The 144,179-nt window shown below is 40.6% G+C and overlaps 3 protein-coding genes across 5 annotated transcripts; 2 read left to right on the top strand and 1 right to left on the bottom strand.

The window, feature by feature from the left end:
* The first annotated feature begins 3,919 nt into the window (after window positions 1-3,919).
* On the top strand, window positions 3,920-20,766 carry fah (fumarylacetoacetate hydrolase (fumarylacetoacetase)). Its single transcript, XM_076736906.1, has 14 exons — window positions 3,920-4,026; window positions 4,765-4,875; window positions 5,431-5,552; window positions 6,296-6,345; window positions 7,328-7,418; window positions 9,932-10,029; window positions 10,767-10,819; window positions 11,023-11,122; window positions 14,805-14,935; window positions 16,321-16,396; window positions 16,964-17,010; window positions 17,655-17,756; window positions 18,053-18,170; window positions 19,702-20,766. The coding sequence occupies exons 1-14, from the start codon at window positions 3,946-3,948 to the stop codon at window positions 19,776-19,778; spliced, it is 1,257 nt and encodes a 418-aa protein (XP_076593021.1). The 5' UTR covers window positions 3,920-3,945; the 3' UTR covers window positions 19,779-20,766.
* A 16,562-nt stretch (window positions 20,767-37,328) lies between these two features.
* ctxnd1 (cortexin domain containing 1) lies at window positions 37,329-37,658 on the bottom strand. Its single transcript, XM_076737038.1, has one exon. The coding sequence runs from the start codon at window positions 37,640-37,642 to the stop codon at window positions 37,460-37,462; it is 183 nt and encodes a 60-aa protein (XP_076593153.1). The 5' UTR covers window positions 37,643-37,658; the 3' UTR covers window positions 37,329-37,459.
* A 35,465-nt stretch (window positions 37,659-73,123) lies between these two features.
* Window positions 73,124-142,304, top strand: arnt2 (aryl-hydrocarbon receptor nuclear translocator 2). 3 transcript variants are annotated; one of them, XM_076729555.1, is made up of 20 exons: window positions 73,124-73,728; window positions 84,587-84,698; window positions 90,404-90,451; window positions 95,693-95,740; window positions 97,278-97,491; window positions 98,425-98,638; window positions 103,899-104,001; window positions 108,529-108,594; window positions 111,900-111,985; window positions 119,078-119,154; window positions 119,337-119,471; window positions 121,946-122,020; window positions 124,424-124,575; window positions 131,569-131,644; window positions 132,105-132,228; window positions 132,418-132,520; window positions 132,662-132,800; window positions 134,262-134,412; window positions 139,277-139,422; window positions 139,595-142,304. In XM_076729555.1, exons 1-20 carry the CDS (start codon window positions 73,698-73,700, stop codon window positions 139,691-139,693), a joined length of 2,199 nt encoding a protein of 732 aa, XP_076585670.1. In that variant the 5' UTR covers window positions 73,124-73,697; the 3' UTR covers window positions 139,694-142,304. The 3 variants fall into 3 exon arrangements, with proteins under 3 accessions (XP_076585670.1, XP_076585839.1, XP_076585754.1); XM_076729639.1 differs by lacking the exon at window positions 95,693-95,740 and having other exon boundaries at window positions 73,402-73,728; XM_076729724.1 differs by lacking the exons at window positions 131,569-131,644; window positions 132,105-132,228; window positions 132,418-132,520; ... (2 more) ...; window positions 139,277-139,422; window positions 139,595-142,304 and having other exon boundaries at window positions 124,424-124,579.
* The last annotated feature ends 1,875 nt before the right edge of the window (window positions 142,305-144,179 follow it).

Below are 144,179 nucleotides of genomic sequence, written 5' to 3'. Positions count from 1 at the left end.
ACTAAACCTTCATTATATTCAACACTTCATACCTGAGCTGGAGCTCAATGTGCTGAACATAACATTTCATAAAAAAAAACTAAATGTTTAAAACACTGAAACAGATTAACAAACTATTTCAAACACAATAAAACAGAGCAGAAGATAAAACATTTCAGTGAGATTTAACGGGAAACTGACCACACCGTTTAATCATGAGCCTCGAACATGTTGAGATGTTCATTAACGTCATTTTTAACAAGCTGCTTTTATTTGCCTCCATAAAAATGAAATGTTTGTTTTTAGAACACATCTGTGGACACGAGCACATGTAACACCTGATGAATCCAATATTTTTCATATTGGAGAGGCATTAAACAGTTTAAAGATGAAGAAATGCATTTCAAAAATAAACTTGAGTCATTTAATTTGCAGTATGAAGAAGCAGCTCCTCTGTGTGGAGGCACAACACTTTAAGGCCATGAATCATGTGGTGTGCTACAAAGCAGAGCTGGTTTGCTTGAAAACACAAGAAAAATGTCTAGAGACACCCTCTGGTCACAGGTTGTAGAGTCAGGAGATCAAATTTTATTAGGTTTAGAGCTGGTTTTTGCTAATTCTCATTATGAGGAGTTGCAGTGGAGAAAGTCACAATCTTTATTGAAACATCTCTGAAATGACTAAAACATCATTCTGAGAGATACAATGGAGTACTAATAAATGTATCATGGACATGAGTTTGTGATCAGAAAGCTTTGCTGAAACGAGTGGGGAACACTCTAGGTAAGGTGAGGCACTGGGACACTTTGGAAAGAGGCGGGGAACAGACAAACCGGTCAGATGATTGAGGAGTTAGAAGCAGGACACAGGCACTGATTGCGAGGCCAGGTCTGTTAAGACTGATTTGATTATTACTTTTGTCTTTGCAACTGAAAATATCAAACCCCATTTCACTGCTCATGCTTCTGCTTCCTCTGGTGCTTGTTTTAACTTACTACCTGTGAATTCTATATTTCATCCTTTTCTCCACATAACCCCATCACCTTAAAATAATGAGAGCCCAATAGACCTATCTGCAACGCTAAATATTTCATTTATTATAATGCTGCAATATTGAATTTATTATGTTTCCTTGAGGGGTTCAATGTTCTACTAAAAATATTCCCCACTATAATATTTCCCTGTTCTTACTGAGATCATTCTATTCGTTAAAAATGTATTCTAGCATTGCATTTGTCCTCATATTGCAATTTGATGTCACTTAATCTGTCTTTTCACATCAAGTCATGGGCCTTTTTAATATTGAAAAATACAGCCACTGCACTGTTAACATGAGCTTTCCTCATCTCATGTTCTAAACACGGAACAGGGTCTTTTTTTTTTTTGTATCATTACTAACAACATACTGATAATGTTATGCAATAATGTTATAAATGATGACATAGCAGTCACAGTGGACATATTTATGCAGAATGCATTTTTTTAAGTTAAAGTAGAATTGCATTTTGAATTAAAAACTTTTACTTGTAATGGAGTATTTCACACAGTTTTATCATTGTCTTTCTTTAAGTAAAGGATCTCAGTACTTCCACCACTGTTCTTCTTCTCCATCAGTATGGGGAATCATGTACTTCACAGGCCCTGCAGCCACAGTTTGAACAGGACTGTGAACCCCAGTCTTCTGTCAGAGCTTCTGCAGCTTCTCATGCAAAACAATTGCAGGAAAAGCAGAATGTTCACTGCATTAGGCAGCATGATGACGACATGATAACAAATATGATAACTCTAATGTATATTCATGGCCGTCTGATGTTGATCCACACTGATCTTTTGTTTAAAGAGTTTGTGTCACCTTGAATCTTTCTCAGTTTGTAGTTTTGATGATCATTGATATTAGTAACAATCAAGATGTCCTGCGTAATTGCATACAAATTCGGCTTCATGTTCAAATGTTTTTATTGTCTGTTATTGATCTGGTAAAGGCAATGGGGGAACCCTAGATCCTTGAAAAATTGTGCTATGAGATTAGCTCAACATTAAGGTGTTCATTCATTACTTGTGTTTGAACATATTAAAACAAACCCATCAACTCCATTTAAAAAATCTGTCTTATTTTGTCCTTTTAGAAGTCTCTGTGGAAAGGTAGTGTGCCAGAATGATGCATTGGAATGAAGTCATTGAGACTCCTCTGGTGAAAACACATCTTTTAAATGCTGTGCTGTTTTGCAGACAGCTGCTCAGTGCTGGATGATGGAGTCTGCCACTATGGGGAACAACAACAACACAAACCTCTTGGAAATACTGTCATCATCAGCCTTATGAAATCAATAAACCCATAGCTGACATGACTCTTGTGTCCTCTGAATCCAAATAAGGACATTCTGTCACTGAGAGGCAGAAGTGAGGAAGGCCACAGACTTATTACTGATGACCAAACAAGAAGACATGAGATAGTGTGCTGATAATGCGTTCACATGCACTGCAGTAACCTGGTTACTGGACAGCCAGGAATACATGCAACAAGTCAGTAGTCAGATTTCTCCCCTACCCCAACTTTTTTCACCCATCCACATGACCAACAAATCAATGATCTCTAGGGAGATGGATCTGGAGAAATCAGGTTTCCCTCATCCTTTCCCCTGATTAAACCACCAGGTTTGTCATTTACAAACAGCTCAGTGGAGTAAGGTGACTACAGCCAGGTTACTTAAAAGCATGTAAACACATTAAGTGTTTGGGAGCAGCAGAGGCTCACAGGTTGGTGTGAGATGTCCTGTAATCAACATTGCCCTCCCCTCCAGCCCCTCAGCAGCTGAAGGTTCCTGGCTTAAACTACGCTTCATGGAACTGCACTGAACAGACTACGGTGAAAAGGAATGCCTCAGTAGCTCAGACTGTGGGGAACTGTCCTGGAAAATGGATGGTGGCTGGTGCAAGTCCAGCATGAACTGCAGTTTGGAGCGTAGGCTGGTTACTGGAGAGGTGCCAGTTCAGCTCCTGGGCACTGCCAAGGTGCACCTGAGCAAGGCACAGAACCCTCCAACTGCATGGGGCCTGACTATGTGGCAGCCCCATCATGTTCACATATCTCCCCTCAACTGCATGGCTATGCATGCCATTCTCATTCCCCAGGTGACAAATACCAACAATGGACAATGGAGTGATTATTTTCCCCCCTGATTAAAGTAATTCTTCTTCTTTTGAAACAAAATTGTCACAATAAATTATTTTGCTCAAAATACAGTATGCTTGGAAGAAAAGTTCAGTTCCTCCTTTACACTCTAATCTAAAGACAGTTTATCATCAGTTATTGAACAGAACCTCTGTCTCAGTTTGTTGGTTTCTTTATGAGAAAGTTTCCATCGTATTTTTGAAGTCATATTTTCATGAGACAATTTATGTGCTCCATAAAGAATGTACATGTGAAAATATTTACTCATTATGAGAGACAGTATAAGAATATGATAGATGTAAGCCTTTTAACTTGATCTTTTTGGTCATATTTGACTTGCCCCTTGTTTGTTTTAAATCGAAGTCCTAAACTGTTTGAACACCAATATGACATTGATTCTAAAGCATGGCCACGGGTAGTTATTTTGCGCACTCATCTATGTGTGTGTCCATTATATCTCTGCTCTCAAATAAATATTTCTTTCATTATTCTTGTATTAAACCAAACATTAAACACTGCTGTTACATTAAAGCATTTTAGAATGTAACAGCAAGTTCTCTCAACAACAGATGAGGCTGAGCAGTACCACATTTTTGCTTAGTCATTTACCAGGCTGGTTTGCATTTACTTTTAGTGGGCTGGTTTAGGGTGGATGTTAGAGGCAGCATGCCATTGGCTGTGCAGTGGGAGGTGGGCCTGTCCAAAGTCAAACATCTGGAAGCATTTGCTGCTGCTGCTGTTCAGTCATTCAGTAACTCGGTAAGGTTGAGTGGAATACGTCTGCCAAAGAGAAGATGTCCTTCATAAAAGTAGATGCAACATCTGATTTCTCCTTCCACAACCTCCCTTATGGAATATTTTCCACACCTGATAATGTAAGTGCAATTTGCTTATTTCTATTGGATTTGAAAAGAGATCATGTCTCATTGACACATGCAGTGGAGTGCTGTCAAGTCAGACACATTGACGACGACTTCTCAAAATTTCCAAAATAAAACCATTGCATAGATTCAGTCTATGGGTTTGGTCTTTGATACATTGTGCAGTGTTGAAATATCAGTATTCCTTATCTGCAATAATGCTAAATTCAACAACTGTCTATTTACCCTACTTATTAGATTTTTAGTTGCCTTTTTCCTCATACTTCTTGCTATTACACTATCCTCTTTGCTACTGTAACACTGCAGTTCCACCTTGTTGGATTAATAAATGATTATCTTATCATATCATATCTTATCCATGAGGCCTCTATTGGGAACTTTCTGTTCATAGTCACAATCATAGTTTGCTGAAGTGTACTGAGGGATTGGGGTATCGTGTATTGAAGTGTGTGTGGCAGATATGAGTGCACTGAGGATTCCCTTTCAACTCTCATCATGAAACAGCCAAATACTAGAGCTACTGCAAATCTTACACACAATCAAACATCATTAATAGCATTCAACAACGTGAAAATTAATCATGGGAGAAAATCGCAAATTCAGACATACTCAAAAATGACATGTATTTGTTCGCTTGTGGCTTGGTGGTTGACATACTGAAGACTTGAAAGAGTAGGTGGAAGTGTACTTTGGATCACCTGTAGTTGCATCAGATTGTGTTTATTTCCCCAGGCCAAACATCGCATTGGTGTTGCCATTGGGGACCAGATACTGGACCTCAGTGTGATAAAGTCTTTGTTTCAAGGGCCTGTGATTTCCAGACATCAGGATGTCTTTGACCAGGTAAGCTCAATAACTATTAGTAATCAGGGAAGAGGCACCAGAACTCAGCGAACCATTTTGGTCTTAAATGAATCAGATGTGTTGTGTAACATCATTGCTTACGTTGAACTGACATATAAACAAAATGTACTGAAAGTACCAAAAATAATGAGTACTCATAATTCAGAACCTTAGCTGTATTTTTAAATGTTACTGTATTAGATTATCACTAATGAATGACTGTGCCAGCATCATTTAAAGGTGCGTAGATATTACCTTGGTTTTTTAAACTGTATGCACTGCATTACATTGCACTAGAAAGATTTTCAATATATGTTGGTATGGGTGAGCAACTTTGATTAGAAGGAATAGGTTGTCATGTTCAGACACCAAATTCAGGTTTTGATATGTTCATGGTGAAAAAGGACAGTGTTAAAAGTGCTCTGTAGGTTCTATTCCTTTTACCAAAGCAATGGACACATTTTTACATGTGTCTGAAAGCAACAGTAACCTCTATACTTTTACAAAAGATGACATTTATATTATTCAGCCATGTTATCTCTGTTTTCCTACAAGTCCACACTGAATGCTTTCATGGCTCTTGGTTATGACGCATGGAGGGAGGCCAGGAGAACCTTGCGGGTGTTGCTGTCAGCCAATGAGAGCACACTGAGAGATGATGTCAGCCTGCGGAGCAGGTTAGTCTGCATGGAGTCGGTAAATGCAAATGTGTAGTACAGGCTGCTTTTTCTGGTTATGTTCTGGTCACAGCACAAACTGTGAGGTCACAGCAGGTAATTTTCATCAGCTGTTAAAGACAAACCTCCTTGTGTGACCTCACTGATGTGGTCACACTGTCCAGTCTGTAGGAAACCAACGGAACTGAAAGAAAATCGAGATTTGAAATTTGTGTCTCTTTATGACCAACAAACTAGTAGAAATGAAAGGATGGAGAAGTAAAGGCTCTTAGTATGAAAAATGAAAGTCTAAGCCCATCAGGCTGAAATGGGGTCTGTAGAGGATTTGTTCAAATAACGATGCAGGTCAGTCAGGGTTATCAGTATGGTCAAATACAATCTCTGTGGTCGTTAGAAGCCCTGTGTTAAACATTAAGTGGAGACTCAGTTGTGCAAAGGAACATTTCTTTCATGACATAATTATTGTGGAAAACAAAGTGATTTTAGCTGTGTATAATATTGTCTCTGTTGCTATGCATTTCCTGTCACTGAATTTTTAAAGGAAGCTTTGTACTGTGTAATGCCCTCTGAACCACACAAAATGTCCTTGAAATGTTCTGAATAATCATTTCTTGTAGAGTGGAAACCCAGCCTTATATTTTTAATCCCCAAACGCTTCTATCTTTAACTATTTGTAGGCTGATTTCCTCTTGAGACAGCTTATTTCAACAGAGGTTTTTGTCTTTTTGTCCTTGTCTCTGCAGAGCATTTGTCCATCAGAGTGCAGCCACTATGCACCTTCCTGCAGATATCGGTGAGCCTCTCAAAGACTTCTGTTCTCACAGCTGTTTGTTTCATCAAAGGCCATTCCCTCTGTAGACCACAGTGTTGCATCCACCCAGAGATGTGACCTTCCCCTTGACATCATCTCCAAAGGGGATGTCCCATCACACCTCCTGAATAATGCATTTGTTTGAGTTAATGTGGTTTTTCCATTTCAAGACTTGTCTCCACCTTTGACATCCAAAGTTTGTTTAATGTGGTTGTATTCCATGTCACTCTGTGTTAATGTCAACAGCTGCCAAGGGTGTCATTTCTACTAGGACATTCTACCTGTCCACTGAGAGTTTTGCATTACAGTTTAACTATCTGCAATCTTTCTAAACAGTACAGAAATAAGAATATGTTTACACATCTAGGTGGCTTTAAATTGTTATAACGAAAAAAACTGAACTGAACTGAATTTTGCCTGCACACCAAATGGGGAAAATCATTCCTTTATGGACCTGGCTTTGTGCATGGGAGCACTGCCATGTTGAAACAGTTAAGAGCCAAACACAATCTGTTGACAGAAAGTTGGAAGAATGATGATTTCTAAAATATCATTGTATTCTGTAGCAGGAAAAACAGACACAGACAGAAGTACACTCGTATGTATGTAGAAAGGGGTCATGTGATTTAACTTATCCATCATCAGGTCTATATCAGTGAAACCAATTTTAATTTCTAGCTTTATTTTGTTAGATTTACGACTGGCACAATGACAGTTTTATACCAATTTGTTTATTTGTTTAGTTGATATAAATGCATGGAATATTGCTCACATAGTTAAGTGGAGTTTAAGCGTAGCTGCACCAGGGGGCACTGTTTAACAACATATTACAGTTCCATTACTGAAGACTTGGCTTGTTCTGTCAGGTTGTGCCAATACACCTCAAATGAACGAAGGGTACAGACAGTAGATGTGAATTTTTCAGCCTGTTCTTCTTATAAACGCCCCTCTCTGTTTTTCACAGGTGATTACACTGACTTCTACTCCTCCAGAGATCACGCCACCAACGTTGGCATTATGTTCCGGGGGAAGGAGAATGCCCTGATGCCAAACTGGTACACTATCAATCAAACCAGCAGTGGACACTAATGGCTGTTGAACAGCCAATGAACAAAAGACTTACTAAGAAGCCTTGATACATTCCCTGTGTTGGGGCAGATACTGAGGGACATCTTAAAACAAATTGTTCAAGGCTCTCTGCAAACAGTGATATGTGGAGGGACATTACAAGGTTTCTCTAATTGATTTGTGCCTCAGAGAGTCAGTGTGCATTTAAACACTGCAGCAGGGCTCTGGGAGCATCCTGCAGCACGCCTCAGTCACATTGACAGCCTTCATTTATTCGCAGGCCCTCGTGGGAGGAATACTAAGGTGGCCTGGGGCAACTCCGTCTCCCACTGAGTCTGACACGCTGCTCTCTGGTTAAGCAGGTGATTGGCAGGCTATTCTGCCCACCCATCAGAGTTTCTCCTGATCTCAAATTTCAGGGATCAGGCCAGTTTTTAGCAGTAGTTCTTTGATGACGATGGACCACATGTTAGTGCATTATAGATAAGGAGACCAATAAATATTGGGTCACAGTGTTCTCACTTAAGTTTTTTTTTTTTTTTTTTTCCCCGAAATTAGGACCAAGTCTGAAATAGTCCCATGGGAAACCAACCCAAACCCAAAATGAAATAAACGTTATATCCAAGATCATCTTCAGCACAGTTTTACACAGCATCCCAGTGTTTTTGCAACCAGGGTTGTATACATACAGTTACAGTACTTATATATATACTTATTAGTACTTATATAGATATAGTTATATATGCATAGCCTGTACCTATACATGCTCTATATATCCAGAAAGTACAAAATGTACAGTATGTGTCATGATCCATGATATTAATATTTATGTACGGTTGAGTATGGATGATGAGTTGAAGAATCACAGCCTGAGGAACGAAACTGCTATGTAGTCTGGAGGTGCAGCAGGAGATACTTCTGTATCGCTTGCCAAACAGCAGCAGGGTGAACAGGCTGTGGCTGGGGTGAGCTTTGTGTTTTAGTGGACTCTGAGCAAGTACCTCACTTCTACGATATGACTGATGCTCAGTAGATGGGGACCAGTGATGTTCCAGGTGGTTTTAATCACCCTGTCCTGAGCCCTCCTGTCCTGGGCCATACAAATCCAAAGTCAATTTGTAACATTTACAGTCAGGATGCTTTTTATTGCTCCATTATAAAAGTTGACAAAAACTTGGCACAATAATTTAGCCGTTTTAAGTTTCCTCAAGAAACACAGCTGCTTCTGAGCTTTCTTTACCTTGGTGAAGATTTGTGACAACCATGACAGATTCTCTGTGATGCTGATTCACAGGAACCAAAATTCATTCAGGGGCCGGTCCTTTTGAGGACTTGACAGCTGACTCTTTGTTGAGGAGATTGAACTGAGCATAAAATGTGTTAAGCTCAGGCACCCTGGCCTCACGCATGCTTTTGAAGCCTGTGATGGTCTGGATCGTCTACCACATGCAAGGGGGAAATCTTCAGTTAATCAGGTCAGCCACTTTTGGTCCTTCACAAGCTGGAAGTTGGGTTCCTCGGTGCCAGACTCCACTGATGGTGTTCTGCTCCATTGATCGTCCATCTTCCTCCTAAAGCTACCTTTTTCCCTCTCCCTCTCAGCTCCCTCTGCATATTCTGCAGGTCCTCTTTGTTTCCTGACCTAAAGACCCTCTTTTTTCCTTGAGGAGAGCCTTAATGTGAGGTGTAATCCAGGGTTTATTGTTGGTAAAGTACTCTCCAGTCCTAGTGGGTTAGGCATTCTCCAACAGTCCATCAGCTTTTCTAAAAGAAGCAAAATGCATAGAAGTTTGTTGATGATGTTGGACATGTATGCACACCTCCTCTGCATATAGCCATGCAAACTGAGACTTTTGTGGTCTTGTGAGTTTTCATTGTGGACCAGTCTCTGTGCTGAGAGGAGGGGAAAAGCACTAGAGACAACGTTTGAGCAGCAAGCATCATCAACATAAACACAGAGTCCACCACCCTTCAGCTTTGCATTATGTTGGTACAAAACACAATCCTCTTTTCATGTACAACAGTTTGATGCAGGATGTTATGGTGAAGCCAGGCCTCTGTAACAATGTGCGCAAAACAGTCACTGATTTCCCATTCTGGAATTAGCCTGAGCCTTATTTAGTCCATTTTGGTTTGGAAGTAGGTTGGGTAGTGTAACATCCTAAGGTCAAAGCTGGGTTAGCTTCACTCTTATCATAGCTCCTTCCTTCTCTTCTTGGGATGGTAACAGTGTTTGCAGTGGTGTTTGGTCTGGCTTAGTCATTGGAAGACGTTGTGGGCAGAAATTGTCTCAAGGTCACTGCACTTTATTCACTCCCCACATCAGCGCACACGGCCATCACCATACTCAATCTTGCTACAATAAAAATATCATCACTGTCCAATGAATCAGAATACACAGTTAGAAAACTGACAGTGATCTCGATCTAGTGTCCCAAACTTAAATGTTGTTTTCCCACTGGGGTCGCTGTTGTGCTAACTAGCCTATTGTGTTATGTAGGTTGAGACTTCCAGTGGGATACCATGGCAGAGCATCGTCAGTGGTTGTTTCTGGGACCCCCCTTCGCCGTCCCTCTGGCCAGAGGAGACCCGACCAGAGTAAGATTGTTACATTCACCACTACTGGGCTCTATTATTCATATGATTTATTTCTTGTCACTCAATTTAAAGCTTTGCCACTTTAAAGCTGCGGTATCTTTATATTATCATTTTTTATATTAATGATGATAATGAAGCTAAACCCATTGTACACAACCTGCCCAGGACCAAACAATAGACACAAAACCTAATCACCTGGCAAGTGAAGGAGCATTTAGCAGCCACAGATTTTGTTGTTGTTGTTGGAGACAAAACCAGAGCTAAAAGCAAAGGGAATATCGGACTTTCATTCATTCATTCATTTTGTTGACACAAACACTTCATTCTTTTGGTTTTGTGCATATGTGCCTTATATTCCCAACTTCATTTGTATTTGCTTATGTTACTACAAAGCGACCTGGAGTCAGTTTACAGCAGCCCAACAGGGCTCTCAAGCTGCTTCGTCTGGCCCTGGTTATAACTCTGTGCATCACTGTTTTCCTTACTGGCTGCCCGTAAGTGGCCAAAAAAAAAAAAAAAAAATCAGATCTATCATCTTCAGCCCCTAAATTTAATAATTAATCTTGTGTGAACCACTTTTTTTTTTTTTTTTTTTTTTTCAAAAATGTGAAGTCAATCTGCACAATGTCACTATTTGAACAGACTTTATTCCACAATGTGAATAATTCACTCTCAGTACAGAGAGTTGAACCTCTTATAGCTGGTGATAACCATATTTGCCATTTCCTTTCTTTTAGCGAAACCCCCAGTGTTTGGCCCGTCTAAGCAGCTGGACATTGAGCTGGAGATGGTGATTATAGTCTTTACTTAATCTTATCACCTGTATGTTTGTAATGTTTGAATAGATATTGAAATAACTTCATTTCAACATCTGAGTTCCCTCAGAGAAAGGTTGCCCTTCTCTGTTCCCTTTTGTTAGTCTGTCTGACAGTCAATATTGCACAATAGCTTCAGTATTTCATTGCTGTTATATTTCTTCTTTAATTTGATTAGGCCTTCTTTGTTGGGGCAGGGACTCAACTCGGGGAGTCCATTCCTATCAAGAAAGCACATGAACACATCTTTGGCATGGTACTCATGAATGACTGGAGTGGTAAGAGCCTCTGCACAACACATGACATCAAAGTCTTCCTTGTTAAACGTGCTTATGGATGGTTTTTCAGTTTCCCCCGCACATTCTGGCAAACCTGGGATTATGCGATATGCTTTTCCATTCATGTAAAATATAATGAAACTAACCCAACTGCCCCAGAAAGCAGGAATTTGTTGTACCATGCAGAACTGATATTCATATCAGTACATTTTGTGCGCCTGCTCTGATGGTTGAACTGGTTCTGTAATGAAGCTGAAGGTATGCTGCCAAATCAACAGCACTAATTAGCAGTGACGTTTCCCTTAGAAGCACACTTGTTCCTTAATTTAGCTCTGCATTATACATGTTGATGCCGTCACTTCAGATTTAGTCAGATGGAAATGGTTTTAGATTAAATGGCAGAGTCAGTCCTCATCAAAACATGAGTGGGAATATGTATTATTGATTTAGCTGGAAATCTCTGGAGAGAGCACGCATGGTGCCATTCCTCTCTGACTGTCATTCTCTCTAATATCGCTGTTTTACTCCGGTCTCAACTCATACTGTTGCCCGTTTCCTCAATTTCTGCCAGCAGAGGTAAATCAAAACCAGCCTTACAACAAAATCTGAAATATATTATCATCTTATTATCTTAATTTATGTTGTTTTAGGGTCAGCCTATCACCTTATGTGTCCTGTCCTTTGATACCAAGTACTGTGATGATGTAAAGTGTCTGCGACATTAAGCAAATGCTGCAAACAGTGTGAAAACATTATTAAACATGAGGAGGCCGAAAGCAGATCGCTCATTTAAAGCAGAGTTTAGTCCTTATAAGCAGCTCTCCCTGTTCTTGAGTAATATATCAGAAGTTCCTATACATTTCAATGTAATGGCCCTTAAATAGACACACAGTAAAGCTCATAGATCCCAATTTAATTAAATGCAGCCCTAGGACCCATAATGGAGGACATAATGACTGAGAATTGTCAGAAATGTCTGTGGTGAGTTAATAAATCTGGTGATACATTATTACAATAATCATCCTCAGACATTCTCTTGGCTGATTTCTCATTTTGACTTGGACATTCTCAGTAAAATTCATCAGCAGGCTGTGAGGGATGTGGACTGATTTGATGATAGAGCTGTGTTATTGTATTTCTGTGAGTAGTGATGAGTCAAAACTAATACACAGTGAGAGAGCAGTCTAATCTGAAACAACTGGAGGACTGACTAGTTAAAATGAAATTTTGCTGAGGTTGAAATAAAATTACTAGTGTGAAAACTTGACTAGAAACAAAATGTTCCTTTAAGGTTTGCTCAGAGTGTTTTTAATGTTAATGGATTTGCAAAACACATGAAAATATTTATTTCCAACATAAGCCAACAAGTTAAAAGACAGACACAAAACATGAGTAAGTCAGACAGTGAACTTAAGAGAATATACTGTTGGATCAGTATTACATTAACTGAGGCAATTTGACTAATTCAGAATAAAGTAATTTTGGTCTATAGCTGGTGAAAATGTATTTGGTCACTTCTAAATGTGATTCATTTACTTCCATCGTCCCCATCGTCACTGTTCCATGTCAGCCCAGCCTTTCTGTTGCTTCGCTCAATATGGCAGCACTCTGTAATCTACTGAACCACACTGGCTGAAACTCTTGTGTCCTGCCACAGTCTGACTGGCTGTGATTGAGGAGGTCATTTAGAGCATACAGCGAGTGGCATTTCAACACAACCAGTTTTTATTCTGTTTTATTAGTCCTAGGGCAGAGACCACATTAGCCCTGTGTGGAGACAGCACAGCAGCAGCTGTTTTATGGCCCACAACAGAGTGAAGTGTGAAGAAGAATGTAACAGCGGCATTCTGATTAAGCATTGAGTCTAAACTTTCAGCTCCTATATGACTGCCACTGCATATACTATACAGTAAAAACAGTATAATATATGGAGTACAGCAAGTGCAGTCAAATGTACTGTACACGAGTTCTTTGTTCATTTGTTTATGAGTAAATCCTGATGCCACAAATAACATACTCTTCCTCTTACAAGTGACAACTTCAGTTCATAAGCAATAAAACCAAACAGTCGATAGCTCTTGAACCTTTATAGTTTCATTGGACCTAATGCATCAGACTCAAAGACTCATGTCAGAATGTATATATCATAATAGTAACTATACTGAGATACTCTTTTTTTTAAATATGGGCTAATAGAAGCATCAGTATCTTGCAGCTGTACTGAGATGGCACTCGATAAGTGCACATGCAGAGTCACATAATTACAATTAGATCAGAATATCATAAAAAGAATGAAAAAAATAATATTCCAGGGAAAGCTATATGGTTGAAGTGGTAATTACACTATAACCATAAATACTACAGTATGTAACGAGAATAGAAGGCATAAAGTCAGTAATGTAAGTTACTCAGCAATAAATATGTTCAGTTTACTAACATTAGCTAACATTGAGTTTAGATTGTGCATTTGAAATGTTCTCCTGCACACTATGCAACACTTTCTTCAGACTGAATATTTCAAGGACAGCACATCATGGATGTGCATGGATACTTCTGTGCAGTAGAACCCTTTTTTTTTTTTTTTTCTCCCTCACCACACCACAGTGTGAGAGATTTTTCAGTCTGTGACGTTTCTGCTGAATGTGCAGCTTGAAAGCAAACTGACACTGCTTTCATTTTGCACTTGCTGAAGCCCTCAGGAGATCAGTCTGTGCAGAGTTCACCACAGGCTTTCTATGAATATTTGCCATCCAAAATTTCTACCGTGGAACTGCACCCACAGCTAAACGCATTCTCGGTCTTCCCCTCTGTTCTCAGCGGTGCTGTGGTTTAATTGAAAAGTAATTTCTTAAAGGCTCATCGTGGGCAAGGGAAGGCTCGGCCAATGAACCGCATCCGTGTGTGAGGAGATGAAGATACTGAGAGCAGACTGGATTTAAAGCTCTCACAGTGGTAGATTATCTCACTGTTGCTCCATTAGCTTCACAGTGGAGAAGATGGAGGGGGATATAGTTCACAGTTTATCATGTTATCTAAACCACTACATTTAAAAGCAAAACTAAAGCTGAATATAGCGCACTGCGGTGTTTGTGTGAGCAAAGTAGAAGATGATGATATGTTCATTTGGTGTTCACTTCCAAATAAGTGGTTTAGGCTGACATTATTAATTACATTATTTACTTTTATTTAAATAAGATTTTTGTGCAGGGCTTCTTCTTGAAAGAGAGCAGTTTTATTGTCATATTACTTTTATTTAAAGGCTCTGCACACTTCTTCCACCACCACTGTGTAAGAGTGAGCAAAGGTTGGTTTCCTGTAGCAAAGGGTTTAGATTAGTGTCCATGAAAGAGCCAAAAGTCTTATGGAGGTGTTTGTAACTAACTTGCACACAGCGACAGATTTTAATTGAATAGATTTCCCTGCTCTTTGAGCAGCATGTAATCCTTTGTATCTACAAAGTAAGAGTCAAAAAATTTACACATAATCATGTCATTTCTTGTTTACCTTGCTTCACTGAAAGGTTCAATCCCCAGAATGCCTGCTTTCCAGGTAGTTTACATTCAAATTGTGTTTCTGGAATATCGAACTTTTTGGACTCCCATTTATTGTCTGACAGTTGTTATTTACCACCACAGAGCCATAATCTGCCCATTTATGTAGTAACATGTGTGTTCATTCTCAGCCAGGGACATCCAGGCTTGGGAGTATGTTCCTCTGGGTCCTTTCCTGGGCAAGAACTTCGGGACAACCATATCACCTTGGGTTGTCCCCATGGAGGCGCTGTTACCCTTCGTAGGGCCCAACCCCATCCAGGTTGGTACAAGGGTCACAACTTACACCAGTAAAGAGAAGCATCCAGTAGTGACCTTAAATTCCAACTCACCAAATTCAATTTTGTACTGAGTCACCGGACCATGATGTGGAACCACTTTGAGTAACTGCCCAGCCAAAAGCCTCACTTTATTTGTGTTTTCGTAGCAGGCTGACAGACTTTTATATTTGTGACCTTTAAATTGGATATTACATGCCAGTCATTGACCCAAGTCATTAGGTTTGTCATAAATAAAAGCAAATTGTTTAAGAAACCTTACAGCAGTTTTGAAGATGTCCATAATCCCCAGTGACTCTTCCTGACAAAGTACCCACCACGAGTCAAAACATGCTGGCATGTAATTAACTTAATGGTTGTACATGCACAAATAAAAGCACTGTGACTGTTAACAGCTGGAAGTGCTCAGTGACCTGAATGTGTGTGATGTTTCAAATGGCAGTATGGCAGTGGCAAAACCTTTAAGACATTTCTTATGCGAGTAAAACCTCATGTCTTTCAAGAGAATTTCTCCTGAATCAAATGAGTCATTCAGACTAATTAAGAAATAAAATAACTCAGCATTTAATCAGGAATTGTCTGAAGAACAGCTGTGTTCACTGTTACCTGAGAAAGATTTTCATCTTGTTGTCTGTAGTGTCACACAGACACAGTTAGCAGTATGGTTCTGATATTTACATGAGAAAAAGCTTTAGAAATTGAACATTTAGATGCATGATCTGCTGTATAGAATCTTCAGCTTGTTCATATAACTATGCTGTAAACAGACAGACATCACTGCAGCGTTCTGAAGTACTGGCCTCACACCAGTATGCACAATTGGAGCTTGCTATGGATGTAATACACTGACAGAGGAAAATGAAAAGTGAGGTATGGATGCAAAAGTAAAACAAAGAAAAAGAAACACAACAGGTGCTGCATTTTACACCAGAATGTTGAATCAAAGTTAAAATTAGATGTGAAAAAGTTATTTAAATACATGCAACTGTAGTTAGTGAAACTCTCTGCTCCCCACCGCTGCAGCTTGGTCGGCTATGGTGCAGTGGAAGCTGGTGGGTGTTTCACTGAGCAGAAGAGAGCACAGCTCAGCCTGGGGAAAATCTGACTACATAGAGTCTGAGACGTGCACATGTCCATATGTACACACATCTCTACATAAAACCCTTCTCATTTAGAACATCACTGTCTTTCCTCTGGTGTCACCTGTAAGACAAACATATAAATACAAAATAGACTTTTTTTGTCTGACTCGTGTTGAGGGTTTAAGGCTGGAAAAGCTGTTTTTCTCTCTTGATTTGGTGTTTAGTCTGTCCTGTGGCCCCATTTTTTCTGCTCATGTCTCTTCCTCCTCTTCCTCCTCTTTCTGCAGGATCCAGAGCCCCTCCCCTACCTGCAACACCAGGATGATTACACTTTCAACATTAACCTGTTTGTGTCACTAAAAGGTATGCACACGAAGTGACGATCACCCAATCAGCTGTCACTATGTACTTCTGTGGTTCAACACACACTAGCACAGCCAGACACACACACTGCTTGGCAGTAAAAGTCCTGAGGTGATCCATGTTAAGGAGTAGACAATAAATTGTTTTTATGTCTCTTTCTTTCTTTCTCTCTCTCTCTCTCTCTCTCTCTCTCTCTCTCTCTCTGTCATTTCTGCCATCTCTCTCTCCTTCATGTTGCTTAATAGTTTACCATCTGTACTTTCAACTAACACTTGGTGTCCTACGCCTCCCACACACACATTCATTCTTTACAGAGTGATGCACTGTATAGAGACAGTACAGTGCTATTAGTAGGGATGTGGAGGAGGGTAAACTCTTGGAATAGAAGTAGCAGAAAATGAAAATATTCAAGTAAACTTCAAGTATCTCAAGATTTCACTTCAGTTGAGTACTTCAGTAAATGTATCTAGTTATTAACACCCACTGCTGTGTGTCAGTGGGACTGTAGTATGTTATGGAGTGAACTTGTGTTTCAGTGTAAGTGACTTTTGCTGGTTGCATTTCAAGGACAGGGCATGATGGAGGCAGCAACCATCTGCAAGTCAAACTTCAAGGTAAGAACCTTGTACGCTGAGCCTGATCCACTCTAACACTCTGTACTGCATGTTTGGCCTTTTGGTGCAATACAGGTCAGTCGTTCGGATTTTCTGATAATGGTCTTCAAGTTTTTGTAAGTGGTACAGTTCTTCTGTCTGTTTTTGACTAAAAATGAACCTTTGTTTGGCCTGTCTGGCCTGCAAATACAACAATTAGTAGCAGGAAACAAAGTAGACGGTTTAATAAGCAAACATCAACACCACTGAAAATACAACACTAATATACAGCAGACATGGACCTTCACGTCTTTGCTGCATAGAGTTGTTTGTCATCCTGATAACTCTAAGGCGCGAATGATTATGCACATTATCAAAGAATCTGACTTACTGTTTCGTCTATAATATGATTAAAAGTGACCACAATTTCCCAAAAGCACAAGCTGGTGTTCCTCATGGTCCACACCCAGAGATCTTCCATTTTTATGTCAATCACAGTGACGTAAAGAGCTAATATTAACAACACAGACTGCCTTGTACAGCTTTAACACAGATGTTGTTCGTGCAGTCCCCTCTCAGTGCTGACACACTGCCTCCTTCATGAAGATGGTGAACCAGAATGAAATCTTTCAGTCTCTCTTCACTCACATTCTTCCTTTTTCCAGCACATGTACTGGACCATGAAGCAGCAGCTCGCCCATCACACGGTCAACGGCTGCAATGTCAGACCAGGGGACCTGCTGGCTTCTGGCACCATCAGCGGACCTGTGAGTGCATGCTCTGAACTTGTTGAAGAGCTGTTAAGATGTGGGCTTTTTAAATTGTCTATCTGTGTACATGAGGGCATATCTTGTAGACATGGTATTAGCTCTTGACAAACTCAAAAAATGCTGTAATCAAATAAATTTCATGCTCACACTGAAGCTTTAACAACAATTTTGACCAGTATCAGGTTGGATTATGAAGAGTATCTTTGTCTACCTCTCTGTCTTGGCTGTGCTGTAATTACATATGCAGTGAAACCGTGTATAATACATGTACTATGTATACTGTATCCCACCAGGAGCCAGAGAGTTTTGGCTCCATGCTGGAGCTGTCATGGAAGGGATCAAAGAGCATCGATCTGGGAGGTGGAGAAAGCAGAACCTTCCTGAAGGACGGAGATGAAGTCACCATCACAGGTGAGACTGAACATTCAGCACAGCTGCCAGATCACTGCATAATTCACTCCAAGCATAAAGAGTGGCTCTTACTTCAAACTGGCTTTCAGACTATCACTAAGCAGGTTGTGCAGCAAGTTTTAGATTTCATTATTAATAATTATTAAAATTATTGATGTGTAACCTCCACCATGGGAATGAAATTTTATATATACAGTATATATATATGCTGATATGCAATGATATACAGGATGACAGACCAAATAAACAAGAAAAACAGCAGTAGGATGTCAATGTATACACTAGTTAGTGGAACAACATGGCATGATGTGAACTGTATCACCAAGCCTGTATGTGCAAACAATAAATTCCTTTTCTATTGAAGGATACTTTGCAGTCTGTGCATACAACTGCACATCAATTAGAAACACAGAGCCGCCTCCTCAGTCGAGCCTTCTTAGAATTAACCAGATAAGAAGACAAAGCGCAGACAATCAAATAAAACTAAATAAATAAATAAATAGAGGGCCATTGATCTATATAAATTAAATAGGCCTGCAGCAACTTCTTCTAGATTCTGCAGCAGCATAAAGATTCACCAAGGCAGACAACATGGAGATATACAAACAATACAAACTCCATAATGGCTGCAGCCCAAAGACACACGTATTCAAGAGAGAGCGGCACAGTGTGTACACATCAGGTGGCACATGTGAGCACACACACACGTTGTGTTTTTGTCACTTATGGGGACATTACATAGACTTACATTCATTTCCTGGAGCCTTACCCTCAACCTAAGTATAACCACTATCTGCCTATTCCTAACCCTATACCTAACCTAACCTTACCTAACCTGTAACCCTATCCTCAGTCTTCACCCTAAAATTTAATGATTTACATTAAGGGGACCTGCATTTTGTCCCCATAAGGCAGGTGAGTCCCCAAAATGTGACTGTGTAAACAGATTTTTGTCCCCACAGCGTGGGGCTATATACCTGGTCACACACACACACAGAGTCATGTTTCCATCACTTCAGAGGACAAGACATTGACTTCCTGGACACTTACCCTCACCCTGACCTGAACCTGCAGTCATTAAATCCTCAAATTTTAGAATTTATGTTCTGGGAACTTCCCTTTCCCGTAAAGAAAGTGACTCCTACAATGCGACTTAACAGATTTATGTCCCCATAAGAGACACACACACACACACACACACACACACACACACACACACACACACACACACAGCTCCCCCCTGAGCCACAGTGTTGGCTGTATATTACTCCTCATGATGACTAAACTGAGCTTGTAAAATGAACTAGTGTCTATTTATCAAATACATATACACCAAAATGTTTTTTTAATGTCCCTGACGAGGTAAAAACTTTACTCTGCTGTGTGGTGCTGTTTAAAAACGCTTACATACTTTTGACAGCAAAAGGAAAGTGCATGACGTCTGTGCTTACTTAATACCATCACACTGACAATCATGTCCATAATCACATGCTTATAATTAAAGCAATATCCCGTCTCTTCCTGTTTCTAGGTTACTGTCAAGGAGATGGATACAGGGTGGGCTTCGGACCCTGTACAGGAACCATCCTCCCTGCCCTGCAGCACTGAAACACACTGACTGTTAAACACTATTAATGTGGGCAACTTTTTGTCTAGCACAAATAACTGGAAGACACAAGCTGACACACGATCTGACCCTGCTTTGACGTTCAGTCATCGTGAATGAAGACGACCGCTGAGCTTTTCTCACATTCGGTCGATGTAGTCGCAGAGGTCTGGAGAGTTTCTCAGTTCAGTGGCCTTGTTATTGAAATCCTCTGTAAAATTCATCCAGCACAGGGATTCTCCCACATGACCACAGTGTTACTGCTGTACCAGGATCAGTATTATTGATGTTTTATGTGTGTTGGATTTTTAATGAAATCATTCATTTTTAATGTGATCGTGTTTGAGTTTTTTATTTTCCTGTCAGCTGACTGAGCCCATCAGATGTCTGTGGTCTGTAATCACAGCTGCTAAGTCAAAAACAAGTACCCTCAAACAATCATAAATATGAAATAGAAATTTACAATAAGATGTGTAAAACAGATACAGTATATTCTTCAGTGGAAGAGTTGTTCAGTTCTTAAAATGAAGAAAATGGAACATGCACAATATTTCTGAAAGAATGTGCAAATGTTCATAGAGGTGGGGAACCTTTTCCCCGTCAAGGACCATTCCAGTTTTTATTACATCTTTACATACTAAATGATTGAACACATATATCACACTCTGCTCTGTGATGGCTGGAGCTGCTTCTCTCTGGTGTCTGATGTCAGATGGTAGTGATGATGATGATGATGCCCGCAGCTTGTTTTCCAGCTTTGGGTCGGTCACTTCTGAGAGGAAACAAGTGTTTGCAAGAGTCAGTTTTGAAAGGAACTCCTCACAGCAGTACGTTGTCTCAACCAGAAATGCAAACTTCAGTGCAGGTCTCCTCAGAATGGGAATAATGGGTTTGTTGTTGTCGAGCGTTTAGCTCGTCGTTTCTTTGCAGCTCAAAGATTTCATGTTGTTTGTCGTCAGGCACATCAGCTGGTTCCCAAATAAACAGCACAACAAATATGTTCAGTTCCTTTTGTTTTCTTTTCATGTCCTGAAACTCTCACCAAATGCCTGAAGGAGTTTTCTCACTCAGCAGCATATTCAGATGTCACAGCGGACTTTTCTTCTTGCAGAGCAGGAACATGTTCAGTGTTTCCTCTTTCCAGTTGCTGTCGCCACAGCTTTACTGTCACTTCAGATGATTTCACATTTGAAAGCAGAGAGCTGAGAAGCTGCTGGAGCTTGAGGTTCAGATCTGAGAGGTCAAATCACAGATTTGCTATCACTGAGTTTCCACCACAGGTTTTCCTTCATTTCTGTGAATTATTCCAGACAAACTGACACTTTGGCACAATTGTCCAGTTCTAGCAGTTCTGCAGCAGCAACAAGGTATTCCTTCACAAAGTCTCCTTCTGAATGAAGTTTCAGCTTCTTAGCTATGAGCTCGCTCACCACTAAACATAACACTGTCTCTTACGTTGGAACTAAATTTTGCTGAAGAGCGTTTTATTCAATCACATTTGTCCTTGCAGCTCATCCAGTTTAGGATGTTTTGAGCTCTAGTGATGCTCAAGATTAGCCATTTTAATCACTGCGAGCTTGTCCCCACAAAGTCACTGAGACACACTGGTTTGTCTTTTACTTCAACAAAAAATAATCTTTGTCCAAATCACTTGGAAAGAGCGACATTCTGCATCTTCTTTTGTTTTTCTGACAGTCGTCATGATGCATTAACGTGATATCAGCCAGGGACCATCTGGAAGTGTTAGTGATAAGTCCACAGAAGTAGGGGGACTGATTTAGCAAATAAAAAACATATTAAAACACAACACTATTTCCCCCAGTTTGAGTACTGTTTACCTAAAACAACAGTGGCAGCTGTTCTCGAAATTACTGACTGTTTTTAAAACCAAAATGTATTTTGTGTATTTATGAGTCTCAGCACAAACAGTGGGCTTAGAGCTGAGCGGTACAGACAGGGTCGGGAAGTCACAAAGCATTGAGACATGGACCAGTGCACTGTTGGTTTTGGTCTTAAAAAATATAGAATAACACCATCCTTATCTTTTACAGTGAGTCAATAAACACATGTCTGAGATCTCATACAGAGCAGAATCAGAGATTACTCAGGCTGCTTTAATTATGCAGGTGGAAACCAACAGGGTGAGTGACGTTTAGATGGACGAGAGGTGATGAATAAATAATCACTGAGAATAAAAATCATGTCATCATGCTGCCAGTGGACAGTGGATCACAGTGTTCTTACTGTGGCAGCTGAGGCTGTTTGTCCTTCTGGCTTGTTGCATTATGGATGCAGATGTGCTGTAATGTAATAAGACATGCTGATAGACTTAAATGAACTTACTAAAAGTCATCAACACTCAATTTTATTGCTGCATTAGCTCAATGAGTTGGCGGCTGTGTGTGTGTGTGTGTGTGTGTGTGTGTGTGTGTGTGTGTGTGTGTGTATGTGTGTGTGGCCATATTGCTCACATTGTGGGGACACAAATCTGTTTACACAGTCACATTGCAGGGATTCACCTTCCTAATGGGGACAATAAGCAAGTCCTCATAATGTAAATCATCAAATTTTAGGATGAAAACTAAGGTTATGGTTAGAGTTTGGCAAATAGTGGTTATGATTAGGGTAAGTCTATGTAATGTCCCAGCGTGTGTGTGTGTGTGTGTGTGTGTGTGTGTGTGTGTGTGTGTGTGTGTGTGTGCCTAATGCATTGTGCAGCTGCATTGCATGCATGTCTGTGTTCACAGCTCCCTGTCAGTGTCTGTGGTGTGGAGGAATGATCATGTCCTGCAGCATTTCCAGGGAGTCCAGAAACATCTGGGACCACAGAGAGACCATCAGATAATGAGCATCCAAACTACAACAGGGGCACAGTTGGGATTAAACTCCACAACTCCAATTCTGAGACAATGGATATAGAAGCTAAAATAGAACTGATACAAAAAACAACAATAATAATAATTTTAATGACCGAATGCGATCTATCTCAGCACTCCATCTGGAATATGAATGTTATACAGTGCTGCAGTAACCAGCTATATGTAACAGGGTCAAATAATTCAATCACGAATAAATGTAATCTGTTACAGTGAAAAAAATGTAATCACATTTACTAATCAAAATGTTGGGCATTACAAAAGAGTTATATCCAAATGTAACATATTGTTTTGGTACAAAGCTAGAATGTAACAATCACTCTGCTGCATCTTTTGGTTGTGCAGGAATTCCTTCTGATGGGATATTTCCAGACATCGTAGGTCAGCAAAACCACTGGGACACCTTTGAGTGCAATGCCATCAAGAGTAGGATGGTCCACAAGGAGCTGTCTGTACGTCTGGACAGGCTCCAGTCATGTTGAGCGTCGTTCTTGACTGATTCTCTTGGTCATCACATTCCTGCACAGTGTAAAGCTTGTTGATGAACATGCTGTCATCATCGAAATGCTCAATCTGAGGAAACATCTACAGGTAAGTTAATGTAGCTGTTATTCATGTGTGTTCAAGGTGTCATTTAGCTTTATATTTAGCTTGGTGCCAATCCACTGCTCCATATTTATGTCTCAGCGCTAAGTACTGTTGTGGCTGCCTGCCTTTTCAGCTTGATTTCCTAGTTTTAAACATTTGTTAGAAAAGTAATTAAAAGTAATCAAATGTAATAAATTACATAACTTTGATGAAGTAATTCAAATAGTTACATTACTTATTATATTTTTAACCGGGTAACTAGTAATGTTTAAGCTATTACCACCATTGGTTTCTCTGTTTTTCATGTAGGTTTTCATTACTTGACTCAAGGCTCTAATAATTAAGAGGGTTGCATGCTGTACAGATTGTGACACTGTTAGGGGCAAATCTGTGATTTGTGATACTGGGGTTTATAAAATGACTTTCTGTAAATATGGAATCAGTCACTGACTTGGCTTGACTTGATGTTGAAAGACCTGAAACACCTGATGACCTGGGGTTACATCACCTAAAGTGAATCTCAGAATAATGTTTTGTAATGTCAATTCTGTAAAATTTTACCTAAACCACATCTGGAAACTGGCTGTCAACTCATGAGGAAGATCAACAGAAAGTACAATGCCTTTACTTTGGTCTCCTTTGTATCACAATTTGATAAAGTTGCGCATCTTGTTCAGAGATGATGAAATAGTGAAAAGTCTGTTAAGCTGACACTCTTGCTCTGTGAGTACCTGGACAATGCATGGTCACTGTACGATGTGCTGTATTGGTATTGCATTTCTATTCCGTTATTGTATAAAACATTTTCTACAATCTTTTCTTGTTTTTTTCTTCCATATGTCTTAATTTAAATACGATATTATCATACGTCATGTGTACTGGGCCATTTCAGTGCTATTGCTTTAGAATATGTTGTTAAGGTGTGATGTTCTGTTGACTCATCCATCCATACCGACCGTCTCCCTGCATGAACGTCACAATAGCGTCACCTGACTTCCTTCTTTGTTCCAGTCATAGTTGCTATAGCTGCTGCAGAGCTTAGAACGTGAACATTTTGGGGCACATGCAAAACAACTGATGCTGTTGTTCTTCTTGGGAAAACAGTTGCCATTTATTTAAAAGAGTGAATAAAAATCTGTGCAAAATAACGTGTAAATGCACTCTCTGTACCAGAAACTACATCATCTCTCCTATTGATTCATCATAGTGGTCACACACTCCTCAGACGCATAGAAAGCCTGGCAGATGTTCAGCATGTTGTATCTGTTGGGATGAGATGAACCGCTCTGTTTTCCCACTGTCAGCTTTTCATTTTCACTGCTTTGCTCCTGAATTAGTGTCTTCCTGATATTTCCCTCTGTAGCAATCCTCTTTCACTGCACAGCAGGCTGCTTTGATGTTCACATGCTGCTTGATGCTGTGGATGTTAACACTGAATTCAATAGTGTGTGTCAATCAAAACAAACAAACAGAAAATAAAGAAAAAGGTGCACAAAGGTGAACTTCATGTGTCACAGATGAATTCTGGAGCCAGTGCCGCAGTGCCTTCGCAGACTTTCACACCAGACGCTCAGACACGACGCAGGGTGCATGGTTGGTGATGCATGCTGCTATACTCTCCAAAACATCTGTGTGACTGATGGTGGAGTGCACTGCCTTGATTTATTTTTTGTTCCATGCCCAAAGTTCCAGTAATATTACTCTCACCCCAAAACATACCTCTATGAGATGAATCGAATCCAAAAACAATGTAAGAAAGCAAAATCAGACCTACTGAAACAAGAATATATGAAAGAAAATACTGAAGAGCTGAATCGTGGAGATGAGTGAGCACAACACAGGTGGAGGACAAACCTCCAGTGTAAGATGATGAAAACTATTATTTGAGACTCTATTCTACATCATGAGCTGTTGCAGTGGATATTAGTGTAGCGGGTGTGTGTGTGTGTGTGTGTGTGTGTGTGTGTGTGTGTGTGCGCGCGTGCGTGCGTGTGTGCGTGCATGTGTGTGTGTGTTAATGACGAAGCAGGTGGAATTCCAACTGTGAAGCTGGCTCCCTGCAGGCTGTGAAGGTCGACAGGGGCAGAGTCAGAGATGAAAGCAGGAATAAAACTCAGTGAATTGGTAAAATGTCAGGAGTTGAAGAATCCTCAAATATCAGCCTGCTGACTCTGAGTTGCCCTGACTGCTGGCATTTGGTTTATCTCATCCAACAGGGAGAAGAACATCCATTTCTTCTTAATGCACACCACCAGCTGGTGTCCATAGCTAATGCTGTTATCTAAGTCAGTTTCTTTGCAGCAATTTTCAATTTAATGTTCGTTTGTTCTACCAACGTAACTCCAGTAGCTGCGCTCTATTCCACTGGTGGCCATGTTTCACAACTGGCAGAAATACTGTCACTTGCTATTAAAAGTGTATTCAGTCTGTGCAGGCCACACAAACATCTAAGTCAGCTGACCGCTGGATTCAATGATGGGCTGCTCCTGTGCTATTGCCACAGTAAGACTTTATATTATTTCCAATTTATATTGTTCACGCTCCTCCACCTCCCCATCACCACCCAGTCTTTGCAGGTGTTCAGCTTCATCATTTCATCTTCCTCATCAGCCAATCCATCTCAGCAAAGCTATCAGCCACCAACCCCACCAGTGTCTGGACTCCATGGAGGGATTTATCTTGCTGCTGCTCAGGGCAGACGTCCCACACTTATAAAATCTCCCTATAGAGTCTAGACACCAAAGACTTTTTTTTGACAAGACTTAATGATCACACATATCATCTGTTATAATAAAAAATATCTTCACTTGTCTCTCCTGATTGAAGTTACACAGTGGCTATTTCTAACCTGATGTCCAGCAGATGTACCTGACATTTATTTTTCTAAAAAGACTCTTGACCAAAGACTTGAGACTTGGCTTGGACTCTAGCTCGAAGATGTGAAATTTGGCTTGGACATGTAAAGATCCCCAGCCCACACACACAGTATTAAAACACAAAATAACTTTGAGGAGTTTCTTTACCAAGTACTTTCATACTTATGAAATGGTGATTTTGATTTTCACTTGAGAAATTTTTGTGGGCGTAATTGTACTTTGTACTCTTTACTCAAGTAATTACTAAGGACTCTCAGTACTCTACCAAGTACTGCTCATCAACCTAATTTCCAGCAACAGTATACTACCTGCTCAGAACCAACATCAAGCAAGATTAAGGACTAGCTGGTAAACAACATATCAAAAAATCACGTGTAAATGCAACCAAGAAGCTACAGAGACAGACTGAAATCTGGTTGCCTCCTTGAGAGGTTGAAAAATGTTGAAAAAATGTAAATGCATCAGTCTCTCAAACACACTGTTTTAGCCCTCCCAAGTATAAGCATGTCAGTAAGATGTCTGTGCAAATGGTCTGCTGTGATACCAGCAGCTGAAGGGACACTGAAATTAACCATTGGTCTAAAATCTGATGCCAAAGCCTATCTTTGAACAGAAACAGAAAAACCATTTCACCCCATATAACCACCATTACATGCCCAGTTGGCCAGTTCAGAAATGTGGCTTAAAGCTCAAAATACCATTGAGATTATTTTAAGTAGGAGCGTTCATGCTCAAATGTAAATACTGGAAGTGCTGCATGGATGAGCTTTCAAACAGGACCCCTCAGGCTCCTGCACCTGCAAGTGCAGAGTCTCTCCTGAAACAGAAGGGGAAGTGAGGAGAAGGTGAGAACTCTATGAATAGCTACTGGACTGTAGCGCCAGCATCCTGCTGGCAATCAATGGTGTCCACTTGCTTGTGGACATAGAGAGGACAAATCTAGTGTGAGGCTCTCTCAGAGGGCAGATCTGCTGATGCAGGAACACCTTAAAAATGCCTAATTACCAAGTATTGATTTCCATTAATAACAGCAGAGAGGCCAGTGATGGTGGTCAGTGAACCAGGGCTTGTTCTTGTCAGTGACGATAAGGGGCTTAGCCCGGAGTCTGGGATCATGTGTCAATCAATCAATACTGTAATATAAATATTGTTATCATTACTGGTAGTAGTAGGAGTAGCAGTAGTATTAGTAGTAATACTTCCAAAACGCAAAACAGCTCTTGCCTCCTATAACATATATGAAACTAAATCAAAGCATAACTATGTAATTACAAGAAACTCATAGTGTGTAATCTGACTGAATTTCCCTTTTTATTTCACTTTAATTCATTTGATTTAAAGTGGCATACCTTTACCTCCAATAAATTCAATAAACAAAACCCAGAAAATTAAAAAAGGCTATCAAGGCTCACATTAAAAGAATTTAGCCAAATGTTGTAGCAAAAACAGCCAAATGACAGACACTTAAAAAGAATAGTCAAATAGTCACTCTGTGTTTGAAATAAGGGCTAATATATGCAGTTAACTGTGACGCACATGCTGAAGTATTCTCAGATGCATCTACAGTCCAATACATATGGACAGACTTAAGAGCAGAGGAGTTTTTGATATCAATCTAGATAGAAAATGGAATTTATAGACTGTTGCCAATTGTTTACTTAAGGGAAACGACAAGGTGGAGCAGAAAAACATTACTGACTGAAAGCTGACATTAGCCTGAAGCTGACCTTCACTTTGGCAATGAAATGTAAGTAAAGAATTAATGAATAAATTAACTAGAGGCAAGAGCAGGTCTGAGTGTGTTTGTGTAAATGTGTATTTTGTCCAGAATACATCATGTTTTCATTGGGAGGAGATGAGAGGGAAGAAATGGGAATTTTTATAGCACCCCCCTCTGAATGCAATTTGCACTCCAAACAACCCACCACCCCAGTCTGACCAAAGTAGCTTGTGGTCCATGGTCTGCCAAGAAATTGACAGACTGCTGCACAGAAATGGATGGCTGTGCAGCGCTCTAGGCCTGACTAGTCAAGCTTCTGTGATGGAAAATGAACCGCTCCCTGGAAAACAGCTGGCAGATTATTAACCAGTGGAAGCAGTTGATTCTCTAACGAGGCTGACAGACTGTAAAAATGAGACTTCCTGAACAAAGCCTTGTTTCCAAATGTTTGCACTTCTAAGATCTCTCTGTTCAGTTATTTTGATTGATCAGGCTGCGTCTGAAACGTTGTAAATCATATTTTGTCTCACCATTGTCTGCTGTACACACCATAATCTGCTGATATACTATTTAGTTTTCGTTCTTCAGTCATGTTGGTGATGATCAGGGGACATTTACAGAGAAAAGGTACAGTATGGTCTTTCCATTTTGCCTGAAGGTGGGGCCCCAGCTGAAAACTATTATACTTAAATGACACTTTTTGAAGACTGAACTAAGTACACTTTGTGCTATTTTTGTCACCTTCAAATCCACTTAAGTGTACTCAAGTAGTTCTTGAGAAGTTGTGCTAGTTGCATAACAAGGTACATCAAAAAAAGACAGCTTCATCCATGCCCTTGTTCATACAGTATGTGTACTTTGACATATTAACAGGACAGCAGTTCTGTCTCGGTATCAGGATCATTAATCTTAATTAATGTGTATGTTGGTTCCATGAAGATATTAAGATTAATTAAACAAGTAACACCAATTTGTTGTTGAACTTTATTTTATTTATTTTATTTTGACATGTTGTGGGGAGGGTCTGCATGTTTTTTTAAGCCAAGAGAAGGGTTCAGAGAAAACCTCAATGCCAGTGGGATGTGAAACATAAGGATCAGCCCCCCTCACTACCACAATCATTTTAGTGCGTTCCCTTCAATAAATACTTTACCATTTTGAGAAATAGGCTCATTCATTTTCTTTCCACGAGGAAAGTAAGAAGACTGATACATGTCAGTGTGTTGAGTACAGAGCAGGAGTCAGCACATGGTCAGCCTAACTTCACACAAATACTGGAAGCAGAGGTTCAAAAAACAGGACTGTGTATGTGAGACTGAGCCAAAATAAACTATAGCCTTCATGGTAATAAAGGAAACATGTCAGCCAGTGCAACAGTGTGGCTCACTGGTGTGTTTTTACAGTTTAGTAAAATGTCAGTAAGGCAACACACTTGAGAAGGATATTTTGGTCCTCTTTTCCACCTCAGCACGAATACCCTCCAGCCACATCATCCATTCCACCCCCACCCAGCCATCCCATCCTAGAGCTTTGGAGAACCCGTGTCAGTGTAATTATTCAGGCACTTTCTGCTCTCCAAGACCCACAGGGATTTTAGACTTCACCCCTCCCTTCCTCTCGCACTCTCAGTGAGTTCCCTGTGATTTGCTGTGGAGAATTTAGAGGACAATTTCACACCTGAGAGGAAACCATGTGACAGATATCTTTGAGATAACACCAGCAAGGCTCCTGAGTCACTGTGGTCTTGTCAGTCACACTGTAGGCAGAGGTTTTCTCAGCCTCGATGGTGCTGGCTGGACAGCCTTACATGTGGCAGGCCAATACCTTATGGGGGATGTGAAAGTGTGTGTGCGTGCGTGTATCCAACTCTTCATGGGAATAAATGTGTCATAAAGAATATCATCACATGATCATAAGACACAAAGCGATCATTTTACTCCTGTCCACGTCTCCTGTGTTCAGCATGAAGCATTGTTAGATCTCAGTGTCGACCTTTCAACGAATGCAGCTCATTAAAAAGGGTAAACTGATGATGGTGCACTGACCACCATGGTTTTATGTAAGACAGAGTTAAACTCTGGGACAGCAGAGGTTGTTAACACAACATTTACACAGTATCACATAAAACTGATATGCTGAGCCTATTTGGAAACAGTATATGCAGCAGACATGGAGGACTGAGCATCAGCATTCAGTTGGAGTTATCGTTGTGTCCACCTAATGAATTAAAATCCAACAGTCACTCTCCTTTTACCTCTGTTTTGGTCTCCTCCAACTCCTGGGAGCTGTGTCTGGCTCTTAAGCTACTAAATATTCCAATGTGTTTACGAGCTAGTTGCTAGCTTTGCCTGTCTTGGCACTGGAAAGGTGATGTAGAATGGCCTTGTCAAAGCTTTGCCACTGACCACAGCTGCCTGCTGCTGCCAGAAAAGAGCTTGATGAGAGCAGAGAGACTGAACCTAAAGAGTAAAGTTAGAGGCTGTCAAATCAAACAAAGAGCTGAAAGAGGCTAAAAAGCTCGGTAGAGCTGAGAGGATCTGCAGTGTTGGTGAAAATTCTCCATTCTCCATTTATCTCTACATGACAGACTTTTACATTGCACACAGTTATTTGATCCATTAATAATTCCTTACTTATGACGTTTCCTTTGCCGATGTGTTTAAAGCCCATTGAACGACTTTGTATTGTCAAACAAAGCTGAAGGAGAATGTGGAAGAACAATACATGAAGCCCCACATTTATCTTCTTTGTTTGTGAGTAAATGATTTTTTGTTTCACATCATCGTCACATTGTCGTAGAAGGAAATTAAACGTGTTTCTGCCAGCAATAAAAGTAAGGACTGTAATATACCATTTCATCTGCAGAACATCAAAATCAATTTTCATTTTCATCTGAAGCGTTAGTCAGTTATGGCCTTTGTTACATCAGCTGCATTGCTCCTGGCTGGCCTCTGATCAACAGCCACATCTCCTATTTTCACCTCCCAAGAATCCCAGCAGCTTGCTCATGATGAAAGTGTAAGAGCCCTGTAACTGGCGATTTAAGAGGAAGGTACTAATGAAATGTGGCATTTGTGATCTGAATGCAAAATTAGTTGCACTTCAGGGACAGTGGATCCTACATCTTCTATTTTTCCTTCAGAAAGTTACAGATAATGAATTCCAATTCCTAATTTGTGAGGTCGACCTGAAGTACTGTACTTAATGAACACAAAGCAAAACAAAACTGTAGATACACATAATCTCTCTCGCATTTACTTCAATAGGAGCACACAGCTTGTTTTTGTCCTGGTGTCCCTGTGAAGGTTAATCCGGCCCTGAAATGAAGAAGTCGTTATTTTCAGGGTGTGTCATCACCCTGTTTCGCACTGTATCACAGCAGACTGTGAACATCACACTCACTGTTCACAGTTGGTGAACGCTCTGTTGAATTTTACTTCATCACTCGTGACGTCATGACTTTTGACTGTTCCTCTGGGTGACGGGGGGGGGGGGGGGGGTTGGAATGGTGCAGGAGAACACCGAAAACAAAAGCCCGACTGCACGCACACTCTTTTTGTCAGTCGCTGGAGGACAGGGATTCAGCCAATCCTCACCGTCTTCAGACTTTTCAGTCAGTGGTCTTGGCTGTTGTTCCACTTCTCGCTGCCAACACAGAAGCACACTCTTAACTGTTCTTAGTAACTGTGTTGGTCAGCTTATCCACGAGGCTCTGAGTCCCTGTCGAGGCACAGACCCGCACCATCTGCCACAGATGTCTGACACTGTTCAGAGCAATAGTTAGTTAGTTCTGTATATACCAACTATTCTTACTTGAAAGTGATGCACTGAAACATATTTCAACAGTTTTTCTCTCTCCCAAATTGCCAATAAATTTGGAATCTCGACCAGGCTGTATGTGGCTGTTCATCTGAGGCCAGACAGGAGGAACGCAGCGGTTGTACCACAACCTGTAATTGACCACCTCTTCAGATGAAAATGAGAATTGATTTTGATGTTCTGCAGTTTAAATGATGTATTGCGATCCTTACTTTTAGGGTTGGCAGAGACACCTTTGATTTCCCATTTCAACAACGTTAGAAAGATATGAAACAATAAATCGTTTACTCACACACAGCAGGATGAATCTAGAACTTCATTTATAGTCATCAAACATTCTCATGCACACGGAACTGTTAACTGTCATTTGCATATTCAAGCAGCAAAGGAAATACCAATTCATTAATTATTCGGCCTATTCTGAGATCTGTTGATGTGTTAAACAGTAGAAGACTGCTGAGTGACTGACTGCTGATGCACCTCGTAAGCAATCATTAACAATAATCACACTCAGCTGTGGCTATGTTTTATTTTTTCTTTGACACTTTCTGAAATGTGTTTTATATACCAGTTTGCACACTTGACCTGCATCATTATGTGTTATTGTTTACACTGGTGATGGGGCTGTCACTGGCTCATTAGTTTAAAAAGACATTTTATTATAGTTGAGTTGAAGGCTCATTACTGACTTTGAAAATAGTAGTTGTGGAGTCCATACGAGGAGGAGTTCGGTCAACATGCTCTCACTCCCAGCTCATCACATACAGAGACTTGGTCAGGACTCCTTGGTGACACTTCACCCCTTCAGTGTCATTTTTCAACATGCAGGATAGTTCAATAGACTTCAAGAGACAGCCTGTTCTCACCATCAACTCATCAAATGACGGAGTATAAGGAGTGAGAAAGTCTGTGTTTGCAGGAAGGCGATGTGGTTGGATGGTCGAAGGACAGGACTGTCACCCAGAAGATCGGGTGTGTGTTCTGTGTGAGACACAAGAGACACATCAGCTGTCTTTGAACACTAAGTGGTCACAGCTTCACCTTGATAGGGGTCATTTTGACAGAAAAGAGATAGTTTTGTGGTTGGCTGCCTGCTCACATGTCAATGTTTAAATGAAGAGTGAAAAAACTGGGAAATAAAAGTAGACTTTGTAAAAAAAGAAAAAAGAAAAAGAAAAAAGCTGTTGGAATTAAATAAAAATAACATTAAATAACATTACATATTTACATATTAAGTTCAGCTTTTATTACACAGTTTAACAATAGCGTTGCATTATTTGTTCATATGATAATTCATTTCAGAATGTATTGAACACTTCTCTGTCACAACTGTCTGAAAGATGAACCTAAATGTTTACTTTTGGCCATTTAGTATCCTATAACTTTAACTCATAAAAAGCATTATATGACATGAACTCAGAAAGCAGTTTTACCCCATAAAAAGTTAGTTATGACACTGACTGTGGCTTTGTCCATCAATGGTAATATTTCAGTTTTCTGTGGCTCTCCTGGTGGAGATCTGGACTTGTTGTGAAATATTCACTCATGCAGAATTTGCAGTTAGATGTAAATGCCAGAGAGATGTTAGCAGGAGGCACTCACACACCCAGCATACTGAATGCTGTAAACGGTGCTCTGTGCCCCCTTAAGCATGCTCAACATGTGAGGAAGGCCAACCTTTTCATAGACAGAGCTGAGGCAGACAGCAGGCTGCCAGCACACAGCCAAGGTTAAAGGAAAAAGAGAAACAGGACACAATTTAACTGTCAAGGCAAATTAAATCACTGTTTTACATTCTCACAATGTAGACCTCATTATCATAATATACTGTACGTACCTTGACCTTGACCTTCAAAGCTCTGTGGATAGTTGAATGTGCAGAATATGCCCTTCAGTCTGTGCACAACTAGAGATTTCCATCTCTGTACCAATTGGTCAATGTGAGATAGAAGTTGATGTAAGAGGCCCTGGGGCTGGCAGGAGGTTCCCCATGGATAAGTACTGAATGAAATTTCATCAGGCTTTTGGTGTGACCCAATTACATGTCCAAAGTAAGAGGAGATTAACTTCCAGCTTCATTTATGTTCAGTTATAAAGCACACAAAAGACAAGTACTTTTGGGAGGTTTGTAATTCATGATCTTTATTTTACTGGACTCCATTCTTTTTTAGACATGAAGCACCTCAAGGATCCAAAAAAGTCCTCACCCACTCACTCGTTCATTTATGTGCCAGTTATTGGGCCTCTAGTGGAGGCCTAGCAAAGCCTGCAGATGCAACACTGAATACAGGCTGTGTCATCCCTCACGGTCCCACTGAACCTGGCTGCATGGCACCAGTCCGCTCAATGTCCACTGAAAGTGAATCAGTTGAGTGTTTGTTCTTTAGCAGACATGTTTCTTACAAGCATGAACGCACAGTTTCAGCTCATTTAGATGTGTAAACAGATGGTTTGTAGCTACATTTTAAAAAACTTAACAACCCCAAGCCAATCAACTCTGAAACATATATTTTTCTCTCTGTTGGAAATAACTGGTATCAAGAAGTATTGAGAGCTGTGATACAACCACTGTATTTTACTCATTCTGTTATCTAACTGACCGAGAAAAATTATTCAAAAAGAGCAAATAAAGTCAGCTGTTTTAAACACAGTGATGGTGATCTCAGAGCACAGAGACAGAGTGAGCAGAGGCTTGACCAGCTGAGACTCAGCAGACCAGGCTGTCTGTTCCACTCCTTGCCAGATGTTGGCTGTGATGCAGTTTTATTGTTGGCAAAAGGCGAAAGAGAGCGAAGAGAAAGAAATTTAATAGCAAGAAAACCCTCTCTGTCTCTTTCCTTCTCTTTCTCCTTCTCTGTCTCTGTCTTTGACACTTATTTCTAAAAAGAAAATGCAGTAGTAGGAATACTCTACTTTTACTGCATATGTGTCAAGACAGAATGATGAACAACTGAAACACATCAAGCCAATAAAAAGGTATTTCTGTGTATTCACAGTGAATTTCAGGAATTAGAAACTGAAGCTGCTCCAGCAAAATAGAACAGGAGCATAAAAACAGTGGAGAGCTGCGTAGGTAGCCGGAACGTGATGCAGCCATGTTCAGTGGAACTGGGTTACTTTTCACTCCTCTCCACTCTGCAGTACTGCTGATCTATGTAGGGTGCTTCACCTCATTGTTATACAGCATATTACTTCATAACCTCCATCCAACTTTAAAGTCAAGCGTATCAGTAAACTGCTATCTTCCACACTGACCCCCACCCCCTTCACTGTTTTTTCCTGGATATCTGAGATCACTGGAAAGGAATAAGCACAGCTATTTAACCCTGCTGCCTTAAGTGAAGCATAATGTGCCATTTTCCCATCCAAAATATGTTCACTTGTCCAAGGAATTTAAGGTAAAGGGACTTGGGGGCTGATATGGAACTCAGCATTGTGCTAAATGGCTCTGTGATTTATTGTAAGCATAGGCACTTCATAACATGCAACTGACAGTCACTTCATAGATGATAAATGCTGTCTATGCAGATACATAAGTCAGACACAGATTCAGCTGACAGCAATAAGAACACATCAGTTTGTTCTAAACTAATGGCTGAGACAGGCAGATCAAACAAAGCTGTTTTATGAAGAGAAGCAATGGTGTCTGGGTGTTCATACTGCCGTGAGCTGTGACATATGGTGTGTGTGTGTGTGTGTGTGTGTGTGTGTGTGTGTGTGTGTGTGTGTGTGTGTGTGTGTGTGTGTGTGCACGCGCGCACAGTTTTTTTCAACAACAGGAGAGGACATGCCATGGCAGTAGCACATAATCAAGCATGACTGCTACTGTAAAGGCTAAACGGCTACAGATTGTCTGAGCGTTAATGTTCAATAGGTATACTCAGACACTGAATCTCAAGCAATACAAGTCAATCAAGTCCTATAAGAAAGTCATAATTGTTTATAAAACATACAAAATCTGCCTGCGTGGCTTACTCTGAAATCAACTGACAAAGGCCTCCTACAATTTACTGATATCTTGCATGATTTAAAGGGACACTCCAGTGATTTGGTATCACATCTCCATAAACAGCAGCAGAGGCTGATATCCGGACTTGAAAGCCTTGTGTGGGTCAAGGATCCTCATAATGCAACTTCATAGCTTCTTTTGCTTGACCCATCCTCTCTGGTAAACCTTTCAATTTCTGTTCCAGAGGTAAGAAAGGCTCATTCAAGCGCTTGGATGAGACATCGGGCTGTTGGCTTTCTATTGATCTATGACTATTGTGAAGGGCAATGATTCAAATCAATGGAGTGTCCCAATAAAATTGCCATGTCTTAATGGAAACATCAAGTTCTGGTTTTTGCTCAATTTAAATGCAAAGTGATGACAACAATGAATGTTTGAGTGATTGTGATTGTTACATCTGTTTCTTGTAAATTGTAGAACACCCTTGCAACTCCATGCTAACACTTAAACATACACTTTGTGTAGAAAAAAATATAGTATCAATTGTACACTAATTCTAAGCTCATCAACAGCAGCACAGTGCTGCTACTGTGTGCAGTATCCTGTCAGCACATAAAGGCTACCTTCATCAAACAGGCCAGTCTCTTCAAAGCTTGTGTGAATTCCATGATAGGATGATTCTGGTTGCACACAACATGGGTCTTGTTTTCATAGTTTAGATTGTGGATTTTGATGTGTCTTTACACTTGCTGACAGGCAGTTTGAAGGATAATTCTATCACTCTATATTGTAATTCACCATGCTCCAGATCTCAGCTCAACCTCGTGACTAACCAAAACTATAATGAACCAGGTTGTAATAAACCAGAATTATGCTTTAAGTTTGAGTAACATTCTGACGATGAGTGAGTTTTGGGGTTTTCTTTGTTTTTTGTTTTTTTCTAATTTTGTCACGATAGGTTGTCTCCACTTTTGGTCCATTTTCCAATTGTGTGCAAGCCGTAAAAGCAAAACCCCAGAACTTTACAAGTTTAGTAACTTTTCTTCTTCATGTTCATCTTCAGTTAATTTGTCATTCCAGTTTGTACAGTAAAGGGAAAGTGCGATCAGTCAGGGATGGCGTCCACTTGTCATTACTAATTTTGTTTGTCCAACAGGAATGTAAGGCAGCCCTGGGGCTCCTGAAGACATCTCTAGATAGATTTAAAAAAGCCAAGTTTATGTGCTTTACTCTGTGGTTGTAATAGTGTCACTCCATCAATGGCTTTGTTGGCAGACAGAATCCCAGCAGCTTCTCACTTTCTTTGTCCCTCTAGTCACTTCATGTTTGGATTAAGCAATCTTTATATTTTGTCCTCCCAATATTCATCTTACCAGATGCGTGGGTGTCATGTTCATTTCTGGTTTCTATGTATTTCTCTACTATTAACAAAAAGGCGCTGCAGAGTTGCTGGGGTTGGTTCTACCTTTATGACAGTGGTACTATAAAGATCCCTTTCAGAATACAGATACTTTAAAACAGTTTCAGAAAGTAGAACTGGTTCTTCAGGCTTGTACCACAGCAGAACCATTCTAGAAAGTGTATTTAAGCGAGAAAACAGCAAAAGGCATGCACTCTTACGTGCTCCTTCATCATTTTAAAATAAATGCTTCAAGGTGGTGCTATTAAAATAAATGTGAAATATTTACTTTGTTTATTTTTTCATTCCTCAATTTGGGGAATGAAATGGAGTGTGGAGGCATTACAGAAACACTGCCTGACTGCAGAACACTTGAAGCATCCTCCTTCTCTGTGCAGCGATTTGTCCTGTATGGTTGCAACACATGCATGTTCTGCATATGCATTTTTGAGTGTGTCAGTCATCCAGGTGCTGTTCCTCCCATGTGGAGGTTGGGATCGCACTGTAGGGGTCCATGATGACCTTTGCGCAGCGGATGATCATGGCCACCAGCAGCAGGCAGAGGAAGGCGATGCAAGCCAGAGTCAGGCCCTGGTCCACATCCACGAAGGCTGGCTCCGTAGTGCCCTCCACCTCCATGACTGTTGCTGTCTGCTGCTGCTGTCCTCAGACACCCCCACACACCCTGCTACCATCCTGAAGACCCGCCTGGAGATACAGAGAGAGGAAGATGGATGTGTTAGTCATGTAGAGGACAGAGGGAGGTGAGAGGACTGGGACTAAAGCCATGGCAGAAGCTATCAGAAAATGTCCAACGTGGCGGAGGCCACATTCACGTTACAGATACATGTTTTTCTGTGAATCTGACCATTTCTTCCAAATGGGGCTGCTGGTTTCCAGTCAGAATATGTGAGAGGAGCTGAGCTGCAGCCTTCTATAATCACTCTGCTTCCTCCACTCTGGGTTCTCTATTTGCTTTGCTCCACACCCTGAGAAAAAAAACACGTTCCAGTTCTTTCCATAGACACTTTTATGAATGCAACATTATAGTCTTTTTGCATGGAGTGTAAGGGATATAATGCCAATCAAATTTAGTGGCAATATGAATCCAATTGCACATGAATACAAAGTAGGGTGCAATGTTACGTGTATACGTGTATTGTCATGAACCATTCAGCGCAGGACTGTGAATTGTTTCACCTGATGAACCGTATAATTACAGTCTAATTACACTCTACGTCTCAGTGCATGTGATACATAAATTCAAAATTGAAAGGAAAACTTTGACAATTGTGTCAGTTGTTGACTAATTGCTAAACCATAATCCCAAGAATGACAAACCAGAGCTTGAAAAGCTTCATTTAAACATTAGAATTTAAGTTATAATAACTCTGGAAAATAGAAACTTTGGATAGAAGCCGTGTCAAAATTGATCAATCCAATTCATCTACTGTTACGTCCCTGGAAACAGCTACAGCAAATATGGAGATTCAAGTGACTGTTGGTTGGCTTAACTCATTGAGATGTAACTTTCTTTCCTCACCTTTCAGGTAGCCTCTGGCTGCAGATTCAGACAAATGCAAGAACACACAGCACAAGAGTGTTTGTCAGTAAACTAAGTCAATACCAAATTCACATCTAAAACACCAAACATGATGTGAAACTGCATTCAACCCTCTGGCTGGTGGAACATCAGCTGAGTGTCTCTGTGGACATGAAGAGAACAGTAGATGCTTTCTGTGAGACACTGATCTGAAACACAAAGGACCATCAATATTCAGAGTGCATGTAAGTGTGAAAAAGCTGAGCGATGTCTTGTTGTTTCATGGTGATTTCTCTTGACCAGAGAGCTCCATAAATCCATCCTCTGCTGCACAGAGATAAGCTAAATTATCCTGAGAGGAGAACTAAAGGGAGTTGTGAGGGAAACAGGGCAGAGGTGGTTTCACCTTCACTGTTGTTTACTCTGTTTGTCCTCCTGCTTTGTCCTGGCTTACAAAAAATGAATAAAATTTAAAAAAACGTTGCAATGGCTGTAGCATGGCAAGACTTAACCTGAGGGGCTCTCTGGAAAGAATAGCTGAGAATGTCGGAAATAAGGGATATTCTGTCATTTGGAAATGCAAAGGGTGACTAAAATGTACACACGCTGCAGTACAACCTAGTTTGTTTAAAGCATATGAACGTCTTTAGCAAGGTCTGTTTGAGAGTCTGGGTGTAATTTAGTGTTATAGTAGAAGCAGTGATGGCACATGACATGCTGGGCACATGACAGTTTCCTCAACTGCATCCATGTTTCCCACACTTGTGTCTTTTCCCTGGATCTTTGTTCCTTCCTAAGGGGAGGAGAGAGGTATGGAGGAAATGAGACATCCTCTTTTCCTGAACCGCCGTCTGAAACAACGTTGGTTTCTGATGATGCTGCCACAGCTGGATCAGCTGTCAGTTGAACTGTTCTGCAGCAACTTTTGATCTTTTGGAGCTTGTATTTGCCCATACATCCACCGGCCACTTGCTAATAAAGGTGCACAGTTATCACTGTCTGTAATTATTTTTAATCTGTATGTGTGAATATTAAAATGTTGGAGAAATGTCTACATGCGTATTAAAAACTTTCAGTCTGTATTTATACTGTGCTCACATTAGTCAACTTGGTGGTGCTGCCACACTCTCAGAGTAACATCAGATGCTTGTCGTCTGTCAGATGCTGTTGAGGGACCACATGCCCTGTGAGTAAGACACAAACATCCAGGAAACAGAATAATCATGTTCTTCCCCAGCCTAACGCATTTTCAGCCAAAGCTATAAGTCACTGGAAGTCTCCCATGTGTCACTGCCCAGTGAAGTAAGCAGAATCACTGCATTATGAAGCCCATTCATCAGTTTAATTAGAAGTCCATAGAAGAGTCATTACCGTTGATCATCACATGACACAAGAGTGGCTTCATTACTCTTCTGATTTTTCTTTTTCTGTTCTATACATTACTGCCTCTGTCTTATGTAGACCGTGCTTGAAAGTCTCCTCAATAGTAATGCAGCATTGATATCAGACTGCCACAGAGAGACTAAAAGAAATCTGTCTGATTGCAGTTGCTGGTTGGACTGTCCTATTTGACAGTGAGCAGCCTGATGATGAGGACAGTCAGAGTAAGATTTTGGAGTGTTTACTGGTGATGATGATGATGATGATGATGATGGCAGTTTGTCCTGAGGTGTATCCTGACACTGGTCCCAGACAACAAGCTTATTTCTATCAGATGGCAAAATACTTCTGATCCGCATGAGCAAATACAGTTGTTACAGAGAAAAATAAGCACAATTGAGCAGGATATGAGACATAGAATGTAGTAAGAAGTAAGAGACATAGTTTATGTAATAATTATACAAATCATACAGGCTGGGACTACTGATTTTTCTGATGATTTCTAACATAAAAAGCCATGGATCTGTCTGGAGCAGGTTAACCACACAGTATAGGGTTTAAAAAGGAGACTGCTTTGTGAGCACAAGTTAATTCCATAATTACAGACACTCTGTGGTGAGACAATATAGCTTGGTTTTGGACTCAGCTGTAGAAAAACAAACAGATCATTCAGGATGTGAGCAGCTACAGATCAATTAATGCCCCCTGCAAACAAGTGCTGTTTTGTTTGTCCACTACTCAGCTGTCTTAATTTGTATACTGAGATGGACTTGTCAAAGCTGTGGTTGTGCATGCTGTCATTTAAACCTGGGATCAAAATAAAGACTGTTTCACACAGGCTGATAGACTTGGTGGTATTTTTTAATGAACATACTAAGGGGGGAACTCGGTAACAGAAGGCCAGCACTGGGTTCCACCAACTATCCAAAATTTGATAGTTTCACACTAGTAATAGACTTAACCAGGGTATACCATTAAACTTATGGGATGTCTTAACTTATTGATTGTATGATTTTTTTTTTATATGATATGTGCTTCTAGTAACTGATAATGTGTGTTTACTTTGACTGGTTTTGAAATTCTGCAAATGGCCTTACACAAATACATTGCCAACACTTTCGTTCTAAACGTAATTTTCACAGCCTCTCTAACAGAATGTGTAATACCTCCATGTATCCATGAAACTGTATTGTTACAGTTACTGTGATAGAATAATACCTTGGACAATGTATTGGCACTCAATTACATCATGATAATTATTTTTTTCATATTTTTTTAGCTCAGTGAGGTTGGTGACGCTGACGAAGAGAATACTGGGGATGTCATAGTGTAAAGGTCACTAACAGGAATCAAACTGTGGGCATTGCAGTTACATGGTACATGTTCTAATCTATCTGCTTTTACTCTTTGAAAACAGGAATGAAAGAGCTTCGAGAGTGTGCCAGCCTGTGAAAGACTTCTGTGAAGCCTACTCTTGTGTGTCTTCACTCATGGCTCAATAACCCTCGCTCCTCAGAGCCAAAATAAAGATCTCTGAGACGACCTTCAAGGTGGTAGACCAGTAAAACTTCTGGTTCAAGCAAGGATCAAGGAGTGAGGAAGTACGATACTTGAGACCCACCCCAAGACTCCCAGGTACTGTTGCTTATTCTGTCATTGGTTTCTTTGCCACTTAAACCACATTGGTGCATCTACAGAAGCTGCAGTATAAACTGCATGACTGGTTAGTTTAAACCCACTTCCTGTGTCCTGTCGAAATAAACTTAAACTTAGACTGTAGAGGTCACAGAATCTGAGGTTTAACTTAAACCTGCTGCAGACATGCGGAGGATTAGGATCATTAAGTTCACACTGAACCAGCTCACATCCTTTTATGACTTTCAAAGTTTTCAAATCTTTTACAATGCTAATTTTTTTTTGAAGGCAACCCTAAAACTGTCAAACTTAAGGAACTAGAATTGATGGTGTCAGTTATTCTTCAGTTCATTTCTAATGCCAGAAACACGGTCACTGATTATCTGACAAACACAACCACTTTTACAGTCAGTCCAGGGCCTACAAGGAGGACATGTGGTCAACTTGCCAGTAATTATTAGTCACAGAAACAAATAATCGTATTGTCAGACTAATGTCCACCACAGTGTTAATGTTAGCTAATACTGTCTACCTGATGGATTAGTGATACTGCAGACTGAAATATACACATATAAATGGGCTATGATGCACAGCTAACTGAAATATTTAGAGGAATATTATGCAGTGGTAATAATAAGTGCAACTAGGCATGTTTTGTCAAGATCAGGTTTTCAGATAGGGGTGTCTGTAGGGAGACAGTTTCTAACTTAATGTCATTGACTGATGGAAACAGATTCGTTATCAATGGTGCATGGAGTCACCAGATTACTGATGAGGCTGAGAGAGGTTCTCTGACACACCTGAGGTGAGTGACTCAGACATCCGGTTTGCCTGCAGTTCAGGTGAGCCTGTGCTTGTTATGACAGAGCAACCAGGTCCAGTTTAGCTGGACCTGTTCTTGACCACAACTCAGCTAGTCAGAAGCAAGTGACAGTGCAATGGCCCTTCAAGATTTAAATTTTTCATCTTTTTATCAACTTGTGAACAATACCAGTTTTGAACTTCCATTTTCTATTTATGGCCTGATATATATATATATACTTATATGTCATATGTACACAAAACTGAGTAAAAAGTACACAAAATGCCAATTCCTAATGCACATGTAGACTTGTATTCAGCATCATTAGTCAGCTCTGAATGCAAAATACACATGTAGAGCATCGTTTTACAAAGTTAAAGAGAAAAGTTCCAATTCTGAGTGTGACTTACACAATATTAATAAAATCCAGCTTTAGAACTCATATACAGGATCTTCTTTCATGATCACATACATACAGCACATCTACTGTCAGGTTCATTGGCCAGGTGACCGTATCTACCCGGTAAAACTGCACACCCTCGATGTAGCTGAATGAACTAGTAGCCTGAGTTAAGCTAGCCTTCTTGAAGTTGGGGCTAACAGTAGTATGAATAGAAACCTGAAGGTCCAGTTACTCATTTTGATCAGTCCATCTGTGGACCAGCTTGACAAAGCAGGAACACTAAGCGACATTTTCACCTTCTCAGGTGCTTTTTCGTGCTCAGGAAGCTGGGGGAGATAAACCTGGAACACTGACCCCTGCTGGTCTTTCAAAGTAACAGCATGAGGGAGACAGTCTGCTGACATTAGAATAAAACAACCATTATTTTTAAAGCTATTCAAGAATCATTTATATAAGAAAAATGCACCATGAGACTAAGTGAAATCACTTTCGTGCAGTTATTAATTATTAGTTATTAATAAAGCTCATAAAATTATTCCCAGCTGATGTTTCTGACAACGTACAACATGAAATCACTGAGCTGCAAAGCAACGATCTGCTTAAAGCTACAAACAACTGCACTGACGTTTGCATCTCTGTTTGAACGACCTACAAATGGGAGCAGTTCTGCTCAATACTGAATGAGCCAACGCTGGAAAACCAGCTGCAAGTAGCATCATCATCATCATCATTATCATCATCATCATCATCATCATCATCATCATCATCATTATCATCATCACCATCATCATCATCATCATCGCCAAAGAGAAGCGGCTCAGCCATCGTGGAGGTTAGCGTGTTCAATAATTTAGTATTGCCCTTGATGGATGTTATGAAATTTGAAGTGGCCCTGAAAAAGGTTCTCTGCCCCGGCTGCATGATGGCAGAAGTAAGAGACCTCTAAACCATCTGTGACCAAACTGCAGCTGTACCAACCAGAAAAAGTCCTTTTAAAAAAAAAAAAAAAAAAAAAATCGGTGTTTTTATCCTTCATTTGTCAGAATAAACCCAAACATTTTCAACACAAATGTCGCCTGAACTCACAAACATAATCAAAGTTTATCTATAAATTCAGAAATTATCATTTTAGAAAGCCTGAGCTCCTCTGGGGCCCCTGGAGGCCGAGGGCCAACTCTGTCCTACACAGCATGAACATGTGGTCGTTTCCTCAGATGTGTCTTCTTCCTTTTTGAAGTTCTGCATCTCTTTTCTATAAAAGGTTTCTTGGTGTATCTGCAGCTCAGGTCGCTGGTTCTGCTCCGCGCTTCCCTTCAGTGTCTTTATCGTTCAGGAAGATGAAGATTTGATCTGTTTTGATTTTTCTGTCGTGTTGCCTTTTGCACTTTGTAGCTGTGGCAGTGTTTCCCTGCAGACAGGGAAAAGGGAAAAATGTCATGTTTGATCAAGTTTTAACTTTAGTTTCCTGCACTGCTGCTTCTTTTTTACGGCCTTCTGTGTGTGACCGTGTTCACTCAATTCAAAAGTTTTTGTCCAAACCAAATAAATCTCCGGCTGATTTGGTTTCATCCTGGCTCAGCTCTGATCCAGATCAGGAAAAGGAGTTTTCATCTGATTCAGTGTTTAAGACACTTTAAGACCAGGTGAAACGCTACAGAGAGCTTCATGTTTTTTTTATCTTTCTATCATGTTTCTCATTTTGGAATTAAACTCTTTGTATTTCCATCTTGACACCAGTTTGAGTCCTGATCTGACAGATGTGAACACGATGCAGGTTCACACTATTTTTAGTCTGCAGATTCTATTGTTGGATTTGATCTTTGGTTAAAATGTGGATCCATTTCTGTCTGATTGTTTGTGTGAAATTAACTGAAATAAAAATGATGAAATAAAATAGCGTCTCTGCTGTTCTTTGGTTCTCTGGAGTGTAACCGCCCTACGTGATGTGTTCATGATCATGGCAGAGACTCACACTTCACAAACATCCTTCACATATGCAGAGTGCCAGTCGTGTCAGCAGCTAACCAGGCTTACAAGCCGCCCTGCATGCTTTGTCTGAAAGCATATGCTGCACAGCATAAGGCTGATTATGTCGATGACAAGGCCATTTCAATGAACCTGGAGCACATGAGGGAAGCAAACGCCAGCCTTGAAAAGCAGATCAAGGTGTTGAAGGTGGAGCTCTTTACAAAAAAGCAGTTCCGTGTAGTGGCTGAAGACAAATTTGAGATGAGCACTTTGAGGCTGAAGAAGCAGCTTTCAGACATAGACGCTGCACAGTTTGAGGCTATCAGCTGACCAAGGCCGTTTCAACCAAACTGAGGCACACGAGTGAAGCGAAGGACAGCCTTGAAAACGAGCTCAGGGCAGCGAAGGTGGAGCTCCTTGCCGCAAAGCTCACAAAGGAAGGAAACGCCAGCCTTGAAAAGCAGATCAAGGCATTGACGGTGGAGCTCCTTACCAAAAGCAGTCCCGTGCAGCGGCTGAAAACAAACTTGAGATGAGCACTCAGAGTCTGAAGTCACAGCTTGAGGCTGATGATCCGGATCATCTGACCAAGGCCATTTCAATCAAACTGAAGCACACGAGGGAAGCGAAGGACAGCCTTGAAAAGCAGATCAAGGCATTGAAGATGGAGCTCTTTACAGAAAAGCAGTTCCGTGCAGCAGCTGAAGACAAACTTGAAATGAGCACTTTGAGGCTGAAGAAGCAGCTTTCAGACATAGACGCTGTACAGCAAAAGGCTGGTTATGTTGATTATGTCAATCAGCTGAACAAGGTCCTTTCAATGAAACTGGAGCACATGAGGGAAGTGAAGGACAGCCTTGAAAATGAGCTCAAGGCAGCGAGGGTGGAGCTCCTTGCCGAAAAGCAGTCCCATGCAGCGGCTGAAGACACAAGAGAAATGGCAACCGATTCACACATGGACAACACAGAATCCTGGGCAACGACCACTCAATTTCTATTTCAGCTACCTGGAGGAACAGCTGAGGGTCAAGCTGAAGGACAGCGAGGCGACCCTCATCCAAAGTCCCGATACATACAGAGTCCTGATAGACGTTTGGAGGACTTGCTGGATACTTTCCTCCATGACCTCCCAAAACAGAGAGTGAGCAACTGGAGCCATGAGAGAGAGGTCATGCAGAGGGAGATCAGCAGCCTGAAAGTCCAACTGGAAGAGGCCACGGTTCCAGATGACCCTCATCTTCTGACACCTCCTCTTCAAAAGCATCTTCAATGACCTTCCCTCTCCCCTCCTCATTAGTGTCTTGGGCGAAGAAATAATCTGAAACCTCAGCCATTGTGCTGCCACAGAAATGAATTTAGAGACACACACATGCTAATAATTATAATTTCAAGTCAGCCGTCCCACTCACAGACCCCACAGTCACAAAGACCAGTGCAGCCATCACAGCAGACTGGAGCAACAACAGAAGAGGAAAGCCAGACCCACAGCTTGAAAATATTTTTAATTTTCATACTGCTACTGTTTTTCATTAAACTTAGATGTATTTTATTGACCTTATGCAACTAACGCCAAGAGGAAAATGTTCAGAATTATGACCAACATGGCATGGGCATTAACATGAACAAAAACAACACCAATCAACAAGTTTTATGAAAAGGCTGCCAGTGTGAATGAAGCAAGGATAACAAGGATAAAGTTATGCTTCCAAAGCAGCAGTACCAGGAGGATGAGCTCCATCTCACATTAATTAAGTAATGCAACAAAACGCTGGTGTATCTGGTTCTTTCCAATTCCCATCCCTCAGATAAATGCTCATCTTTGGGAAAATCATGAAAACCCTCATTTATAATTTCTCTGTTTAGACCATAAAGGGGTGCTACACAGTGGTGGTGGTATGCCATTAGCCGTGTTTAATTCCACTTTTCAAAATCAGAAACCGGCTAAGTCTGGCCTAGCATAGTGCAAAATAAATCAGATGAACAGTTTCATACTACGTACGAACAACTGTATGCAGCATATAGTACATAGTAAGTAGTACATACTGTACACTGAAAAAGACATCCAGCTAAAAACAAGGCCAGCAAAGCTGAAAAAAGATAAGTACTTTGTAGTACAAAATACATACAAGTAGGAGAAAAAATAGCCTTCTCCTTGTATTATTAGTGCAGAATGAATAATAGACTAGTGAGGGAATGACACTCCACTTATCTGGCAACTACAGTTGGTCACTATAATGACTTTAGGAAATCTGATATACAACATCACGTAAGGTGGTTAAAATCAACTCCACTTTCACCTGCTACAACATTAAAATGCTAGCTACGTATAAATGTATCACTGATCATTCATGTAATATATAATGATATATATATCTGACAAGGACAATGCTGCTGAATAATGAGGATTTTACTTTTGCTATTTGAAGTAGATTTTGCTGGTATTACTTCTACGCTCTTGTGTATGCAGGATTTGAACTCGGTATCAAGGAATTTAAAAAAAAAAAATTGTTGTATTGTTACTTTTACTTGATTGAAGGATGTGAATACTTCTTCCAACACAGAGATTAGAAACTGTTTGGATTTATATGTTTTACACCATGTAATATTACATCTGCACCTACTGGGGCCCCTCTTCATTGGGGGCCCCAGGCAGTTGCTTACCTTGCCTAATGGTAAAATCTTCCCCTGAAACTGATGTTTAAATCATCCCATCTCATCCTGAGTAACATGATCCATGACCATATGATCAGGATCTCAATCACGACGATAGTGATTCCACCATATTAAGTGCAGGAAAGCATGCTGAACGGCTCTGACATGCACTTCCCATGTGTTCTACACTTCTTTTTGCTTTTTTGTCCTGCGTTTTGCTTATCAACCATGAGTTTAACTTGACTTAAATCTTTACATGCAAAATTCAGAAAAAACACTGTCGCTAAGTGCTTGTTCATGAGGGAACTGTTGGGTCTCTGTAGATAAAAGAGCTCGGCCTGTACCAGCTCTATATGGAAAATGTCCTGAGACAACCTCTGTTGTGATTCGGCGCTATGTAAATAAAATTGAACTGAATTGATGCACACCCAGTCTCACCTAGCCTTGATTTGATTTTGAAATTAAAGGCCCTCTAGCCAGTAGGCCTCAGTGCAGGCAGAGTACGTTTCTGCTGTATTTTTCATGTCGTTCAATGTGAGCGTTTGAGGGCTCACCTGGTAAATTCGCTGATGCATTAATCCAAGCTGAGGCAAGATTGTGAAGTAGAAAGTCAATTTGGTGGTAAAAGTTGAGTGCTGTTGGCTGAGATAAATACTGTCTGCCTGTGTTATCGCTTAAGCTGTAATATATGTTGACACCCAACCAACAGCCCTCCTATAATTGACTGGGGTGATTAACAAGCAGCAATCACAGTGAGCACTTTATTTCAAATACACACACACACACACACACACACACACACACACACACACACACACACACGTCCAGTGATAAAGTTCCTTCTGTGGAAGTGGAGGATGGAGACTGTGTCAGTTAGGCACAGCGACAGAGCTGGAAATAAAGCCTGATTTTGGGAATGTGCTGCTGTGAGACTGTTCCTTCAGACCAAATTCCATCAGGCCTACAGTGGCTGAGGGAGAGTTCAGATGTCTGACCTCAGTAAAAGAAGCAATATCACAAAGTAACATACACAAAAATGAAAAAAATGTTAAAAAAGAAAAAAAAAAAAAAAAGTGTTCTGAGCAAACTGTAATGGGCTCCTTATAGAATTTTATCCTCCTATCCTGTAATAATATTCTATTATTTTTATTGAAGCATCAACATGTAAATAGCTTGTAATGTCGTAGATCCAGTTGCAGCTAGTTTTCACTGTTGTGTAGTTTAATCTATAACAATGTACTATATCATATTGCATGAAGTGATCAAACATTCTGAATGAAAGATCAGATCTAAACAGTAAATGTTGTGTTGAAAACCCACAATATATCCCTCTTAATGTAGTGGGCTTGAAGTGTAAAGTGACGTAAGATGAAAATTAGTAAATATGATTAGGCACTGTGCATTCCACCCCTGTAAGCTTACAGTACAAGAGTCGAGAGCCATGCGAGCAGCTCTGTGAGGAAAAGGCAGAAATTACAAATCAAATGCTGAATCAGATGTTTTGGGGGTTTTTTTGTTTACTTCAGTGCAATGATTCATTCACTGACTATGCAGTTATTCATCTCTTTTCTAACTAAGCACTTCATTATATACACCAATAAGCAATCACTGTGACACTGTGACATTACAGTTGCTGTCTTTAGATTAATAGTGCAGTCCATACTGTAAGCAACAATGTTGTTGGATCTGTTTCATTCAGCTTGATCCAAAACTAGGAATATACAGTGTTGGGCAAGCTACTTGGAAAGTATAGTGAGCAGTTACTCTACATTACATGAAGCGTCACTACACTGAAGCTACCCCCAGACGATTGGAGCAAGCCAAGCTACAGTAACATGGGAAAAGCTGTTCACTACATCCAAGCTTTTTCTTTTTTTATACTGAACCAACCTCAAGTGTAGATCAATAAAACTGTCAGTCAAGCAGGCAGGTTCAGCTCTTTATGAAACAACAAGCTGCGCTCTCTGCCCTCACTGCACCAAAACCAATATGTCAACACAAACAAACAAATAAACAAAAAGTCCATGTAATAACAGTACAGTCACATTGTGGGGACTCGCCTTCCTTATGGGGACAATGGGTTAGGGTAAGGTTAGACAAGTAGTAGTAATGGTTATGGTTAGGGTCAACCTCCAGGAAATCAATACAAGTTTTTGTAATGTCCCCAAATATGACAGCTACTGAAAAGATATTTCATTCAGAAAACAGCAACACTGCCATCACACTACTGAGAAATGTAATGTCACTACTTGTAGCATCATGACTGCCCAACTGGGCAAACACAATTATAGTTAGGGAATAAGGGAAAACCACATAATGACTTTTTCTTTGGCTTTCAGTAAGAACATTTAGCTTACAAGGTAGCTGTTCTTAACAGCTACTGATTTAGTCAGTGAGCCTGTGTACATATACTGAGCAGCATTACTGTGAGGCTGTACTGAGACACAGTGACAGGTGTGATGTTAACCATATTCACCATGTTAGCAGCAGACACAAGGTGCAGCTGAGACTGACGGCCAAGTCTGTAGTTCTGCAGGTATTTAGTCATAAATCAAAGTAGGCTGTTGGACAAATTGAAACGTTTAGAAAATGAATGTCTATAATATATATAGATATTTGTCAGTATCTGTCGAGAAGGAAAAAAATTCTGCTGTGTCTGGGAACCACAGAAATTCAATTCAATTCAATATTCCTTTATTTGTCCCACGAGGGGAAATTCCAGATTACAGCAGCATCAGTAGAGCAGATTAATATAAGAAGTGCATGCAAATTAGAAACATCAGAATATATACAAAAGAATGAGAATTTTTAAATAAAAATAAAAGAAAGAAATTGTAAAATATTGTAAAAAAAAAAAAAAAAAAAGAAAGAAAGAAAGCAGAGACACCAGATAAAGAGTTCATTTAGAGCATTGTCAGAGTAGACTTCTTCAGGTTTTTATCCTTATTCTACTCTACTTTACATTGATTTTTTAGCTGAGCTGTAATTCCTGCATGAAAGTACAGTACAACAGTACTGATGTACAGTACAAAGTTTCTTCCTATTATTATTTTTATTATTATTATTATTATGCTCTTATCCTATGCAGGGTTTGTTATGGCCGCAGGTGCAGCCCCTCATGTGACTACACGTGTCAGTGCTTTGTGCATATGCTAAGTAGGATGAGTGGTCCCCAGAGTGAGACTACAGAGGCCAATCCCACTTACTGACTGGAATCTCAAGATCCTGATTGGAGCAGCACCCAGCTCTCCAATTCAGGGGATGCAATTCGGTGAATGACTTAAGTATCCTTGGCCACAGGCGGGAATGTATTTCCTTGTGTCTTATGATACGGACATCACAACTTTCTGGTGATATGCTGCCCCCCATTTGGTTGAAGTATGAATTCGACAGGTGGTCAATTCTTACATATTGCTCCTTGAGCAGAAGAATTGACAAAATGGCAAAATAAAAAATAAGAAAATAAATAAATAAATCAAAGAATTGTTAATCAGATATTTGTTATAGACTGTATATCAAATGCCAATGAACTGCCTGTCTGACATAGATGCCTTGCAGTCATTTTAAATCTATGCTCCTTGCAATAAATAATTTTATTTTCCCAAATCCATCTGCTTTTATGTTGCTTCCCATTCTCTTCAGAGAGGTGGGTCGCTCCTCAAACCTGTCCCATTGGACCTCTGTACCCCCTAAATCATATGTACTGTTTTTAAATGTATGAATTTCGACTATTCGTTCAGTTTTATCTACAGAAGTGTCTGTTTGGAGCACTACAGTCCTGTGAGATTGTTTTTTTTAGGAGGCACTGTTTCCTGCCTTGCAGGAAATAATTAAGAGTTTAAACTGCTTGGTGGAGAAGTTTGACAGAATAAACCTTTGCACATTTCCATTCAGCTCCATGCACAGTGAAATACAGTTTTGAATTTTGTATGAGAAGAAAGGAAATTTGCGGTTCTGCAAAACCACTGCAGGTTCAGAGAGGATGTTTCAGAGCATGACCCTTTGTTTGGAGAAATCCAAAATGGGTATTTACTGATATTAAAATGTCGTTCAAAGTCCACCACAGCCAGGCTTCTGTGGGTGCTGCAGTAATCTGCCCCCTCCCCCCACTACTGCTCTTGTGATTCACAGAGGTGAAAATTTGTGGCCAGCACTCCCATTCATCATCGCCCATCTGCCAGCCTGTGGAAAGGAAAAGAAATAAGTGGGGGTGGGGGTGGGGGGATGGATGGGGGGGGGGGTTGTTAGCGGCGGTGGTGGGGGCTTCAATGTGAAAGTGAAAAGCTGAGAGGGAAATATGGGAGTATACCCTCTGTAACTTAGAAGACTGAAGAGAAAGGAGATCGAGTCTGAGAGTTGACGAGAGGAGAGTCCGACTGAGGAACTGATGTCTGATGGCAATGAGTTTATACAGCAGCAACCTGTTAATGACATACAGCAAATAAGTCTCAATATAAAAATACAACGTAAATCTAATAAAAACTATATATAAACAATAGAGCATCAATACGCTATGCAAGAGTTCAGGGAGTTTGAGGAAGAGGAGGGATTTGTTATGGATTGTCACTGACTCTGGCAGGTGATCAGCAGAAGTCTCTGTATAGAGAAGGAGTTGTTTAAAGGATAAGTCTGATGATATTCTGTACTTTCTTTTTGTCAGCAAATTCCACTTGCAGACTTAAAAACAACAATGAATGCATGAGCTAACAGGTACTGTGTATGTATCTTATTCCTCTGTGTCATAGAGCTCCATCATTCCAAAACCATTCCAAACACATCAACGAGCCACACTGTCACACAGGGTCACGTGTTCCTTCCTGACCATGAACACACACATTTTGTTGACTGTGTATTTTGACTCAAACACACACACACACAAACACACATTGTCCTGGTGCCAGAAATGCTCACTGGTACGCATTAATACGAAACAAAAAAAAATCCTTACAAAAGCATTATTTTCTCCTACCATTTGCAGCACAAAGCACACACACTGCACACTGCTCACTGCAGTGAGCAGGTTCAGCCCAGTCACACTGAAAGTTACATTAATGGTGGCTATTTTGCTTGTGTTTATTAATTGTGGCAATTAACAGTGTTGTCTATTAATGAATTAGAAGAGCCGGTCTTCTCATCACTACTCCTCTCCTGAAGGAGGGAGGGAGGAGAGAATGGGATTTTTCAGCTATATCCTTTCATATTCTTACTTTTCTGGTGTCTCCAATGTTACCAAGTCCATCTTTAATATGAATAAGAAGTAGAAGGCGGATGGTGAGACACACAGCACACATCTGCTGTATTTGCCACATTCATTGACTCTTCATTGTGTTCAGCGGAGCCAGATGGGAGAAGTGAAAAACCCTTGAGGAGAAATGGTGTCATTCTACCTCTGTCCCCACCACTCTCCCCCTTCCTGCCCAGTCTGTGTTTGCCCTGCACTCCAGGCACCAATGGAGTCTGCCTTTCACTCTCTCTCACTCTTTTCTTATTCAGGCTGAACACAGCTCAAGTGGGAGCTCGTGGAGAAAATGACAAAGCCGGCCCTGTAATTCCCACAAACCAGGCGTCAGTGGCTAGGCTACAGTACTTCAGTCCAGCAGGAGTACAGAGCAGATAATAGACCTACAGGGAGGTCTGCAGCTCGACAGCCTCCACATGCCTCAGCATCCGATAACTGTCATTAAAGTTGCAGGTGCCAAACACCACTTTATCACATCCTGATTATAAAAGGGATTAGCTTGTCATTGAATGAAAATTCCTCCTTTCAGCCCTATTGGTAGTAATTGCACACTACATTGTGAAGTTAACAGCTGAGATCTGATAACATGGTGACATCACTAGAAAGAAGAATCAGATGATCAGAGTGTCTGGAAACAAACCTCCTGGAGAGGAAACAAAGGTGAAGAGTAACATTATTGCCCAAAATATCTGCTGTACATAATGGTGTGTTGTGCATTATGAGAAGTGGCTGCTGTGGTTGTGTTCAATGTTCACTGACGTTAAACTTCAATAGTTTTCCTACAAAATCTGCTCATAGCAGCTAAAGCCTGATTACTGTTTTTACGGTTCTGTTTAGGCATTCATGGCTCTTGGTTAAGGTTAGGGAGAGCTCACAGTCCTGGTTTAATAAGGCCCATATGTGTGTATACAGGGTGTATGTATACTGCTGCTATACTAAATAAGATGGAGAGACTACAGCAGCATACAGCAGATGAGTATGGATAAGGAAATAAAATAACTGGCTGTGTGATGACCTTTTCCAGTCCATTCAGCGTGCTGTGGTGCGGTGCCACGTCCAGACTTTATAAACTTTATGAAGACTTTGAATCCTATTCTTGTCCTGGTTGGTAACAATGTTCAGCTCAGAACATCTGGTATGTGCAGAGGAGAAAGTGAGCTGCTGTAAGGCTCCTGGTAAACCTGAACCTCAGTCTGTGATGCAGACTGATTCTCACCACGCAGTTTGATCTGAGAGCAGTTATTCTCATGTAATCCATTTTTATTTTTTTAATTTGGAGACAGGGATGTCAACGGTTAACTGTTAATCATCCAACCACCAACAATATTTGTGCCTGGTTGTGTATGCCATCCTATACGTTAATTTGCATACACATGCACATGCATGTGTGTAGCTCACCAAAACTGACATCTCTAATAAGAAAATAAAAAAAAGACTAATATTAATATTAAGAGTATCCACTATAATATACTTTATTAGAGAAAGAACTGAGGACAAAAGAGAGACAATAGATGAGTAAATAAGAATGAAAAGTTTAGGTACACTAACTGTGTCCAAAACCAGCTGCTGAGCACATGGAGACACCAAAGTACAGTCCAGGAGGGTCGATTTATCACTGGGGTCACTTTTACACTAAAAAGTGATGGAGGTTGAAACCCTGCTTAGCAAAAACGGGATTTCAATTACTGTTAGATGATCTGACAATCACTTCATTTAAAGCATACTGAAGACTCATAAAGATGTCCAGCCTTACCACCATAGCAGTACCAACTACATGACAACCAGCCTGGGGGTTCAGGATCTAGAAATCCAGCAGTTCCCTCTGGGCAGGTAAAAAATAAACTGCAGCCACCTTGTGCTCCAGGAAATGGCCCAGTTTTACAAATATCTATGTGGTGCAACAGCACTGTGGCGTTCTGCTGAGCTACTTAGATTCCTGTCTGCTATCGGCACACACACACACACACACACACACACACACACACACACACACACACACACACACACATTCCGCATGCACGCACACACACACACACACACACTTATATATATATATATACAGTATATGTATACACACACATATATATATATACACACACACACACACACACACACACACACACACACACACACATTCCGCACGCACGCACGCATGCACGCACACACACACACACACACACACATATATATATATATATATATATATATATATATATATATATATATATATATATATATATATATATTCTCATATCATGACTTACATCCTACTTATCTTTTACTTTCATTATTACTTTCCCTGGCTGTTAACAGAGTGTGTGTGTGTGTGTGTGTGTGTGTGTGTCTGTGTGTCTGTGTGTCTGAATGTGTGTGCATGTGTGCACCCTGCTGCTAAACACAAGGCTGTGAAACCAGAGTATACAGTCTCTGAGCGTGACTGATCTGATAGGAGGATACATTCAGGTTTGTACTCTGATATAACTGCAACTGTATATTCAGTGTGCAACTCGTTCTCCAAGAAATCACATTCTAATGTCACTAAATTGTTTTCATAAATACGCTGCGGTGGTAAACGTAATTACTGCCTGGCTTATGTTCAGAGGCACCACTTGTTCAAAGTGCTACATTTACAGAATACTGCACTACAGTGGAAGGGAGGTGGTCAGAGTGGATCGTGGGGTACAGTCTGGGGTTTGCAGTCTCAGTTCTGTCTGTGGTTACATATAAGCAACACAAGCCATTTGTTGAGGGTAGTGAAAGATTGTGGGTTCAGTCAGATGTTAATGAACGTGCTACAAGCTGATATTTTGACAGAAAATTAAGGGAATATGTTGTCACTGAACATTTCACTGACATGTTCAGCATCAACACTTTCATGACTTGTCAGACATGTTTTCTCATTATGTTAATAAGAGCCCTGTCTCCCAGGAATTACATTTCTGTACAACTACTTAGCAACAGCAACGTTTTGAAGGAAATGTGATGCTGACCAAATGATGTATTGTATTATGATAATGAGGAAATGGTTGTTAATCAGTGTATCTGGCAGGTCACAAAAAATGTTGGTACTGAACACATGTTTACTGACAACACATTCAAAGCCGTCAACCCTGCCGTTCTTCGTGGGATTCTCTTGTTTTTTACCCTTCTTCCCTGCTGTCCTCCTGTTTAAATATCTTCTAGTAAATCTCACGTATCTTTAACATCTCTAAAAAGAACAAAAAAAAGGTTGGCTGTATCATTGATGGAGGCATAACTGCCCATTTGATTTGTTTGCTACACACTCCACTCTGGTAATGCAGGTGGCAGCTGTAACATTTACTGTAATAACTATCTCATCAAATGGGAGGAGGCCTACTCCTACTTAATGAAGAGCAGTGTAAGTCAAAGTCACACTTTTTGTAAAATATGCCACATGATTTTAGTGGATCACACACAGGGAAAAGTGACAAATCTGACAAGTATAAGCACAGCCAAGAGGCACAAAAACATGCTCCATCAATGACTATTCATACTATCTCTCCATCCATTTTCATAATCACCATCTCCTACCAATTATCTCTCTCACCGTTCTCAAAATCACAACTGAAGCATAATTTGTAAGTGATGTGTTCATATCCTTCAAGTAACACATAAACTAAGAGATGAACTTGAGATTGTATGTCCGTTTGAGTTTTCATTGATAGAATGCAGGGAAGTTAAACCAGTCCTTGTTGCTCTGATATTTTAAAGCAAGTTGTTGCCTGGTGTCGATTTTAAGATTGACTGTGCCCCCTTGTTTAAATGTGAGGGTGGTGGGATGGCTGAGGACAGGGCACCGCAAAATCTCTTGTATTCATCAAATCCCAGTGTCCACAGGTATGTGTATTTTATTTGTTTTCCACCAAAATAGGCAACCTTGCAATGCACTATCCACTCACAGTGACAGCAGAATTATTCAGCTTTTTTCTGGTTATGTTTCGGCACTGACAGCCCTTGGTTAATGGTCAAAGGTCATGGTGTGTTTTAATAGAGAAAAAGTCAAAAGCAATCAGAATCTTTCCTGAACCAAAGTGCTTTTGTTGCCACAGTCTGGACACATTACATATAAAAATATATTTGTTGTTGCTAATTAGTTGTAAAGAAATGTGTTTTCTAAGAGACAGGGCTGCATTATGTGTGTTGTTTAGCTCAGTATGTTGCCTTCATTGAATAGCTGGTACATTTTCTGGCATGTTGAGATATAATGCCAGTCTAATGTCATGTCTCATTTCAGGATTGGGCCACTGATGCAATGCACCTAAGAGACAGCAGGAGTGGTGGAGATGTTCAGTTATGTGTTGTCATTTATATTAGTTGTTTTGAACTGTGTAGCAATTTGGCAACTTTACCCTCAATGTTTTTACCCATAAAGTAAAACTCAAACCGCCTACATCCAGAGCAGAGCTGGCCATAGCCATAAGCCACAGCCTCCCACCTTAATCAGCTCACCACCAGCTTCATAGGACAATGTTGAATATGTAACGCGGGTAATATGCAAGTAAGCCAAAGCCCCCAGCCCAACATAAAAAGTCACATTGATGTGAAACAACTCAAAGTTGGGACTTGTTTTCAAATTTCCTGCAGGAGCCTAACTTTTGCAATGCAACAGTATGGATTCAAAACTTATGAAGTAGAAAATATAATGCATATTCATACTCCAAAAAGCAAAGGTTATGAAGAGGTAGGTTCCTACAATAACCCTGTTAATACAATGGGATTAATTAATCCATCTGACATCTGTTTCTCAAACCCTCAAATGTTGGGATGTTCCTTTAAGATTCATTCAGTTCCACAGTGTCAGCTATCAGAAACCAAATAACAAGAAAGTATGAAATAAAGGGCTGAAAAGCTGAGTCACCTTGAGGTCAAATACTGACTTGTCTATCTGTCAAATTGTGCTTTTACACTTCCAGAGGATACACACACGTATATACACACATACAGTGCAGCACAGTACTTTGTACATGCTCACAGACACATTGTGACACGCAGGGAGAACAGTGAGCAGTGTCACTAAGCTTTGATCAGTCAGAATGACTCATCCAGTGACGCACAGACACACACAACACACCACACACACACACGTGCACATGTACGTGCACGTGCAGACACACACACACTCACTCCTGCAACCTGAGCCAGTGGGGTGGAACGGTGACCAGTGGGTGTTACATACAGACTCCATCATTTCAACTCTACGCTGCAGAAATTATTTCCCAGAAAACTTGCTTGTAGTATTTGATCATTTCCAGTAAAATCTTAATGAAATGCTGAAGTAGTGAATGTAATAGAAATGCAATAACATCTTCACTGGGATGTGTAAAAAAATGTTTGTTTTTATGCAAAATTTTCAGTATATACATTTATGGCTGTAAAGAGTCAAATTGATTTCTAAATTAGACTTTAAACACATCACTCCAGAATGTATTTTCATGTCTCTTCATGTCGAGGTTAAAAACACAGAAACTGACATGTCCATTACATTAAGTAGTATAAACAGCCCTTAGCTCTGTCCAGTTCAGGAACTGGACCTATCTTTGGATCTTCAGACCTTTGTGCCTTCCCACCCAAAGACTCTACCATATTACTTTCAATTCATTTGACTAAGAACATTTTAGAGTTTATTTGTGGCCCTGGCTTTAATATTCTCATCATGCTTTCTCAGTTATATGATATTTAAACACATTATGATGGGACTAGAATGATAAATCGGGGTGGGTCACCAATGGAAGTCTGGCCTATGGCAGCAAGATGTCCAGAGACAGCTCTGCTTACACCTGATGTACATATGATCACACTATTTGTAATCTCTACCTTATATTATGTTTAATGCAATTTTGCAAACCAGACACACTGACTACTGACCCCACATTCCATCCAGCCCAGTCTCATGCCAAAGCACATAAAAGACCCACTAGTAAAAGGGACCAGATTTACAGTGTTTGTGTCTTTCTCAGTGTCTTCCTCTGAAACCTGTACCCATGATGGCAAACATTTCTAAATACATAGGCCATTGATCCCAATGGAGTGACACTGTGTGTCTGCCAGCAGTCTTTTCAGCTTCATTCATGACCCTGGACATATTTTTTCACCACAGGAAAAGAAATCACCCGGACAAACAGCAGGCAGCCACTCTGGTTGTGGTGAGCCATTCACGTCTCAGCAGAAGTCCAGGGTGCCACTAATGCAGGCTTTTGCAAGATGATTAACCGTAACAAATACCAACACAACAGCAACTCGTACTTGTATTACCACAACTACCACTACAACTATGTGAGACTGTCCCTCTAAGAAAGTGACAGCATAAGTCATTTCAACAAATGCCAAAATCAGCATTTGTGTACCTTTAAGTAACAAATGCCTCTAACAACTGAAGGAATCATGACTCTTGTCTGTAGGGAACAATGGAGGAAGCAAAGCAAAAGCAAAGAACCCAACAAAACTTCTCACTTTAAGATGAACACTGTTTGTTTCATGGTCAATGTTGGTTCCTTTTAACCAGGATCACAGTCATTCTGTAATCTTAACCACGTGGTAATTGTAACAGGGATGTCAAAGCCCCCCAAAGCTAAAACAAGATGTTTTTCTAAGTTTAAGCACTTATTTCAATCCAAATCATGAATGACAGATCTTTCCCAAACCCAAACCAACTCTTGTTAGTGCCGAAACCTTAACCATAGTGTTACACCGTCATAAAATGGTTTGATTTTTCAGTAGTCATTTGTAACAGTTTTGGAAGACCACCAACAAATTATGTCGTCCAGATTAGAAAATGCTTCTGTGTGACATTTGGTAGGGCAGTTAAAACAGTTTACTCTGCCATTTGATTTGGAGGACTTGTCTCTGCTGCTGCTTATGACTACAAGTACCACTACTTCAGCTGCAACGTACACTGCAACTGTTGCTACAACACCACTGCTACTGTTGCATGACTTCTACAATTAATAACTTTGGAATATTCACAAAGTATCTATCTAGAATGAAATTCCTACTAGTTTCTCAGTGTATTCCTTCCGTGAAATGAAGTGGGTAAATTAGAGACCTGTGTGCAAATTAAATATTCTATGAAAAATAAATAGACAAATAAAATTAAAAAAATAATGCATTTATTCGATGCTGCAATTGGTGCATTCTACCATGTAGATTTAACACAAAAATTGGAACTACAGGAACTATGTACAAATTACAGCTTCATCAAATATGCTCCACTGCTTCAGTGTTACATTTAGAGACAACAGAAAGTTTTTGTTTGTTTGTTTGTTTGTTTGTTTTTTTCATGGCCCAAGGTCAGTCTGAACAAATGAGTTGTCAGTCAGCAGTGGAGCTGTGTAGAGCTTCTGCTGTCAATGGGGAGCTCCGCCTTGTGAAGCCAGGACAGCAAACAGTTGTGATTTTACAGGGTTAGTAACTGAGCTCCCCTCCTAGTGAGGGAGTAGAAAGCCAGCATAGCAGAATGTAATGGAATGGCTGGGGTGTATGTGTGACCATGCACATACCCTCCCCAGAAGGGGGAGCATCCACTGAGGGATGTCAGTCAGAGACACTGGTAGTAAAAAGCCATGTGAGTGAATCACAGATCCAAGTGACTTGGTGTAAAGAAAAGGGGGGAAGACCCAGAACAGACCTCTGAGGGTCCTCAGCAGTAAGATTACAAGCTTCAGTCACACATTCCTCTGTCAGTTCTTGAGGTAGGACTTTATTTGAAAAGAAATGGAGGAAGAGAAAGAGGTCTGCAATTCTTTACATCAGATGGGTTGAATGTTGGTCTCCTTAAAAAAGGGTTCGCACTAGCTGCATTTGGAGTGTTAGGAAAGCAACAAGCTGTCAAAGAGGTATTGATGACGTGAGGAGAAGAAGAAAGTCATCAGCAATAGACTGAAAAAGGTGAGAGATAAGGTCAAGAGGACAGGTGGTTGGGCAGTGGGAGGTAACCAGGGTTGGTACATCTCATTAAGAGAAAGAGGAGAAAGGGAAGTTAAAATGGGAGATGAAGAGCCGGACATAGGACAGATGGCGTCAACAGGTGGTATGTCATCTATGTTTTTTGCAAAGTACTTAAAGTCACTTGTTTTAAGGGAGGTGGGGGAGTCGGGGGATCAAGGAGGGTAGAGAAGATAGGAAAGAGCTTTGGGGCGCTAGAGGAGGAAGATTTCACTTTGGATGGAAAGCGCTTTTAGTTGCAGATAAGGAGATGTGGAAAGAGGACAGAAGAGATTGATAGGTTAAGAGGTCTTCAGAGCACTTGGATGTCTGCCATGGTCTTTCAGCTGTCCCTAAGGTTGTTCTGTCAGCACGCACTGAGACAGACAACCATGACACTGAAGGGATTGGGCGAGTTTGCCAAGAGTTGAGGGGACAGAGAGTTCAGAGTGACAAAGTGCTGGCTGTATGTGGTTCAGGTGGGCTGATTAATTAGGTTTCAGTGACGTGAGCGGGTGCATGGTCTATAGTATCTATTGCTGTTGTTTGTCTTGGGAGGACAGACTCATCAGTTTACCCTAGTTACAAACGAAGCATTTTTCTGCTATTCCACCAAATATCAGCCAAGCAGATAATACTGGGATTCTAGGCCAGGTTATGAGAGATTGTCCTCTGAACATTCTGTCTACAATAAAATCAATCATCTGAAAAAAAACTCATCAGAAAGTTCTATTTCCAGAAGCAATGTCCTCATTGTTAATAATCAACGGAACACAACATCAACAAGTTTTAGTGGAATTACTTTCTACCAAAAAATAATCACTACAAAAAACATGTGAACATGTTGCTCTTGAATTTTAGACGTGAAATATTTCAGTGCTTGAGCAACACACATGAAACAGTGTTCACCTCTGTTTGCTTCATTCTTTCTGTTTTTCAAATTCAGGTGAACTGATGCTTTAAGGTTTCTTTAAGGGCTGCCTGTAGATCACTGCTTGCTGGCCTGGGGTCAGGATCTCCCTCAGGCAGGGGTGTCCAACCTTTTCATGCCAGGTCCCTCAGGAAGAAAAAAGTAGTGAAGTCGTAAAGCAGTAAAAGTAGTAAATAGTCCTGGGCCATAATTAATCAAAGAGGTTATCTTAATGAGTGAGTATTTAGCAAGTTGTGTAGTACACATCTGCAGAAACATGATTAATCACCATTACATTTCAGTCAATAGTAAACATCACTCCTAATGGGAAGAGCGATGCTGGACCTTGCACTGAAGGGCAAGTGTAAGTCTTGTAGTGGAGAGTTGAAGTATATCACAGAGGTGATATTCTGTCACTTATTTTGGACTTCAGTCTGCTCTTGTTCAGTGTTATGAGAGAAACTTTTCCATATGTATGTAGAATTAAATAAATTATGTACGCTGGCTCATGTGGAGTAACCCCCGGAGAAGTCTGACTGTGGGAGCTGCTGGTGGGGACTTCAAAAGACATGATCACATTGCACTTCAATAATCTCCACCTGCACATGCTCTGGTGCTCCTTCTTCATCAAGAGAGAAGGCTTCGAGACCAGGTTAATGTCCTTCTCATTGACAGCGAAACCTTGAAAGCGCTCTTTAAATTCTGTGATCAGTGATGTGAGCACAATCACATATTTCCCCATTCTCACAGAAATGTTGGCAGTTCTGAAACTGGAGTTGGGAAGTGTGCATCTCTGCTGTCACTGATGTGCCTCTCAAAAATCTGAATCTTAACAACGAATGATTCATGTTGCATACATGTGTGACACAAGTCCATCTTCTCCTTGGAAGCTTTTGTGACCTTATTCTTTGCCAGAATGGTCCATTTCAGTTCACAGGGAATAGAGCCACTCCAGAACTATGCTTCCACCAATCTGTATTGCACATGAGAAGTGATTAAGGGTTCTCGATCAGATGAGATTAATCCTTTTCACCGTGGTACTCATCATATTACTCAGTTGGCTGGTTCTGAGTGGTTCACCTGTTCTCGTTGGTGTACCATTGGTTGTAACACAATTTCTCCCATGCAAGATTAACTTCATTGATGGTTCTGACAAAATTAGCGGTCGTCTTGCCTGTGAAGCTTTTTAGCCACTGTGTCTGGAATCTCCTGCATTCATTCTCTACTTTTCACTTTCATGGTGCAGCAGTCTGTGACTGGCAAAGCCTCTTTTGTAAAAAAAAAAAAAAAATGTAGCATGCAAGCAATCTACATATATAGTGACAGGAATGGCATTTTAATAAAATCAGCAGACCATGTATCATTTTGATTTAAAAATAGCTTACAGGCCATATAAATTAAGGTGTTTGGCCACACATGGCCCATGTATGCACATGGACCCTACCTTAATGTGTCCCAATATAAATCTGAAAGGTCACAAGATGATTAACAAATAAGAACATGTAATAGATTTCTGTTATATATAGAAAATATATTTTCTGACATCTGACTTTGATCCCTGACTCTGTCAAGCAAGACCAGCAGGCTGACACTAACCTATCTTTCAATATTAATTCAGGGTGAATGACAGCAGCTTTAGTGACCCCCATAACTTAATTCCTAATTGCCTTAACTCCATCATTAGGTCAAATTTTGAAACCCTTTGTTTGTATTAGCAACTACTTGCTAAAATGATGACATTCCCATCAGCCTTGCTATTTAGCAAAAGTTAGCATGCTAACAAGCTTCAACACAAACTTCGACAATCTTGCATCATTAATATTTTCTCTTGTTATTTTATCATTTGATTACATGATCTGAATGGGTAAGGTTCAGTTATTTACATTCACATTTGTTAACTTATTGGTCCTCAAACAATAAATCTCTCTCTCTTTTTGTCTTTCTTCATCCCTTCCAGGCATGTGTTCATCCCAGAGTTAGAGGTCACAGAGGGAAAGCCAGGCAGCTCTGCAGGAGACACAGAGAGCTCTGCACTGGAGGGACAATTCACTACCTCTACAATGTCTCTACAGCTACCCTGGACAAGGAACTGCATCTGTATCTGCATGTATAAGTCCAGATGAAGAGGTCATGTAATGCTTTTAAAAGATTTAATTCTTTGTCTTTCAGCTACACAAGAGAATATCAGACCTGGAGGGAGAGAGGGATCTAACAAAAGAGGTGTGAAGTGAAATCCTGTGAAACAATCTCTACGATGTGAAGGACCACATTAACCAAGAGGCTTAAAGGATGAGACCTTTGATTTCTGGAAATTGAGACGTACAGTAGATGCAAGCTGCCATTCAAGAACAGCTGAGTATAAATTTATGTTGTGACTTAAATCATGGCATAAATTGATGACTTTATGTTTGTATTAAAATGTCAATGAAGTCTTATTATGCATATTCAAGGAAACCCATGGAGTCCTAACATTCGACAATGACTTCTGGAAGTCATTGCCTGTTTCTCTTCATATGGCAAACAGGGAGAAAACATCTGTTGGATGGAAGCAGAGAGGTGGGCTAGAGCGGCAGACGAAGAAACTCAGACAAGAGAGGGAGACACTCAAGGAGCAGGCGGAGTGAGAAAGAGGTCAGAGTCTGAGCATGTCGACACTGCATCTGCTGCAGTTTGACACTGGATTTGGAGTTAGTTAATGAAGATAAATTTTATTTTTTTAGGGGTTCGACTAAACACCTGAAGCATCAACACATCCAGTGCCCGAAGCACACAGATTCTACTTTAACAAAATGAAATATTACATTCATTTTCGATCCCTTTCAGTCATTTGTGTGTCCTGTGTTCTTTCATTCTAGAGTTTTCTGTGATATACAACATACAAATGAGAGCAGCTTTCTTATTTATAATTTATTTGATCAGAAAAGTCCCACTGAGATAGATATGACCTCATCTACAGTCCATTCCAACAGGCAGCAGTCCTCCCTCCACCACAATACCCCCTGATGGAATATGAGCCCACACCCTGCACGGCAGGGATGAAAGTGTTAAAGGGAAGGACAGACATAATCACGCCACTCTCACAGCCTCAACCACCGCTGCCACCTGTGCTACTGCCACCACCACAGAGGAAAAAATCTTTTCACCTCTACCATCACCAGACCTGTGTCCTCCCTCTCTGCATCTACAGCAACACCTGCGATAGCTGGCCACTCCACACAGGCCATGATGCTCGTAAAACCTTCCTATCTGTACACTCTGTGGATCACCAACACAGGGAAATAAAAGGAGACATTTAAAATGATGTCCAACATTAAAAGTTGCTTTAATCAGCCTCAGAAATAAAAATAAACAGAAAGAAAATCAGTGAAGTAACATATCCTCCTGACTACCAGGGAAAAAAAATGTCCATTCACATTTTTTTTTTGTAATTCCTCAATCTTTGTAAGGTAATTAGAATTCTGATTTTTTCAAAAAATTTTATTTTATTTTATTTTATTTTATTTATTTATTTATTTATTTATTTATTTATTTATTTATTTATTTTAGTTTTTTTAGGACTTTTTTAAACACTTAAATACTATACTAAAATACAGTTAAAATAATTCAGACAATGTTTTAATGTGTTGTTAAGAGATTTATCTAAAGTATGCCAACAACATTTCAAGTCAAAATTTGCTCAATAAAAAGTATTATACACTTACTTTTCCTCTTCCCATAAAATGTGCTTGCACTGATGGACGCCATTTTCCTTAATGAGAAAGAGAAAGGTACCAAAGCCCCACCCCTTCACATTTGGTATCACTGAAAAGCCCTAAATGTCCTCTGTAGATAGCAAAAGGAGTTAATTCAGTAGTATGCAGTGGGTGGGAGATACTCAGGTTTACAAATGTCCTCCACAGAGGACAAATTTGAACTACTGGTAGTCAGGAGGTTAAACTGGAGAATAGGTTGTTATAGCAGCACTCTTCAAGAGGTAGGACAATAAATAGCTGATTTAAATTCAAATGGACAATATCAGACATATGGAATACACACAAATGACGTCAACAGTCTCTGCAACCTTTGCTTTGAACGCGGATGAGCCATACATTCATCTCCTGGAGGCTCCTGCAAATTTCCCAAACGTGGGAATCTGTGTAATTTCTAGTCATGGGAGTCTTTGTTCACTCTGTCCCCTGCAATCTTCTGCAAAGAAAATCTTAAAGATCAATAGGCATAAAGGGACACATATTGCAGCCAACAAAGTTGCAGCTGTCAGATTTATTATGGATATACATAATTGTGACTTATGTGTGCCTCTGCTGGAAGATTCTCTGCTAACTTCTCACAGTGTGGTGAATTATTTCACAGATTTCTGTCAAACATCTCATTCGTGGAAAATGATGCCATTGTCAGGCTGTATCTATATAGTTACACCCAACCTCCCTAAAATAGCTCCTGCTATGATGCTCCTCCGCTGAAGGGCATATACAATATTATCTGAAAAGCCCTCATTCCTAGTGCTAACATTAAACAAATATATATTAAGACCCCCCTCAAATGCTAATGCTAAAATAGAATTATTGTTGAGTCTAACTTCATCTTATGCTTTTAGTAGGGTGACGCCACACATCACAAAAAATGATGAAAGGAGTCATTGTGATACACACACAGCATCGAGTAAGAGAAACCAGTGTGAGATAATGGCTTTCTTCTGCATTCATCTCATCAGGGGCTGATACTCACAACATTGTTTTACCACTGAGAGGAGCCAGTCCATGCACTGCCATGCCAAGTTTTAGTGCTTTGAACTAAGCACTACACAAATAATTGCAGATGAGCACATTGGTGGGTTGAAATGCAGAAAACAAATTTCACTCTGCTGTACTAGTTGTGATTGTATGTAACAATAAAGCAATCTTCTTCAAATCCTACACACTGAAAACTAAGACGTTAGCATTGTGAGCATGTTACTGTGCTGATGTGAGTGTGCATTCAGCCTCACAGACTCTTGAATTTGTTTTTTGTGATCTGCTGTTCTTGATACTTAGACCTCTGAACTGCTCACACCTCTTGTTCACACTAAGGCCATAACCTGTGGTGAGGAGTTACATGTAAACAGAGATTGATTTGAAGGCATTTAAAGTGAGCAGTGAACTTGTGTCAAAGGATACAGTTTATCAAACAGGATGCTTTTCAAACTGCGTCACATCCATCATATCAAACATCGACCATTCAGAGGACCAAACCACAATCCAAGACTCCTCAGATATGATGAATTGCCTGCTACAGACTGAGTCCATTTCAAGATAGGAAAGGATAATATTTTTAATACATAAGTTAATTTACTATCTTATTCTATTCTCCCTGCTTCAAGCGCACACTGATTGGATGATTGCACTGTATTAAAATTCTTTTTTTCTTTTCTTTTCTTTTTTTTTCCTCTGCTGACATAATGATAGATGGTGAATATAAAACTAATTTTCACTGGAATGTTTTTGCAGGATTTTCTGGACCCCTTACTTCACTACATACGCCTTGTCGGTCTGTCTGCCAGCCCCTTCAGCCAAGTTATTAAGACTTTTATTGTTCCAGCAATTTATTGGTTGAAATTCTGAATGTGATGATTCTAATATTTCAAATGCAAGTCTAAGATTTGCCTCTGCCGAGGTTTACAGTCTGACTTCTTTCTTTGCAGACATAAATATGAACGTACATATTTTCCACTTTGGATCTCAGGAGACCCAGGAGATTTCATTTTTCAATCGGCAGATTCCAGTGCTCCCCCTCTAAGAACTCTGTGTTTCAATTCTCTTTCGAATTTCAGTATGATGAATGACTCTGATGGGATTAAAGGCAGACATTTGTATAGTCTCTCCTCAAAAGCATTCATGGTGTCGCACTCTGTTGTACACATGAAATGTCATGGAAGTAGCTGTGTGAAGAAGTTCAAACCCCACTCACTAATCCACTGATACATTTCCACATCAGTTTGATTTTGATGTGTAAAATCTTCATGAAGATTATTGAATATAATGAATATTACAGCCTCTTAGGAGCTGTTAGTGTGGCTTTAACAAAAGTCAATTTAAGCAACACTGCTGTACACTGATAGTCAAATGCATTGGTTTAACTTTCATGACATTTTTTTTTAAATCAAGGTTTTCAAGTAACCTGTTCTCACATCAACATCTTATTTATGGCAAACACAGACAAGTAAATACACAGTGCCTTACATGTCTTGTTTGAGGTTAGGATTGACCTTCCCTTGAACCAGAGCATTAATCATTATGAACTGAAATAAAGTGGAAAAGTACTGTGTTGCAAGAATAGCAACAGATAACAGAAAACTCAGTGTTTTCAGTCCTCACTCTCAGTCACTCTCTCCTTTTCTAAGCCTCCTGCTAAAGCCAGCATGTTTCCCTTTTTAATAAAGGTTTAAATGAAGCTGATAAAGTAATAGGCAGCATAAAATTATATTGATGCACAGAGAGGAAGACTAAAGTGCAGACACTGCAATGATAAAACAGTTGTATTCTAACTCTGTCATTCACAATGGGCTGTCAGAGTTGCTTCAGTCATCCAGAAGGTTCAAGTTCAGCTTTGCTCTCCATTACATTGGAGGTTATACCTCCACTCTTTGCATTGAAGCAGTGATAATTGTAACAATGCACTTGTAGCATAAATGCAGCAAATTCCCATGCAGAGTTCAGATAGAAAAACTGAGCTGCTGAGAATTCATGGACCTGCCTCAGACCACGTTCAGACCAACTTTAGCCCTGTGTGAGAAAAACATGCTCCTTCTTCTGAATGGAACCACGCTGGTGACGCAGTGGAGGTGCCAACACAGAAGCAATGTCATCTGGCAAAAAAGTTGAAACATTAGCTGCAAGGTGATCCAACAATCGTTGACCAATCACGTACTGTACGAGCACACATTCCTGGTAGATTGCTTTGTAACAGAAATGTCTTATTTCTGCTTTGTGATCGTTGTGACAAAAGACAAAATAGTAGCTGGTGTTATAATTTTACAAGCCATCGTTCAGTGTTTTGATGTCTGATAAGCCTTTAAAGGCATTAATCATTTGCTCCAGCTGGACTTGATTGATCATATATCACTGTCACCTCAAATGCCCCCTTTATTATCCGAATACAGGGCTGTTTTTGGTCTGAATTCCTGCTAAGAAGTAAAGCAGAGTCCGTGTTTGCCACCATACCTATCTTACCTGGTTGAAGGGGGAACACCCAACTCACTTCACAAACATGCTCTCTGAAGATTGTGACAGTAGAGATAAATAGAAGTCAGGGAAACTCTTCATATATCAGCATTAGCAGGACAAGCTAGGTGTGTCATTTGTACTCAACAAATGAAACATACATTTAGAAAGAGTGTTCCCACACTTTGTACATTCACTTGCTCATAAGTCACACTCTGGAGACTGTACTGCCAAGAAAAATGATCATCGATCATTTTTTCAAATGTCTGACACAACTTCAGTTTACCTTTTTACCTAACAAGGACCTCTAGTGGCCATGACAATTATGACTGCTGTCTGTGGGAGATAAAGGGGGAGGTATGGCATTGTTCTTAGTACTACAAACGTGACAGGAACAGTTGTGGTGGATGGATAAACACAGCATGTAACCATGCTTTTTTTTTTTTTTTTCTAGTTTTTGTGCCTAAACCAAACATTAAAGCTGCACTACTTCGTGACTTTTATTGCTATTTTGTTATTAACCACAGATTTAACATACTGAAGGAGAAAGCAGCTGCTTACATTGAGGAACCTGCAGAGAACTATTACCAACTCTGCACTTCCTTTCAGTTGTACACAGCTTTTTAGCATCTAATGGCTCTTTGTTTTTCTTTTACAGCCAAAAGATTTAGTGATTGCTCCAGTCTTCAACCTTGTCTATGGCAGCAAAAGGAAGCTGTTGTCATTGAAAAATCTCAGACAAACCTGCTGCCTACCACCAAACAGCAAAGTTAGCAACTAGACGCTGAACACAGTGGAGCATTCAACAGTTAAAGAGCCTGACATTTTGCCCAGGAGTTGGTGGAGACCAAACCAAAGCTAAAATGAGAGTGAATATAGGATCTTATGGGATTAATATTAAAATAATCATTAGCTCTAACTGAATGGAAACATCCTTTGCTATTCTTATGCAAGCAAATGATTCCAGTTTGAAATACAGCAATGTGTCTCTTATGTCCCAGTGGCACTGAGCAATCACCAGAAAGTTGCCTTAAGATACCATTCTGAAACAAGCACCTCCTTTTCTCCAGCATAGCAACATTTGTTTGATCCAATCTAGGATTTAACAGTCCAGCCAGAGCAGGAAAATTACAATTACAGTTAGTGGTTGAGCTACTGATTCCATACCAAACTGCCTCAAAGCACATCGAGCATTATACACACTTGTCCAAGCCTCTTAGATATCTGCTAGAAAATCCTCACACAGACACTTTAGAACATTGACTGTAACCATCCAGCACAGCCTGTATCACACCTTGCACTGACAAATGGAGAACTGTTGCCTGTGCAGTGCAGAGAAAGAAAGAGAGGCAACGAGCCAGAGAGAAGAATCCGAAGGCTTCCTACCTGCTTCCCTCACATCCTGCACGGCTGCTGAAGGTAGGACGGCTCCCGGTCTGCACTAAGGAACCGCTACGAAAGAGAGGGAGGCAGGTGAGGAGTCGAGGGAGGGTGGCAAGTTAATGGGAAGGCTGGATAGAGGGAGGGCAGAAGGGAGGAGGAAGGGGGCAGATGGATGAAGTGTGGGGGGAAAAGAGTCACTGGTGGCTGCTGCATCCCCTCTCTGCATACTGAGCCCCACAAACAGAGCAGAGCAGAGTGCTGCACACATTTTTGCTCCTGCTCCACTCTCACTCCCTGAGTGTGCAGCTGCCTGCCTGTGTTCACAAGAAAGATGCAGCAAGTGTGTATGGCATCATATATGCTTGACTGCTAACTTGTGGTGTGAGATATTTCAATGAAGAATGTGTCTGGTCTTGTACTTGTACATGTGAAAATGAATTGTCTTTATAACATGGAGAGATAATCAGATCCCATGTCGTGCATCTTTACTTCTTCAAGGAGGTATTTGAAATTATATTTTCAATTTAGGACTAAGAACTTAGAATTAATATTAGGTTTGATTAGGCTGACGGTTAAACCTACATGAAGGGATATGTTTGGTAATGTTCTATATTTTTCTTATTGTCAACATAATCCATGAACAGACCCAAACCAGCAATGCATTGATCCTCACAAAAACTGCCTTTGTATGAGCCCAGTTGTATTCTTCTGTGCCACAGAGCCCTGTTTTGTCCAAAAGCTGGTAAAATCTCGATGAGCCACATTGTTGAACTGGGTTCATGTTCATTCATTACGATGAACAGACACATTGTTATTTATTTTAACTCAATCCCACATACATTCAGCTGCCCGAAATATTCACTAGAGCACCAAATGTGTTCGCATTTGGTCCTATTTGCCACTAAAAACACACCCAACAAATGGTGCATTTCCTCTTGTTTGAATAGTGATTGCTTTAGGGAATCATTTAGCCAAATTAAATGACATACATTTAGAGACACATCACAGACAGGGAAATCAGAAAGTATTGAATGACGGACTAACGCAGTTGGTTTCGGTGTTTTAGTTGGATTTGTTCACAATAAGATAGATATAAAATAGAACTTGGAGTGGAACAAAAAGGGCTAAAATGAAAACTTCAGAAGCACTACTCTTAACACGGGCCACTGTCTGCTGGCTGGAAGCAGTTTGCTAACAGGTTCTGTACCTCAGGAGTCGGTCCCAAAAGCTTGAGGCTTACTACATGTCAACTGGTTTGTTCTAATTAAATTAAACATTTGTCTGGTAATATGCCACACAAAAAGTACGCTGTCAGCTGAAATGAAGGTGAGCCCTGCCTTGTTAAATAATAATTAACATACATACATGTTGTACTTAAATCAATTTGTTCAATCAAATTGCCACACATCACACCTGAAGCAAGGTACTGTTCTAATATAGAAAACACACTGAACACATTGTACAAAGAGTAGAGGAACGAGGTAACTACGCCCAGAAACTCATATTTGCCACAGGGACCCCTAGCTGGTTAATGTGGCCATGTTGGAGGAAATGTTGAAACTGGAGTGCCGCTTGGTGCCAAAAGAAAATCATGCTGTGTAAAGATCCCCTCCAAACAAGACACACAAAAATACAAACAGATACAAAGGTATGTGGTAAAGGTGTGTGTAAAATTTGCAATAAAAAATAGAAATACAGAAAATTCTGCTTCATAAGGGAAAATGGCACTTGATGGATGGAATCGAGTGGTGAATAATAAGACCTCCAATGTTAGCAGCTCTCACTATTCTACTATTTGTATATAGTGATAGACTAATGTTCAGAAAATACATAGAAGCTAACTGAAAATATTACTATAAACTGTATAAACAGGGTTTTGGTCCAGATGCTATTATGATTATTATTATTAGTTTGGTGCTTAATATTTTTCATGATGGGGAAACTCTGCCGTCATTAAATTACGAAACTGCTTCCTAATACCTCACTCTTTAAAATGTAGGCATATTGTGCAGATAAATTGGAAGAACTACTATTGATTTATGAAAAAACTCCTCTGGCAGGTATCCTCCACTAAGACATTTGGCCTGCTTTGTGATTTATTAGAAAGTGTGAAGCTCACAAGCATTTATTAGTGAAATACCACTATTCATAACTGGATGAACAGGATGAGCATCAGACACAGAAATTTCTCACCTGGCAAAAGTTGTTCTTATTTGATGAAGCATTGTTAAATGTTTTTTTTTTTTTTTTTTTTTTTTTTTTTTTTTTTAAACAGTTAATAAAGTGCAATGGTGGAAAGCAACTAACATTTACTCCAGTACTGTACAGTTTGAAGACACTTGCCCTTGAGCATGCCATTTTCTAACCTTCAACTTTGTAATTCTGTTTCACTGCATTTGAGATCAAATATTGTTATTTTTCCTCCACATAAAGCCACAATTATCTGACAGCTATGGTGCCGAATGACATATTTACATATTATCATACTTTGTTACATATTAGGATTTTACATACAAAAACATCAACTTATACAAGATGATGTTTACTTGATAATCCATCAATAATCCATATTCAATCTGATAACAATACAACACTGACAGAGGCACGATGAGTACATTTAGTTTGGATTCCTCATGGTAATGGAGTATTTTATGTACATTATTGTAACATATATTTATTTACAGGTGAAAATTGTCTTTTTTTTACTGACATCATTTTTTATTTATCTATTTCACCTTAAATAACCAGGAAGTCCCTTGAGATTAAAATCTCTTTATCAAACTAGCACACCATCACAAAGTTAAATCTGAAACAGAGCATGTGTAGAACAGACAGGAGCAGATCAAACTGCATGGTAAAAACAGACAAGGACAACAGATGCAGCAACACAAAAGCCATTTCAGGGACAGCAGCTGCACTCTTCACTGACACAGCTTTGGTCAGAGCATGAAACTGTCCCAGAGAGATAAAATGATTTAACTGTAGTGTGTTCAAAAGGTTAATCCATGATCAGGGTACAGAAGAGATGGAGTAAGTTCTGTGTAAATGGTTTGTAGGCAGCAGCCTGCAGACTGGTGACACTGTGTGATCGTCGGGTTGTAAGATAGTTTGAGCATCAGAGGGTCGCTGCTTGTTCCATTGGAAGAGTTGACTGGCTGAGGACAGAAGTCCACTTCTGCCCATCTTGTAGAGGCAGGGGGAAGAGAGGTCCGTATCCCATATTAGACAGTAAAACAAACTAGACCACGAAACTGAAACCACTCTGTAGAATTCCGTTGAAAACGCCATACATATTTACATTACAGCCATCACTGCACCAGTCACACTGAGTAACATTAATTTATTCAAGCAACCCTAAAATCTCGCGGTGCTACCACTCAGACATCTTGCATTTTATTAAGTCTAGTCTAGGAGAACATTTGCATTAAACGTACACCATATACATATTCGGCTCTGAAACCGGGTTTTGTTTGTCGTCCGGATCCAGACTAGTTTTCCTCCGTGTTAGCGGATGTGAGGCGGTAGGACCGAGCCTCGCGTGCCAATCCCGCGGAGTTTAGACCGTCTCTCACGGGGCTCTCCAGCCGTATTGTGCGTCATCTCCATCGCTGCCGTTTTGTTATTTTTCTCCACTGAGGGAACATGGCAACTCCCGCCGCGGTCAACCCGTCCGGTAAGTCAGTCACCAGTCTGCTGGTGGAGACGAAAGCGAATGTTGATCAGTGTTGTCTAGAATCTAGAAGAAAGAAGCTGGGTTTTGTTGAGACTGTTGCTGAAGAGGGCTGAAGCACCGACAGGCCGCCGAAGCCTGGCTCAGCATCCATCCCCCTTCCCCCACTGAACCGCCGTTCACCGCTCTGCTATTCTTCAGCTTTGCGGCCAGTTTCTACGGCCGAATGTTAAAACGACTAGGTTGTTGTGGAAATACATGCATTAATGGCCATGTGGTATCGTATTTATGCTCCTGTTTTTTCGGTAAAGCTAGGCTAGTGCCTTCATGTTGCCGACCCTTTGCTTTCCTCGCTGTGGTACAAAAGGTTATTTTGCATATCCACGTAACAGCATTGCCCTTCATGTGTTCTGTTTTACATCGAGGGCATTTTGAAATTTGTTGGACAGAAAGGGAAGCAGGCTGACAGCATCACCTATGTTTGTAACGCCATTTCCCTTTGCCGTGCCTGTTGATTCTTTATAGAAAGGGTTTAGATATGTTCGCACTGGCTTGTACCGCTTTCGCGGACAGAGCGAAGCACCGTATTTAATGTTTTATTTCAAAATTGTCTTAACGTACGTACCAGAGATAACATAACTTCAACATTTCACAATTCCCTGAACATCAATCTGCAATCCGGCATTTAGCCACAAAATAAAGCGCATTAAAATAATAACTAAACTTTCAGAATGCGTTCTCCTAGTGCTCACTCGGTCATTTCTGTCGTAGAAAGCTGTAATTTAAGTTTGGGCATTTAATTGAAATACCTGGTCCTTCCTGGTACACATGTTAGCCGATTTACTAGAATTCCATTTTGATACGTAATACGTCCTATGTGAAGCTCTAATTGTTGAATGTACGTTTCCGGGTAAACAAAGGAACTGTAAATTGTGAAATGTTTAAATGAAGTCTGGCGCGATGTCCACCCAATGTCAAGTTGTTGAGGGCGATTTTGCTCGTGTGAAGGTTTGTCCATCAAACAACACGAATCTCTAAAAAAAATCTGAATTTATGTACAGTATTAAAATCACAGCTTGTTTCTCTTACCTCCAGATTACACAGTGTAACGTTAACCACAGTAAATTAAGATGAACAAATATACAGTAACCAATTTGCTGCCTTGAAATCAATTGCACATGAATCAAGTAATTGTATGGAGTGTTTTGCAGCAATTGCATGTCACTGTATGTGAATCTACCTTAAAGTTGTAGCTATCATTGTTCGGCCTTATTGGGAAAAGGTATAAAAGATTACACAATTCCATTCGAAATAAGACTTAATAAGTATTTGGGTAAAAGAGCGCCAGAATGATCTGTCCAAATCTGAAAAGCCTGGCAAAGTAATAAGTGTTGTGTAAAGGACAGAGTCTCAGAGCTTCTGAGACCTTCATCTGAAAACAGGTCAACCGTACCCTACCTCACGCTCTGTGTCACTTCATTGGCAATGTAAATGAAAAGGGAATATAAATAAAGAATTGGGTAGTTATTAGCACCTTGGCTGCATACAGAGTGCTGAGATGAGGTGCTGTTTGAATGAACAATGAACAGATGAAAAAATAACCCTGACAGATAAAATAAGGGCACTGTGAGAAGACAAAATAATGTGTCTTGTTGGAAGTAAAGGCAGTCTGTCAGTCATTGCAGATGAGACTCATATATATTGTATGGAAGCAGCACCAAATCCTGCAGGCCAGGGACAAACCTATTGTTTTATTATCCCCTGCATGATATGCTTTTTGCAATGACCCACTCAGATGTTTGGCGGAAGCGTGCAGTGAGAGCTACGTGCAACCCCCCTATCCGGTGATGACACCCAGTTAGAGTTAAGTCATGCCTAATGCTGCTGCTGTTGCTGCTGTAGCCAGAGGAGGACAAAGTTAGCCCACTGATCTGTGATCAGCCTTACTGTTTCCTCTGGCATAGCATTATTGTCAGGTGCGTTGACCTCAGACCAGATACCTAGGGATGCGGGAACGCTGTGTCACTGCAGGATTATCTCCAGCTGGCTGTCGCCCAGATCCAATTGGTGTAAGAGCATGTGAAACATGACAAGGGAAATGATCTAATGAGGGTTGCGTGTTTGGAGAGGACAAAGGTGATTTCAGGGCCATAAAATGTACACATCAAACTGCAGTATGCATAGAAATCTCAAGAACTCAAAGAACAGATTTGTCCTGTAATTTCTTTGCCAATCAACAAAAAAGCAATCCACAATTATTTTGGATTTACTTTATCAATTCATTATTCAAGTCATTTATTAAGCAAAAAATCCCAACATTCTCTGAGTCCTGCTTATATTTGTTTTATATCACAGCAAACTGAATATCATTGGGTTTTAGACTAAACAAGACATTTAAACATGTCTCCCTCGGTATTGGTAAATTGTAATGAGCATTTTGAGTATTTTCTGGCATGTTACTCACTAAACAATCAATTGATTGGAGAAATAATGAACAGATGAATCTGAAATGAAAATCATTAGTTAATTGTCATACTTGCAGTGACTATTTTGTCAGTTTTGTATTGTGTTTTCTTCAGGGAAAAACTCTGGTTTGTACATTTAAAGGTCCAGTGTGAAGGAGTTAGTGGGCTCTAGTGGCGGGGCTGCAGATTGGAGCAAACTGAATACCCCTCGCCTCACCCTCCTCTTCGGTGCCTAATTAAAATGCAAAAAAGTAAAGGCCCCTCTTTAGAGCCAGTGTTTGGTTTGTCCATTCTGGGCTATGGTAGAAAAATGACAGTACAACATGGCAGACTTCATGGAAGAGGACCCACACTCACTGTAGAAGTGTGATGAGCTCATTCTAAGGTTAAGAAAGTGCAACGATTCTTATTTTCAGGTGACTATACACGCCTAGAAAACACACTCATGAATATTATATTCCATTTCAGCCATATTCTGCTAATAGATCAACCTAAATCTGACACACTGGGCTATTAAGAGTTTGGTTTATTTATTTTATTTAAAAAATGGTTTTGTGTAAAAAATGTGTTAAAGTTTGGATTAGAAAAGACAGACACTGTTTATAGACAGATTGAGAGATAGACACAATACTTTATTGATCTCCTAAGGGAAGCTCAAATCGTCTGGTGTACCTGGTAGTAATCATAGTCAAGGAGTAATAGGCCACAATTTTTGAGGCCATTAAGCATTACCAACAATTGGAGATGTAACAATACCAAAAACTCATAGCACTGGCAGGTTTCACAGTCTCTGTCTGGTGGTCAGCTCAGCTGTGGTAGTTTAACTGCGGTGAGAAAACGCTGCTACACGCCTCACTCCACCAAGCGGACAGCTGGCGTGGCTTATGTTCAAAGTGTGTGATAAACACTTCACGTGTATGGACAGTCCGGCCTCGCTCACAGCTACATCCATATTTCGTGTATTATCTGTAATGACAGCAACACCCTGATGATTGTTGCTATTCTTTATGTCACTCCAAAACAGCAGATTCCAAAGCCTCAGTTGAGTCTAGTGTGTGGTTGGAAGAGGCTGCACCTGTCGGACAAACTTTTCATTTCTCATTCGCTGGTCATAACATGAGCTGTGACCGTAATAAAGCTCTGAATAGCTCGTGAAGTCCACCCATCTGTGATCATTGAGATGCACTTTACTTTGTGTCTCTTTAGCTTTTGTCTCTTGGTACAGAACTACTATCACTGTGCGACTGAAGTGTTGCCTTGATGGAATTATACACTTTGGCTCCAGCAAGCTTACTAAACTCTGAAATCCATCTTTGTCAACCACAGAAAACAGCCTTTAATCTTTGGGTATATACTCACTGATGCATTATGTTATTTCTTAAGCTCTGGAACTGTTCCTGGCTCCTTTGGCCTGGCTGAAGCTTTTTCTCGCAGTATGTTGTTGTTGGGATTTGAGCTTTTCTGGTTGGTGATGTGCCACACAGCTTTTTGTTTTTGATGTGCTTCCCGTAGTGTAGTTTACCGTCTTCTGGCAGAATTTGCAAGTTGTTTTGCATTTGTCAGTTGCCTTTTTGCCATTGTCAGTTCTAGAAACAGGAAAACCGAAATGCTGCCAGTCGGGTCATCCTCAATCTCATTTTCGCTATCGCCATGTTCATTGGTCATTTTCTCATAGGGTTTATTTTTAGAAGTGCATGGCTTGCATGTAAAGGATGACAGAGTTCATCTTCTTGACTACTATGATTGCGCCACCTTGCTGTTCAAACATAAAAGTAAATTTTTCAACAGGGAAAGATAATAAATGTCACAGTAGATACAGTAGCATCACAGTCCCAAAACGGCATTGAGCCACGTTCCTATAGTGATTTCACAAGATTCGCTGAATCGTTCCATCCCTACCAACAATGCATATAAGATGACAGTCATATGGGCATATAAATATATTGCCATTTCATCCAAAGTATTTGCCAGTGTTTGTTTATTGAGTTCTGTGCATATGCGTGCATTCACACAGTGAGATTAGTGCTGAAATTGTCTTTGACAGTTGACCAAACTGGTTGGTTTTGAACTATTTATTGAGGAGCACTAGGAAACTGTCATTTGCTTATGACTTTTAATTCTGTCAGGTATTTTTCTAAATAATTATGAGTAAAATTTGGTGTGTAAAATATCAAAAATTATGCTAGATTCCTGTTAACATACCCAGAGTCCAAAAATAGAAAAAACCCTATTCAAGGGGAACCCAGTGAAGATCGTCAACAGCACAAATAGAAATGAATAATTTCAGTCAGACTACAGAAGAAAACAGGAACCCAACATTGTAAAAGATTAAATAGACAGGTCAGTAATAATTCCAGTAATGACATCTGACTAATTTTGAGCCCTGTTCTGTTAGTTTGCATTTAGTTGTTTTTTTTGTAATTGGGAAATGATTTTGAATACACAGTATGTCTGTCTGTCCTTGTGTGTGAATTCCTTTTGGGGTATTAATTGTCCTTTTTTAACGGTAAATGTCCTGAGGCTGTTTGATAGACTTCTTTTCTGGAGAAACGACTGGAGGGAAGAATGGATGTCAAGGAAGAGAGAGAATAGAAACAACCTTGTCTGAGGGAGAGCAGTGATTGAAAAGGAGAAAGTATGCAACATTCCCCTGGTCTCCCAACAGACTCATTAATGCGTTTGACCTCAGGGCTTTTTAGCTTTGCCTGTCTGAAGATGTATATGTGACTGAGGTAAGACCAGGCTGATCGACTGTAGCTGTGTGTCTTTAAGACACTGTGCCAAATAAAAGTTTTAACACTTGCCATGCGTGGAAAGGAATGTAGAGATTGTCAACATATCCCTATAATATCAATCTGTTGGCTCTGGTGCTCCATGATGCCACTGTGACAGTAACATGTGACACCTTTTTGATAGAGAAGTATTAGCATTCATGATAATTCTGGTGTTAATCTTAACGTGATAAAAAAATGTTATCACTCTATTTATGGTATTGTGACATACGCAGGTATTTACATCATGGCTATATACAGCAGTAATACATGGCTGAAAGTGGATGTAACTGCTGGCTCTGCTGTGGAGGAGTTAGCTGCAGAAATGGATCAACCTCAGCGGTGTGGAGGTGGCTGGAATATGTGAACCCTTGCGTGCGTGTCATTGAGGAACTGTATTGACGGCAGGACAAATCGAATCAGGATCAGATTCAGCTGATGTGACAATGATTAATCTATCATCACATTGTACGTTTGCATTGCAGTTATTAATCAGCAAAAAAAAAAATAAACCACATGAGTTTTTACTAGTTATGAAGAGGAGCGGCTAATGGTGCGGTCAGTCGCAGTCAGGTGGGCATGTGAGAGGAAGAAGTTATCACACAAGCATGTGCCAGTCAGAAAGCCGGCTGAAGTTACTTTTGATACCTTGTTTTTTGTTACAATCATGCTATTGTATCACAGGGTTACAAAAGTAAAAGGGATACTCCAAACATGATTCTACCTCTTTTCACTCTAGTAACAATGTAAGGCAACACATCTTAGGAAAGAAAAAGGGATTATAAAACAGACATGTTTACTGGCTCCAAATAGGAATGAAAATGAGGCGTAGGCCTACATGTGCTTTGGAAGGAGTAACACCTCCCATAACCTAAGTTAATTATTAAATGTAACGTGATTCATTGTCAGAGTTAGACAGGGGGGAGGATTAGGCATCTCAACAGCATTATTTGGCAGAAAAGCCAAAGTGTAGTGTATAAATACAACAGTCAGTGTACCATGGGGCATATCTGTATACAGCAGCAACAGACGCTTATGTATCCTAAACATATTCTTTTACTGCATGTAAACTGGCTGTCATAATGTATTTTTGTTGTATATGTGAAAGACTTAATTAATGAAAACGACATGATTAGAATAAACACTAAAGCTTTTGGCAGGCTTCACAGTTGTGTTTTTAATGACATTTATGGTGAAATATTCCCATTTTTGACATAGAGTCTTGCTCTCAGAGTCTTACTGACATAACTTAAAATGTTTTTTTAAAATGTCTTTACCTGTCAGAAGTTATCTGCAGGAACACGGTCACAACTCATAAAATACGGATTATTTTGCTAAGAAACCAAGCCAAATATAAATAGGGGTGAAATCAATGTAACGCTGGGTGGTAAAAGGATTCCCCTTGGCAAACTTTCAATGAGGAACAGCAGCGAGGAGAGGACCTCTACATAACGAGTCCTTTTATTAACTAGTATCTGCCCACAGACCCCAGTTGTAACCAATGAGTTGAATCTGTTGCATTCTGTTGAACAAAGAAATCTTTTGCATTCGAGTTTTTAGTTGTTAACACTGTATCCCATGTCTGTTTGTGTAAATCACTAATAAACACTGAACAGATTTGATATTGACTGACATTTCTCTCCTCACTGTCACCAAACAATGAACATCAGATGGCAAAGATTACTTCTCTGTTTGTCTCTGGGGTGGGAGGCACTCATGCCTCCAAAGTAATCCGAATTTAATATGTATTTTATTGTATGTATGATGATTAAAAAAGAAATCATTTGAAGCATAATATGGATGTTTTGTATAGCAAGAAGTGTATGTCCTCACCATCATGGGCAAATAAACCCTTCTGCCTCACTTCAAATGAAATACAAAATATTCAAATACAAAATATACATAAATGTCTGTGTCAAAAAACTGCCATGAAAATATTATATATTTATGTTGTTTTACACTTTCACTCAGTTAAATATTTTATCATCAGTCCTGATCATAACAACCAAATATTCTTTGATTTTCCGAATTTTAACCCCTGAAATGCCACAATGATCCCACAATGTTTATATATATATATAAAAACAAAAGACTATTTTGATTATTAGAGCCTGGAAAATGTCAATGACTAGCAGCAACATGCAATATTTTTGTGCAGTGTCAGAAAAAAACCTCTTCCTTCAAACTGTTCTAAAACACTATTTATTAATAAAGTGTCTAAAAGCCTTTCTTGGTGCCCTGTGTGCAACATTAATGTCCTTGCCAGTCACATAACTGTTTAAGTGCTGAACTTCACTGCTTATGGTGGTTTTTAGAGGTGCTAACAGATGTTTTATACTTGTGATACTATTTTGTGGCCTGTGCAACAAAACTTCAACCTCTGTTGGAAGTTATTTTGCTGTGTGGAAAAAAAAATTACCTCCAACCCTGTACAATAACACTGTATCAAATAAAGCAGTGACAGCGTAAAAGCAGTCGCTTGGAGTGATTAATCTACAGAGCAGTTACATTACAGAGCTTTTCAGTGAGTTTGAGTTCATTGTTTCGCTGTCCAGCCCGTCACTTTACTGTTTTGGTCCACTCTCTCTACTCGTAATGTGGTTTGCGTCTGCAGCAGACAGCTGTCTTCGACTAAAAACCTCTAAAAACCTATTGTACATGACCTGCCCTTCACCAAAGAGCAGCTGGTGAACATAGTCTAGCATTTAGCAGCTAAAGAGTCAGGTATTTCCCTTGGGAGGAGAACTGTGGAGACCACATTTTGCGAATAAACTGAACTGAACTGAACCCAGAATTCCCCAGGTGGCCAGAAGCATAACTCGAAATGAATGATAATGCAGTTCCTCCATGACCGGCTACTAGTAGCTACTAAATGACTTACATGCTAGGAACAGTGATGATGTGCCAACATTGACTTGTTTCCACTGCCCCCAAGTGGCCCAAAAAACCCAGTTATTACAAGTTTAAATGAAAAATAAGGTGAATTACAATTAATCATCTTTTTGTCTAGCTAAATAGCTAAATAATGGAAATGTATAATGTTATGTGATTAGCTGGTTTCACCAAATCAAGTTTTACTGGACAGTTTTACAAAATAGTTTTTTGGGCATTTGGTGAAGTGTAGTGAGGATGCCTGTTTAGACTGTGAGGAGAAAGGCAGCAGTGTATGTGAGCTGTTCCTGCCAGGTTGAATCACTGCGCTGATTGTCAGATGAAGCTGTCTCTTAATCAGATTACGCTAGTTTAGAGCCTTGTGTTACTCATACCTACTTCATGAATGAATGATGGAATACTGCTCCTTGGAAGGCCATGCACTGCAAAGTGTGTGTGTGTGTGTGTGTGTGTGTGTGTGTGTGTGTGTGTGTGTGTGTGTCTGGAAGGGTGAATGCACACTGTATCAAATATTAACTATGTTACTTGGTGCACTGGGGCATACTGGAGGGTTTGTTTGGCCTATCCATTGCATCTAGCTGAATGACTGAGTGAGTGAATAGAGCGGAGAGATGGAGGGGAAAACAGCAAGGCAAACAGAGGCGAGGAGGAAAGTAGTGCAATGGCTGAGAGAGACAGAGAGGTAAATGTGAGAGGAAGATGGAGCCTGAGTTAGCATGTTGTGTAATTCCTCTCTGCCATAGTGACACACATCACAGTGGCTTCATGTTGAATGGAACAACAAGCATGTCTTTTACCAGAGTCATTAATGAATGAAAGATTAGTCAAGAGTCTGTGTGGAAAATACATGTGTACTTCATCACCCCATAGAATTTGGTATCTGTGCTGCTAACTGGAGCCTCAGGCTACACTATGTAGGTCTGTGCAGATTGATTGCTCTACAGATCCCAGTCCTCTTATGGAGTATGGTGCTGACAACACACTTTCAGAACCGGTTGGTTTTCCCAGTGCGAGCCCAAGTTTAAATGACCTGATCTGAATTATTTTAACTCAGTATTTCTTCTAATTAGTGTACTTTGAGATATGAAGTACTTATCCCAAAGTTATCCATGGTTGTCGTGTCAATGCTCTGGAGGACCCCAACCAGACTAGTTGATTGACAAATATAATTCTTAGTCATGTTTTAAACAAAACTGCGAGACTTTGCTGGTTTCAGTCTTAAAGCTGCAGTAGGTAACTTGCATAAAAGTAATTTTTTGTCATATTTGCTAAAACTGTCCCTATGCCCAGATAGCAGTACATGAAACATGTAATCTGTGAAAAAAAAGAAAAAAAACGGCTCCATTGGTCCCACCTACTGCTCCTACTGCGATTTGCAAGAATCCACCAGAACCAATCAGAGCCAGAGGAGCGTCTGAGGGAGTGTCTGACATCTGTCAATCACTACTCACATGCTGCGAACCGCCCCCTCCCTCCGCTCATGCTGCCGGTTGCCGCTCAGTCAAACAGCTCTGTGAGCGGCGTCAGTAGGCTAGTGAAAGCTATGGCAGAGCAACAGCCACCCGCAAAGGAGAAACTGCTCATACCGCCGCTGCCAACAACAGCATATACAGCTAAGACAACAAATAACCAGAAAGCTAATATGGTGATTGTTACAATAACACTCCGCAGCGCGTACGGTATGTTAGCGACTGTGATGTAGCGGCTGGGCAGAGTTAGCTTGTTTCCGATGCTAAAGCTAATGTTACTGGTTGTCACGGCAGCCGCCGCAGGGAGGAGGGGCTTGGAGGCAGGGCATGAGTGCAGCGGAGAGGGAGGGAGAGTGACGTGGAACATGTATTGGTTCACATTTTCAGGCTAAGTCTGCTCTCTTCTCCATCTTACCTACTGCAGCTTTAAAGGTGAACATTTCTTGCTCTACTTTCGTATATGGTAGTAAGTTAAATATCTTTGAGTTTTGAACTGTTGGAAGACAAAAGAAGTCATTTGAAGATGTTTTGTTGTGAATATTTTCACTATTTCCTGAATTATATTTGTGGATTAATTGATTAATCCACAGAATATTCAACAGATTAATCAATTGTTGGTTGCATCCATAAATTATATACTTGTTATCGTAACACTATCTTGCTCTTGATGTGTTATTTTCTCAAATATTTGGATATACAAAAATCAGTTAGTAAAATGAAAAACTCATCTGTTGAATCAGGCTGTTTTTTTCGAGTTCCCCACTAATCAGGGGATCTTTAAGGTCTCACTCTGTGCTAGACAATTTAAATTTAAAGTTCGGTTTGACTTGCCATCCGTTGCAGACATGAGTACTTTAAACCATGATACTGTATCTAATAGTTGTCATTGATTGACACTGATGCCTTAATTTATGGGGAAGAACTTATCATTATGGCTTATTGCATTCCATCAAAACACTGGAACTCTTTTCTAATGTGTTCAGAGTGAAACAGAGGTTATCCATGAAGACAGAGAGCATCACTGAGTGAAGTGAGCAGAAGACAAGATTTAAAATGCCTTTTTATATCTATTTCCATATTTGCCAGATGCAGCATGCTTCAGAAGAGCTGCTGGAAACTAAACAATGTGTAACTCTTCAGAAAATGTTCATAATATTTTTAATAAGTATACAAATGGGAAACACTGTACATTTCATGGTAGTCTTGTGTGAAGCATACTTCTACTAACCATCTGCTGGTTTGCCGTTACTGTTGTGTCTTCCAGAAATGGGCAGTGAGTTGCCAGGCACAGTAGCGATGCCGGGAGCAGTCGGGACAGGTCAGGTGAGGATGGGAGGAACCGTGCCTGGCCGTGGGGGCAAGAGGAGATCAGGAGGGTGAGTATCTGACCTGATGTGGAAATGAACCACCACAAATTCAGTGTTATTACAGGTTTGTCTGAAAATTACACCCAACAGTGCAAACTGATGATTTTTTTTGTTTGGGTTAACTGTCACATTAGAGTGGCATTTTAAACAGTATCATATAGATGCTCAGGTTATGTACAGTTTTTCTGACAGACTTATTACAGTGTTGGAGGGAACAACAGCATCATGGTGAGTATGAAAGCAACGAGAGAGCTGAAACTTCCTTTTGACTTGATCACAGCAAACAGAGTGGTGTTGTCTTTCTCTACTTCTCTTCCCTTCCAGTATTCAGTCCTTACATTGGCCAACAATGGACACATTGAGGCTGGTGCTGCAGGCTGTCAATGATTGTGGTTGGATTTCTGTCATTTTTTCAGAGTCATGACTATGTTCTGATACTGCACACAGTATCATTTTTCCTCTTGGTATCCAGCTGTTTAGACTGTCATACATCTCGTGCCAACCCTTGTCCTTGCACTGTTATTCTTCATGCCATCAACCTAACGTTAAAGTAATGCTTGGCACATTTGTGATTTACAGTCTAACTTTTTTGTAGTCTTCTTGATGTTTCGCAGAACTAAGCAGATAGAGAGATGGAAGACTATTAAAATACTGAAACAGAGCTACAACAAATATTTTAAATTGAGTTATGACTTTTCTCCAAATGTAGGTGTTCATAACAAGGCAAGCAAATCAAAAAAGGAACTCCAATAGTTCCTGATCTTTTTAGTTAATTTTCCACCAACATTATGTTGAATGGAACCTTAACCCTGCACTACACAATGTGCTGGTGTATTGACTGCTGTTTTGCCACTGCTGACATGCTAATCAACCAAGGCGGACGATATGTACATTTAAAACTTGAGCTGTTGTGTGAGTGACAGATAGGGTTTTCAAAGATCTCTTGTCTTCTAGTCAGTGTAAAAGCTTCATTAGAGGCCTGTAAATCATACTTGATGTTTCTAAGATTCGGGCACCGCATGAAGTCTGTTAGCCAGTCATTGGATTTCGTTCTCTCCTATCCCACTGACAAGGCACTTTGTGAAGGTGCCAAAAAGAGCAGGCAAAGGGCCAGACTGTGTTACTTGCCAGTCCACATCAAATTTTGGACAATCACAGAGCATATGGATTAAAGGTGCAGCATTTAATATGTGTGTAATACTTTCAGTTTAAAACATTCAAAATGAGTGCGATTATTCACAGACTGTGAAGTAGGAACAGTTTTGATGTGACAGGCATCTGTCTGCGATCTACTGAAGTTAGCATGCTAACATCTATCTTAGCCCCAAGGAGTTTCAGCTGGCAGCAGTGACTGGAAATGAAGATGGCTGGTGCAACTCCACATCCTACCACTGTAAAAAACATTAAGCCAAAATATCCCAGATGCAGGCATGGCTGTCCTGTACTGGTGATGCCATATTTGCATTACAGTTTTCATCAACACCAAATCAATCTCCAAAATAGTTGTAGTTATAGTTATTAGTTATTATATATAGTTATAGTTATTTATACTCGCACCTATCTACGTTTTGTTACTACATTACTGCACAACCTGTTCGCTCTACAGTTTATACATTTCACTGTTATTAGTTATTTTCAGGTTGTCTGTCTATTCGTCTGTACATGTTCACTTGGACTCAAGGAGGAACTGATAATTTGGTTGTTCAAGGTCACTGCGGCAGCACGAAAGATATTTTTGACCATAACTCAAGAATTCATTCCCTAATTAATGTCTCATAGGATAAATTGATGAAGTGATGACATTTTATATCCAATTCAATTCAATTCAATTCAGGTCTTACTCTGCATTAGTGTGCAATTAATAAAGGACTGATGTGGCTAAAGAAGAGGGGGGCTTTTTGTGTTTGTGTGTGTATGGGGGCACTATACATGAGTTCAGTACCTTGTAGATCCAATCCTCACAGGGCATAGCAGTGAATTTAACCATGCACATGCATTAGGCCTACATAAACATGAATAAATAATACAGACCCGGATCGAGGTGGGTGTGTGTGTGTGTTTTATGAGCCACGTTGTAGTTGTGTATGGCATGAAGCCATCAGGTAGATCATGCATACAGACTGAATAGTGACAGCGCAGACCGCAGTAGATGTGGGGGAGGGGAGTTTAGTCAACACACTCAACAGTGCGTTAACATGGCCTTAAGTAACCAGGTTCCTGTAGGTGTTAGGCAGTAAGCTGGTTTCTTCTAATGTAAACGAGAAACCTGCTTTCTGTCACTCGAGTAGAGGATTAAGGAAGCCCGATGTTCCCAGCTAGATTTCTCCTGCAGAACTCTGATTTCTCTGTTGGCCTTTTACTTTTATGGATGTGCATGACAGAACACTGCTGACAGTTAAAGTAACAGATGAGTGAAGGATAAAAGAACACATCGTTACACGGAGTGATGAGTCCTTGTGTTAAAAGTCTCTGTGAAACTAACATAAAGTAGCCTCTAGAAGTTTAAGTAAGTTTGTTTCCACTGTTCACATTTGAATGTTTGTAAAATTCACACTCATTAAGGTTGTGAGCAAAATCTCCACTCTGTCTGTCTGTCTGTCTGTCTGTCTGTCTGTCTGTCTGTCTGTCTGTCTGTCCTCTAATTAACCTGACAACACACAGAGGAGGGCAGTAATATGCCGTTGTAGTGTCTAGTCTGCTTACTCAATTGTGACATTTGTGGTACTGGGAAATAGTGGCAGAGTGAGAGCTCTTATTTTCTCTGTGCTAAAGAGTGGCGAGCACCTGTCTGACAACCATCCACTGTGTCAAACTCAGGAAGTTTGTCTCCTTTTATCTGTCAGTCTGTTAGCAACACCATGCTCGCCGTTAGATGCACTCTCTGCCTCGGCTTCAGGTTATCAATCCCATAACGTGGGAGCTTCATAACTTGAAGCCTGGCAAGATGGATTCTCGGTTTGCATGATCTCTTGATTTGCAAGGTAATCCCTCACTGCTCTTACACACATACGCGCATATTCATATCATAGACTGTATAAAACATGGACATAGTCACTCAGAGGTTTCTGAGGAGCTGCTGTGAAGCTCAGTGACAGTGGCTCTGGCTGTCGTCATCTTGGCAGTGCCAGTCTACACCTAAATCTAAAAACTAACCCAAATATGGGTAAGGAGTTGGTTGGAGCGTGGGTGGAGCTGAGGTGGGCCAAATGAAGCCTTATTGCTGAAACCTAGCAACTAGCTATCACTCCAAAGCCCATAATTATGCAAAACTTTAAGCCTCAACATGATTTAAGGCAGTGATCTACATCAAAATTCAAAGACAGGCCAGACTGTACTATAGAGAAAAATGCCTTGAGACGTAGGTACTGTACCTTTGCAGATGGCTAGGAAGTCAACATCATGTGATAAAACACGTTTTCTTACAACAGCTGAAGCACGCATGTATAGTACCTTAAATGGCTGCTGCACTAAATAACATACCGTTCTCAAAAACTGGAACTAAGATTAGCTTCACAGCAGAACAAGGAAAGGCAAGAACAGATGCATAGTATGGTAGATATAAGTGTCTTAACGGTCTTGGGCCATCCTTATTTATCTGACCTGCTTTTATCATATCAGCCCTCGTGGATCCTGAGGTCCTCTGGCACCGACCTTTTAATTGTTCCAAGGGTTCAGACCAAAACCCACAGGGAGGCGGCATTCAGCCATTATGGTCCGAACCTTCGGAACAGCCTGCCAGAGGGAGGCTCAAGACTCACCTTTTTAGTTTGGCTTTTAATTGATTTCTTTTACTCTTTTAATTCAGACCTGTTTTACCCTAGCCTATTGTCTTTTAGCTTTTGGGTCCTTTTACTCTATTCTATTTTAGGTCTTAGGTCTCTTATTCTATTGTCTTTTAGGTTTCAGGTCTTTTTTTTATTCCCCAGTCTTTTATGTTTTAGCTCCAGTGGTTCCTCATGGGGGGCCTCCATGCTGGGAGGTGTGTCTGGTCTGCCCGCCGGGGCGGAGGACCGGGGGGCTCTGCGCTATGTGCGGGGTCCATCCCGGTCTATCTGGGTCGGGGTCTCTGTTGCAGCGGCGCTCCCTGTGGCCGTGGGCTGTGATCCCTTGCAGTGTGAATGAGCTCCCCATTGGGGTTTTTTTCCTCTCTTGATTCCTCAGTGCCCTGCCATGTGTTTCGTTGGTGTGTGTGTGTGTGTGTGTGTGTGTGTGTGTGTGTGTGTGTGTGTGTGTACTATTGTACTATTGTTTCATGTTTTTATCCTTTGTCAAGCACCTTGTGTTGCATTTGAAAGGTGCTATACAAATAAAGTTTGATTTGATTGTGATTGATTTGATTGATTTTGATATGTGATTCTTAGTAAACAAGAATAATGCATACATATTAGTTTCCATAATATAAGTTTCCAATAAGCATTAATGTCAAATGTACAGTCCTAAATTAAATAACTATTTACACTAAACATAGATATGTGCTACAATGTATATGTAGACATAAATAGTCTATAAATAGCTCTGACAAACTGAACATTCAGTTTGAGGAAATCTCAGTAGAATATTATTACTAACAGGTGTGAATGTGCTTATCTCTTTGTCTTTTATGTCTGTTTTATAGTATGAATATCAATATCAGTAGGTGTATGAACACTGAAGCAGTTCACCAAACCAAAGTCAGTCAGCCATTTATAGCTCAGATAACCACACAGGGTTCTTGGTGTTTGGAAGCGATGCCTCAGTTCTTGTCCTGACAGTGTTCATACAGTGATGCAGTCATTGTATTTCAGTCGTTTCAGCTTCAGCGCAGTGATATTACTGCTGTAAAATGTGGCAGACTTGTTAAGAATATTTTTAGAGTTATAAAGGTCGACAAAATGAGGCTGAGTCACGGTAGTCTGTCAGTGAATTTCTCCATAAACTCTGAACCTCTCAACAAGTGGCTCCATTATAGTAATCCAGCCCGATGGTTTCTCTGAACATTTCTATGTTAATGGTGCTTCGCCAACACGAGGACAATGTATGCAGAGGCACAAACAGGGCGTGCATCACGCTGCTCCATGTGCCGCTGCTCTGCCTTCCATTTCCACCACCATTTCTGTTTCCATTACAGTCTGTTTCCGTGCTGTTATACAGTACTGCAATGCTCTTTCTACAGTGTTGACACATTTTTTAATAATGTTGTTTGGGGCCAGTTGTGATTGTTTTAAAAAACTGGAAAATTGAACAGTTCTGTCCTTGTAAGATTGACTGTTCCTGCTCCTGAAATGTTTCTTCAGATGCATTGATGTTGCGTTTGTAACCCTTCATCATGACACCATAGCTAAGTCTTGTCACATGAAGCTGATTTCAAACTTTGTGTCACAGTGATTTAAACCCAGTGGCAGGACAGCAGAATGGCTCATTACTTGTGATTGTGTTGACAAGGTGAGATGAAAGCATCAGCTCTGTAATGAGGAGCCATCCACTGCCGGCCAGATAAACACATTGATCTACAGTTTATTTGTCAGCCAACCCAACTTTGTCACTTTGCAGCAGTGGAACAAGATGAGGAAGAACACTGTCGCTCCCAAAGGATGTCTGCTGTCTGCCGCTATCTAAAGTTGTGGATGTATTATTTTTCTTTAACAGGAAAACACAGGGATTTTAGTCATTAGAGAGCACTATCAGCTCTCATTCTAATAGAAATTTTAACTGTGTTTCCTGTGGTTATTTCTCAGAATGGACTTTGATGACGAAGACGGAGAGGGACCTAGCAAATTTTCAAGGTGAGACCACCAAAAGCAGATAGCAGCTGTGCAATCTGAAATGCTTTAGAACTAGTTCACGAAGTCATACAGTTCCCTGCTTCAGGGTATCTGCAGGAAAAATAAATTAAAAATGTTGAAATTAGTTGGATGTAATTTTTCACAGCACTCAAAAATGGGTTAATATAATAATAATATAGTATACATGCACCTCAGCAAACCAGAACATCATTATTTCTTTAAATTTGGCATTAAAAGTGTACTAAAAAGTTGAACTTTATCTTGGAGAACCCTGCAGATACTCTGTAATATTGACTGTTGCGTGGACATCTCATGACTGACTTTATTGCCCTTCATCAAAGATACACTGCTCTGTTACGTATTCCTTTTTTTAAGAGAGACTCTTTCTCTGTCACTGCATCTCAATCGCCTCTCACATTTAATTTATCTCAACTTGTTTTCCTTTTCTTCCTTCTCATATTGTGTAGTGTGTAAGTGTGTAGGATGTACAGTGAGTGCTTTATTTCTGAGCTGACAACAGTGGATTTGTCGCTGCCAAGTTGAGTAGTGACAGTGTGGAGGAGGAGCTGCTCTCTGCTGAACACAGGAGGAACTGCACTCTTAATAATGGACAGAAGCATTAGGTGTTTGCCTCTGGACATACACTTAGTACATACGCTGTCCCTGTCAAACAGATGGCATACAGCTATGCTGTCTCCCACAGCTATGCTGTCTCCCATAGCTAGGAGCTTTAGTTCACCCTGCTTCTCAGTATGTGGCAGACACTGATTCACAGCTGCTAAATGTTGATTAGATGGAGGAATTTACCCAGTCCACAGTGTTTCAGGGGTGTTTTGGGGAAGGGGTTGTCTAGTCTGTAACATCAGCAAAGTAAGAAGACAGCTGAAAGGGACTAGTTCAGACACACAGCAGGACTGTGCTTTACAGCCCCAGCTCGAAAACCCCAAGCTATAAATCAGCAGGATATCATAGATTACAATTCATGCTTCAAGTTCTTCTATTTACTGATTTTTACCTTTACTTAAGCTACACTGTTTAAAGTTAGGAGTGACTCCATCCTTTTCCACCTAGTGTGCTGGTACTTAAATAGACAGGTTAAAGGAAAATAGTTATTTTCTTACACTTTTTATAAGTAGTGACAATTTCTTTTACTATTGGCTGAAATCTGCGAATGCAGTGATTCTACTAGAACTGGTTCTAGTATGGAGCAACTAAAATAGGTATGAAGATTTTGATCTCTGTCACTTTGGTGTCTGACTTTAAGCAGTCCAATTTTAGCAACCAGATTTAATTTAAGCTCACTAAATACGGTTTTATCTAAATTTGTCAATGCTAAAATAAATTCTGAAAAATCAAAAAGATGATTTTCAAATAGAAATGTTTTAATGCTATAAAGTCAGTGAGAAATATTCCCTCTCTGATTGGGGCCGAGTATGAGAAGAGTGTCTAATAGTGTACGTGGAGGGAGATTTGGAAAGACAGGATAGTTTTTCTGAACAAAATGCCTCATTTGAAAGAAGCAAAAAAGGTGGGAAGATGGGAGCTGAAATTTAGCCGACAGGTTGGTGAAGGACATGAAGGTACCATTGTCATAGAGGTCATTTATAGATATGATACCTCTGTCACTCACAGAGTTGAAAGGCAGAATCCATAATAGATGGTTTGAAACTATGATTGTGGGATACAGGGCCATGGATAGAGAACGCTGCAGGCTAAAATGCTTTCTGAATCGCAACCATATTTTAAACAACCGAGTGACTACTCAGTTAATGCTAACATCAGTGGCTGACACTGGAAGCTGAGAACATAATGAGGTCGGAGAGGAAGAAAGTTCTATTTGGACCCAAGGAGGATGGTTAGTAGTAGCTTCGTTAGTCCAGTATAAAAGCTTTTGAATGTTAGCTGCCCAGTAGTAATGTAAAAAATTGGGGAAGGCAAGCTTCCCAGTCCATTTAGGAAGCTGCAATATCTTTTTCTGCATACGCACTGGTTTGTTGCCCCAAAGAAAATGTGAAATTGAATTGTCTAGTTTGGCAAAAAACATCTGAAATAAGTACAGGGATATTTTCAAATAAGTAAAGGAACTTTGGCAGAATAGTCATTTACCCTGCCAGCTAAGGAGAGGGGCAAAGTAGAAGTCTTCCTCAACTTTTTTAAGCAAAGGGACAAAATTGCTATTGAAAAAGTCTGCTAGGGACCTAGTGATGAAAATACCTAAATACTTGAAGCCTTTATCCAACCATTTAAAAGGAGATATGTTGTTTGGCAATTTGCCTACTATGTTGTTGATTGCAAATACCTCACTCTTTCCAAAATTGAGTTTATAGCCAGACAGTTGACCAAATTGTTTTAGAATTTTTAAAATTATGGGGAGTGATGTAGAAGCATTGGATACATAAAGAAGTATGTCGTCGGCATAGAGTGACAACTTGTGTACTGCTCTTTGATGTAAAATACCCTCAAATTTCTCTTCAGATCTTATCCAGACAGCCAGAGGCTCAATGGCTATGGCAAACAATAAAGGGGACAGTGGACACCCTTGTCTTGTGCCACAGTGGAGTTGGAAAGAGAGTGACAACACATTATTTGTTTGTACAGATGTAACTGGGGATGAATATAACAACTTTACCCATGAAATAAAACCTGAACCCAAACCAAATCTATCCATCACGTCAAAAAGAAACTCCCACGCCACCCTGTCAAAAGCTTTCTCAGCATCCAGCGACACCACTACCTTAGGGGTGGTGGAGCTGGGCATATTCAGAATGTTTAAGAGTCTCCTAGTGAATGAGTGCCTCCCTAACATAAAGTCTGTTTGATCTGATGAAATGATCTCTGGCAGAACCTGCTGAACATGGAGGGCTAAAGTCTTGGCAAGAATTTTACAATCTGCATTTAATAATGATATGGGTCTACAAAGTAAGGGGTCCTTTTTTACGAGGAGAGTAATTGTAGCATCAGTTAAAGTCGGGGGAAGTCAGCCTAGCGACAAAGCCTCATTATGCACATTGCATAGAACTGTGGAGAGAAGCGAACCAAATTTTTATAAAATTCCACTGGACCCATCTGGACCCGGTGACTTTCCACTCTGCAACGCAGTTATTGCCTTCATGATCTCAGTTGTTGAGATTGGTTTGGCAAAATTTTCCACTAGCTCCTGACCCACTTTAGGAAACTCAATGGTGCTTAATACCCTGGCTGTACTGGTGTTTGGGTGGTTGGAGGCTTATAGATCAGAGTAAAATTTAGAGAATGTTTCATTTATAAGTTTTGGGTCAGTGATGGTAGCGCCTGATGAAGATTTAATACTTGGGATAAGCCGAGATGCTTCAGGTCTGGCTTGCTGGGCAAGGAGTTTGCCAGCCTTGTCCCCTGATTCGAAAGCTCTTTGTCTTGACTTGAGCAATTGCAATTCCACTTCATTTGTAGTTGAGAGGTTGAACTCAGTTTGATGTTGTAGATGCTTTTTATAAAGTGAAGGGTTTGGGTTATTTGCATAGCTATCATCAATCTCCAGAATCTTTTGTGGTAGCTCTGTTTGTGTAGACATGGTCACTTTTCTGAGGTGAGATGAGTATGAAATTATATGGCCTCTTGAATATGCCTTGAAGGTCTCCCACAAGGTTCCTCTCAACACGTCTGCTGTGTCATTTATTTCCAAAAATAATTGAATATTTAATCTTAAAAAGTCTACAAAAGGGTCATTGGCAAGCAAATTAGAATTAAATCTCCAGGGTTGTGGTTGGGGAAAAATTAATACCCAGGTTAAATTAAAATTAGTCAAGAGTATAGGCTACCACCAGGGTATCACGCCAAACAATAACCTTGTAATCCCATCAGATTGTCAACTCACAAGTTTATTTCAAGCTTAGCCTGCTCAATTTTGCGCATTTGCATGTAAAAAAAAGAAAAGAAAAGAAAAGAAAAAAAAAAAGGTGACCTGCAATGACCTTTAACTGGAATCAGTCCTTTTCCACTGGACGTCTCGATATCTGGTATAATGCCAAAAACTGCTGGGCTCCCCTCACCGAAAAGAAGCACCATCTCATTCTGTCATCGGCCTTGATGAACAGTTGCGCTGGATACAGTGGAGAGGGGCTTGAGCTTGAGTGTGTACAGCTGCATGACCTCTCTGTACTCAGCTTGCTGGTCCATCACCTCGGGACAATAAAAGTCGTATATGTACACCGACTTGCCATCATATTTTAGATAATCTTGCTTCTTGCAGACAGCACAAATTACCATGTCCCTGGTCTAAAATTTGTAAAAGCAAATAATCACAGGTCTAAGTTTATCCCCCTCTGCTGGTTTGGATCTGAGTGCACGATGAGCCCGATCAAGCTCTAGGGGAGTAGGCAGCACATCTTTTCCCAGTATATCCACCAGAAGAGTAGAAAAAAATGATGTTGGTCGTGTTCCCTTGATTGCTTCGGGTACTCCAATAAGACGCACATTGCACCGTCTACTTCTCCTCTCCAGGTCGGTGATCTTGGCTTTCAGTTTAGCGTTATCATCGGACATGCTAGTTACCTGTGATTCCAAGAACTGCAGTTGGTTCAGCCCAGATTCCAGGTCAGAAGTGCGTTGTTCATGGTCAGCCACTGTGGTCTGTATGCCGTCTAATTTGGTGTCAATGGCAGCAAGTTTATTTTCAAATCTGACAGATAGCATCAGCGGTAGAGTCGGGTTTCGTTAGCAAGCCGTTTTACAAGTTTAAGAATTAGGTATTCACTTGCCTAAGGTACTTTGTACTGCTTTTATTTCCATAGTTCAGTAGGGCATCAACATGCGTGATCTGACAGTCAGACAGGTTGTTTAACCATTAAAGCACTTATTTCTCTGAATGTCAGTTAGGGTACTGTCCATTACAGTATGTTGCTGCCTTTCTCCCTTAACTGTTGTCATGCTGAATCCAATGATGTCACCGCGTCCGGAAATATCAGCAGTGAAGTTTGGTAATGAAAACAAATAATATGAATGAAGGCCACCACTCTTAAAGACAGCATCCAAGATATAAGAAAAAGACATTTTTTTTAGCTGTCCTTACTCAGAGAAGAATCTCTGCACCATTTACACCAGCCATTGGCTTCCTTTTTTGTCCAGTTTTTCCCATGTTGTAACCATCAAACGTCAAACCATCTACTTATGCATCAATATGTGACAGCCATTGCATGCTACATGATGCTTTTCATCTGTATATATGTACATGGTGTTACATGCTGTGTCTTCTCTTCTCTGTAGGTATGATGATGATCAGATTCCTGGTGGGGATAAGGAGAGATATGCCAGGTAGGCCTAGCCAGCTGGGGCCACAGAGGATTTTCCATTCACTCAGGGATCAACAGACTGTACAACCTGCACACGTTACCCCTGTTCTGATCTGAACAAATACAAGTATACTAACAGCAGGTGGTAGGGTTTGTATACCAATGTTGACCATCGGTATGGTGATCAGGCCACAATTAGTGTTTGTCAGTATGTTTTATAACAGCCACAGAAACGAGTCCACTGTGGTGAGGACTATTGTATTCAGCAGGTGTACAGATGTCACTAGGTTATGGGAATGCTGACAATAAACTAACGAAAACAGATTATACCACATAAGTCAGGCTCTTTCTACCAAAATAGCAGGGTAGAAGGGTTGGGTGTATTAGCTGAACTCACCACATGATGTTCTTTTGTTATAGATATCAGAGTCCGTCTCTGACAAATAAGATGGGAAAAACCACAAACTCAGTTATGATGTTGACTTTATATATCTCATGATGTGCAGTATATATAATGAAAGTGAGTACACCCCTGTGCAGTATCACAAAAATCGTAAATGAATCTAAATTGTATCATTTTGGAATAATTGCATTATTTTTAAGTTGAAGTGTAGGATATCTGATGTAATGTACAGTGAAGAACACATTTGGCATAAGGATTATCTGTGGAAATTGGTGTTTCAGTGAGTTAGTGCAAAGGACAGAACTTTGCCAGAGAGCAAGAAAATAAGGCTAATGAGCAGTGGCAGCACATTCTTTGGCCAGATGAAACCAAAATAAATGAGTTTGGATCAGATGGAGTCCAGACCGCTTGGCATGGACATGGCCACGACTACCACAGTGACTTTTAAGTGCTGCTTTTGAAACACGGAGGTGGGAGTGTGCTGACATGGGGCTACATTAGTGCAAAAGGCATCGTGAATGCAACTTTTTATACCCAAATGCTGAAAAAGATGGGTCCCAGAGTCAAGAAGCTTGGCATGGGGGGGATTATCCAGTGTGACAAGGATCCCAAACGCATAAAACAAAGCATAAAACCCCTCCAGCAAAGAGAATAAAAGAAAAAAATGTCACTAATGATGACTTTTGTTGCAGTTGGTTCTTCAACGTGCACCCTTCATTATAGTTTAATTAGTCAGTTTTGTTTTTCAAATGGATTTGTTTCATTCTTCTAGAGCTGTTAACATATTAGTGATATTGTACAGGGGTGAACAATATATGTGAAATATTGTGGTATCCCAGTTATATATTGAGACAGAAATGCGTTGTCAGCTTCAGGCCTCAGTGAAAAATGTCAGTTTGTACATTAACAGGCCTGCAGGGGATTTTGTCTCAGACTGAGACAAATAGATGCAATCTTTTCACAAATGCAGAGAACAGTAAGAGCCTCTAAAAGCCTTTCTTGGCATGACCCTGTGTGCTTCTCCAGCCCGAAAGAGAGAGAGAGAAATCATGATCAGATGCATCATAGCTGTTGATCATTTGTTCAAGCAAGGCTTGCTAATGGCTCACAGTCTGTACCCTCTGCAGGCCTCTAACTGTTCTTCTCTCTGTTTTAGAGAGAACCACAGTGAGATTGAGCGACGCCGGCGCAACAAAATGACCCAGTACATCACTGAGCTGTCAGACATGGTTCCTACCTGCAGCGCCCTAGCCCGAAAACCTGATAAGCTGACCATCTTGCGTATGGCTGTCTCCCATATGAAATCCATGAGAGGCACTGGAAATACATCCACTGATGGGGCCTACAAGCCCTCCTTTCTCACTGAACAGGTACTGTGCTGTCAGAGACCCAGGACTCCATCAAAGAGGACATACAAAAGCATTTTCATCATCCTTGCACTTTTCTTGTTTTATTTTTTGGACACATTGAATCACAGTGACACTGGTCAACAGAAAGTTACTTTAATATCAAAATTAAAACACATTTCAATAAATTGATCAACACAAAATGATTGTTGAAATGCTCAGTTTGGACGGCCATCTGGAGAGCCAGATAAGCATTTTCCACCAAACCCCCAAAAATGGGACTCCCTAAATGCTTATGTAGGTATTTGGAACCAAGATAGTCTGTTGACATGTGCATCTGATAACCAGGGTACTTCTTTCTGCATGTGCTTGACCATCTAAGGTAGGTCAAAAAAATGCTTCCCTGTGAAGACATTTTTTGTTAAGAGTATCTTTGATGAAGATCTGCCTACTGCTAGGTTATTGGTAGTGGTATATTCTGATTCAGTTGTAATGCATGAAAGAGGCCTATTCGTGCTGTGGAGCAGTCAGTGACCATAGCTGCCCACTACTTTTTGCATGTGCCCTGGGAAACTGGAACGGTGTTGGCATTGGAAGAGATGGAAAATGACTCCCTGGGCAGATCACTACCTACTAATCTGAAGAGTGGTTTGAGACACACCCTGAGACAAATGCAGCCTGATGTCCTCATATGTGATGATTATATACACTGAAGGCCATAGTCAGTGTGTAATTCACAGCCTGTTCTGTCACCCTTCAACAAGCTCACTATCTGTCTTTTTTTGACATACTCAGGTTTTGAGTAAAAGATAATGAAGCTACACTGCTCCGTCAACATTATCTGACTCTTATACTTGTTTGTAATTATGTCTAATTAGTGAATTTGATACAGCATAGAGCAGATTATAAATACTCCTCCCTCATGTCTGTGTGCATGTACCTTTGTGCTCCCTGTAGGAGCTGAAGCATCTGATCCTGGAGGCGGCGGACGGCTTCCTGTTTGTGGTGGCTGCAGAGACAGGCCGGGTGATCTACGTGTCGGACTCTGTGACACCGGTGCTGAACCACACCCAGTCAGAGTGGTTTGGCAGTACTCTGTATGAGCAGGTCCATCCTGATGATGTGGACAAGCTGAGGGAACAGCTCAGTACTTCAGAAAACTCCATGACAGGTAGAGGACGTGCTGTCACATAGAAGTCTCTTTCAGCTCAACATTGTTCTTTTTTCCGTTTTTGGTAATTATTGGTCAGCAAAAGGTGAGAAGGGAGCAGCTGAGGGACCTTTTAACCACCTGGCAGACACAAAGTACAACCATTTAGTCTGCGGCTGCACTCACTCTTTTTTCAAAACTGAAATCAGACTCAGAGCTGTCACTGTCACTCTGGGGTTGGGGCAGTTGCCTCCTCATTCTCTACCAGGCTGCTGGTGACTGCTCGTCAGTCTGCTCACATGTCGTATCAACATTTGTTTAGCTACTTAGCTGTTTTGTAATAATGACATTAACCTTGTTAACCATAATTAGTCCCAGAAATATGGTTTTCAGCTGTCACAATGATGAACTGCGTTTGGAATCAACCTTTTTCACAGCCTAGACATTTTGACTCGTCATAGCAGGAATTGCACAGGTGAAACAGATTTTGTTCACGGTTTCTCAGTCCCACACATACATGGATGTTTTTGTTTTAGGTCACTCAAACAGAGATTTTTTAAAAACATCGTCTATAGTGCAGATTTTCAAAACTCTGTGTGTGCGTGGAAAACGGAGCATTAGGGAAAGATCATCATCACCTCAGTTTGCACATACCCATTGTTTTTCGTGTATTGAGCATGCGTCTAAATTAACAGCAGTGAAGGAAACTGACCAATGTGGTTTATGTTTGGAGTAGGAAAAAACTCCTAATAAATAAGTAATTAGCTACGATTGTTTGTGTTTTTAAGTTAATACCACCAAAGGAAGAAAAGCTCACATGTATGCTCAGAAGGTACTTCTCTGGTGTTTGATGAATCATTAATGTAGACTTTATTGCCACCAGCTGGCCCAACATGCCCGTTTGAGCATTTGGAATTGTTTCTTCTTTTCAGTGTGTGCAGAGATTAAGTGAAATGTGTGTAAGTGAAATGTGTTACCTTTCTCATATGGAACAATAATCATTTTCTGTGACCCAGTTGCAGCTACGTAGTATTTTTTCAGTATTTTCATGTTTTTGTAGTATTACTTTCTCACTGGCAGCTCGCCTCTCTCTTGTATGAACGTTATTGAAGCTGAAATGAGTTGCAAAAGCAGAGTAGTTTTCACACGAGATACTGTAATGTGTTACTGAAGCAGTTTTGACATTCGTCAGAGATTTGGTGTCGATTTCCATTTTAACAAATCGAACAATTAACATTGACTCAGATTTTTTACAAGCACATCTAGCATAATCTCCATAGGCAGCTGCTGAAATCACACAAATCTCTTTTGTTGTGTTTTGTCTTGTTAACAATATATACTCACTCATTTATAGAAAGACACAAACATAGAAATGAACATTACATTACGTTATATACATATATATAGATTTCTTTGACATAACATGAATCAGAACACCTCTACCCATCCATATACTGTTACTTTGAAAGTGAGTTGGGGGGGGGGGGCAGAGCCAGTGTGGAAGTCTTACATCTGATGTGAATTCCCAGTAAGACCTCAGGGTACCTGCTTGGACTTTGTATCAAGCAAAAAAAAAAAAAAATTCTAAGAATACATTTTGTTGCATACAAAAGAAGTTTTTATTCATTAGATGTATTGTAATGAATAAAAATGATAAATGATTGGGGAAAAAGCAATCCTTCAAGTAAATTGTTGTGAGCAGTTAACTAATGAAAGAGGCTCGGCCAAACTCTTCATTTTAAAGAATGAAAACAGTAATTAGACCAAGTTATCTATCACAGTGTGAAGATAGAACAGTACCTCTCCAGGTGGCTCTAAAGTTTAGTTAGAAAGGAAAACAATAAAATCAGCAAAACTGTTAAAATCTATGGTTCTTCCTCCTGGCTGTTTGGAAAAGACTTCAGAAACGTAGCTGAAGGGATTTATCAGAACCACATTCCAGTAAACCCCTGAATTTTCAGAATTCTAAAATTAAATGTCATTGAAAAATATATGATGAGGGCCACACTAACCTGCACCATTTAACACAAAGTCATGAGAGGTCCCACATTTGGAACCAGCGGTGCAAAAGCCTGGGTATCTCACCCTCTTCTTAAATTGTGCCCATTTTATTCTGTCTCTCCCAAACTTCATGGAAGTGCAACACTACATCACCATCCCTTTTTGATCAACTAATGTAAAACCTTTGTGAATAATATAAAGGTCACATAAGGTTTAGGCAGAGAGTACAAGCTCTCTCTTCTGCCGATTCATGTCTTTTACCTTTCATGTCACATGATAGTTCTGCATGTTTAAGGATATACATCGATTGTGTTATAAGGCACAGAGGGTGAAAGTGACATTTAAAATCTAAAAATGTCAGACCTGCTCATAGTCGTCACTAGAGGGCAACATCGTCTTGTTAAATCCTCTAAATTCCCCCACTTGGTCTCTGAGTTTGTATATGAATCTGTTGGTCTTTCCATCTGACCCCAGAGGCCCTCTGAACCACACTGAATACCCAGCAGTGCCATGTAATCCACATAACACACTAATCTCCGTGTAGAGCTGTGACAGATGAAAATACTCACACGAGAACACACGAGCACTTCCACAACCTTTGAAGTCCCAGCATTTTTCCAAGTTAAGTTTCCTTCAGTGGAACTAAAGCAGTATGTTTTGGAGACTCTTTCTCCTTCTTCTGCTGCTCCCTGTTTGAACTTTGCTGTGTTCTGTTACATGACTGCATGTTTATCCAGCTTGCAGACATGGAAGGACTGAACAGCATTAATCAGCCAGAAGTGGAACAAGTGATTGTTTCCTGTACACCAGTTGTCGCTGCCTGTAATCGATTGTGGGAATAATAAGTGGCCCATTTAATATTTTGGAATTTATTTTGGCGCGGGGGGGGGTATCAGTAGTGAGCAGCACCTCCTTCAGCAAAGACGCAGCAGATTTGAAAGCGGTTCCTCAGACTGTTACTGTTTGAGACATGGTTTGCCTAGATTAGTAACAAGACTGGAAGCAGTGGGAAAACAGTTAGCCTGGCTCTGTCCAAAGTAAAAAAGAAGCTCACTACTGACATACTCGATCTTATTTGTGTGAGAAAACATATAAAAATGATCATTTGTAGCTTCACAGGGACTTCAGTGGCTATACTTGCTCAAACTAGTTCTCTGTCAGTAGTGTGGGTTGCAGGATACAGTAGGTGAGCATAGTTTGTGGTGGCGTCTAAACAGGCGTAATGGTGCAATTTGCAATAACAACATTGTTCAGAAATTTGTAATGAAATATTTTCCTCAAATTGATCAGCTCCAGAAGACATTATACAACTGTTTCCAGAGCAGAGCAGTGCAAACCACAACTGGAAAACTGATGCAGATGTGTCACATTGGTTGAATTTATCATGACGGAGCAGTGATGTATGAGTACACCCATCATGCCTGGACACGCAGGTGGAAAGCAAATTGAGTGAGAGATAATAGCATGTGCTAGCATTGTTTCCTATTTTCTTTGGGCAAAGTGTTGATGATGTGATCTGGTCAGCTATGTGTTTACCATGGCCATCAGCCTCTTCTATCTGCATCTGCTTAAGATAACATCATCACAGTCATGTGCTTGCATGTGAAGTTCTAGTCAGCTTCGTATTTGTGAGATACTGAGCATTCCTTTTCCATCTGGAAAGAATCAGCCCTGTTCTAATGATAATGAAGACTGATTGTGTAGGTTATAGTACCAAAGCCAAGCTGTGGAGTCTCACCTTCCTTTTCTCCTCCATCCTGCACAAAGACAGCTTTAATATAAGCCCAAACCACTTAAACCATGTGATTAAGGAATGCAAGCCCCTCAGTGGTTCTTCAAGGAGTTGTTCTGTGTCTCTTGTCTACGGAAACCCATAGGGGACAATATTAAAATGAAAATGCAAACTTAAATATGTAATGCCACAATAGCGTTTTCATTTTCACACACTGATATGGGTGTTCAGTGACCATGTAAAAGCTGATTGATGTTTCATTTTCCAAGGGTTAACCTGCTTCAAAGTGGGCGACGCTTAAATGATCAAAGGGAAACAGCATCCCCAGTCTACTGCATGTACATTTACATGTCATCATGCTCCAAAGTGGATGAGATGACAATGTAAAGGCTATTGCCGGACAGCTGGAAAATGAAAACAGTATTTGATGTTGCATTTTCAAACTAAGGTCGTTGGTAGGAACTAAGTGAGTGGGCTTTACTGAGAGGAGTGAAGACCCGCCTTGATGAGAGGACTGACAGATCACATGTTCATTTGAATTTTGTACTCTTTAGAGTATGATGTAAATGTAAATGTAATAGCGTGGGGGCACAGTTTCCCTTATTGCATTTGGACATTGTCCACTTTGGAGCAGGTTAAGTCTGTGAAAATGCAATATTTAATGTTGGCATTTTGTCCACATTAGAGTATGATCACATGTAAATGTAAATACAATAGAGTGGTTTGTCACAGTCTTAGAAAAGGCCCTTATAGGATAAATTGAGCCCTTAATGGCCTTTTATCATAAGTTCACTAAAAAAATCACTTCTGAAATGACTTATATGAGACAGTTTGGTTAAATATTATACAGTAATACTAGTATGTGGAGGAACACATTACCCTGAACTTATTCTGATTGGACATTTTAATTATATCTGAACAAGTATGTGTACAGGGAACCGTGTTTCTGGACCTACACACAGTCTGGCTTTGGTGCACAAACGAAGTTCTTGGGATTTCCAAGTGTGACAGTTAAAATTTGGCTGTGCTCTACAGTGAAACCGTCAGTTTGTCCAACTGTGCGGTTCACAGCAAGTTCTTCAGCTAGGCAACGGCGGGCCAAATTTCCATTACACATACATATATGTTTTGTATTTGATCTATTTTTGGGGTCATAGATGAAAATGCGCCTGTGAGGTGTTTAAAAAATACTAATTTGCTGAAGCAATTCAATTCCTAAGTATATGTTGTTGAATTTACAATGAAAAAATGATAAACCTCCTGACTCGGGAGAAGGTTTTTGTTTTCTTATCATTTAATTCCCTTGCTGCTCTTTGATCATGGGCTGAATTGGCGTGTCTGCTCGAGGCTGTTTTTCACTCTCAGCCCATTAACCCCCACAAGGACATTTGCTCCTCCTGCAGGTTTGCTTATGAAAATACAGGTTAGAAGAAGTGAAGAAATAACTGACTGTTTGATGTCAGCTGGTCTTCACTGGTCAACATGTTGGTGTTATCTGCACTTATATTGCTTTATTTCAAATTTGATCTGCCATTTGTGTGTTAACAGGACGGATTCTGGACCTGAAGACAGGGACAGTGAAGAAGGAGGGACAGCAGTCCTCCATGAGGATGTGCATGGGTTCCCGACGCTCCTTCATCTGCCGCATGAGGTGTGTGTGACTGTAGGACTGTGTGTGTGCGTGTTTTTATGTCTGTCCGTTGATGTGAGAGAAGCCATGATTGCACAGTCCAACTTGGCTTTCCACAGTCAAGATCATGTGTTATATTATCTGTCTTATTATCTTGTGTTGTCTGAACTCCAGTCACACATTTAGCTTGAATAGTGTTACACTATTTTTTTGTTTTAGAGAGATTTTGTTTTTTGCGAAGCTCCCGGAAGTGACGAGTAGGCTCTCGTCTTTTTTTCAGGAGTGTGAATTATGAATCATTGTGTCAGTATTAGATTCAGATAATGACTCATTAGAATGTGTTAGAAAAACCTAATTGAGCTTCTGCTATAAGGCCACTTCAGCTTTGTGACAGTTGACAAGCACCAAGCTGAAATGGTACACAGTGGTAAACGCAGGGGTTCAAGTAATGTGACAGGTTGTCAGCATGTAGCTCACAAAGCGACAGCCGTTAGACGTTTACAAAGACATTAATGGCATTTTTTGTTCTTTCAGCTGCTGCACACAACAGTCAAGAGTTCTGCAGAGCTGCTTCTAATTAGCCCCCAGAGACGTTTTTACAGTAGTGTTTTTGATGTGATTGATCGTGGTGTTCAGGCTATTATATCCACTATTAATCATAATAGACCTATGTAGAACTATCAGGGTGAGTCAGAGGAGGAAACTAGATGAAGAGGTAAAAAGAAGGAATTACTGTGTGTGTGTGTGTGTGTGTGTGTGTGTGTGTGTGTGTGTGTGTGTGTGTGTGTGTGTGTGTGTGCGTGCGTGTGCGTGTGCGTGGGTAAAGATATCCTTATCAAGTCATTTTGTTGAGATGCACTGGATACACACACATGGTTAATTATTTTTTCCATTACTGATTAACCTGCAGATTATTTTAACAATAATAATAGCCGATTCATTGTAAAAATGCAAAACAAATGTACAAAAAAAAAAAATGCCCATCACAATTTCCCAATTTGACGTCTTCAAATTGGTTCCTTTGTCCAAACAAAACCAAAAGACTGTTTCAGAAGCTGGAGGCAGCAAATGTTTGACATTTTTTAATTGAGATAATAAGCCTTTAAAGCTGCAGTAGGTAAGATGGAGAAGAGAGCAGACTTAGCCTGAAAATTTGAACCAACACAAGTTCACGTCGCTCCCCCTCCCTCTCCGCTGCACTCATGCCCTGCCTCTAAGCCCCTCCTCCCTGCGGCGTCTGCGCGGCTGCTGTGACAACCAGTAGCGTGCCCAGCTGCTACATCGCTAACATACTGTATGCGCCGCCATAGCTTTCGCTAGCCCCCTGACGCCGCTCACAGAGCTGTTTGACTGAGCGGCAGCTGCCAGCATGAGCAGAGGGAGGGGGCGGTTTGCGGCGTTTGTGAGTAGTGATTGACAGATGTCAGACACTCCCTCAGACGCTCCTCTGGCTCTGATTGGTTGTTTTGTGTCGGACGCGGTGGATTCTTGCAAATCGCAGTAGGAGCAGCAGGTGGGACCAATGGAGCCGTTTTTTTTCACAGATTACATGTTTCATGTACTGCTGTGTGGACATAGGGACAGTTTTAGCAAATATGACGAAAAATACCTTTATACAAGTTACCTACTGCAGCTTTAATGTATTCATTGGATCGTATTTCATTGTTATAAAGCTCTGTAAATAAGAGGGGATATTTATTCAAATCTACATGAATTATTTAAGTTGCACTGATGGAAAAAAAACATACTGCTGTTGTTTTCTTAAGATTGCTCTTCGAATAAAACCTAAAAAAAAGTTTCCTAAAGTTAGAAACAAGTGGTCATCATCACACAAGTTCTCTAGGTAATCAGTCCTATATTTGTGGAAAAATGCAAAAACACTGTATCATTCAACTGACATAACTCCAGCAGCATCAAAGAAGCCACCATAATAATCCAATTTAAAAGTGTGGAGCATGCATGCAAAACGCTGACGTATGTCCCTGCAGAACAGGTGGAGGCTGCCCAGCCAACAGCCACAAATGGAGCCAACTTCTGCCGAATATGATAGTTATTATCGAAAATGTCGTCTTGATTTATTAAGCCAGCGTGGATGACGAGGTACAGAGCAGTCGGAAAACAAGCTCCAGAACAGCTTCTGCACGACCTTGTGCTGAGATTGTTTTGCCAATTTCACCTTGGAAACCTCCGTACAAATTTCCCCAAAATTTAACCTCACGTATTTGGTATCATTGCAAACTTTGGGATACTTACCAGAATATTAGAAAAAAAAGTTTGTTTGCACAGCATGACTACACTAGACTGGATTCAGATTCAGTTTTTCATTGTCCGTGATTACATGGATGACATGGAATGCAGGAGACTGCTGGTCGAGGTGTTTATCTGATAGATGACTGTAGTTTTTTCCTTTAAATCAGATAGTTCAGTCAGTGCAGTTTAGAAGGTACTGGTGTTTTGTTGATGACGTACTAAATTGATAAAGTTCAGACTTGCTTGACAGCAGAATTCTTTTCCACTACAGTGGCTTGGAACCTAGGCAGCTGTGACAGTGGGCACACACCAGGCTGCTTAATATCACACAGCAGTAGCACAATATATGATGCATACCTGCTTTTTAAATTGAGATGTTCATGGACCCATAACCTATTTCACACCACATGAACCTCAAGCCATATGCCTTTCTATCCTGCCCTGATAGCATTAATATTTCTGCTCCCCAGAGGTTGTTGGTGAAATGACTTATGTTTCCATACTTCATAGATAATAAGACCTAGCAGACTTGCCATCTATAGTCTAATAATTACTACCATGTGTTGGTCATCACCTCATCTCCACTCAATAACTTCTGACCTTTTACAAAGCCAGTTTCTTGCTGAATTTCTCTCATTTCTTCGCTCTATGTCAGAATATCACACAGGTTGCCCCACAGCCCTCATTACTCACTGACTACAAACTACATCAAAGCAGCCTTGACAGCTTCAAGGGCTTGGAAGAGCCCATGTTTAGTTTAAAAAATAACACACCTTTGCCGTGTTTTTTCCTTCTGGCGCTCTGGTGTGTGAGTAGAATCACTGGGGGCTGCTTCAGCCTTGCTTTGTCTGGATGTCACAAAGGCATGCGAGTTGCACGAGAGCTACAGTGTTTTGTGTTGTTAGGAATTTGTTGGACTGGCATGTTCTTCTGTTCTGCTGCTATTCTAGTCTCTGCATAATTCAAACAACATGCTGCTTGGACACTGAAAGAGACTGCAAGCAAACAGTGAAACGCAATTACTTGTGTGACACGTACATAAACAAGGCTGAGAGGAATAGAGCAGGATCAGCAAGCTATCATTTCAGGAAAGCAATTATTAGATCCAGACAGGCTTATGCAATGTTCTGCCATACGGCTGGCCATGACACACGAGAGCACCCAGTGACTATACCACTCAAGGAAATTCAAGTGGAGGCAACATCTACCTGCAGTGTTCAGAGTCCGGTCTGTCACCTGTTTGGCATGTGACGACATGACATGTAATCAGGCCTCCTACTGCCATGACCAGACGTGTGCAAAGTGTTGTCACTCATTCATGCATCAGGCGAGCTGTGGAGCAGATCCGCTGAAGTCAGCCTCGTTAAGCTGACTCAGACAGAATAGGACTTGTTAATGAGCATCTCGTGAGTGTATGATTTGGTATTGCAATGGTCACCACTTCACAAACGTACAATCTAAACATTATGACGATAAAGAGCTGAAAATGATGGACAACAAAATCAACAACTAATGAGACAGTAATGTGTGCAACACTAAGGGACCACAGCTTGCATTTTGTTGTACAACCCTGTGTTGTAGAATCATAAAGTAACCTTGAACCTTGAGTATTTTTATATGAAGGATTCATCTGTGTTCCAGCTGCTGTAGTTACATTTGTGCAGAGTGTTCTATGCTCTTCTATCAACTCTGTGATCCTTAAACGTAACTTCATTCAGACTGTATTGTGTAACAAAGCTTGCTTGCTGTCATCTTGTGACTTTTATTTTAGCCTATCTACCCAACACCTGAAAGTAGAAAGCACCACCTACCCAAAGATATTTTTACTGTCTTTTTTGGAAGATCACTCGTGATCTCGTATGATTACGTGCTCATGGAGCGTTGGAACAGAACACGAGTCTGTATGTCAAATATCTCACAATTCTGTGATGACACATATGCTGGATCTCACCTTTTTCAGCCTGCCTTCATTCAGTGTTACTGTCGAAGTGATGCAGCACCACACACACATTCCTCTGTAACGGAGCTGAAAATGAGCCAGATTAACAGAAGTCTGGAAAATGGCAAACATCAATGGAAATCAATGAGTCGTGCTTTGCAGAAATTTACCTTTGACTGTCAGCTGTTATCAAACTGAGAAGGTTTCAGTTTCAGTGTGGTTTATTTTGCTCATCTGAGTCAGCCTTTATGTTAAAGAGATCAGGAGGTACTTCTCTGAAATCATTGTACTGTTTTTTGTTGATATCACGTACCGCTGGAGTGTAATGTATGCTGTTGTTATTTTGTCTTTGTGTGCAGGTGTGGTAGTGCTCCTCTGGATCACATCTCCCTAAACCGTCTGTCTAACATGAGGAAGAGATACAGGTACAGGAGCTTCTTCCCGAGCCACGCTTATAACTCACTGTAATTCCTTTCTGCCTCAGCCTCACTGCATATCTCCTCCCATTCTGTCCTTCCTAACATCTCTCAATATTAAACTAGTGATGGGAGACATGTTCTTGTCAGTTTTTAAAATACTGCTCCAGCGTGGGTCAGTCTGTTGACAGTCAGTAGATAAAATAATGTTGTGTGTGATTTGTAAAGATTCTAATCTTGAGTCTTCAGATCCAGACGCTGGCACTTCTCTCATGAAGTGCACGTTGGGCACGTTTCAGGCTGATGGCGTCGCTGGTGTGTTGCCTGAGGGAGATGTACTGATAAACAGCTTTACCTGAAGTTAGCTTTGTTTTACAAGTTCACTCACTTCTAATTCCCTCTGTGGGCTCTACAGTCCTACAGCCTCTAAGTCCAGGATCTATTCTCTCCAGCTTTTCAGAGCACTGTTTATACGCAGTGCAGTCTTAAGCTCAACAATCAGCACAAAGTGCTTGGAGGATTCTTTTGCTCAGGGTTTAGTCTGTCGGGCGACAGCAGGGACGTGTGCAGCCTCACAGGGTTTAAAAAATGATTCTACTGTTTATACATGTTAGAGAATAAATCATTCAGTCTGCTTTTCTGACTTACAGGTGAAAATGTGTAATTATCATTGTAATTCTAATAATATAATATATTAAAGAAAGGGTGTCAGGACATTTTATGCTAATTTTATAGTAAATATGGAAATTAAAGAAGCTTAAAAATGCAGTTGATATACTTCTTTTGTTACACTACCATTTTTATGGAGCATAATAACCGGCCAGTGTTGGTTTGCTAGATTGATATAAATGTATAGAAATGCACAGTTTACACAGTCACATGGTGGGGACTCCACTTCCTTATAGGGAACGCAAGTCCCCCATAAAGTAAATCCTTACATTTTAGGGTGAATCAGTTAAGGTCAGGGTAAGGGTTAGGGTGTGTGTGCGCATATGTGCGTGTGTGTGTGTATCTGTCCACAGTAATCTCACATACTTCTAGACCCATCAGGTAATGTATTATGTGTGTGTTTCTAGCTGTACGCTCAAAGACCTCTTGAGGCTGCAGTGATTCAACCTTTTTAAAAAGCCTATTTTATTGAGAGCTCTGTTTTATTACGTCATTGGCTGCTGACTCCTCACTCCTCTTAACTGGCCGGGAAGGGGTGCAAGTGATCAACAACTGCTTCACCCACATGCCCCATACTAGTAATACATGAATCAGCTATGATGTTATCCAAATCCACATGTATACATAAATATTTCACCCGCTGCCCACCCCAGCAAATTATTTTCCCTGATTTAGGGACCAGCAGTACGTGCATGGACACTTCACTGCACCTCTACCGGTCCCTGTAGGCTATATTGCCTCAAGCTTTCCAGGTGATTTCTTTATGTGTAGGTGTGTAGTTTTGATATGCAAGTGTTTTCATTAATGATTCACTTTAATGATCAGAGAGCGTTCAGTAGGAACGTTTCCACGTGAACAGTAATGTTATCGCAGCAAATATCGTGGGACATTTAAGCAGCTAAACTAAAAACTGTAATTATACACTTGACAGGACAGAGGAGAATCTCCAGAGGAAACAGAGTTAATCTTTCAGCTTCCGAAAGACATTTTTCAGAAAACAATCAGCTCATTTAAACAATCAGTTAGGTTATGTTGCTGTGCCTCATGGTTAAATCCACGCAGCGTCTTCATGGGGAGACGAACTGATGCTGCAATGCAATCCCTTCAGGTATTTTATCAGTGTTCCTCCACTATAAATGATTGTTTTTGACCCTGTCAGGCTCAGGTTGTTGTAATAAGTGTCTGACAACATTGTGGAAAGAATCCACACAGATACATTTTTGTTCAAGAGTCAGATCTGTTTTCGTAACCATAAATAGTTTTATTTCAAACCAGAAACAGCCTTTGCATCGCCCTCGCCAAAACCACCAGACTCCATTTAGAAAAACAGTCATTTTGTCATCCTAAAACACACTTCGTTCAAACGTGACAAAAACAAAATAGAAGTCAACAAAACCATCTTGGTTTTTCACTTTTCACTGTTTCAGGGGTGATCACTAATTCTGGATTGGCTGAAAAAAACTCTTAATTCACAGAGAGAGGAGCGAGAGAGGAAGTGGACATAAGAGAAGAAGCAGGAGAGTGTGTGTGTGTGTGTGTGTGTGTGTGTGTGTGTGTGTGTTGAACCAGGATATTTTTACATCTACATTTAAACATCTGCATGGACTTAAATATGTTGGACTTCAGATTTTCCTGTTTAAAATAAAAAAATGAATTAGCTTCATATTCTTCCTCACGGCACGGAGGCAAGAAAGAAAGAAATAAACATGGAGGTCAGTGAACGTCACACAGAGCTGGGTGATTCCCTACAGGAGAAGGACTCCAGACAGCCTCGACAAAACAAGGAGCTGGTACCTAAAAGAGGCACTCCTTTTCTCTCGTAGACGTGCTTTAGGTATGAAAACAAACCAGAAATTAACCACTAAAGGTTAAAAGAACTCGACTGACAATGGCATTAAGAGAATCTGTCGAGCAGCTGAAAGAAAATGCAGGAAAACTAGAGTGACAGTTCACTGTGATATATACAAAGAAGTCATGACTGTCTGGAATAAAGCAATAGATCTAAATATTATTCTCCACTATTGACAAGCTACTCAGCACCGTCCCCACCGTCCACTCTTCTCAGCATCGATCTGTGAAGGGCCTGCATTGTTCTTCAATAACAAAATAACCTCAATTAGAACCGGCGTTGCGAGGCTAACTCGTCCACCCCATCAGAAAAACAGTGTTATTTAATGGTGTAGCTAGTAACTAACTGATGACTCTTTTTCAGTAACTCGCTGTTCTGTCACAGTGCCACAGCTGCCTCTCGTAGCAGATGTCAGATGTCACGCAAACATTACTGCTCTTTTCAGAACGATCCCGTCTCAAACAAATGGAGCCATTCTGGCACATACGCAGTGAGGGTGTAAACAAATATGGATACATCGTTCTGTTTACATTTTTGACATCTGCTGAGGCAATTTTCAGTTTCCCAGATGTTATTTACACTCTGTAAAGGTGCATGTAACCTAAAAGCCATCACATGAACAGAGAGTTGAAGCCAACAGTGATAAGTATTTTATGTGTGAAGGTTTATAATGTCATTGAGCCCTTCCACAGCTGTGTCTGAGTATCTAACATGCTGCTGTGTGTGTGTGTGTGTGTGTGTGTGTGTGTGTGTGTGTGTGTGTGTGTGTGTGTGTGTGTGTGTGTTCGATGGGCAGGAATGGCCTTGGACCCTCAAAAGAAGGAGAGGCCCAGTACTCTGTGGTGCATTGCACTGGCTACATCAAAGCCTGGCCCCCTGCAGGTAAACAAACACACACTTGATGCTCTTGTCTCTATCCCTGCTTAACCCAAACTTCACCTCACTGCATGAGTCCCTTCCCAGAATAAGTGTGGCCTGGTCTAACCTAAAGCAGCTGTAGGCTCTGCACAGCTCTGGATCAGAACCTGGACTCAACCACAGATCCACAACAACCAGTGTGGTTCTGGGACCCCTCCAGGGTGTGTGAGCAGAGCGGCAGGGCTCAGAGCAGCATTTTTCAAAGTCAGTGTTCAAACTCTCCCCTGAGCCTGTGCTCAGACACAGCACAAAGAAAACATTTCGTCTCGTTGTGAATGTGACTGCAGGAGTGTTTTTGCAGTCTGTCTTTCGGTTTGAATTTCCCAGCTGACAGCACAGATGATTGCTGTAACAACAAGCTTGTGTGTGGACTGTGTCTCCCCTACCAGGATCTTCCCAGGAACCCCAGGTGTTCCTCTGACTCTGCTCTCCTCCCTGCTCCTGTCTCTGCAGCTCAGGAAGTGTCATACAGCTCAGCATATCCTCAAGTTTCTTCCTCTGACTGAACTGTCAGCGTCCGTGCTGCCTCTAAATATCACGCTATGTTCTAGAACTGCAGGGCAGCATTCACCACATTTGTTATGGAGTGAAACTGGATTTTTGTGAAAATTGCTGCTCTGCTCGACTCACATATTGTGATCCCATCCACACCCTGGAATTAGGTCTGAGGATACCCAGTCAAAACTCTGTCTTTGGAGACACACTCAGCCCCCCCGGTCGGTTTGAAACTTGGCTGGAAACGGTTTGTAGTTTGCTCCTTTACTATGACCAGCAGTGGTGATCAGCCACATTACACATTCACTACACTGCTTCCAATACTGGCACTGTTTCACTGTGGCAGTGTCTGAAGATATGTCTCGAAGCTCTACTGTACCCAGTCCCACATTATACCGACCTGCAGACAGAAATCTAAACCCCACAAGCTCTCATTCATCTGAAGCCCGGGACAAAGAAAACAATGTTTTCCTTACTGCTTCACTGCCTGTTTACTTTCCTCGCTGTTTTAGGGCAAAATGAATCTCAGTGTCAGTGAACTGACTTTATTGAACTGCATGCACTCAGACATTGTTTTTTTTTCTGTTTACCACTCAATAAATTCAACCCAAGGCACTTTCCTTGGAACTTGTAGACCTCTATTTAAAGCCACAGTCTGGTGATAGATATTTTTTTGTTAATTCCTCAAAAAGATTCAAACAATGAATTGAACCAAGTAACAAATGTTGTGTGTGTATCCTGATGCATCGGATCCCTCTCTGCTACAAAGCTCTGTTGTTGTTGAACATATCAGTGAGCCACACTGTTGCAATGGATGACACACAGGCTGTAGTTTATTTACACTCAATCCCACAATAATTGGGATCACACATCCTGCTGCCGGAAATAAGTCAGTACGGCACCACATGTGGATTAATCCGTTGCTGATAAACAATTGCCCCGTTTCTTCCTGTTTGTGTACCGTTTGCTAAAAACTACAGTGACCAGCTCTTTTAGAAAATGACTGAGCCATTTTAATTGAAACTGTCTATCTTTGAGCAGCTTGGACGATTTACATCTTCAACAGAGACCAGTGGGCTTGGAGCTGAGAGTCCCAGACTGTCACAGTTCAAAGACAAAGGCACAATTCAGGAGGCAAATGTAGAGCAAAGAATCTTTACGAGGAAAAGTTTAAAAGAATATGAAAGAATCCAAAAGACACAGGCTGGTCCAAAAACAAGGCCAAGATCAAGAAACAGGCAATACTCAAACCACTGGAAAGGTTAGGCACAAGGCACAAGGACAGTCTGGCAGAGAGCAAGTGGGATTATACTGGTTAATATACAAAGGAGCTAATGAGGGAATGGAGGACAGGTGAGCAGGGAGGATGAGCAGGTGAGGCATTGAGGTGAGTTAGATCACACTGAATAAATGGATAATGACTGAGCAGAGTGAAAATCGAAGCCATCACAGACAAGAGTAGGACGTTAGAGAGCATTGAGAGACAAACTTCGTGTGTTGGGCCTTTTCATGGGAGTTGTTGACAGTGAGAAAGTTAGAATTACCTTCTGTGCTCCAATTGATCGACTGAAAGCTTCCTGCATGAGTTGTTCAAAACCTATTCTTGAATTTTAGAACACACTTTGAGAAGAATGTGTTGTTTATTATTAGATTTCACTCTGAGATATTTTCTTCTCTGCTATATCCTGTAAGGTATTGAAAGGAAAATGTTAACCTCATACCATCGCAGTACAGCAGTATCAATGTATTATGCAATGGATCTGAGCACACCAGTTCTCAGAGCACTCAAGGCCTCAGACGCACTCTCTGACTCCAGCACATACACTGTGCAGTGTTTACAGAGACAGGGACTGGAATGCGTCCCTTTGGTCTCAAACCAAGTGTCTAGGAGGCTGATGTGGTGAAGTGGGGTGATGGAATTGAACAACATCGAGTAAAACACAACTAAATCCCTTCAAATAACTTGGAGGTCACACTGGAGTATTTCCAGGTATAACACAAACACACACATGTTCACCATATGTGTTTTGAAATTACTGACACATGCTTCACTTCCTTGCACTAAAAATAACTCCTTTGGAATGTTCTGGACATAATACTGCTGGCAAGTGGTCATCAGGCCAGACACACGCACTCACAGTCATAAATCACAGATGGATGACAGACACAGATATGTTGCACACTGAGCAGCAGTCCAGCTGCTGCTGACTGCTGGTGTTAGAAGAGATGAATGTAGCCACGAGTGTCATCATTTTTGTTTTCATGTGAAGGAGCTAATGGAGGCTCCTCTTTTTCAACTCTATGGTAAACTGCCATTGTTAACTGGTAAGGGATTTCAGCAAAACGAAACATCTGCTCTGTGATTAATGCATATTAAACAGCAACAGTTCCAGAGGTACTTGTGGAAATATCCCAGCTCTACATGCTGGTTTTTGCTGTTTGTCTGATGTCAGCCCTCTCTCTCACTCCTCTCCCAATTTGGTGAATTAAGGGTTTATATAAACCAAACCAGAGTTAGTGGTGATTGTTGGAACAGTGAAAGTGAAACCAAGAAGGTTTTTGCTGAGTTTTATTTAGTTTAGTTGAATTTGAATGACGTGTCTTTTACGGTAATAATATGACAGTTTGTGAATGGAGTCTGGTGGCTTTGGCGAGAGCGATGTAACAGCTGTTTCTGCTTAAACCAACAGGATCTTACTCTTTAACGAAAGGTCTGTCTTTGTAGGGATCCTTTCCATGATGGTGTCAGACTTTTAGAATAACAATCTGAGCCTGTCAATGGCAAAAACAAACACTTTGAGTGGATCTACATTGACACTGTGCAAACGTCCAGAGGGATTACATTGCAGCCTGTTTGAGTTTCTATTCCCCATTTGTCACTTACACACAAAAATATGGGAAAATAGGGTCCATAGTCAGATACTAAGTGACTGTAATTTCTGTCTGGGACATTGACATCTTCCAGGACATGTGGACCGGCACCAGTTGGAAGCTCTGGACAGAACGTCAGTTTCATTGGTTTAACGTGAAATCAAGCTGATATGAGTGGACAATTCCACAGCATTGTTTTATTTATTTTGTAACACACAGCTATGTTGAAATAATGTATAAGTAGTATGTCTCTCATTGTACTGGTTTGACAAAATGAAAAAAAGAAAACCTTCAAATGGTTCGAACCTAGATGCTTTATTTAGAAGGAATAATCAAACGGCATATTTGGCCAATTTAGGCAGCTCTAATGCACAACCTGTAGTTCTTTAATACCGAGGTAAACTAATTAACAGATAAAAAAATAAAAATAGAATTAAAATGGAGATTTTATTGATGAAAATTGTGCTAGTACCCTGTGAAAAGACAAGCTAATCCTTTATTAATCTCACAGCTGGGAAAGTTTCAGTGTTACAGCAGTAGCGGAGATGCAGTAGTAAGAAGTATCAGTAAATAAAACAAGATATGATAAATAAGTAAACAATATATAATATATATATATATATATATATATATATATATATATATATATATATATATATATATATATATTATAATATATAATATAATATATACCATCTCCACCTGGTTGGAGGGGGCATCCCAGGACAGAGCTGACCCTCTAAATCAGTCTGTTGAGCCTCTTCCTGACAGCAGCTGAGATGCTGCTACCCCAGCAGACCGCTCCATAGAGGATGGACACAGTCTGCTCTGGCATTGATACTGTCAGTCCAGTCCAGTTTATTATTCAGGTGAACACCAGGTGTTTGTCAAGGTACCTGGGTGTTCCCTGGATGTTCGCTGGTGTAGAGGGAGCGTTTCTATCTTCAGAAGTCCACCAACAGCTTTTTGGTTTTCCCTGCATTGGTGTGTGGCGATTCCTCTGGCACCAATCCACCAATCCCTCCATCACTTCTGTTTTTAGTGATACTCACCTGTAGACCTAACAAATATGCTGCATACATAAAACACAGGCAAAGTTCATTTTACAGTTAAAATGACATGGAATTTGATTTAGAATCATGTTTCTTGAGTAACAAATATAAATAAACAGTGCCGATGATGAGGACAATGATAGGAACAGAACACAGAAATGTTGATTAATGTGGGTGGGAGAGAGAAAGAGAGAGATGAGTTAATGATGCAGTAAGATGTTAAGTGTTATATGTGCACTACAGCAGCTGTTCCAGCAAAGGGTGTTTGTAACAAATATACATTGCTTAACATATTTGTTAGACCACCACCCAAAGTAAGGTTTATGCCACAGCTGCCCTAAATAACAGCATTGATAATTACCAAAATCATTTTTTATGTTTCTGTAATGGTTAATACACCAATAAGTAGAAACTCTTTAACAAAAATGATATTTTTAATGCTAAAATATAATTATTATTGTTATCTATGAATTTTCAAATTTACTGATTTACAAAAAACTGAAAAAATAGTAAAGCACATTATTATTTCTTGATTAATACGTCAAATTATAGTTGCATTCTTGCATTCCTGAACAGAAAAATTAGTTTTAGTGGTTGATTGTTATGCTTGATTCATTTCTGACTTCTCAGAGAAGCCCAGTGAGCCGGCTCAAATTTGGGTATAAAAAGGTGAATTCAGTTTGAAATTCCTCATTCATGTTCAAAATGGTAAAACGTCGAGAGCTCACTGAAAATGAAAGAGTCTGCATTAAAACACTTCATGATGCTGGATGGTCTCTGAGACAAATAGGGAAAGACATAAAGTGTTCTCATAATGTGGTCTGCAGTCAATTGCGAAGACTGGTACTTACAAAATGCGGCAAGGAAGAGGCGGGAAATGAAAGTTAACTGAAGCAGATGTCAGACACCTCAAGATTTTAAGTACTAGAGACAGAAGGAAGACCACTGCTGATCTTCAGGCAGAGATGAATGCTTCTAGATCAGAGTCTGAGAAAGTCTCCAGAATGACCATAAGCAGATGACTGACAGAACAAGGCTTAAAGGGAAGAATAGCTGCTAAGAAGCCATTATTGAGGCCTGCAAACATCCAGAAACGCCTCAGATTTGCCAGGGAGCACAAACACTGGACTGTTGATGACTGGAAGGAGGTACTCTGGACGGACGAGTCCAAGTTTGAACTTTTCGGTCAGCATCATCGTGTTTATGTCCGCAGAAAAGCTGGAGAACGTTTTGATGGCAGATGCATTGCACCCACAGTGAAACACGGTGGAGATTCCATTATGGTATGGGGTTCCAAAAATCGACGGTATCATGAACAAGACCGTTTACCACAACATCTTAGTGCATCATGGAATCCCCTCTGGACTGAATCTGATTGGGCGTGGGTTCATATACCAACAAGACAATGACCTCAAGCATACTTCAAAGCTGTGCAGAGACTTTGACCAAGAAAAGGGAATCTGGAGTACTGGAACTGATGTACTGGCCGAGTCAAAGTCCGGATTTGAATCCTATTGAACAAATTTGGGATTTAGAAGATTCAAAGATTGATCGCACAAAAGTTTCATCTAAAGCAAGTCTGTGGGAACAGCTAGAAACTATTTGGAACTCAATAACAAAACAGACTGTCGAAAAGTACATAAGAATGCAAGAATGCAAGCTGTTACCAAGGCCAAAGGAGGCCATTAAGTTTTTTGGTTATTATGTGTGAAAAAGGACTATTTAGTCGTTTCAGTTCGTTATTTGCCAAATAAATAACAATAACATTTTTAGTTTTAAACAAGTTTTTGACAGAATTCTAACATGTTTATGTTTTCTCATTTTTATGATAGGTGGTCTAATAAATTTGTTAAGCACTGTATGTGTCACTACCGTATCAAGGATTCACAGGATCCACAGGATTCCACAGGATTCTCATGAGAGCCATGGCACCACCTGACCTTTGTTTACAGCTCAGTGTGTTTTGTAGTCAGAATACTTCATTGATCTTTGAGGGGAAATTGATCAGTTGATTCAATTTGTGCTTCACACAGTTCTCTTAAGCTCTGTTGAAGTTTCATGATGGAAAATTATTCACATGTAAATGCTCCATTTGTAATAGTCCTGCAATATAGCGAGAATCGATATATTGTTACATCCCCAGTCATATTCCAACATGATATTGTGTGAAATGTAATTTAATGTAAACCTAAAGCAAGGTCAGCAGCTGTGTGCACCCAAATTCAGTAACTGAAAATGCAACATGATTTTTAACAAGAAAATGTGAGCAGTCTGGGTGTAATGCCTCTGCAGCTGTGACTAAAACTCAGTGAGGGGAAGTGCCATCAAAATGGAACTGATTTGTCTGTTTGTGTCTTTGTCTGTTTCTCCCTCTTTCACTGAATTATCTATATAGGACAGAGAGGAGCAAGTTTGAATATTTGTTTGAAAGAGTTGGGTATTGTGGCTGAAATATGTCTTGCAGTGTGGAGATTTAATGGTGAAAACGTAATTTATAAATCATTGTGGAGGAGCGGTGGCCTTGTCAGCCAGTAGATTACTTCTCACTGCTGCAAAGTTCAACTAGCAAATGGAAAAATAAGTGGTTATAGTTTATAAGAAATGTCATGTTTTTTACCTCTTGTTTTTCTTTCCTCAGGTATGACTATACCAGATGAAGACACAGAGGCAGGTCAGACTGGAAAATACTGCCTAGTGGCCATTGGAAGACTGCAGGTATGTGTGGTGGCACAGCCAATTGGATCAATTTGATTCCAAAATAACACACAAAATTTCAACAATTTCAACATATTTTAGCTAAATACGCTGCTTTTTTCGTAATCTCGTACCTCTATTTCAAATATCTTTGTCCCTATTGCTAAATGGTGTACGCTCAACATGTCTGCGCCCTCTCTCAGGTGACCAGCTCTCCAGTGTCCATGGATATGAACGGCCTGTCGGTGCCCACAGAGTTCCTGTCACGTCACAACTCGGATGGTGTCATCACTTTTGTCGACCCACGCTGCATAAACGTCATTGGTTATCAGCCTCAGGTCAGCAGAAAGTTGTCAACGTTGAACTTTCTTGAGCTTTGGGTTAAGTTTGTTCAGTCTACTTTCAAGTGGTGTGTCATAGGTTTACTTCAACGGCAGAGAACCAGACCTTAATTAGAAACAGGCTTGTAATAGAGAATATCATAAATTACTCATTTTTAGGAAAATGTGATTTCAGGAAGAAGCCTCATTGTTTTCTGCTCCTGTTTCAATTTACTGTCAATGCAACACTTTCTCATATCACTTGTCTTGGTTAATTCAGTATAACAGATAGTTCTACAACACTGATTCCATCAGTACAACAGAGTCGTGTCATACTCAACAGAGCTCCCACTTTCTCTTGTTTAAACAGAAACACGGTTCTCATTCACTAATTCATTCCTCAACTCACTTCAACTTTGACATAACATTAAAGCCACAGCAGACTATGGAGTATTGTATGTTGGATGGATGGACCTGATGGAATTAATGCTGCAGAGATATGCATAATGCAAGAATACAGCATTTTATTTGAGAATTTAAATGCACAGATGGTAAAAAAAAAAAAAGAAGAAGAATTCAAGAGTAAATGTAAAAACGCTCAATATAGTGAATATACTGCTGATAATAGTAATTCTCTGGCTGAGCAGAGGAGCACTTAGACCAAAGATTAAAAGGATAAAAGAAGAGTGGCCAGGTACACCTGCCAGTTCTCAAAGGCTCCACATGTGAATTCTAAACACTTATCAATCATTTTAACCTCTAACTTTGAGATTATTCACGAAGGCTCTGTTGCAATAGCCCAGTCCTGCTTCCATCTCAGATAAACTTATGTTCCGCAGCTGTGGAATTCCATGACTTTGCAATACTTAGCATGATCAGCGCTGCACATAAGCTGCAGTGTTGACCGTGGAAATAAGCAGCCGAGATGAAAAACACTTGTTGCCTGCACTGCTGTGTCAAACACATTCTTGTGGTCAGTCAGCTTGTGTCTCTGAAGACTTACTCAACATGAAACCTCTTAGAAATGACTGAATCAAAGAGTTCTATTTCTGTTACTATCACATTCATAAAACATGCTTCCTGTTTGGAGGAGCAGCTTTACTTGTGACATTCCAGCAGACCCTTCTGATGCCTCTGCTCTGGGGACAGCTGTGGCTGTTCCCTCCATTCTCGTGAGGACGATATCTCAGGAACACCATGAGGGAATTTCTGTAAATTTGACACAAATGTTTACTGGAACTCAAGGATGAACTGATTAGAATTTCATGGTCAAAGGTCACTGTGACCTCACAAAAGACATATTTGACCATAACTCAAGAACTCGTTCGCTAATCATGACAAAATTTCACACAAATGTCTCATAGGATAAAATGGTGAAGTGATGACATTTTATATCCAAAAGGTCAAAGGTCAGCTTCACTGTAACATCATAATGTGCTGTAAAAACACTTTCCTGGTAATTATTCAGCACCAGACCTCAGGAACAGAAGAGCAGGTTGTGACCATATTTCATATTTGGTCAGATAGTGAATTGGTGACTCTAATCTTGGGTGTCCTCCGTGAAACTGTGCAGATTGTAGAGATCTTCTGTGCTGAAGATGTGTGTGAAGCATCCACGTTTTACAGTTTGTAGTTTCTTTGCAGCAACATCCATATTTGAAGCGTTGTAGTCCTCCACAAGCTCATTGGTTCTGCTGATGTTGAGCTTCAGGTGATTGTTGTTGCACCATGTGATGAAGCTGTCTGTCAGTCCTCTGTGAAAATGAAGACAGCATGTTCTCACTGGAATCATATGTCATCTGAAGAGTCAGTGAAGAGATAATCTCCATTTCGTCATAGAAACACACTTACCTTTAATTAAATTCCATCAAAGTCTTCACAACATATGATATATTTGAAGATAAAGATGAAACTTGATTGGTTGGCAGAAGCAATCAGCCTCAAGGTGGTAATTTTAGTTTGTCTTTTACCTTCTTTTTTTTTTTTTCAAATGAGATGTCTGGCATGTAATTGCATTACAACATCTACAATTAGCTCTCACCTTTAAGGGAAAGGTTTGCAGTGTTTGAATCACGTTCTCACCTCAGCTAGCCTGCATTTAATATCATGGAAAGATTCATTTCAAAATCAGTCAGAAAATAAAATACTTCTTGGTTCACTGACCACAATATGGCATTCAGGTCTGATGTCTTGAAAACAATGCAGCTTCATCTGCTGTTGACAGAGTTTGTGGTTCAGTTGTATCATTGAGAAGTTGCTGAGGTTGTACTCGACCGCTGCCAGTAATACATGTCAATATTTTTCAGACCTGAGATGTTGTTGTTGACAACCACTTTATTTAATAGAAGAAAACATATCTGGGTACATTGCAATCCTAACATAGGATGCAGTATGCAGTATGAAATGTGTTTATTATTTGTTTGTATTTTGATTTAGTTAAATGGACCCTTTATTTCAGGAGGATAAATTCCTGTTAACTGACTGTTTTGTAGGACCTGCTGGGCAAAGATATTCTGGAGTTCTGTCATCCTGAGGACCAGAGTCACTTGAGAGAAAGTTTCCAACAGGTAGGACCACACTTTAGCTGCTTTGTATGGTTTATTTGTGTTTTAATGAATGTTTAAGACAGGGCCTCAAGCTTGACATGCCAGGGGCCACATGGAGAACAGCCTGTGAAGTGGTACAGTCACACAATTCCTAATTGTCTTAGAAATGTTGCTTTGAGAAATTGGAGATTATTTGAGAGCTGGGAAATGTGCCTCACTGACATCACCAATGTGTCTCTCATTATATCAATGAAAACACAAGAGGGTATATAAACTCAGCACTTAGTTTATATATGTATTACTTGAAGGATATGTACACATCATTTGCAGAGAAAGGCTGCTGGCAAGAGAGACCATTGGTAGCAGAGAGTGATTATGAGAACAGATTGGAAGGATGGTATGAATGCATTCACTGGCTGAGCATGTTTCTGCGTCTCTTGGGTGCGCTAATGCTTGGTTACTTATGCTGTAGTTTGTACTCACTTTTGCTTTCCCTCCGTGTGATACACTAAAATCTGTCCAAGCCAACCGAGTCATTTTGAAAGCGCCTGCCCTTTTGCAAACAGTTTCCATGGACGGCTTCCCAGATGGTTCTGTGTAACAAACCATCTGGCACATCAGGTAAAATATTAGCTGTATGATTTGCATGTAGCTAATTAAAATAGGAGGAAAGACACAAGATTTGACAACAGCTTCATCAATCTCAGAGTTTAACAAATGCGGGTGTTTCATCAACCTGGAACTGATGCAATACAGAAATGAGCAGTGGAACCCATGTGTGGAAGAGTGGCCCTGGGGTATCCGCACTAACACCAGTTGTTTCCTCCTCTGTTGTCTCTCAGACACATCCATACTGACGCTTCACTCCACAGACATCATACAATGCACCATGGGACGTATTAAAACCAGTGAGAAAACGCCTCGTCTCTCGCAGCAGCTTGACCAGGAATGTTTTACTCCTCAGCTCACCGTGGAAACCTCTGGCTGTCATCCACTTCATACACAAATGAATGCACACACACAATCCATCAAAAGTTTTGGAATTCAAGTATATTCCACCATTGACTTGTCTGTGAACAACACGCTGCCCTTCATCAGGGATGTTTGAGTTTGCTTTGACTGGCAGGAGAGCTGGCAGACTGAATGATTACGTTAACTGATTATCCCTTTTTGATATGTGTGCAGTGTTAAGCCTTCTCAGTCACCAGTACAGTTCATTCTGATTAGAAGTAGGTCAAATGCAATTCTCTTACATGCTACATAACTTTGTATAATACTCGCAACTTGATTAGGTGATTAAAAAAACGTGTTGTATTTGATCTGGGTCTCCATTTTATTTGCTGTGGGTGTCTAGTATCTGGTTTATTTGATCTGTTTGTCTGTTATGTACTCGGAGAGACTCCATTATATTATTTTGACTTCATCATGGAACTTAACCAGAGGAACATTGTCCTTTTGTCTCCCTTGCCCCCTCCCTGTCTGTTCTGTGGTCTCTGTAGTCTGTGTGGACTGAAGACAATAACTGTCTCTTTATCACACAGAAACGCAGCGTGTGAACTCAGCTCAGAGTTCATCAGTTGTGACTCTGGTCTTTGAGCTAACACAGTGCAGCTTACCGGCTTTACTGCTGTGCCAGAACATTAACAAAACAAAAACCAAAAAAACAAAGCCTGACGGTGAGGGACACACAATCAATACAACGTGTTAAGAGGACTGAAACAAGCGGAGCACAATGATTGAGGTGTCTCAAACACCAACAGCAGGACTTAATTTCACAACAGTGCAGTGAAGCTTATACTAACACACTAGCTTGAACTGTCTCTGTCCAGACAGAGGACTGTTACTTGAGATCCCTTCAGGAGCAATGTCTTAAAGAAAACCATTAATCTGTGTCTTCCTTCTGGTGATCAAGCGAATATCGATCAAGTAAATAGTCAATGTATTTCAGGCTTCAAACGTGCTCACACAATCGGTCATATCAGAAGTGAACACAAACACAGACAATCTGTAACTTGTCCAGCAAGTGAATGGACTGATGTCGAGGCTCATTAAGGCACAGACGTTTGACTGGGAATGATGCGCCTCCCAGAGCAGCTTCACGTCGCAGTGGAAAGGCGAGATGGAGTGAGGCGCGTTGATTCATAAATCCTTGATGATGTCATGGTTGTGTCTTGGAGATTCCTCTGAGTGGGTCCCATCCAATGTGAAACCAGGATTTGGATTCAAGCCAAATGTTACACTCAGGTGTGATTTGCAAGGCCTGATGGGATTTTTGATTTTCCTATCTTTATTCATCCACATGGTGAGGTACCGACCGTGGTTTCAGTTTCAATTTGCTCCTCTTTTCACCGACGGACGCAGGTGGATAATTAAGACATTTTAGAAATCGCACTATTACTCAGTGTTCTCTCTCTCTCTCTGCAGGTGGTGAAGTTGAAGGGTCAGGTTCTGTCGGTCATGTATCGTTTCCGAATGAAGAACAGGGAGTGGATGCTGATCCGAACCAGCAGCTTCACCTTCCAGAACCCGTACTCTGATGAGATAGAGTACATCATCTGCACCAACACCAACGTCAAGTAGGTTGTTCAGACTCACCCACACCCTGCACAACTCTCATGGTGTGATTTAATCTGAGCTCATATGTTGAATGACCACTTTTATTGGATGACATCTGCTAATAGAGGCAGCAGAAGGGGACATTTTTCAAGGAAGAAAAACAGCAGATCACCTTGATGTGAAGTTAAGTTACTATGACTGTGACTGTGCTGCAGTTTGTTCATGGTGTGACATATAATTCAACACACATGGTGTTTTAATGTCATCCTCAGCACATGTATACATGAGTTTAGCCCTAATTCAGTGTATCCTTGAGTAGGAAATGAGGTTTCCAACTGCTTTGTTTTGAATTGAGATGTCAGCCAATCACATCTCACACCTCGCTCTGTTCTAGCCTGCGTTATCAGTCAGGAATAATATTGACACGGTCCAGACCTTTGAAAAGAAGCAGTGTGAGTCCCCACGCGGTTCAAGGCAGCAGTGATAATATTTACATACTTTATTGATTTCCATCTTGTTAACAAGTTGTTAAATGAAAGGAGTCTCAGTCCCAGTTTACGTCTTGTTTGGACCTTGTGGAATGCTGAAGCTCAGGCCCCAAAGCTCAACTCTGAAAAACAAGTACAGTAATGAGGCAGCAGACGGCTTAACTGCACAACAGAGGCTGAATGTCTCAGTGTTATGGGAAAAGTTGAGAAAAGGGATGAGCTATCATCAGAAAATCAAATGTCACAATTGTTAGGGCTCTCTTGATTATTTTGGGGCGATACAAAATTGGTCTACAACAATTAATTGATAATCGACTGTCATTAATCAAGCAAAAATGCTGGACATTCATTGGTTTCTGTGCCTCGTTGTCTGCATTTATCTTTACATCACTGCAAGCTGAATATCTCTGGGTCTGAAAAAGGAAGCGATTTGAAGAGGTCATCTTGGGCTTGTGATATTTCACTTGACACTAATCAGTAATAAAAACAATGTGCAGGACTGATAGTGTGAGCCCAAGTGCAGAACACAGAAGCTGAGGCTGTGAGTAGGTGCAGCAAGGAATTTATGAACCCTCAAAATAATAATTTGCGGTCACTTGGCCAGAGGAGAGCAAGGGCTGAGCCAGACAAGGCAGATAAACGAGACGAGGGAAGACTGAGCAAGTGGAGTTCAGAGCGCCAGGAGGAGAGAGTTGATCCAAACAGGTAGTTCAGAACTGGGTCAGAGGCAGGAGTCAGACCAGAGAGGGTGCAGGCACAGACAACCGCATATTAACAAGAGCTCAGTCCAACAAACAGTCACTTTATTTGTCCCCAAAAGGCACAAAGACTGGTTTATAGAAATGTAATGGCCTAAAGGGTAAATGCATTTACCTTGATTTAACAGAAATAAGTAAATTAGTATCCGCTGAAATACATTAATATGTTAATTATTCTAAAACTCCATTTCAATTCTATTCTCTTTGTTTTAATCCAAGTATCTGTTTGAAGGCTCAGTGTCCAGCACTGACTGCACCCCCCAAAACAGCCAAGTGAAATAAATAGAGTCAGCCTTCATGCAGATACTCTGAATTAATGAAAAGATATGGGATGGAGTTGGAATGGAGTTTTATAATCAGAAAAATATGTATTTATTTCAGAGGATAATGATTTATTCAGAGCATATTTCATTGTTTTTTTTAATATATTTCATTCTTACTCATTCATTTGATTTAGGGACAGATATTTCTATTTTTCCTCTGATATTCATTTGTTTGTTTTCTTATTAGTACATTTAATCACTGAGTTATGTGTTTGTCAATTAATGAATTCACACATTTATTCGATTTATGACCTCAGCTGTCTTTGATACTCATCTCTTGTTGACACAGAGTTGAAACCCAAACATAGTACTGTCTGTCTGCACACGGCCTGACAACTATGAGCCGAACTTTGTCCTGACAGTGGTGTGGCGGCTCATGAGCCGGTGTATAGCCGGTGGCATGCAGAGGTGCTTGGCAGTAGGGGGCAGTGGTGTCACTGTTCAGTTAGTCAACAGTTAAGGAAGGGAACTGTGAATTCATCGAGTGACCGGACACAGCTCTTCATCTGGACACTGATCAACATGATTCAGAGGTCTACAGACTCCCGCTGTATCTTGCAAATAGTCAGATTTCCACTCAGTGTCCCTCAGTCTTCACCTGGAAACATTTCACATCCTGTTCCTCCTGCATGTACTCTCAGCTGTCATCACTAGATTACCAAACACACAGCTAATAGCGTGTGTGTGTGTTACAGATATGAATCACTGTCACCCTCAGGCTGAAGTGGCAGCCAGAGTATGAACAGAATGTGTTAGATTTATGAGGTCACTGTTAAAAAAATGAATGTCGTTTATCAGAATACCACAAAGCTCAGACACATGTGGCTTTCCCCAGTTCCTCACAGCATGATGAATACCTGTGTCTCCTCTGTGCACATGTGTCCGTGCATATTTATGTTCAAGTGGGAACACAGTAGGTCATTTCCTTAGTGTGGAGAGAACATCAATGAACTGTACGTGCACAAGATCAGCTCAGCATGCACAGTGAACGTCTGTGTGTCTGGAAGACGCACACTTAATTAATATATCACTTCTGTGGAGGAAATAATAGAAATGCATTTGCCAAAGAAGTAATGATATTGATCACGAGATATGAACTTGTTCCAGGAATGATCCTTTCATTAGTGTTGAATGTGATGCATATTAGTTATTATGATGAGGCTCAGGAGCTATGTGCTCTCTGTTGGAGTTGATAATCAAGCTTTCTGTTTATGGAGTCGTGATGAATTCTTTGAATTAGTCTTCTCAGCTCAGGAGCCAACTAGTTCCTTGACTGATATGGTGGATCAGTAATTGGAAGACCATGTGATGTTTCATCACATCTGCCGTGATGAATACTTTTCAAATAACTTTCTGTGCATTTTTCTAAATTGTACTGACTTTTTTCAGACCTTCCATTTGGTCTTGTATGAAATGCAGTTTATCCACTGTGTTTTTCTTATTTGAACTCGTTCTGAATTTATGGGTTGATTAATTCTTATTTTAAATTGAAATGAGTTCAGCACAGATCCAGGGAGAGCTTCCTACACGATAAACCTGCTCTGAAATACTCTCAGTCTTGATACTACATAGTGCTGCTGATGTGTTTTAATCAGCTGATCACAGGCCACCAACAGCTGGCTCACTTGTTGTGCCATCTCTGACTATGAAGTAAGCCTTTGCAGAGGCTAGTGTCCAGCTTACTTTCCATGGTGAATGTGAACCTTCTGTGGCAAATGACTGAATGAACCTGTAATATCCTGTTTGACAGCATGCTCCTCTGCATGCTCTCCGTTTTTGTTATCAAGGTCATGTGATGCTGACCCACATTCTCCATCCAGCTACTGAAGCAAGGTTGTTCAGGCTCAGGTGAAACCTGTTTGGTGTCAGCATTGATACTGATTAGCCCCATTTTTGCTGATACTCAGTATTTAGTATTCACTGTTTTTCACAGAATTGAATATTTTACTCTTTGCAGCATTATGTATTGAAAGACAGTTGCTGCACATGAATGGCCTGCATAAATAATTGATCAAAGCTAGCATTTCAACATGTATGGAGCAAGGCAGGTGATATTCGGGGGAAATATTTGATCTTTGGAATTAGAAATCTATTCACTCAAATCGAGACTAAATACACACAAATTAAGCAATGCAAGGGCACAAGTTTGGAAATTGTGCTCACAGATGAACCTTTTTAATGCCATGACACATGCCTGGGTTTGTAAATATGTAATTAAGGATATAGATTTATGAAAAATAACTGATCAATAATATTCTCATTTTACTCTCCGGCTTGAAGCCCTCGTTTTGAACACACTCCTCCATCCATCCATCCATCCATCCATCCATCCATCCATCCATCCATCCATCCATCCTCTTCTTCCTGATGAGGTGTAGGAGTGTTGTTTCAGTCAGTGAACTGCCGTTTGACGCTGTGAGCATTATGCCAAAGTAACTGCACATGTGTGGGTGTGACTACAGCAGCAGTTTGTGTTCCCACGGGCTCTTTCTCTCTGGCCTCATGCTTGATATGAGCATACACTGGGCACATCTCAGAATCACTAATCATCATTGAACCTTCACAGCTATGTAGTTTTTGTGTCTCTCACAGCCCAGTGCCATCCTGTGTGTACTGCGTGCACCAGAAATGTTCACAGCTGTTGTTCGAAATTGTTGTAGTGCTTTCTCCAGCTTAGTGCAGGTTAAAGCAACACCTATGTGCACTCTCCATTCCCATTGTTAGGGGCCATGTGCATCAGAGTGAGCTGTAGTGGTGACACAGAGGTGCCTGTTTGCTTCCGTCTTGCTTGCCCTCCAGTTCTCTTATGAAGGAGCTGCCCTGCCCAACAATATTAAGTATGTTAAGGTGAATACTTAATATTTGATGTGCTTCAGAAATAGTGTGAGAGTTGTTGTTTTAATCATAATAAATTCATAGACTTTGGTCATTGTGTTAGATTTCATTATATTGTAAGGTGAGTGTGTGTTGTAGGAAAGGCTCGTTTAGCCATCCTAAATATACTATTATTCAAAAAATGATTTTTTTTCTACATCATCATTAATTCCTGGTGTCTATTTCTGCATGTAGACCAAAATGATATGTCATCAAGAATGAAAGCAAAGTACAGAGAGAGAAAGCACGTCCTCATTCTGTTTTTGAGCTAAACAAATAGCCCACTTTGTGCTTTTTGATGAATATGAAATTGAAGACTCTGCAGTAAGAGCTCTTCATGCAGACTATTTTGGTCTTGAAGTGAAGTGATCCAAAGCTATTACAGCAGCGGGGTGTCTCTTCCCTGAAACCTCTCACAGGAATGTACTTCCAGTCTATTGCATCTAAAACATGGCATCTGAGTTTTTTTTTTTTTTTTAAATCAAATGAATGCTCAGGTTCATTCGCTGTACCACTAACAAATGGAGTGTGAGATTGACAGGTGGATGAGTACAGCCTTGATAGTAGTGCAGCGATTGTACTGAACTGCTGCAGTGCAGAGGGAGCTGAGCATAAAGGCTAAGCTGACCAACAACTAGTTGATCTACCTTTCGGCCCACACCTATGGTCATGACTGAAAGAATGAGATCATGGATACTAGCAGCAAAAATGACTTTCCTTCACAGTGTCCTGGCTCACCCATGCTCTCAAAGTGATTGCAGGATTGTTTAACAGTGTGTGGAACCTCCCTCTCCTGCACCTTTTACGATTGGCTAAGAGTGTGCAGGTATGAAAGCACACAAGGTCTGAACATCTTTCTCAAGCTCGCTGTTTTGTTTGCTCTTCGCACAACTGCTTCTGTCACTTTTCATGTGAGTGCGACCAAGTGCAACACCACGTTATGTCTCCAAGGTGACTGTCTAAAAATGAGCACCATTATCCCCGTGTAGAGAGCCGATCACGTCTCACCCCCGTCTGTGATGGCAGGGATTGCACCGGGCTTCTGAATGTTGCTGTTTACAGGTGCATATACTTTGACTTTAGACATGGTCAGAGAGCACTTTGTACAACCCAGTTCATTTGAGGCGTACCTCTGCCTTGAGGGACGGGTAACCAGATCAGAAATTCAAAGGAGGCTCAGGGTAGCTGCTCCTTCAGGAACCAGTCAAATCGGTTCAGGTGTCAGATTAGGATGCCTCCTGGATTCCTCCTTGTGGAGGTATTCCAGACACATCCGACTGGGAGGAGCCCCCAGAACAGACCCAGAACACACTTGAAGGTTTACATAGTCCGTCTGGTCTGGGAAAGTCTTCAGATCCCAGAGGAGAAACAGGAAGGCGTAGCTAAGTGGAATATCACCTGGGTTACTTTACAGTACTTAGTCTTTGCAGTGCAAGTGTGGAGCACATTGTAACGGCCAATGACGAACCATCTATAGCCTGAGGCCCTGGCCACAAATTGTCTAGACAGGTTTTTTCATGTTATGGAGGCCCAATACTAGATATCAGTCGAGCTGAATTTATATCTCGAGGGCAATTTATGCGAGTCCTGTCCTGTCATAAGCCAAATGAGAATAATTATTTGAAATTGCTTTTTTGCTAAACATGACACAACAATACCGTGCAGATATACTTATAGAGACAGTTTCCTTCAGATTCCCTCAACTGGATGATGAAGTTTCACATAAATGGCCATAAATGGTGGTATGAGAAGCCCTCTGACTTCAGTGTGTCTGTGGGGGAAGTTTTGACAGACGACAGACATACACACACACACACACACACACACACACACACACACACACACACACACGTACCTACACGCATACATACTTACATACTTTGTTACTAACTTACTTAAGTACAGACTTTAGAGTTAAAAGTAAAAAAGCTCCTGTCCTTTAAACAAACACACACACTGAGGTTATCCTCCACTCCATGTTGCTGTGCAGACTGTGTTGACTGATGTTTTCCTCCACCACCTTGCTTTTCTGGTGCAGGTTCTCAGCTTTTCATTACCATGCTCGCTAATGGTGTGTCTTGCCAGGTGCATGCTGGTTTCAGACCTGACCTGCACTGCTGTGGGTCTTTCACTGCTGCTTGGATTATTAGGGCACAGCCTACATGTCCTGATTCAATGACTGTGCTGACCCTCCGACTTTTCCTTTAGCACTACCAGCCGGCCTCTGTTTTTAATTACTGGATTGGGACAAAATTTCTCTTGTATTTCAGTGTCTCCTGTCCCAAAAAACAGTTATCATCTACATGGATATATATAGATTATTAAATTAAGTGTTTATGCACCATGTTAGTCATTTTATACAGAATTTAAAATGTAGATTAACTAATTAATTTAGATATATATATATATATATACATACATAAACACACACACACACACACACACACACACACACATATATATATAACATTATTATATTCTAGTGAATGAAATGGTTTGGTAACATGCTGTATGTGTCAGTCTGTTCCTGAGGTGCTGGTCCTGGACACGGTGTGTGTTGTGTTTTGCAGGCAGCTACAGCAGCAGCAGCAGGCAGAACTGGAGGTTCACCAGAGAGATGGATTGACTGCCTATGATCTTTCCCAGGTAACCCTCTGCTTTAAAACCACGTCATGACTTACAGTAGCTGTTTCAAAGAAACTTACCCTCTGTGGAATTTAGATTGAAATAACTGGACATAATTGCTAGACAACAAATGTTAAATTAGCAGGTATTAATGTGTCGTTTTTTTTTGTCCTTTCATATGATTTTGTGCAGTTTACTTGCATATGACATAGATATTATAGAGTTTACTGCTAAATGAACACCACCATAGGACCAGTGTTTATCAAGAATCCCAGAGGAGGAGGTTTAAACTGGGAACAAATTCAGAACACAACTAAATCCAGTTTCCTTTTTTCTTGGTTACTTGGCTAAAAAGCTGTTGAACTTGTGTCGATACAGGTGTGTGGATTGTTTGTGTTCATTTTTTTGACCTGAGTCGAACCATCCTTAGCATCAGTCCTTGTGCCCTCCTCCATCCTAACTCCATCTCCCCCACCCTCAGGTGCCTGTGGCCAGCGTCAGCAGTGGAGTCCATGAGTCAGGGAAGAACATCGACAAGACAGAAGCACTGTTCTCCCAGGAGAGAGACCCCCGCTTTGCTGAGATGTACACCAGCATCTCTGGCTGTACGACACACACACAGAAACATGCACACAAACATCAGCATCCACCCCATAGTTACTTCCTGACAGTTTCTGGTTTAGCTTTATATTGATATTATTTTTATAATGCTGACCCAAGTCCATATGTTTTATTTTTGTGTGTGTGTGTGTGTGTGTGTGTGTGTGTGTGTGTGTGTGTGTGTGTGTGTGTAGCGGGAGATAAGAAGATGATGGTTCCCTCCTCCACAGCCGGAGGACAGCAGCTCTACTCACAGAGCTCTCCGTTCCAGCAGGGACACTCCGGCAAAAGCTTCAGGTACATGTCAGTGCTGTGTGTTAGTGCATGTAATGCTCAGCAGGTGACGTCCATAACTCACTTAGTGTGTCTCTCTGGAGAGATGTTCAGCCTGACTGAGCGTCATATTTCACTCTGTTGTTTGTTTGTTTGTGCACACAGTTCCTCTGTGATCCATGTCCCCGGCGTGAATGACATCCAGCCATCAGGCTCATCCAATCAGAATCTCGCTCAGATCACCAGACAGCTCAATCCAGGCCAGGTGGCATGGTCAGGCAACCGACCCCCCTTTTCTGGACAGGTAACACACGCACACAAATGAACCCACAGGCAGACAGTGTTTACTGAAAGCATTGCTCTGTGTCGAAAATAAAGTCAGGAATCTCCTTGTCATGATTGCCAAACTCTTTTTATATGCTCCTCTTGTCCCAGACTCCCATGTTTTATATGTACGTGTGTGTCTGTGTGAGTGTGTGTGTGTGTGTGTGTTCCACAGTCCTGCTAAGTGAATGTGCTGAGCATGTGTATCTTAACAGAATCATCTGTCTTCCATACACGCTGTTGCATTTGTCAGGTCATTCCACTGGACTGAGTTCTTTGTTGGTCAGTAAATTCTAAATGCATCACAATAACTTCCAGATGACATGAGAGGAAAATAAGGCTGAATGTTTTCACCACCTCTAAACACAGCAGACATGAAGAAGTGACATCATGCAGGGAGTCCTGGAAAGCCTAGGTAACCTGCCACCCTGCAGTGGAGTTTCACGATGTTGGAAGAGCCCAGTTGTCCCAACTATTGAACAGGAACGAAAGAAGAAGTTATCATGTTGTTTTTGAACCATAACAAGTCCCCAAAATGTATTTTGGTCTGTCTTTGGATCAGCTGGAAGCTTGAATTACAGGAGTAAAGTAAAGAAAAACATCAGTCTGTAGGTTGTTGGAATATTGTCTTGAACAGCAGCAAACATGTCTCAGTTCTCAAAGTACAGTGAATTCACATTTAAAACTCAGCTTATTTAAAAGCAGAGCGTAGCTGCAACCAAACAATAACCCACTTTTTCCTGAAGCACACAGAGACACACTGGAGATACTTTGAATCCTGTTTTTGTTTTGGTAATTGCTAAAAGTTACCACAACAAATAGTTCCCCAGCAGAATGGTCGTGGAATTGTTTTTCTCTGTTCTGTATTCCTGCTTCATTTTTGTGTGTCAGTCGTGTCCTTCGTGTTGCTAAACACAGAAACACCAGGCTGTCACCATCACACAGGATTCTGTTAGGACCACCGTTTCAATTATGTCAACTGTGTTTCTGAGAAATTGTGTCATGTTTATCATTTTTGAATTCCAGGCAGCTGCATAATACCCATGAGCCTCAGCTGCCGTTTCCAATTTCTGCTGGTTATTCCCTGACAGAATTTGAAGCCTGAAGATAGGATGTTTCTTGTAGAAAGACACTTTAGGAGTCATAGTTAACTTCTCCCCTGTTTTGTACAACAACAAAAAAAAAATGCTTTGCTCATGTGAAAATGGATCGCAGCTTTAAGTACGTTTTGTGAATGGTGTGGTGTGAAAGTAAAAGGAAATTTGGTATTTTTCACTGTTTCACTGTTTGCATAATTTGCATTCTGACACTGACCGTGTTCAGACAGTCCTGCCTGACGGGAGAGCAGCATGAAGCTCCTGAAGTTTCCCACTGACCTGTGAACGCTGTACTGTATTATGCAGACTGTACTGTATATGTAACCAGTGTCTGTGCTCTCCAGTCCAGTAAAGCCCAGTCCAGTCCCTTTGGTATTGGTTCTGGCCACAGCTACCAGACTGACCCGGCCTCCTACAGTCCCCTGTCATCCCCAGCCACTTCCTCCCCCAGCGGCAACGCCTACTCAGGACTGACAAACCGCAGCACAGCTTTTGGTGAGCTCTCATTTATGACTGGCTGATGTGGAACGTTTGTTCGTGTTTTGTGGAGGTCCCTGTGAGTCTGTGTCTTTCTGCCTGCCACCATAATGAACATTATGAACACAGTCACTGAGGAGCAGCATCCTCACAGCACAGCTTCTGTTCTCTGCAAGATCTTATGAGGTAGAGTTTGGCAATAACACTGAAACCAAAATCACAATATTAATTAGAATACAATTAACTATATACCACAGTGTTGCAAATGTGTAAGTGACTGAACCTAAAGTGATCAAATAAATCCCATTGTTATACACACATACATTGTTGTCGAGCCTTTGGATGTGTAAGAGTAAAATTTCAGTTCTAATTTTGTAAACATCCAGCTGACTGGGAATCATTCATGTAGACGAGAGAATTCAGAATTACACCAGCTCTGTCATTGTATCATCACACGAAGATTCCACTGAAGTCATGAAATGATAATAGTAAATTATCACTCAGACATTTTAATCTGTCTGGCTGTGCCTCGCTAGTTACATTTGTTTATCAGTTAGAAAACCTGAGGCAGTGTGCCTGCTATTCATTTGGAAATAGTATACAAAGAGAATGAACAATACAGCTGAAATATGTCACTCTCCCAATGCTGTCACCTTCCCCACTGGGCGAAATGAGTTGAATTGTTGAAATAACTGCAACATATAGCCGAGGAGGTAAAGAAACCCAAAGATTAAGACATGAAATTGTTTGGAGACAGAGGTGAATATTGTTGCAGAAGCCTTTGAATGGTGGGACCACAGAAGGAATAAAACATGATACAGAAGTTGCTGTGCTTCTTCTCCACACTTGTAAATGGTAAACTCCTCTAAACGCTCCTCACATACATGACCCTTACTCCGTAATAAACACAGGTCTGGTGTGTGTTTGTCATTAGACAGGGCAGCGAGTCACCCAGCCTCGTCTAACAACAAATACTGTAACAGGAGAACAAAAGACAGTTTGCAGTCTTGGACTTAAGCCACAGCACACAGACTAACTGGAAATGTTTGGGTAAATCACCACACAAGATTTTTGTAAAGCTTAGCTGAGAAAAAAACGGCAGCATTGCATGCTGCCTTACCATTCTACATCAACAAACTCTTGATCCGTCATTTTTGCAATGGGATCAAATAATATATTGCCAGAGACTAGATTTCACACATTGTGCACACAAGTGCATCTGAATGATGCTCTGAAATCTGTGTTATAGTTTACACTTTCTAAGTGTGGCATCATGTGAAATGAGTAGACTACAAATATGAGCTTCCATGAGCTTCACCATATTAAAAATGTCAGTGTAAGTCACAAGTTGTAATCCCTGATCTATCCAGAATGTTTCCACGTCTCCTGTCCAGGTGATGGAGAGGCACCACTGATGCTCCTTCAGGAAGTTGGATATGTAGCAGCACTCCGGTGGTTTCTTGTAAAATGAGCGTCACATAGCAAACATGCAGCACACACAAAGCCCCTGCATCAACACCTCAGTGTGCTGCTGAGCTCAGAAGGATCCCTTAGCGTTAGCTATTACAGCACAAATAACATCACAACTTGCCAAAGGGAGAAGAAAGAAAAGATCGTTGGAATCTTGAGAACTCAGCTGAGACCAGGTTACAGTTTCCATGTATTCAAATCAATTAGGAGAGCCATTTTCCTGCTTTCAAGACTCACTGCCTTATTTTTGTCCTGTGCAGAGGTAATTACATGGATGGGAAAGCAAAGCAGACAGAGCTAAAGTCACTCATTAACAGTTCCATCCACCATCAATATACATCATTCTGTGTGGCCTTCAAAGCTTTTCTCTCACTTCACACTGTGTTAACAGCCTTTTTATGAGTGTCATGAATAACACAGCAAGGTTGCATCTGAGTGCTTCTAAACACTACTTAATAAAAAGTCATTTTCCACTAATGGACTGGCACAAAAAGTTATGTCAGATTGCCCACACTGAGTAGTCTGCATGCTGGAGTATTCTCACACAAAGGCAAAATACTGAGCATCATTAAATTCCAATTCAAGCCCTGCCTGATCCAAATCCAGCAGCAGGATTTGAGAATGATTTGAGAATATATTTTTGTGGTCGACTTCAGGCTGCGAGCATGTGAATGAGGATTCATGTGCTGCTGGGAGATTCTGACATCGCACACTTCAGAGTTAGCTGCAAGTCAAGCTCACAAACAGACGTGTGTGTGTGTGTGTGTGTGTGTGTGTGTGTGTGTGTGTGTGTGTGTGTGTGTGTGTATATAAAAGCCCTGTTGGAATATGCATATTGAGTGACATCACTTTTTCTATCTCAGTTTGGGATTAGAGACAACAATCTTGCAACAGAAAGAGGTTTAGAGACGTAGTCGTTTATCAGGTGAGGCAGGTTCAACAAAAAGGCAATTTTGAGTTTACTTCATAGAAATGTGTTACACACGCATTTCCAGATAGGCTGTCCAAAACAAATCTTTCCCAAGGAGTGTGAGTGTGTCTGGCTATAAATCACAGCGTGGTGTCTGGCATTTAATGGTCCAGGTTGACCTTACAAACTCAATATCTGCTTCATCCCCAGAGAACACATTAGTTTAAACATACACAACCTCCTACACACACTCCAACACTTGCTGCCACTCTGCTGTCTTAATACACATTACTCTTACAGGCATTAGCTTTTAATCCTCTAGAAGTTGAACTTGCTCATTGCTGGTACACGCTATAAAAAAAACCTTTTTCCTAAAAGATATCAAAGTCATTTTAGTGTGATTTGAGAGTTTTCTTTTTGTAGGTGAATTTGTGCAACTCATAGTGCAGCAAAATAACCAACAGTGATCCAAAAGCATGCATCAGTGACTGTTTCTCTCTCGGTAGTTCTGTAAACTGCAGCAAGTGTGCATGTAGTTCAGCTATTCACATTGTCAATTCTCTCAAATTCTCACACACCCTTCAAATGAATCAAATTAATATAGCCCAGCCCCAGACCTGTGGGGCTGTGTGCACTCAGGAGAGGAATGGAGGTCAGAACAAGCAAACACGATGAAGACATCACCTTGGATTTTGGGAATTATTACAGCATTGTTTGAGAAAATAATCAGCAGATTGATCAGTAATGAAAAGAATTTGTGCAGTTGTTATTGACAGCAAGAGTTCCAGTCCTAGATGAGACATTTCACTCTGAACCAAAGCGGTGGACAAACCAGCTGACCGACATCTCATTTTCCTGAAGCCGCACTGCTAGCGCAGCTAAAGATGGAAACATAGAGTACGAAAGGTTGCGAATGCTTTAGTGGGTGTTCAGTCAGTGATGGCTCATCAGCCAGCTGCTCTGGACTCCTGCTGTTTGTTGTCCACATGGCTGTAGGAATGAGGCATGTCCAGCATGCACTGCTACTTGATGGTATTTTAATGGACACACACATTAGCCAAATGGATTGTCTCTCTCTCTACTGCCTCGCTAATTCTTTATTTCTTCTCTTTTGTTCTCAGGCTGATTCTCAGAGTTTGATTTTTGCACTACATTCATTTTTACTTGTTCTCTCCCTCTTTCTTCCTCGGTCTGTCAGACCATTTGAAGGATGGTGTCAGTTGCAGCCAGTGCCAGCCATTTGCTCCGCTGCTGCATTTGTTTTTCACTATTGCTTATGATAAGCTCTTGTTTTTCCTTATCTGCTTTCCACTTCAGTACACAACCAGCATGCTATACGTTTGGTTAATTACTTTTTACATGTGCTCTCGTTCCTCCCATCAGCGGCCCAGGCTCTTGTTTGTATCTGTGTGGAGACGAGATGAGCTTTATGTTTATTACTATGAAACAGCGAGAATGTTCCAGCTTCCAGGCAGACAGCTTATCAATCTACTTTGCTGTAATGTACTCAGTAGACTCTGAAAACCGCCTCACGGGGAGAGCGTGTGTGTGCGTGTGCTTATCTGTATGTACATATTTTGTGTGGAAGTGCGTAGCAGTCAGTCAGGGTATGCATTTGTGAGTGAGAGCGAGTTACAAGAAGACAAGTCATGAAGCTCACATTGCTGCTGTTATCTAATTGGTTGATATAGACTACAAAAAAACCTTTTTGTAAATTTCAACGACCATAAATTCTCAAAGATAGGGGCGGGCAATGTGGCTTGTCTTGGTATATGTAATTTTATATCACAGTGACGGTATATATCACAATATACTGTATATCATCAATTACGAAACGGTTTGAATAACCATACGGTGTCAGACTTTCTAAATCCAACCCATCTTCGGTTGGTTGGGGTGCCTCCCTCCTGCTCTGTATTTATAATTTCACTCTCCTCCTCCATGTTTTCGTGTCACTCTCCTCCACAACAGAACATGATCCTGCTGCCCAAATCACATTATCTTGAGAGACAACTGAATTCGCAAGATGAGAGAATCCATCTTTGATTTGTCTGAATATATATAGCACTACTTCAGTCACACAGTATACACCATCTAACCCTGCTCAAAGAAAGATCAGGTATTTACTTTAACTGCAGAGAGAACCAAGCCTTTACTTGACACGGGCTCGTATTAGAGACAGGCTTTCATTCCTAATTTTCCTTGTTTTTATCAAGAATAATTGACCATATTTTAGCATGAAGCATCGCTGTTTTCTGATCTGCTCCTCTTTAACTTGCTGAGGATGCAAAAGCAGCATTTCCTCAATGTACAACCCTGACTCCAAAAAAGTTGGGACGGTGTGTAAAACATAAATGAAAACAGAGAGTGATCATTTCCAAACGAACAGTGATGTTAACAACAATCCAAAGAGTTTGAATTATTTTCTGGTCCATCAGATGTGATCAGTCAGACTGCGCTGCTTTCACTGAACGCACTAACTGAACCTCTGTGTGTCTCCAGATGTGTCGGGGGAGAGCAGTCAGAGTGGGGCCCAGTTCCAGGGTCGTCCCAGTGAGGTCTGGTCCCAGTGGCAGAACCAGCATCACTCCCAGCAGGCCGGGGAACAGCACACACACCCCAACCCCAGCCAGACAGAAGTCTTCCAGGTAACACACACACACACACACACACACACACACACACACACACACACACACACACACACACACACACACGCACTGAGGCTCACTCCTGTAGTGTGTCCGAGCGTCTTCCAGGCGCTGGCTGCTGACCAGTGTACACAGATATGTAATATATCCGATACCTGTGTCTCTGCAGGACATGTTACCCATGGCTGGAGATCCCACCCAGGGAACAGCCAACTACAACATCGAAGACTTCGCTGACCTCGGCATGTTCCCACCCTTCTCTGAGTAATGACCCCCCCTCTCCATCACTCTCCCTCTCAGAACTGGACTGATGTTTGCATTCATCTCTTATGTTGTCTAATTTTTCTATACTGGTGGATCACCAACACACAGCTGATGTGCAGCACGGTGAATGTCTGGGTGCACTCGTCATTGGCACACATATAGTACAAACACGCAGTCCACTAATGTTTGGGCTCCACGGCCTGCAGTATGTATCTGTGAACATACACATACCTCATTGCTGCAAAGAGGAACCCTGCTGTCAGATGGAAGGAACATCAATCGACCCGTACGAGCTGTCTGTCGTCACTGTGATGGACGTTGTCTCGAGCTCTTTGAACAAATGGTGGAGTGTGTGACATTCACGCCACTGAAACTATCAATCTCTCTGCAGTCAGCGTCAGCATGATCAGAGGAGGTCAGTCGGGGGATTATAGCTCCACTCGTCAGACAAGTACGCAAACTTTTACACCTCCTCCCTTTCAAATTTCATACAGCGAAACTTAGTTTTCACCAAAAATCTGTGTCGTCTTGATGTGACTTTTGACAGCGGCTCACGTCCACAAACACCCACGCAGACGACCAAAATTTATGACTGTGCCAGCTGCACATGTGCTGCGCTCGATGATGTGCAGACTCGCATACGTGTCTGTGTCCACATCTGTTTCAGAGTATGTCAGGGCTTGTTTTCTGGATGGAGTAATTATATCTCAGTAAAACATTTACTTTGAAATAATCCTGTTTTTCAACAACAAAGTTCTGTCGTGTAGTGAGATACGGAATGATTGCTCCTCCGCTGCTGCAAAGCATTAACTTTCTGACAGCAGTTCATAGTGCAGTTCATGTCTCCTATGACATTTGTAGTATTAGCCCCTCAGCAGGAATGACACAAAGTAGTGTTTTGAGTTAAAGCCAGGATTGTCTCTGCCAGCACCCTGTCTGCTTCTTTCCAAGCTGTTTTATCCGCTCGTTTTAATGTGATAAATTCAGCTAATATTTCTGGACAGCTGAAACTGAAATAAATTACTGCAGTAAATTTGACTTAAATATTAATTTATCAACTTAACAGGAAATATGTTGTAACATTTCAGGCTTAGTGATGGTGTTGGTATAAATCTGACGCTGACTTCTACTGGACAGTATCTTCACATTTCATTTAAATGAAATGCTAATTAATCATAACTTATCTGCAGAGGAGTTTTGGCCTGTACTGCTTCAGAAAAGTTGCCCAAAGCTGTCTGAGTTCTTGCTCAACTGTGATTGTGACTGAGGAGAAAATTATTGCAAGACATCAGCTGGCCTTTTTTGAAGATGCTGAGAGAATGGACCTCTGCACGGTTCATATTGGCCTATAGAAGAGAGACAAATCATAACATGCTGCTATGCGTCTCATTACAGCCTCCACCCTCACCTGCAGGCCCTTTACTTCCCAGCATGACTATACTGTAGTGTGAGCACACAGGTTAATACACAGTCATCCAGTTGAGTGTGGTCATAACACACGCTGACCTCTGCCTGTGTCATCAATCAGCTCACATGTATCACTAACCTAATGTGACACAGAGGCTGCTTTAGTGTTATTAGGGGATGTTATCAGTGCCAAAATAAGAACAGCTCTGGTTTATGTTCAGCCAACGCTCAGCACAGTCATGTTGACATCCATTCATGAGTAATTGTATCAGTGTGGACAGGACGACCAATAGGACCAATAAAGCAGCAGCCGACCAATCACCTCCTCTGATAACACCTGCAGTGACTGTAGAGAGCGTCAGTCAACAACACTATTGATGTACATGCCAGGAAGCTGCAAAACTACATGTAGCTACACCCACACAGTGAGATTTATGTGAGTGTTGAAGATGTACGCCTCCATCTGCCTGGTGCATCCTTTTGCACTCCATCGCTGACTCTGCCAAGCAGCAGCAGGAGAGGAGAAGCTGCTCATCTCCACCTGCTGCTGCCCTCACTCTCTCCATCAACTTTATTGTGTAACCTAGATGTAGTGACGAACTGATGCGAGTATAGAAGGATTCTATGTATACATGAAAAAATAAATAAAGTCATTGCAGACAGTTGCTAAGCTAAGGCTTAAAGTGCACTTCATGAAGCTAACTGCTAATCTCACCAGCCTGCTTTAAAAGGGAAAAACCGCCATACCGTTCAAGCAAAGCGCAGTATTTACTAGTGTATTTGGTGTTCTTCAGCTCTGGCTACTTGACTTTATTACTTTATAATCTTTTCAACTATTAAATGACTGAATAATACTTTCTAGCGGGGGAGCTTTTACATGACAGATTGTATAATGTCTCAGACAGACGGATGGGAGAACCTTGAACAGACATCGGAATCCTTTTGCTAAAGATCTCAAATTGATGTTTTTTTGTAAATAATGTGATTTTTATGTCGACTCGTGTTACTTTCACACAGTACATGTTTTTTGTGTAGGTTTTAATGATATTGTGTGCAATGTGAGTACATATTTAACTATTAGTATTTAGTTAGTCTGTTAATTGTACATTGAGTTCTAGATCTGTATAAATTGTGTAAATGTGACCCATTATTTTTGTGTAACAAATTGTGCTTGTGACAATAAATTCTTATTGGTTACGTGGCTTCCATTCAAAGTTTTAGTCTTCTGTTATTCAGGTATGCTTCACAGAACTGGGTTTTTGAAGGGCAGAATCCTTCATTTTGATCCGTGTGAAAAAATAATAGTCAAAAACAAGTATAACTGTACATATGCCTGCACATCAATGCATTAGTACTTTGTGGTGATGCTAATTTTACCTGCGATAGGAGAGTTTTTGGCCACTTTAGGGCAGTGGAAACAAGTTGTGAACACAGTATTGACATATTACCTTTAAAGTTGATGTGTTGCACTCGTCACCTAACAGCTGTTTATGTATATATCTCAAAAAGAAAAAAAACTGCCCCCGATGCTGTGCCATCAGTGTGTGAATTCATATGCACGTCGCTTTGGATAAAAGTGTCTACCAGTTACAGATCAGTGTTCACATTCATTTGGAGTGGTGTGTCTGACTGCCTGGGGAATGCAAGTCCAGTATTTCTTCTAGCTCTGTTTTAATCTCTACCAGCTCCTGAGGGAAATATCAGCTCTTCAGCTGCTACATGTTGCTGTGGTCTCCAGCTTGTTCGGTGCTGAGCAGGTAGTGTACGTTGGCTTTTTCACAGAAAACAGCTGTCTTTTGCAGCCAAACACGAGGCTATGAGGAAGCAAGAATTTAACTCGCCTCTTAATGAGGGAGAATTTACAAAATGTTTTTTTCACTGTTCTCCAATGGGCCATTTGACCACTTAACCTTTTGTACCAAAGTTTTAGGATAAAAATCTATCTATCGACAACTTTAATAACTGCACATTACTTTCTCATTTTGCTTAGGGTTTATTAGAAAGCAGAGGACCCCACAGGGCCAATTGATGTACCAAAGCATAAGCATGTCCTTTTTTATCGATAGGAAGTCAGATGGATTTGAGGAAGAGAGCGAGCTGCTGTCACAGTGAAATGTTCAGAAGTTCATCTATCCAAGATGAATAATTGAGCTGTAATTTAGACAGAGTGCCCAAACAGCTTCCTGTTCCAGTTTGTTTTGTTTTGGAAGTTTTCATCAGTCTTATGCTGTACTGAACTTATCCTCGTAACTTCTGTTTAATTGCAGCCAGTCAGACCCTGAACAGATCAGACAGCAGGATAACAAGGTTGTAGGAGCTCCATCCACAGACGGATTTCCATCAAACATGAATTTTTGTGTTCTGTTATTGTCCATTAAGTTTTACTATTTATGCAAAAAAAAAAAAAAAAACAAAACATTTTTTCCATGTAATTGCTTCAAATTACATGAATACAATTACTTCAAAGAATTCTATCCTCATTGAAGCAGCTATTAGCTCACAGTCCACATGTGTGGAATTTACCTCGGTGAATATTCACCTGCTCATTCTATGGTGAATTTTGACAAGGACAGAGCCACCGCAGCATGCAGATGCCACAGTCACTGATACAAATCATGGGCAGAATGCACCAAAATACACTAATTTAAGAATCCCCCTCGGTGACTCTGTCGTAGGCACTTTTCATTGTGCGTGGACACACAAACACAAGAACAAACAGCACTGAGTAATCACAAGTAGCAGAACAGTTACAGAAGAAACCTGTTCTGGTAAGCTAAGTCCATGTCCATGTCGACTGTCCTGCTGCATCCAGCCTCTCAAATCATGTCTGTTCATGTCAAGTCAAATGTAATTTTTACTGACAAACTCCTTCAGAATGCACTTCTAGTGAAGACCCCTTTAAATTTGCATGATTGTGTGTACAGTCTTGTCTTTTTTCATGTCATCCATGTGTAACTATTTACAGTACAACGAGGTGGCTGATGCACCTTTTATACAATAGACCTGTGGTGTGTCTTTTTCTGCTGAGTGGCATGTACAGCTCTGTTTCACTGGAGTTAATCATTCATGGCTTGTCTCTAAGA

The sequence above is a fragment of the Chaetodon auriga genome, chromosome 1 (assembly GCF_051107435.1).
Source record: "Chaetodon auriga isolate fChaAug3 chromosome 1, fChaAug3.hap1, whole genome shotgun sequence".
NCBI classification, from domain to species: Eukaryota; Metazoa; Chordata; class Actinopteri; order Chaetodontiformes; family Chaetodontidae; genus Chaetodon; species Chaetodon auriga.
Note: the sequence above shows the minus strand (reverse complement) of the source record. Positions and strands in the feature narration are given on the sequence as shown.

Excerpts from the sequence above, each read along its gene's own strand:
- fah (XM_076736906.1), top strand. The coding sequence starts at position 3,946 with ATGTCCTTCATAAAAGTAGATGCAACATCTGATTTCTCCTTCCACAAC. Across the intron at positions 10,030-10,766 it reads CCAGAGGAGACCCGACCAGA|CGAAACCCCCAGTGTTTGGC; the intron begins GTAAGATTGTTA and ends CCTTTCTTTTAG. Across the intron at positions 14,936-16,320 it reads TAGGGCCCAACCCCATCCAG|GATCCAGAGCCCCTCCCCTA; the intron begins GTTGGTACAAGG and ends CTCTTTCTGCAG.
- ctxnd1 (XM_076737038.1), bottom strand. The coding sequence starts at position 37,642 with ATGGAGGTGGAGGGCACTACGGAGCCAGCCTTCGTGGATGTGGACCAG.
- arnt2 (XM_076729555.1), top strand. The coding sequence starts at position 73,698 with ATGGCAACTCCCGCCGCGGTCAACCCGTCCG. Across the intron at positions 84,699-90,403 it reads GGCAAGAGGAGATCAGGAGG|AATGGACTTTGATGACGAAG; the intron begins GTGAGTATCTGA and ends GTTATTTCTCAG. Across the intron at positions 97,492-98,424 it reads CCTCCTTTCTCACTGAACAG|GAGCTGAAGCATCTGATCCT; the intron begins GTACTGTGCTGT and ends TGCTCCCTGTAG.